Source organism: Manis pentadactyla, chromosome 5 (assembly GCF_030020395.1).
Source record: "Manis pentadactyla isolate mManPen7 chromosome 5, mManPen7.hap1, whole genome shotgun sequence".
NCBI lineage: Eukaryota > Metazoa > Chordata > Mammalia > Pholidota > Manidae > Manis > Manis pentadactyla.
In genome coordinates this window covers 169,373,561-169,517,739 of record NC_080023.1, presented here as the reverse complement: position 1 = coordinate 169,517,739, position 144,179 = coordinate 169,373,561, and the positions used below count along the sequence as shown (strand labels likewise).

The following is a 144,179-nucleotide window of genomic DNA, read 5'->3' as shown; positions in this document are numbered from 1 at the left end:
ATTAACAGTCATACTTTTGTCATTAAATATAAGGCATTTTAAAGCTTAATCCACGTAAGTTCTAATTGATATTGCTTTCAGTTGGCAGATATCTACCTGATTTATAATTTAAATATGTGGCATTATATGCATCTCTTCAGTATAATGAAAAAGCAAAAGTTCCTCTCATCTTTCTCGGCAACGTTAACATCAAGGAAAAGTCGCTTTCTTTTTTCCTTTTATATCCTCAGCCTAATTGAAAACTGTTCATTGAATTTCAACATGATAGAAATGTCTTTTTATCTCTCAATTTGTCCATTAGCGATTATAATTGAAGTATCTGCTACGCAGCTGAGCTGATATTGTCTTGCTTAAACTCTGAATTTCTCCAAATCTTTCAAAAGACATCAAAAAAATATGTATGTATATATATGTATGCACGCACACACACACATACACGTATGTTGCTTAGAAGATCTCAGCTAACGACTTTGCTTAAATGGAGCATTAGACTAATTCTGCACGTGGATAAAGCCACACAAAAGAAGGAAGTCATCTAATTTTGCTGGAGAATGTGTTGTGTAATAATCTTACCGGCATGACCATAAGGTTTGCTAATTGCCACATCTGTTTAACAGCTGTCAGAGGCTTCCCACATGCTGCCATCAATATTACAACACAGTACATTACCAGGAGTTTTATTGTTTTCAACTGTTATTTATTTGTCATAGACATTACTACAGCTAATGACGTCTATTTATGTTATGCCACTAATTATTTTTTGTTTTCTTAGAAACCTCTGTTCAATCTAGTTCCCCAGGTTGATTATGTCTTTCTTCTCTGCCACCATCACTGACCCCTGGCTTCCTGTAACCTCCCTGACAACCCCTTCATGTTGATGATACTAAATTTTCTCTATCCACAGTCATAAATATCCTAATAGGTTTGTAGAATTTTTTTTTTTTGAAAGAGGGAGTTTGCAAAATGTCTTCATTCCATAATGGCACTGCAGAATTCTTCCACTAAAACTCAAAGCTGAGCCCATGTTAGTGATGATAAATGTACAAATATATCACTGTTTAGGCTACCTTCACAGGAGCCGAGTTAGACTTGCTGATTTTTTTGTAATCACTTTTATATTTCACCTGATTCCTGACTACATGGCATATTTTTTAAGCACAGCAAACCACGACATCTATTAAGTAGAAAGCAGAGATTGACAAATTGCAGACTGAGCAAAATATGCATGACCTGATTTAAAATGAATTGATAGGTGTCACTGATCTCTATTATACATAGGATGTGTGAGTTCCATATGATGTATTATTTATCCATAGTAGATGCCTTTTTTTTTCATTAATAAACCTGTATATCAGAGGTATACAGTCATGATGATTAGTTTAAGGCAGTACAAAACGACATGGTATTTGCCTGCCATTGCTCAATTATTTTCATTTTTTTCCCTCTGTTTTTCCATGAATTATTAAGACCTGGGCTGTTTATTTAAGAATCTAATTTTAGTGCATGTGTCCAGCTGAGTTCTGTTTTCTCCTCTAATGAAATGAAAACAGTGTGAGAATTTCCCATCTTGGTCTCAAGTTTTAGATTTGCAATGCACAGTGCAAGTTGTAAAGGTCACTCTGCTTGTGAACCATATAGCACAGACATTTGAAAAACCTAAAAACCCATTTTGGTTATGCATCACATCGTGCCAACAAATGGAAGTAGACCTGCTTGGTTAAGTCAAGCGCAATTTGCATGTGCTTAGAAAGAAATAGATTAAAGGAGCAAAGATCAGATTTGAGCAACCCTACAGAAATAGCTTATCCAAAATAAACGTAGGTGATTGGAGATAACTTCTGGAAGCTGCCGTGGGTGACTGTCATTAACATCACGAAGTCTAACGTTGCCTGTCCGACTCACCAGACTAGGATGTCTTTGGTCTTCCTGTCTAGTAATGCATATTCACTTACAATCAAATCATGCCACAACCTGCATAGAATTCTTTGAAAAGGCTTATTGAGATAGTGGATAAAGATGACCTTATGCATGAAGTTTGCTCTGCTTTTCTAAATATGGGCTGAAGGATAACATTTTGTTATGGATTAAAAGTGATTTAGGATGATACATAGATGTGTAGTTTGGGGAATTTCTTAGTTGTTTTTCAGTAAATGACTTCCTCAAAGCTAGGTCTGAGACCAAGAATCTTTAGCGTGTTTATTCAAGATCTAGTGGAAAGAAAATGATAAGTTTTCCATGTACACATTGCTTTGAAAAAATAGTAAGTGCCACAGAGTTTAATAAGAAATCTCAAATGGTGTAAATCAGGCAGTGTGTGGAAAGATCCAGTCCTACAACAGTCAAATTTAAGTTAACTAGAGAAATGGTGGAAAATGCAACATGGCAAAATGAAGAAAACACAGCACACATCAAAAACACCTTTATTGGAAACAGGCACACACCTTCAGGGCTGGTGTGAGTGTAAGTTCAGACTTCTTTTAGTGCAATTTGGCAATAGATTTCAAGATATATAATGCCATTCCATTTGACTCAAACATTCTCCTTATAGGAATATACACACTGTAGATATTCTTGCACATGGCTACTAAGGTAAATGTACAAAATCAATTTTGCAAACTTGTTTATGCAATGAAAAATTTCAAATAGAAAACTAAAAGCACTTCAAGGTCAATCATCAGGGGAATATTTGAACAAATCATTCTCAATCTATTGTTTGTAATAGCAGAATATTGGAAATAATCTAAATGCTCATTATTAGGAGAGTAGATAAATGATGTATTCACGAATGCCACAGAACCATTAAAAATAATAAAGAAGATCTATAGTGGAAAGATATACTAGATGATAAGTGAAAACAAAAGTAGTTTATAGAACATTAAACATAATATGGCCAGTGACTGTGTGTGTGTGTGTGTGTATTTGTGGATGTGGGGTGTGCATGTGTCAAATATTTAAAGCTTTAAACATCTACTAAAATATACACCTGCATGAGGGAAGGGATTGGCCTATCTTGTTCACCAACATACTTCCTCTCTCTCCACATAATAGAGACTCAAAAATCATTTATGGAGTGAATGAATGACCATATGCTAATACAAGCATTAATTTAAGAAGTATGGAAATTTATACACCAATTTCATAAGAGGTGACATACAAGATTAGAAGAGAGAGAGATTAAGGAATCTTATGTTGATCCTCTACATGTTGCAGTAATTTCAGAATATTTTTCAAGAGGCTTTATGAGAAAAAAAAGTAAAAGCCTTCCAAAACATAATAAAAATACAAAATGGAAAGTCCTGCTGTCACTCCTTTGCTTTTTTTTGACTGTCGAATCTGTCACAGAGATCTATAGTCCCTTCCAGCCTCATTGTTTCCCCCTTCTCCCAGCTCCCATTGGAAAAGTGAGGGAATGAGGAGGGGATGGGCAACAATTACAGGGCACAAGCCACGCCTCCATAGCTGGCGTTGGACCTTCGCACTCGTGAATTCTGATCTTGTGACCTCCTCAACTGGAAAAGACTTGAAAAAAGTCGTCAACAACACCTCAATCAAGGTGTCTGACCAGTCTGGAGAGGCAGTGAAGAGAGAGGTGGGATGGATGGACATATTACAAATGAAAAGAAAGTATATTAGAGGACTTCCAGCTTAAAATGGTGAGCTGAATTCACCCGTTTGTCTTCTCTCCTTCTCAAAGCTCCACTGAAATGACAGTAAAGGGATTGAAGAGGTAATGAACTCATAAGGACAAAGTGAGTGGGAGAACAGACCACGACAGGAGAGAAAGATGTAAAATTGATGAACAAGTGGCTAAGCGGATGAGGGTCTGGCACTTACCCATTAGCCCAGGACTAGGGGATGAGAGGTCAGCATGAAGCCAACTGGACCTCCAGGACCCTGGAGGTACTGGTTACTGTGAAGGCTGGAGTACAAAATTGGAGTGAAGTCAGAAGAGCTCCAAGGACTTCCTCCCACACCTACATCCTACAGAAAGAAAGACCCTGGGCATGAGTTTGGATGCCAGGCACAGGGGAGGTGAGAGTGTGAACCCTTTTAATGCAGGCAGCATGCTGACGGAGACCCTCACCATTCTTTCTCTGCTCAGCTCTCAGTCCAAGCTCCCCGGTCAGCACTCACCTCCTTCCCAAGTGGCAGATACACTGCTTCATCTCTGAAAAAACCAATCTGTCCAAGAGGGAAACAACCCCTACAGTTACAGACATCTTGGGGTCCCTCAATGAAACAGGCAAGTCGTCTCCCCTTGCCCCCTCCCAGAGGCCTGAGGTCAACATGATTAGTCCCTGACCTAACGCACTGAGCCTGATTTTAGGGCCTCCCTTCAAATTAAAAATGGACATTCTGAACATCACCAGGTATTTTGATCAAAACTTCTAAGATAAAATTCAGGGAGGAAAACAAACAGGAAAATGGAACTCTGCAGAAACAAAGACTGGGTAGCATGTAAGGAAAAAAAATGTCAAAAATACTGAAATATCTTCACAGAGATATATAGCATTCGTGAATAAAGTGCAAAGGAAGGAAAGCCAGAGACCAGCAAGTTTTGGAAAATAAAAGATACAATTTCTTTTTTGAAAATTAAAATACATAGTGCTGCAATTAAAAATTCAAAAGACAGTTTGGAAGACGATGATGATAATTCTCCCAGAAAAACAACAAAGGAAAAAGAGATGCACAATGGAGAGAGAAAATATGAAGGCAATTAAAGCTGAGCACGACCCTCTTCCATGCTTGACGCACTTTCACTGCTCTCTCAAGGCTAGTAGGAGAAAATCCGATGTCCTTAATGCATCGTGTAAAATCCAGTGTGACTACCTGCCTCTCTCTCTCACGTGTCCATCTGAAACCACGTAAAGCTGTGTCACTCCCCATGTCACTGCAAATTCTGCACCCTCAGCCTGGCACGCCCCACCCACCTAGTCCTATTGGTCTGACAAGTTCCCACTCATCCTTCTAGAACCAGCACACGTAAGTCCTGCTGGGTGAAATTTCCTAGCCCTCTCCTCTCCATGTAGGTTGCCTGTTCCCTCCATTTCCTCTGCTTGAGCACTTCCCGTATGTTTTGCCATCTCTTGTTACATGTCAGCTTCCCACACTCCTGCTACTGGCCTTTGCTCTCATTGGGCTCACAACCCTGTCCCAATGCCTTGGCCACTTTCTAAATGGAGAATCTCTAGTCCCTCAAGGTTTAAGTGCAACACGGCATGATATGAGCCAAGCTAAAATGCCACACCTATGTCGCCGTGGAAAGGGAGATGGTGTACTTAGCAGAAGGCCCCAAACATGACTGCCATTGGAACCCCCTTGGAGCTTAATTCATGCTGCCGCCCAGTCCCACCCCAGAGATCCAGATCATCTTGGTGTGGAGTATAGCCTGGGCATCAGGAGCTTTCAAAGCTTTCCTGGGGATTCTGCTGGGAGCTTAGGTGAAAACTGCTGGGCCGAGGCATCTGGCTTCCATTGTGGGTAATTGGATTCATGGAAGGGAGCTTGCCTTTATCTGAACTCCGTTCCTGCATTCCACAATTGATTTCCTTGCTCTCCTTACGTGCTCTCGTGCTAATGCTGTTTTCAGCTCTTTCAATTATGTGATTTCCTTATCTTTATTCTATTGAGAATACCTTACAAGATTTCTAAAACAGCAACTAAATTTATCTGCCTGTCATTTTGTTTTCATTATCCATGATAACAATCTCTCGCATAGATTATGAGAACATATCAAGTGATTGGCTTTAAACAAACAAACAAAAATCCACCCAGTCAACATTTGTCCCAAGGTGTATAGGATGCTTGTTGCTTCAGTGGTTTGCACATGATCTGCATCCGATTCAGGTGTGCCCTCCGGCCCACAGGGACTTCTCCCCTGAGGCTGTGAATGTTTGTTCTTATCTACTGTTCCCTCCTTATCACAAATAAAGGTGTGCTGTGGGATTGTGATGCTATGGCCCAACTTTCACTCCATAATGAAAGCAATAATTCTGAAAGCATGCCGAAGAAATAAAAGTGCATGGTGATTGTCAAAAGTTCTTCATTTTGAAAGTGAATAGGCATTTGCTCATCGTGGTTGACAGTTGATGGCTTTTAGCTGTAGAATGTCTGTAAAAATAACAAGAATTTTAACAACCTACCTTCTTCCTTGCTTTTGGATGAGCTAATCAACAAAGGAGGCCTGGATCCATGGAATCAGTCACGTGGAGCCCCGGCTACGGCTCCCGGGGATGACGCACTTGGCTGCCTGGATACAATGTTCATGCTTTTCTGCTTCCAGCCTGCCACCAGCTGCCCCAGGGTCCGAATCCGATGATGCAGCCAGCCTGCCCTCTCTGATTCCTTTAGCCCAGGGCTTCTCTACCTTGGCCCTACTGACATCTGGGGCCAGATAATTCCATGTTTTGGGGGCTGCCCTGGGCATTGCAGGAAGTTTAGCATCATCGCTCATCTCTACCCACTAGATGCCCGTAGCGCACACCCCCTTCCCAAGCTGTGATGACCAAAGGTATCCCTAGCCATTGCCAAATGTTCTTGGGGAAGGCGGGGGAGGACCGGGCAAGGGCTGCAGCAAAATTGCTCTCAGTTGGAAACCATTGCTCTAGGCCTTGCTGCATATTAGAATCATCTGGAGAGTTCATATGCCTTGACCCCACCCCCAGCCCAGTGGAATCAGAATCTCTGGGCATGGTACCCAGGTGCCAGTACTAGAGAGGCTGCCCAGGGATTCTAAGGCGCAGCCTGGGTTAAGAACCTCCATCCTAAAGCAACTAGCCTAATACTGCCACAGAGCTTCGTAAAGTTCTCAAATATTTTTATAATCGGGCCCTCCACTTAGCAACACATGAGCAACTACTACGTAGAAACAATATTAGCTATCATGTCAAGTACTGTCTTGTGGAATTTGCAATTTAATGAGGTCATGAGAGTGCAAAGGAAATAAATTGTTTTTCATATGTGACTACATATGGAAAAATACCTAAAAAGGGAGACTTAAAAAGAACACAGAAAATGTGTTAGGGAAGGTAATGGACAGATGGGAACCCAGGCAGCTCCTCAGAGGAGCCGCACCCAAGACCCGCAAGAGGACAGGAGAGGCCTGGGGCGCTTTGATTTCCGTGAGGCTCCTGGTATGTTTATAAATGTAAGGGGTTACAAAAATGATAAAATATGTTTTGCATTTACCTTTTTTAAATAACAGCTTTATTATAATTCACACACCATAAAATTCACCATTTCCAAGTATACAATCCACTGATTTTTAGTATATTGCCAGACTTGTGCAATCACCACCACAATCAAATTTCAGAATATCATCACCCCAGAAGAAAACCCCATACCCAGTAGCAGTCACCACCCCCCACACATTCTTTGCAATCCCCCAACCTTCAGTGACCAATCATCTACCTTCTGCCTCTATAGGTTCACCCATTCTGGACATGTCATGCCAAAAGCATCATGCAATATATGGCCTTTGGTGTCTAGCTACCTAGACAACATCTAAAAGCAAAGCAAAGAAAAATGAGAGGGAAAACAAAGCCTTCCACCTAAGAAGCAATGAAATTTAGTGTCTAAGAGATAGAAGTTGGCATCAGACACATTCCGATCAAATTAATTCCTCTCTCCTCTAGCCGTATGAATTGAGCAGACACCATTAGCCGACTAGGCCAAAGCATTCCCCCAACCCTCTCACCACCCACTTCTCATGCACAGAGACCAGAAAGGTTAAGTGGGCATGGTCCTCAGCATTCCTGTTTTGCTAAAAAGAGAAAATGGGAAGTCTCAGACACCTCCTAAGACAGATACTTCCTTCTGTGAATAGAGAGAGAGAGGCACTTGAAGAAAACACTCTGCCACTTGTCTCCACCCCTTTCTTCCTTGGAAGACTGTGTAAATGCAGGAAGCCTGGACACATGCAGCCGCATTGTGACCATGGGGGAAAGGCCAAGAGGCTCACAGAAATGCCGGCCCAAATTCTGATACTGTTGAGCTACTGAACCAGTACCAACATCTACCTTCTCACAGACTGGCCTGCCTGAGAAGCAAGCCCTTGTGCATCTAGACTACTTCTGCCTGGATTTGGGTTCATTGAAGTATCAAGTATCCCTAACTGGGAGTTACTCCATTTCTATGCTAGTTCACATTGATTATTGAGATGGAAAGTTAGCAGAAGTCATCCTTCCAGTGGAAGAGAAAAGAATAATTAGACTCTTCCCACCACAGGGCTGTTCCCATAGTCATCCATGCATCCATTCATTCCTTCATGCCAAAATCTACTTAGTGAGCACCTAATATGTGCCAGTGTGAGCCCATGGACTTGAAGACAAAGTAACTTATACCCTAGGAGAGGGAGTTGGACTATAAATAGTGTCTTAATAAGATCATGAGGTGACGAGGCCATGCCAAAAAATAAAGTAGGGTGAAAGGGATACAGTGTGACAGGAAGGGGGGAAATGTGACTTCTTCTATTTTAGAGGGTGATCAGAGAAGGCCTCACTAAGGACACTCCATTTGAGGAGAGAAACTCTGGCAAGAGCAGAAGCCAGAGCAAGTGCAAAGGCCCTGAGGCCGGAGTGTGCTTGGTGTTTTAGGGGAACCATGAGGAGGAAGTCAGTGCAGGTGAAGCAGAAGGACTGAAGGGCCAGAGGGCTGGGGAGGTGGCAGGAGCCAGATCAGCTCAGAGCAAGACAGGAGGAACTCTTGGAGGGAGTTGCATGACCTGGCTTAGGTTTCAACACAATCCTTCCTGGGGAGCCGGGGGAGGGGAGAGGCAGGGGGATCGCTGAGTAGGCAGTGGCACTACGTTGGGTGAGAAATGATATGCCTATGGCCAGCGTTGCAACTGTGAGGCTTATGGGAAGTGGTCAGATTCCAGAGACGTTCAGAAGGCAGAGCTAGCCAGACGGCTGAAGGACCAAAGGCGGAGTGTGAGAGCCACAGCGAACGCGGGTACTGTCTGCCCAGGCTGGGGGCAGGTGGGGCGACCGTGGACACTTAGATGGCAAAGAAAAATGAAAGGGAAAACAAAGCCTTCCACCTAACAGGCAATGAAATTTAGTGTCTAAGAGATAGAAGTTGGCATCAGACACATTCCAACCAAATTAATTCCTCTCTCCTCTAATTCCTTAGATGGCCACCACCACCAGGAGCCCTCCGGGCCTGCCTCTTCGAGGCTTCCCGCTGACTCAGAGCTCCCGGCATCCCCCCAGTACACTCCCTTTAGCTTCAACCAACCACACTTTGTTTATACCATTAGCAACCAAAGCCCCTTAAAGGATAAAACAGGCTAAATTGGCTTTTGCGTGTCCACACGGGACGCTAAACGCCCTTCCTACCGTGGGAAAGCGTATTCTGAGCAGCGACCAACACACTGGCAAATGAACTTTGGGACGCCACCCATTTCTCCGCTGCCGGCTGACTTTCGCTCTCACGGCGTCTCTGCTCAGAGAGACAGCTTCTGCCAGTACAAGGTGGGGAAGTGTCAAATACTATTAAACCTTGATTGCTAATTCAAATGCTGCCGGGCTTGATGGGCTTGTCATGTAAAAGTGCACAATGTAGCTTAATAAAATTGATAGAACTCCCTTTGAAGATATTTTTGTCACAGAGGCACTCAATGAAACTGTTTCCAACAGGCTCTTCTTGCCTCGTCGATATTTTGATAGTGACACATTTTCGTGAACCAGTCCAGGGCCCCAGCAAAGCGTATTTTGCAAAGATTGTTTTGGGAGGGGAAGGATTGTTCAGGTTTTTCTTTTTATTCCTTGTAATTAGGAAGACCTCTGCCAGTTGCCTAATGATGCAGTTCATCTGGGTCACCGGGAAACCCAATCAAAGCTGTTTTGCTTCAGAGTCATGTGCGATCAAATAAATAACCCACGAGGTGGCTGTAACTGACTCAAAAATAGCTAATTATAAATACCAAGTCCAAAAATTAATCTGTTCAGGGAAATGTTTCTTTTCTTCTTGCCTACATCCAACAGGTGTTTTCAGCCTGCGACCCAAGGGAATCTCAAGTTCACATTCACGAACAGGATGGAAGACCTTGACTGTCTTTGGACACAGCCAGCATGAAACAAAAGTGGTTATTTCTTAATGGTAATACTGACCAGTCTCGGAAAGATACTAGTCCGGGTTCAAAAGTGGGTGGTCTTGGGCAAATTACATAATCCTAAAGCTCAGGTCCCACCTCTGTAAAATGGGGATCACATACTACTACTACAAGAGGTAGTACTCTTCTGATTGTTAAGTGATAGAAAAACCAGTTCAAACAGATTTAAGAAAGAAAACAGAAATTCATTGACTGTAATATTTGAAAATATTGTGGACAGAGTTGGTTTCTAACCCAGCCTGATTGGGGAGCTCAAAAATCTCATCAGGACCTGGCATCTCTGTTTCTTGGCGCTCCCCTACACCAGCTTCCCACTCAGGCTGACCAGCTGCATGCGGTGGGAGGCCAGCTATTCCTGGCCTACATATTCTTCTAACGAAAAATAAGACACCCTTCCATCAGCCATTTGAACAATGGCCCAAAATGTGTCATGTGCGCATCCCTAAATCGGCGATGCTCTGCTTGTCCACGCGCACATGCTGGAACCACGGATGGGGGGACCACTCAAGTCCCGTGGGTAGACGGTGGGGAAGAGGGCATTCTCCAGAAGGGAGAATGCATGTTACACAGAAAATGTCCAGTAACAATACCCATTTTTTCAGGACTGTTGAGTGGATTCAATAGGACAAAATCAGTCTAACACCTGCACCAGTTAAGAATTCTTTTAACTTGGGGTGATAAAAATTGTTTTGGAACTAAATAGAGGTGGTAATTGTACAACACTGTGAATGCCCTAAATGCCACTGAATTGAACTCACTTTAAAATGGTTACTTTTATGTAATGTGAGTTTCATCTCAAATTTTTAAATAGGAATGCTTTGGGCTGCAGAAAATAAAACCTTACATCCCTGGCTTTAAAAGTAGAGATTTGTGTTACACGTCAAGAAGTCCCAAGGTGGGCAGGCCAGGGCTGGTCATTGAAGCCATCTAGGACTCAGACCTTTCCTTCTCTCTGCCCCATCACCCTCTGAGTAAGGCTTTGAGCCCCACGGTGACAAGAGGGCTGCTTCTTCTCCAGGCCTCACATCTGTATTCCAGATGGGAAGAATGAAAAAGGCAAAGGAACAACAGAGGGGAAGTAGGAAGGTCCCGCCCATGACTCAAGAAAACAGTTGTATAGAAAGACCAGCTTCAGTCCTACTGACCAGCACTGTGCAGGACGGCTGCCTCTCCACCCCCAGGTCACAGGGGAGATGGGGGAAGAGTGGGCCTGTTATTGGAACTCACTGCTTACTTAAACAAAGTCGGGGTTCTTCTATCAAGGATGAAAAGAGAAAAGATAGTGAATGGCCAGCTAGCATTACCCCCCAGGGGCCTGCAACAAGGTAAGACTTCAGTAGGTGGCAGTGGTGGTGGGTGAAAGGAACAGGTTTTGATGTTGAAATTCTGAAAACAAAAGATACAGTCCTCTTTGTCATTGCCTCCTAAAGGTCACTGATCTCTCAGATACAGGTTTAAACTGTTTTGTTTTTAGTCTTCAATGCAAGCTGACTAAACAGGGGAAAAATGAAAATGTGAGTGAAAGAGACCCGTAATCCTCTTACACCCATCACAGCCTTTTTCTTTTCTTTTTCTTTAGTTCTCATTTTAATGTAGCTGAACTGCATCTGAAACAGCCCTGCACCCTAGCAAAATCTGGGCTTCAGGTTTACCAGATTCTGGATTCACAGCCTTCAGGTTTCCCCAAAGAAGGCTTTATTTTCCCATCCTGATGCCTGCCTGTAACTCATGTGTTCACACAGTAAATTAATGTACTGACAATGACTTCTCAATCAAGGTGCAATGGAAACATGAGAAATGGGCTTAATAAAGAGGGTTTGAAAAGGACATCTGAGGGAGGGCAGAGGAGAGAGACTTGGTTTACATCCAAACATTGAAAGGACACCAGAGAACGTGTGGGGACTCCAGTAACTTCTCCTCATGGAGCCTGTTGCTACTGATTGTCAGGGTTTAGCTAACTATCGAAGAAAGTGTCATTTACCCAAAGTGTGGATTACACACAATATGAATGGAAACTTCATTTCCTAATAGAAATATATTTCAGGTTTTTTCTCATGCAAAATAATTATTTTTGAAAATCAAAAAATAAAGAAAAATGGAAAATCCCCCTCAGAGTCTCAACCCACAGAGAACACTGCTTATCCCCTATCCATCTCAGGCTTATTTCATACACACATTTTTAAAACAAAAATGGAATCCCATGATAATGTTAGGGGCAGGGAATATTTATTCTGTATTTCTCATGTTTCCCCACAAAGGAACCACACTCCCAATAACACCCTTCCTCCCACCCCACAGAGGAGTGAGTGCACGGACTGCTGGGTAATAGCCATTGGTCCCCGTGGCCAGGTGGGTGGGCTAACACATTAAAAGGCTAGTCCCCGTGTGCTCCTTTCCTTCTCTGCCCCAGAGCCATGCAGTCTTTGAGGCAGCAACCTTTCACAGGTGTAGCTTTTCCTGGGTGGGCTGTGCCCAGGTGCATGAACTTCTGACCTACATTTCCAAAACAACTGGCATCATAAACTTGATGTTTTATCTCCGTCTGACTTCCAATGTGCCTCTCCAATTATTTCCCTAGATAAATTCCTAGAACTGAAACTGCTGAATCAAGGTCTATGAACAAAGGAAGGTATCTCATAAACACACACACACACATATATATAAAATAGGTATTGTGTATATATATATATATATATATATATATATATATATATATATACACATACATACATTTATATACACTTATTTATTTCCAGGTTTCCTTCCAGAAAGGTTTAAATTGGTTGAACCTCGAATGTCCACTTCCCCACATCTTCATTGGCACTGAGCATTTTCCTTTTGATCGTTTCCAGCTCTCTGAAATAAAAATAATACCTGATTTTATTTGCAATTTTGTTATCACTGAGGCTACATAATTTTTCATATGCTATGCTTACTATATCCTTTTATGAATTGTTGGAGAAATTAAATGTTATTCTAGCCAATGTCCCAACAGACACATGTTCAGTATCACAGTACATCGCCAAGACCTCACCAGTCCTCAAAGGCACTCATGCTCAGAGCTGCAACAGGAACCCTCTCTGGCTATTTTGAGTAGAAAACGGATTTAATAAAGTACATTTCTTGGTCAGAGAATCTTCAGGAGGGACAGAGAACCAGGCTGGGAGGCAGCCCAGCCAGGAATAAGGCCTAGGCTGGCACTGCAGACTGCTCGGGGGGACACCAGTGTCTCCTCTGGACCCAGACCCTGCAGCCTGCTGCACCTGGGTGCCATATGGGCTCCGGACTCAGCTCCTGAAGCCACTGCGGCGGCTGCCTCCGGAGCCTGGATGGAGCTACCGCTCCCCTCACCAGACAGAGCAGAGCCACGCTGCACCTGCTTTGCCTTGTTAGCAGGAGTCAGGATCTGCACTGGGCTGAACTGGAGCCACCAGGGACGCGGACAAGGGGAGCCCTCAGTGGGAGATAGACATGAAGAATCTCCCAAGACTAGGAAGCCTGTGACAGGAGCTGGTGTAGCCAAAAGAAATGGCAAGTGTCCACCACAATTCTCACAGATGTGATCCACATGTTACATCTTTGGATCTTCAGAAGTTTTCTGTTCCATCCAAGTCAGGCAACTCAGAGCTGCTCTCCACCTCCCAATACACCTATTATCTCATTTTTATACCTGCTGATACCTTTCTCTGGGAGGCTTTCCTCTGCCTGTCCAAACCCTGCTGGTCCAGGCTACAATCCATTGATAATTATTCTTAAATATTGCAGAATCTGGAATCTCACACTATCTCTGATAAGAACAAAATCAACTTGTCTTCTGCTGCTTTTTTGCTACATTGAGGAGGCATTTGGCCCATGCTTCTGGGGAGGATGACTTTCTCCAGATGGAAGACAAACACCCTAAAACAGATACGACTCCTGTCCTCTCGGTGTTTATAATATTAAAAATATTGCTTGATGAGCAAATAGAAACTTCTTCCTTCACCTGGCATTCTTCCAAGCATCCTTTGCCACTGTTTCTGCACCAGCATGATGAAGCCCTGCAGAGAAAAATCACCTAATGGCATTGACTGATGTCTTGACAAGTGTAGAAGGATGTAAGCATGTTTTGATAGGTACGTTCGACTTGTTCGGCTTTCTCTTGCTGCACGAGCTGGTGCCTCTGGAAATGGTGATCGGCCAGTTGTGCGTCCCAAAGTCTGAGCTTGAGGAAGGAGGATGTGGTTTCTTGCAGGCAATCAGGCCCCTCCAGACAGCCCTCAAGGGTGTGGGCCAGGGGCTTCTGCAGCCACGTTTGTCAGTTAAGCCAGTCACACGAAGGATCCCCATGGCTGGGATGACTGGACCCCCTAGTTACAATACCTGCACTGGAAAAAATATCCAAAAGGAATATATCAAAATGATAGCACTGGTTGCCTTTGGGAGGTTGAATTCATGGGAGTTTTTTTTAACTGTTTTGTGTTTCCTGAATTTTCTACTATTGCATGCATATTGTTTTCAACTAATAGATCACCCTGTTCCGTCTACCTGTCCCTCCCTATATGATCTCCGTGGAATGTCTGCCTGTCTTTCAAGACCCGTTGGTGATATCACCCCCTTCAAGAGTCTTTCTACTCCTCCACAGCTAGCTGTCTCTCTGATATCTGTCTGTCTCACTGTCTCTCACTCTGTCTCTCCCTCCCCCAGCTCCTCCCATAACACACAAGGCCTCTGGCCTACTCCACGGTGTCCGGCGTGCCCAGCCTGGGAGTAGATTTAGGTGTATGTTTGCCTTATCCCACCACCCATTTTTTGGGGCACAGACTCTATTTAACTTACTTTTTTATTTCAAGCCATGATTGGCACCACAGCCTACACAGATCAGGGACTCGACAAATGTTCACAGACCTGAATTCTTATTTTTTTCTTCCGCCAAAGAAAGTTTACCTTATCAGAATAATGGTCTCAAAGGCTGCTTCTCCCTAAGAAGTTGAATCCCCTTGAGCGTAGCCATATCCCGAAGGATATGATTTTTCATGAAATCCACATGTGGAAGCTCAGAGGCTTTTCCACGTTCGCAAGAACTTCAGGTGATCCTTGTGGAAACTCCTGTGATCCTCTTCCAGGTCGGTTTTATTAGGTGATTTCTGGGAATGAGAAGTGGGAGAACATGATTCTGTGGGTAGAAATGTTGACAATAGAAAATGTAAACATAATCATGACCTAGAGACCCCTTACAGACCCACCCACAGGGGCACCAGAGATATCTAAGCAAAGGTGTCTTCTGCAAGGTTGTTTGAAATATTTTCGAAATTGGATACAACTTCAATCTCTGGATAAATACATGAAAGAACATCCATATGTTCTTTGGATTATTCTTCAGTGGTTATAAAGAACAAGATAGTTCTACATATAGTGAAATGGAAAGATCACCAAGATCTAACAAAAAAAAGCAATGTATCAATACATAGGCAAGATTCCATTAGGTTAAAGTAATAAAAACTAGCTGTCTTTTTAAACCACCCATGTATGTAGAAAATGTCTGAAATATGTACATTTACATGGAACAGTGATTATTCTGGGGAAGGAAGAGGATTTTCTGAAAGGGGCAAAGAGGGACTATAATGTTTACCTCTCTGATGCAAATTATAGTGAAATATTTATTGTCACATAGGTTATCAAAGCATATGTTCCTATACTATATATGGAATTATAAAAACAAAAAAGAATTGTAATTTCAGGACATTAGGATTTCCAAACATGTTCATATGGAGACTTTTGTAGAACACTATGGAAATCAATTTATTAAACTTTGAGTAACTAAATTTTATATGCTTGTGTCATGTCACTATCATATTAAACTATTAAACTATCATGGCCTTAAATTGTAACAGTATAAGAAAATGTAATGCAGTAAAATAACTTAAATTGAGAAACGCCTATTTATTTTCTTTTCTGAAAAATGGGAAAGTCATAATCCATTTTTATAGGTGGCATACCTGTGTGGTTTTGAGAACACCCACATCTCATAATGTGGTTTGTAAAGCCCAAAACTAAAGAGAAAGGTAAAGAGTCTAGAAGACAGAATCAAAAGAAAAACAGGTTATGCTTATTGTGTAGCTAAGACAATGCAAGCTAAACAGACTGAAATCTGGAAGAACAAATTAAAATCCTAGAAATTGTTTTAGATAACAAAAATCACTCTGGAAAAACCAGAGAATCACCCACCTAGACCACACTGCTTCTCTGTCTTTTCACAAAAAAGTCTAAGCAGATGGTATTAATATTTAGAATAAATTTTCCTTGTGCACTAACATATATATAGAAACAATAGTCAAAAGACCTATGGGATTACAATAATTTAAACTTCTGTCTTTCGCTTCTTTCGTACCATAATACCATGGGGATTTTATACATACTGAAAGATTCAAAATCATGTTATACTTCTTAAAGTGGAATTTCACACATATAAGCTGAAAATAAAACAATGTCTGGGAGAAAATTTCATAACATGCTCAACAAGAATTGTATCAGAATTCATAGCCCTACAGTCATTTTTTTTATTATTTTTACAAAAGGGAAGAGAATGTTAAATATACAACTAAAGAGCTCCCTCTAGTGGGATTGTGTTTATATAAAACGCTCGGGATTTGACCTATTTCCAGAAAATGTTGCATCTCAGATTTGCTGCGGATAAAACAGACCACTCTTAGAATATATTGCTTCCAATCACAGCATTCTTTGTTAAAGTCATTGCATTTTTTTACTGTTTCTTCTTTTCAACCATTCAGTGATATGCCGTTGGTGGGTCTTTAAAATACCTTTTTCTTCGCAAAGCCCATCAAGGCTCGAAACTACAATCACTTTTTTATTAAAATACTCTCCTTTGTTTAGAAATCTTTGAATTCAAGCATGGTTCCAAATGAATGTGCGATGAAGATCATTTTCTTTTCCTAAAAACATCTCCTCTTTGGGCTTCAGAGCAAATCTGCTGAGGCTGTCCTGTGGCCTGCTGCAGACAATGGTAATGACCAAATTACAATCCCTCTTCAGGCAGAACTGAGAGGTGCTGAGGAAGCCTGTTGCAGCATATTTCAGAAAAGTGCGCAGGACTGGCGATCTTTACACAACCATTCATCATAGTCTGTCCCTGTTTAATACTCCAAATAACACACCATGCAAGGGAAGGGGAAAGATTTTAAAACCCTAGCACATTGAGAAGGTTTAATCTCTCCTCAAAAAGGTCAACAACAGGATTTTCACTGAAGCAACAAGATTCTTAAAGAAACACAGAAGCCATGAACTTTTGAAGCAAGGGAGCATTTAGAGTTTATTTTACTCCATAACTCACCATTACACTTTTACCATATTAACATCCCATCTGTCCCATTATTTATTTAACGTTTGTCTTTCTTCCCTTTGACTTTTGTTTAAATAAAGGAAGACCAAGATCACATACTGTAAATAGAAGCTAACCATAAAAATAAATAAGATTAAAAGGAAACAGTGTTATTACACTCTAGAAATTGTGGTTTGCACTGGGGCTTAGGCCTGTTTTCTTTTGTTAAAAAGGAGAGGTTGCGAAAAGAGAGACGTACTCAGGACAAAGTAGCAGCCAATGGGGACTTTCTCATCCATGTTTCTGGGAAGACTGAGGGGGATTCAGGAGCACTTTCTTACCGTAATACAGTGTTATTTGAAGCTAGTGTCCACGCAGCACCAAAATCATCTCCCATGCTGCCAGTGGTCCATGTCCACGTTAGGAAGCATTTATGGGACTCTAGCTTCTCACATGATAGGAGCAAATAAAACCCCAGAAGGGAAAGTGCCCTGCCCAAGGCTATGGGAGCAGACCTGCTCGGTGCCTGCTCACAGTCCCTGGGGCATCTCCACTGCAGAGTTCTCAGGCAGCTTCCCTCTGCGGCAGCCCATCGTTGGATGGCAGAAGTGTGTGTTGGGGGGGTCTTTCTGGTGGGTGGAGCCTACTCTGCTCATGTACTCTGGGCAGGCCGGAAGTCCTGGATAATTAACATCCCCAGGAGCAGCTCTCACCCAGTAACTAACAGGAACTGGTGCATAAATACCCCAGCTCTCTCTCCCTCCCGTGGAGGAGGCACACTGGTCCACACTGGCTCTCAGAGATTCCCCGGGGATGAGGCTCCAGTTACCCAGAGTTGTAACTTGCTTGATAGAAAGCTTTATTGGCTCTTCTAAGCCTAGTCTGACTGCCTCCTTTATGGGTGGTTCCTAGAATCACTGCCCAGATAATCAACTTGCCCTTCAATCTGTCTCTCAGGGTCCACCACCAGGGAAAGCCCAATTAAGACAGTTAAGCAGCATATGAGCAATAGATCCATTTCTTAAACCCAGTTTTCCCACTTCCATGTCTGGGATGCTTTTTATTTGTCTTCCCCTTGCCACTGTTACCTTGTCCCAAGGTCACTTGATCAGAGAAAATAAAACCCCAGAAGGGAAAGTGCCTTGTTAATCGAGCCACCTCTAAAAAGACAGTGGCTTTATGTTATGATTTGTGCCAGCTAGAAGGTGACCAGTCATCCTGGTTTGCCCAGAGCTGAGAGGGTTTCCAGGAGGTGGAACTGGCAGTGAAAAGTCCTGGGCAAACAGTTGGCCCCCTTACCCAGCTAGCACCTTTCCTCTGTGGAGGGGGCTGCACATTTTTAAGTACAGAGACGCCAACCTCCCCTGTGTAACAAATAGATACAATCCATAAGGCATCATATCAATAGTGAATCACCTGGGGCTCCCAAAGTGTGCTGCATCCTCAAGGGTACAAAGGGTGATTCTACATTTATTTTATTGTGTATTGGGGAAAACATAGCACAGCAAATCAGTGATTTTACAGACATTCATGTCAAAGAGGATACTAAAATAGACATTTAGGTTTATTTTCTTAAATGAGTTCATTTAATAAAAATAAATACATAGTATATATTTTAATATCACCATGGCAAATAGTCTTGTAGAAGTTTGGGGAAACTGAGCTATACAGACAATACTAGAATTCATCTATTTATAATTTTTAGGTAAATTAAATTCAACCATTTCGTCTTAAGCTTAGTCTCACTAGTTAAGTGGACATCTAACCACTGTCTTTATGTAGCGATTCCTCTTAACCTATTAAAGATAAGAACTCCTATTGGTCGGGATCACGGACAAATTGATCTAGCAATGTCTACCAAGCAGCATGTAAGAGAAAGCACCTTGCAACTACCCTATTTTAACCTGCACTTCCATGAGACTCCGCATGAAGACAAGTCCAAACCCATCAGCTGTTACCCCATTCCCTACAAGAGGGCCATGCCTTTTGACATTGTAGCACTCATAGAGGTGACAGAAAAGAAGACAAGATATTTTCCAAACGTATTTAAGGTGTTGTCTTACCAGCCATCAGAGTTCAGAGCCTTCTTTGCTTATTACAGCACCATCTGCAACAAGGAAACAGTCCACGTCAGCAGAGCTGATGAGGAACTTCTTACCGTGGTGACCAGCCTGGCCAAAAGGCACCCATACAATGTGGTTGTGCATGGCACCCAGTACAGGGTCTACTCAAAGAACCCAGTGCTCTCTGACCAGGTCTGTGTGAACTGGGGTCTGACCTCCGTGCTTTGCACAAGGCAATACTGAAGTTTGCACATGCTATTTACCGAGCTGATGACATAACAGATGACCCTTTCAACATGCTTGAGGGGCATGGCTTCAACCAAGAAGATGCCTGTGATGTAGCTGCCATTTCAGCTTGTTTTGTCCAACTATACAGGGATGAAAATACTAAATTACTGAGTGACTGCTGGGTGCTTCCCTGGACAATCAAAAAATACATACCAAGCACCTTGTACCAAGTGTGCTGCCTGCCCTTTATACCACAGTGAGAAAGCAGACACAACCCCTGCCCTCAGAGAAATCACAGTCAAGAAGGCAAGACTGATATTCACTGAATGATTACACAAATAAATGTGCAATTATTGTAATTGAGATTTAAAAAATCTATTTAGCATGCTATGGTTGGATGTGCAGGAGAAACATATCTTTATTTTCTATAACTAATCTAATTCTGCTCTCAGACCCCTGGGTCAGTGGGGTGGGCCGATGAGGAGAATGTGCAGAAATAATTAAATTAAATTAAAACTTACTAATTAAGGTATCTCAGTTTCTTCTGGTTTACATACAACCTCTTTGGGTTTAAAACAGTAGTCCTTCTATATCTTCTGGCTAAACGTTTCACTTTTCTGGGTTTCTCCCCTGAGATTAGCTTTCCTCTCTGTAAAGAGGTTTGGATCTTTAAAAAATTAACTCAAGAGGGGACCCTGTGTTAGCCCATGCAGTCTGCTACAACAAAAGACCAGAGACCGGGTGGCTTTAACAACCGTTAAACAAACATTTACTCCCCACAGTTCTGGAAGCTGGGAAGGCCAAGGTCAGGGTGCTGACAGGTCTGGTGTCTGGTGAGAGCCCACTTCCTGGCTTGCTGTCTTCTCCATGTGTCCTCACATGGCTAAAAGAGAGAAGCAAGCTTTCTCATGTCTCTTCTTATCAGGGCACTGATTGTGTCATGAGGGCCCCACCCTCATGCGCCAAGTACCTCCAAAGCTACCATCTCTAAACACCATCACATTTCAATACATGAATTCGAGGGAGACACAAACATTAGGTCCGCCGCAGACCCTATGATCATTTCCATGGCCCCTCTTTTCTTACTACTGGGGCTGCCCTCCATCCTTCTCTACGCACAATTACCGTCCCAGCCTCGTGGTCCATGGTCTGAATACACTCTCCCCAGTATCTCAGAAATAAGGCCATACCCACATGTCACGGGGTCACAAACTTAAACTTTACCACCATACCATTCAAGGTAAATAGAGCTTGTCTGTTTTCTGTGTACCTGGCCTTTTCTTCTGCTAGAGCTTAGCTTTCCAATACAGTAGCCATGAGCCACATGTGACTATTTTAATTTAAATTGTACTTAATTAAATTTAAATAAAATTACAAATTTCTGTGTTTTAGTCTCACTTACCACATTGCCAGTGCTCAATGCCCATGTGGCTAGAGGCCTCCATACTGGAAGTCAGATTAGGCTCCTGCAGGAGTGGGGGAAGCCAGCAGCTGACATAGGAAAGGCCCAGCCACCTGATCACACATCCTGGTTAAACCAGGGGCAGCTTCTGTCTGAGGGTTCTTCTCCACCTCACCCACTTTCCTACTGCTTAAGAACTTTAACTGCATTAGACGTCCATACAACACCCAGAAACCCTGAATGTTTATGTCGTAACTCCTCATTTTGGACTATGTTTATTGAGCACATATTGTGTGCCAAGCCATGTGCTAAGTGCTTTCAAGTTCATTATCTTACATGGTCCTCACAACAGTTCTTGGAAGTAGATACTATTATAATGTCCATTATAGATAAGGGAACGAATCAGAGTTTCAGCCATTGGCCAAGATGTAAAGACAAGGCTATTTGGTACTTAAGCCATGCTTTGCTACTAAAGGAAATCAAAATTACCTTTGAAGATGTACCTCTGAAGCAGAGGTCAAAACTGGGAACAAGTCATGGCTCTGTGACTTACTCTTTCTGAGATTTTGGGTGAGTCATTTAGCCTCTCTGAACCCACAGCTCCCAATCTGTAAAGTGGGGGTGGCAATACCTGCTCACCATCTCGTTAAATGAGAATCTGGCTCATCTGGTTCATGAGAAACTTTTCTCTATCAGTTAGAGTTCTTTGGTGGCAAGCAACAGAAACCAGCCACTGTTGTCCAGCCAGCAGAAGCAAAAAGGGGATTTACCGGAAAGATACTTTGGAGCTTCCAGAGTTTATGGGAGGGCTGCAAGACAGGGCACAAACAAAGATCAGGGACCAAGGGAGGACCTGGCTTAGCACACCCATCAGGGGCACTGCCCTCGGGCCATCTTTCCATCTCTGAGTCACACTCACAATTCAAAGTCCTGGGTGAGGGAGTCTGATTCTCTGACCTTAGGTCACTTGCCCACCCTTGTCTGCACTGAAATAAGAAGTTTCTGGAAAGAACCTCTTTGGCCTCTATAGCTGAAAGCCAGGACACTATGACTGACCAGGCTTACGGAAAAAGATCATTTCTGAAAAAGAAATCAGGATACTGTTAGAAGAGGGGGAAATTTGCTGGGGGCAGGTGTCTGGGGGAGACAAATGTTGACTACAATTCAAAAGGTCACACAAATGTAAAATAGTGGTAATCTGACCATTTTTATTATCCTTAACAGGAAGCCCTGTTCTGCACATTTCAAATGAGCACCATTCACTTCCCCTAAAGGGCTTTTTCACACTCATTTTTTTCCCAGCATTACACCCAAAAATATACTTAATTGCAAATCTAGGCTTTAAATTTCAATATAGTAAATCCAAAGTCTACTCCCAAAAGTATCAACCATATACAGCAAAAAGATGAGTAAATAAGTGCATTCAAGCATGAGGAAATCCACAGGCTTGATTACCATGTATGAAATAACTGATGATAAAAACATAATCAGACAATTAATTATGACTTTTTAAAGCAAACATAATAGATCATGTAGCTTGGATAAATGTGAGGCATGGACATTCAGTTGGGAAAACAGTGTTCTTGTTTAGGTTCAAAATAGAATGAATCATGGCCTAAAGGTCCAAGAACAGAAATTGTGCTACCATCATTCACAAAAAATTACTATTGAAACTTAGGCCATTATGCAAAAAACATAGGTAGTTCCTCAAGAGGAAATACTTCAAACATTAATGTGAATAATAATGTTTAAAAAATTTTTTAATACTTCAAACATTAATGTGAATAATAATGTTTTAAAATGTAACCAAGTTTGCAACAATGTGGATGGAGCTAGAGGAGATTATGCTCAGTGAAACAAGCCAGGCAGAGAAAGACAAGTATCAAATGATTTCACTCATCTGTGGAGCAGAAGAACAAAGCAAAAACTGAAGGAACAAAACAGCAGCAGAATCACAGAACCCAAGAATGGACTAACAGTTACCAAAGGGAAAGGGACTGGGGAGGGTGGGTGGGAAGGGAGGGATAAGGGGAATAAGGGGCATTATGATTAGCACACCAAGTTTGCTAATAATGTAGCAGTGGGGTGGGGGCATGGGGAAGGCAGTATAGCACAGAGAAGACAAGTAGTGATTGTATATATAGCATCTTACTACGCTGATAGATAGTGACTGTAATGGGGTATGTGGTGGGGACTTGATAATGGGGGGAATCTAGTAACCACAATGTTGCTCATGTAATTGTATATTAATTATACCAAAATAAAAATAATAATAAATAAAAATGTAACCAAGAATGCAAGAGTTATATACATAATATGTGACTTTTTTTTTTAATGCCATTCCAGGAAACATGTCTGCTCTTGGGTGCAAATATAAAGGTTAAGAAATAGCAGACAATTTATTTATCCTACTTTAGTATTTCTATCATAAAACAAGAAAATATATATACATAAATTAAAATTTTTTCATGCCTCATCCAAATTATATGTGGAAATATGACCAAAGGAAACTTTTTTAAATAAGCAAATAATAAAATTAATACCGAAGGCTACCTACTTCGGCGAATTTGCTGAAGAAAGAGGAACAGGAGGAGAAGAAGGGGACAGAGGCAAGAAAAGAAGGAAAAAAATGAAAAGGAACCCAAATTTATAAAGCTAAAAGGAACAACTGTACAACTCAGAAATTCATATTTGGTTATGCTATAAATATTAAAGCCAAGCTCTAGTAAGTCACCTTTAAGAAAATGTTTTAACGTTTGATTGACAAATTTGAACAATCCACTTAAACACAGGTTTAATTGCAAAATGATTCAGCATTGCATAAGGCAAACCCTATAAAATGGACTTACTATTTTAAATTGTACAATGTTCCTATCAGTATAAGTGTATCCAACACGTGTCTAATTTTCACCTACTCAGCTAGAAAATAACATGTAACAAGAGCTTTTAAGAAATGCACATTTGTATAAGTCCCATGTTCTTTTCTCATTGTCTATTGATACTGCAGCTCCTGTTCTAATACAGTGGTTGTTTTGATGACACAAATTACCCAGAAACTCACTATTTTCCCCCAATCTTAGCCATCATTCGAATTCCAAATAAAGACAACATTCCTCTAAATGAATTTTAGACCCTCTTTCTCCTGTTGTTAATTTAAAAATGAAGCATTAGTCACTTAACAAGAGAAAAACTACATTCCATCCCTTTCACAGGTATTTGCAAATATTATGTTCATGGAAAAAGCCATACAGTACTGTTTCTTAAACCTGGAACAATAAACATCACCTAGTGTACAAACCACAGAGCTTCATCTATTGCACTTGGACTTGCAGAACTAGCATAAGATTTGTAGAATAAAACCTCCACAAAGAGTATTACTCTGGGTAAGATTTGGCGTGTATGAGTTAATAAATTTTTTGTCAGGCTGGCCCTAAGGATTACTCTTCTGTGTGGATTTCGGTTTTGTTTTCTCTGTGTCCCTCCCTCGTGGAGCTGGACCTGGAAATAGCATCACTCTTGAGCTCGTTAGTTTGATAAACTGGCCTAAGTGTGCAGTGACAATGGGTACCTCCAGCACAGAAACATTTACGGGCCTCCAGGGAATTCTAAAAACACCAGGAAGAGTTTAGGTACTGAATCACAGCCAAGTATTCTGAATCTTTAATTTTTTTTTCTATAAGGATGTCAGCATTAAAATATAAAACATGCTTTTCCCCCTTGGTTCCTATTACTTGTAAAGCATTCAAGAGCTTCTAGGTGAGAATTACCTCCTTCCCAGGCAGAGAGCAGGCAAAAAACTCCAAAGCACATTAACAGGGGTCTGCTCATCTTCTTTTATGTTTTTGACCCAACAATATAATAAAAATGACTAAATACTAAACCTGAGCACCAGGCTTCTAAATCCATCATATTTTTTATCATATTTCTCCATGCAGTGTTCTCTTCGGTGGTTTAGAAAATGCATGCTGAAATAAATTTCACAAGGTAACTAGTTTGTTTCCAGATATGACATATCCATCAGCCAAATAACCAGGCAATTATGACATAACAAACCTTTGGAATAACGGATTTGTTTTAAAGGTGGTTTAGGGTACGGTTAACAATTAAAGTTCACTGCAAAGGCAGGAAAAGCAGGACCCAATTAATGTTTGTAAATGATTATTTTAAATTGAAATTTTGATCTGGAGTGTCTTCTTTTGTTTGGTTAGTTTTCATTTTTAATTAAGCACATTTATTATTTACGCTGGAATACTTCTGACCATCACTGGGGGGGAGAGATTACCACTGTATTGACTCAAATCTTAGCTTTATCCAGCTTTATTTCCTGACTGCATCAGTATTTTTAAATGAATCACCACAACTGGTCATTGACATATTTATCCACATGTGAGTAAGCAACCCACAGGTACAAAGAAGTTGAATGACCAAATTATAAATTAACAAATCTGTGACAGCTGTCTATCAATAGGAAATGGCCAATAAAATTATTAGAGTCATATAATTAGGGTAGAGAATGCTTTACAGACATTTTGAAAAATTGCGCAGATCTGCATATACTGGTGTAGAAATTTATCCATGACCTAGTGGCAAACAAAAGAAGCATTCTGCATGTAATACGAATAAAGATGTCACTTATAAAATAAGTATTCATAGATATATTTGAACACTGTTTGCATTTTTATAACAAGAATATATCAATTACTCACCGAAATATTTTTAGATGATTATTTAAAGGGTCTGGAAGGATAACAAACAACCTGTTAATGGTTATTGGACTAGCAGGATCAAAGAGAAAGAACACCCACTCTTTACCTATGTCTATAAGACTATTTTTAAACAAAAGACTCCATATTACTTTAAGGAACAGTCACTTGGTCTATACATCAGTTCAGCAAAGAATGAAATATCGTCATTTACATGAGGTATAAATACCTCATGTAAATAAATAAATCTGAGTCTCAGATAAAATAAATCTGAGTATCAGGGACTAAGAAAGGAAAAAGGAATAGCTATCTAATGAAAGAAATGTGTAATAATAATAATAATAACCTATCTAACTTAGCAAAAAGTATATTTAAAATAATCCAGCTGCAGAGGGAAAGAGATATGGCACAGCCTTTTTGGAGTGCGTGTTGGCATTACGAATCAGTGTTTCTGTTCTTAAATCAAACATTTCCACTTCTAAGAATTTAGCCTAAGGAAAGGGTGATGCTGACAGCACTACTTAAAAAAGCAAAGGGTGGGACACAAACTCAACATCTACTCAAAGAGGATGAGATGATTACATTTCTTTAAGCTTTATTGATTACTTATGATATGCTGGGCATTGTTCCAAGGGCTTAACAAACATTCAGTCATGTACTCTTTGCAACAGCCCTATGATCCGGATACTATCACTTTCTACCTTTGCAGGTAAGGAAACACAGACATGAGTCTTTCCAATAACTTGTCCAAAACCCACAACTAGTAAGTTATAGAGCGGGGATCAGACCCAGGCAGTCAGGATGACAAAAGCCTGCAGTCCTCACCAGCACACTGATCTACGTCCATTTGATGGAACACAAGGCAGCCATTAAAGATCATGGGGCGGTCCTCATGGAATACAGGACATGGGAAAATATTCATGATTTCTTGTTGCATAAATATACATAATACAACTTAGTATGTATAGTCTGATACTTTGGTAATGCACATCCACATGCAAATAGAATTTTCTAAAATTAACTTGTATTCCTTTTATAATTAGAATTGGACATCAAAGGATTATTTTTAATCAATTTTGAATGGTTAACAACCTAATATAGTGAGCAAAAATAAAAAATGCTAATTGGGTATATTGTAAAATATGATTCCAAGTTTTGAGATCCCAAATTTCCATGCCAATGGGCTTTTCCAGTTGATACCTTCATCTGTTCCTGATTGATCGTATCTTACAGACAAACATGTACACACAGGCAAAAGATGGAACAGAAATACAGAAAAATATCATCAGTGACCCTCTGAAAGGTCTGACTTAAGAGTAAGTGTGATCATTTTCATGATACATGAAAAAATATTTTCCAAATTTTTACAGTATAAATGTAGAAAGTATAAGAAAAAAACATGACTAGTACTTCTATTTATATAATATACATATATAAAGCAATACAACTAAGCTTTCTCTATTACATATATGTGCATTTGTATTGTATTTGTAAAATTGTGATTTTTTTTTTTTTGGAAAAATTCAAACATAAACACTCTGACGCCCCATACACTCATTACCCAGATTCAGTGATCATCAGGGATTGTCAAGACAGCCACATGTACTTCAGTTTATGAAGAGCAGGGCCGGGATTAAGGATTCACCTCGGGTGGAAAACAAGGCGGCACCAAAAAGCTCAGTAACCAAGATAAATAATAATTTAATGAAATAAAAAAAAAATTAATGCCAAAATCCATGACGAACAAATATCAACAACTGAAGTAAGGATCCATCCCTCCACCTGCATGACTCACTTAGCCTAGTCCCAACCCCGCCTTCTAGAAAGGGGCTGTGTGGGTAAAGGACAAGGGAGGACAGAGGGAGAGAGAGCTCAGCACTCAGGCACGTCCCTGCCTGGAAGAGAGGGGCGTGGTTTGCCCAAAATGCACCCAGAAGATTGGAGGTGAGCTGGTCCTTGCCAAAGGGAGGCAGGCAGCAAGTGATCCGAGATTGGTGAGGGGCCCTACGAACACCACGTTGAACCCCTCTAATTGTCCCATGCTTCCCAAGCCTTAGGGAAAATCATGCCAAACGTTGCACACACCTTGTGATTTCTACTAAGAAATTTTGATGTCACCATTTTACAGTAGTTGGGGAGCTCCCCCTCAACCTGCTGGTGCCTCCGATTATATCCACAAACCCCATTTATAGCCACAGGGCTTCTGGCCAAATTCATCTCCAGCTAAGGAGTACTATGAAAATAAAGATAGGAAAAGTTATTTGTGTAAAAAGTATAAACTAAGTATAATTACCAAAAAAAATAGAGATTGAGAGATTGAGTTAATCTCTCTATACCATCTGAGATGATGGTGGAGAATACTACCCAAAATGTTAAGCCAAAATTGGGAAAGATTCTCTGAGGATACATATTTAAGATAATATTTATAGAATGACATGAAGCACATGTTCTTTCTACTTGCAGCTGCATAGCAAACCCTGGCAAACAAGCAAGACTAGAAAAATGGTACCATCTTTATCACGACAGAACAAAGGCTGCCCCCAATCCCCCCAAAAAAACCCACAATGTTTTCATAAATTTCTGGTAATCTCATTGATACCTCCTGGCCACTGCTGTTAAATCTAAGACACAGTCTCTGGAATTTCCCAAAAACTTACTGGCTACCAAGTAACAGAGCCTGACAAAAGAGAAACTCCCAAATAATACCTCTCAGAAGGAAAAGTAAGCAGCACTTCAGAGGTTGAACCTCAGCTCTGACAATGTGCTTAATATTTTCTGCACACTTCCCCAAAATTAATAATTACGTATGTTAGAAAGGAAGCAGGCAAATTAGTATTTTAATATAATTAATTTGACATTTATTCATTGTTGTAAAATTATTATTGTCACAGAGTCATACTTTAATGTGCACGTGTCAATAAGGCAGGCCAAGGATGAGGATTTTAAATAGTTTCAAGAAGGAAGACAATTAATTTTTATGATTGTTGCATAAACACTGCAGTAAGTGTCAAAGTAACACATTGAAGGAATTCAAATGGCTCCATAAAATTAAAGAGCAGGAAAGTCGTGATTACACATATCGGAGAATGATTGACTAGTCTTTTAACAGAATTCCTTTGCTGAAGAGTAGCAAACATTGATTTTTGCCAGAATGTTCCAAAATATGTATAGGACAGGAAATAAGTATGATTCTACTTTGATAGTTTTGCATTTATTTTCATGTACCTTAGAAATCAACTCTACTCATGTATCAAGCCTAATAAGCTACAATGTTATGGCTTAGGATGACCTTTTGTTTTAAAAAAGAAGTTCATGTACATGACAATTTAACTTGGTCATGGGACATGTATTACAGCTTATAGCAGACAGTGTTGGCACATCCCTATGGGACACCACCATATCCCCCTGTGGACCCCCTTCCACTTTTCCTGCACACGGGCTCCCAGGGGCCTCCTCCTCCTGACAGCTAAGCACTTGGGCTCCTTGTCTACGTCAGGCTTCTGCCAGATTTGCCGGGACCAGGGAGAGCTAGACATGTCTGAACCAACGCCCTTAATGAGTGACTGATGGATGCCAGGCTGTAAACCAGCTCTGCCCAGTAGAAATACAATGTCACCTACCTTGTCGTTTAAATTTTTCTAGTAATTCCATTTTTACAAAAGCAAAGTGAAATAATTTCGACTACACATTTCAGTTAGCCCATTAGAGTCAAAATACAGCATTTCAACATGTAATCAACATTAAAAACTACTACTGAGACCTTTCACATTCTTTTTTGTTTGTTTTTTGATACTGAGTCTTCAAAATCTGGTGTGCATCTCACACTTCCAGCACATTTCAGTTGGGACTGGCCACATTTCAACGGCTCAGGGGCCACTGCCCTGAGCAGAGCAGTTCTAGACACCTGCAACGGGCTGAATGCTTGCGCCCCTCTCAAAATTTCTGTGCTGAAGCTCTGATCCCCAGTGTGATAGTATTAGGAGGTGGGACTTTGGGAGAGAATTAGGTCGTGAGGGTGGAGTCTTCATGAATGAGATTAGTGCCCTTACAGGAAGAGACGCGAGAGATAGACCAAGCTGATGGGAAAACAGCTGAGTAAGATCCCTACTGTGCACAGGGCTCCCCAGGGGGATTCAACTGAGGTTACCCTCCATGCCAGTTTGCTTGCCCTCTTTCCCCCTCCCCTCGAGCTTCCCTGGGATCACATCCTAATAAATCACACTACAGAGTCTTTGTCTCATGCTCTGCTTCTGACAAACGCAACCCAAGATGTAGGCATAGGAAAAAAATGTGAAAACAATAAGCAAGTAACAAAACATTAAGAGATACTAGTTTCTGCAAAGACAGCCTTTAAAATGACCATGGTCTCTTCTGCTGTCTTTGGCAACAGATCCAATCCTTCCTTCACACACACCTTTGGACTTCAGATATGACTGGAATTACCAGATCAGGCTCTGCTCCCAAACTAGCCATGTGGCCTCGGAGGAGTTACTTTCCCTGGCCCTCACTTTCCTTATAAATAAGTTGATAGTCATGCTGCTCTGTGTGCTCCTTGGACCCACGTCAGCTTCTCTTGAGAAGCCGTAAGAAATGCAGGACCACGCATCTAGTGAATCCGAATCCACACGTTATCCTGACCCCCCAATGGTTGGTATGCTCAGTAAAGTTTGAAAAGCACTCATCTCCAGCACTTCCCCACCATCTTTTTTAAACTCATGACCAGAATTTTTAGAGAGATGGAAAAATCTTGGATTCATAGGTTGTTGTTTTTTTAATTTACCCTCTTCAGAAAGGTGCAGCCCATATTCTTGATGACCCATTTTCTGTATTTCTTCACCATTTAAAATAATTTAAAGCATTTAATCAAGTTTAATTTCCTACAATTTTGACTTCTAAAATAGCAGTTTTCTTTTTTACTTTCAAAATAGAAAAAGACATCCTACTGAGTATAAAGTCCCCTCCCATGCACCCATATAAGTCAGTATTTGGGGTTACAGGCAGCAGAAATCTTTTCTAGATAACTTAAGCAAAAAGGGAATTTGTTAGGAAAATATTGAGTTGCTTACAGAATCAAAAAGAACCAGAATCCGAATCAGGAGAGTTCCAGAGAGTCTGGCCCTTCAGCCCACAATTCACCCTTCTCTGCCTGCTTGTATATGTTTTCATAGTTCTGGAGGCTTGAAGTCCAAAATCAAGGTGTCGGCTGGGCCGTGTTCTCTCTGAAGACTCTAGGGATTAGCTGTTCTGTGCCGTTTCTTAGCTGGTGTTGCTGGAAATTCGGGTGCTGCATGGCTCCGATCCCGGCCTCTGTCTTCACACAGCGTTCTTGCGTGTCTGACTGTATCTCTTCTCCTCTTCTTCAAGGACAGCCGTCAGTTTGGACTAAGGGCCCACCCACTCCAGGACTGTCTCATCTTTACAGTATCTGCAAAGACCCTATTTCCAAATAAGGTCACATCCACAAGTACCAGGGGTTAGGACCTCAACATATCTTTTCAGGGAGACATAATTCAATCCACAATGGAAGCCAGGCCCTACACCAAGCTATTTGTGTGGTTTTTTTTTTAAAGCATTTCCCAGTAGGAGGCCTTTAAAACAAAAATCTGAAATAAATAGAGCGTATGCCGGACACGAGCCTCGCTGAGACCTTATTGACATCTTAGTCAATTCTGTTTCACTTTTTCTCTCATCCTGGTCAGCCAAGTGCCCAGACCAAAGGCTTCCTTTTCTTCTTTTTTTTAACTTGAGCCAAATATGCCAGGACATAGAGCCAAAGAGGAATGACACCTTAAAATGATGAATACGTTTTTCGAAAGAAAATACGTCATATATCTGTCAACAAAAAAAAAATAAAGAGAATGATGAACTCTCTGGTCAAAATCAAAAGAGAAGTCACTTGTGATGTTGGAACTATCAAGTCATTCTTATGATCTGGAAAAAGAGACTGAAGTCAGCAACTACCCGCTGCATGCCTTTCTTCTGCCTTTGACACCTCCCCGACCGGGCCTCATTAACACCACCTTCATTTCCTATGAACAGGACGTCTTGGGAGCCTTTTATGCACTATAGTCAGACATTAATGCTGACCCAACAGGATCCTGTTTCTCACACTTTCAGTTGAATTTCTATTACATTAATAGGGGTTTGGGGACTGGAGTACGTTTCAAAAACCATGCAAGTGATCCTAATACCATAAAAGCTTGCTTTAACTCAGGCTGTGGACTTCCTTTTGAGTTATTAAGTTAGTGAAGTATTCCATCACTTCTCTGCACCAACTGCTTATCTCAGGCACTGGTACTAAAATTCCCTTTGTGACCCAAAGCAGATCGGAGTATATTAGCTTCCTCTTGCTGCTAAACCAAATTACTACAAACTTAGTGGCTTGAAACAACACAAATATATTATCTTACAGCCCTGGAGGTCAAAAGTCCAAACTCAGTCTCACTGGGCTAAATTCAAGGTGTTAGCAGGGCTGGTTTCTTTCGGAGGTGGCAGAATCCATTCAAAGGGGAACCCGGGGGACGGCCATAGTCACAGATCAGGATAATTGGAACAAACGTGGAAATAGCAGTGTGTTCCTTTCCTACCGCTGCTGTAACAAATGACCACAAATGTAGTAGAAACACTACTCGGCTTCTTGCCTCAGGTTCTAGAGGCCAGAAGTCCTAAGCCAAGGTGTCGATGGGGCTGGTTCCTCTGGAGGCTCTAGGGGAGGATCCATTTCCTGGCCTTTCCCAGCTTCTAGAGACACAGGCATTCCTTCGCTCGTGGCCCCTCCTCCATCCTCAAAGCAAGCAGTGTAGCATCTCCAGTCTCTCTCTTTCTCCGACCTTGTCTTCTGACACCACATCTCCTCTGACTCTGACCCTCCTGCCTCCCCGTCATGAGGACCCTTGTGATTGCATTGGGTGACCCCGACAGTCATGGTCCTTTGGTTAATCCTAATTACAAAGTAAGGTAACATTTGCAATGTAGGGTAAGGGGTTCATAGTTCTGGGAATGGGGACGTGGGCATCCCGGGCTGGGGAGCATCCCTCTGACTACCATGAACCGGGAAATGGGAAACCAGCTTGCCTCTGATACCGTGTCAGAGAAGGAGGTCTGCGCAGAAACCCATTAACACACACCCTCCAACCTTGACCTCCCCAGAGCCCAGTTCTAGAGGTCCCAATTACATGCCTTTCCAAGGGCAAAGCCTTTAAAAAAAAAAAATTCATTCATTTTTCATTTTATGTTTTAATTTAAAATACAGTAGCTTGGTCTTTTTATTCACGTGTCCAGTTATTTGAATTTTAATACACGTACCCATTTGTGTAAGCACCACCACAATCAGGGTACAGAACAGAGCCATCAGCCAGATCCCCTCGTGCTGTCCCTTCAGAGCCACACGCTCCACCCACCCTTAGCCCTTGGCAACCACCGATCTGTTTCCTATTACCATACTTTTGTTTTTTCAAGAATGTCAGCGTAAGGCCTCTCAAGGTCAAACCCTAATGGCATGCATCCTAGGTCAGGTTTCCTAGAAGCAGAACGGAAGACAGACTTTCTCATGGAAGTAAGGCTGTGGCCTCAGCTGGACACCCATCAGATCCCAGGTGGAGCTCTGGGACATAGTCTGCCGGAGGTATTCCCACCCAAGAGAGCTGCACACCTGTGGGGGTCTGGCACTGGCTGATGTCACGGTGGAGGGAGGCAGGGAGAGCGCACACTCCCAACAAGGAAGCCGCCGTAAGCCACATGTTGGGCACACAACTCTCTCCAAACCTGTTTACATGGCTGGACGTTAGTCTGTTGAGAGGATGAAAGAGAAGGTCTGAACAGGGTGCTTCAGGGACAGGGACTAAACTAAAAATAGAGGAGATAGAGCAAGGGTTACATCTTCATTGCTGAACTCTATCCCCCATTCCTGCCTTCCTCCCCAGCCACCTTTCAAAACCATAGACAAGAAGGCTGATATCCTGCAGACCGGTGAGTGGACAAGCATTCTCCGGGATATTTGCCCAGTATAGACAAAGGAAACCTAAAGATGCCGATAAGTGGTGCAGGGAGGTGGGAAGATGGGCAATGAGACAGCCCAGCCAGGTGGCCCTCCACTGATGCTCAGACCTGACAAGCAACCTCCCTCCACCCCCAACCCCACTCTCAGGGCCGCCAATCAGCGCCTCGGCGCCTCTTTCTAGAATAAGATTGGACAGCCAAGGAGGACAAGACCCTTGAGAAAAGATGAAAGCCAAAGGCAAAAACGACTAACCAGAAAAAAGGCAAAGGCAGGCCACACGGAGGAAGAAAAGCCTCCCCCCAAACATTATCGTCATCAGAGAGTTAAACTACTGCACCCACAAAATAAGAGTCTAATCCATTTTAAAACATTCAGATAACAGAAGAGTTCTGGGAAATTAAAAATATGAGAGCAGGAATGGAAAACTGAATAGAAAGCTTGAAAGATACAGTTGGGGAAATATTCCAGAAGGTAAAGCAAAAAGACCAAGACCTGGAAATTAGAGAGAAATGATAAATCTGAAGACCAGTACAGGAGTTCCAATTCCAAATATCAGGAGTTCTAGAAAGAGAACAGAGAAAACAGGTGGCAGGGATTTAGGGGGGGGAGGGGAAGGGTGTTCAATAAAATGTCCCAGAACTCACGTCAAAAGTCATCTGTTATTAGATGATAGGGACCCTCTGAATATCCCATGCAATGGGTAGACATAGACCCAAATAATAAGGGTCATCGTCAAACTTCACATTGCTGAGGGACAAGGGAAAGTAGCTAGAAGCTGGTGAAAAAAACATGACGTTTTCATCTCAAAGCACAACCATCGGGATGGCATCAGAGTTACTGTCATCGGTAACACGGGAAACTCACGGGCACTGGAATAATGTTTCTGACCTGCCGAGGGAAACTGCAGGTGGTCCTCATCATTCTCAGATTCAGTACTTGGAATTGACCTACTTGCTAAAATTTAAACCTACGCTCTGCCTTCTCATCTCGGATCTCATACTCTGAGCAAGCATCTATTTAGAGCCGCATTTTCCCATTCTTGTGATTTTTGTTTGCGATTTCAAACTGTTCACAGTGGCCTCCAGGCATGGTGCTGAAGTGGTATCTAGCGCTAAGTGCAGGAAGGCTGGGATGTGCTTACGGAGAACACAGGTATGTTGGATAAGCTTTGCTCAGGCTTAAGTACCTGTGCAGGTTGACAGAGTTGTATGCTTATGAATCGACAAAACGTATTAAGAAAGGTGTCTTTAAACAGAGACGCACATAATACAAGTCTATGTATTGACAGACTGATGGAAATGTCATGACCAGAGGCTGAAAGGTACCCAGCCCCATATTCCCTCTAGGAGAGTAAAGTGGTTCAGTATTCCCTAAGTCCATGGTCATGTGACTATAGACACAACTGTTTTAAATAACAAGAATCAACTATAATTTTAACCTAGAATGTTTTTATTTGACCTCTTATTTTATAATCTAATGAGTTTCTCTTTCAGTATATAGTACTATGAATTTGAACACATGTATAGATTTGGGTGACCATCACCACAATCAGGATACAGAACATTTCCATTACCCCAAAATATTCCCTCATATTGTTCCTTTGCAGTCAAACCCTCCCCTCACTCTTAAGCCCTAGTAACCACTGATCTCTTCTCCATCATTACCATTTCGTCCTTTAGAGAATGTCACATACATGCAATCACACAGTATGGAAACTTTTGAATCTGACTTCTTTCACTCAACATAATGTCTTTGCGATTCCTCAAGCTTTTATCTGCATCAATAGCTCCTTTCTTTTGACTGCTAAGCAAAATTCTACCTAGCCTAGGATTTTAAACACAAATCATCAATAAAGTATGAGGATTATACACAGGTTCAGTCTTCAAATGCACCTCTTTCATCCTTTGTCACAGGAATCTAATACACCAAAAAAAAAAAAAAGGAATAAACCAAGAAAGTAAAGACAAAAGATTTTTAAAACCAGGGGGTCTGCCATGAGGAAGAAACATCAGAAACACATGGGATGATGATGAAGACACCATCCCAAGACGATAGCCTCTCGGCTACTCCAATCCAGATCAAAGAATCCTCAAAAGATAAAGTTGACAGAAACTGTCATATGTTTGAATCCACTGAGAAGAGATTTGCACAACTGGAGGTGACTAATTCAGATGAATCGGTTACACAGAAAAGTATGTAAACAGAAAAGGAAAATTTTTAAACTCTAATGAAAACAAAAAGTTGTGCAGAATAGGAAAAGTAATCAGAATATACTGTGGCTCAGCTGTGACTAGTATTTACACAATGTCAACACTGAATATTTGTCTAAACATAATCACACTACTATTCTTCTGGAGCCTGGGAATGCGGGTAGGGAGAGATCACTCTTTTTCATAACAAACCTTGTAAACTTATTTAACTCTTTCAACTACATGCCTTTGTGATATAGATACATATCAAGACTAAATTTTAAAATGTAGCATGAAGAGCTATATTTTTTTTTCTAAATTGGGGCTGAGAGAGGGAGAGAGAGAAGCATTCTTGATAATACTGTCCTTGGAGTTAGAATCATACATTCCTTTCTTTGTTTAAATCCAGTTCAAGTTTGGATTTCTCTCCTTCGCAGCCAGCAGATAACTGACAAATAGCAAAGCCGTGGACCCTCCACACCAGAAAGCACCACCAGCCCTCATTTAAGCCCTCCACCAAACATCACCGATGGTGCCTGACGGGCTGCGCGTGGCTGAGAAGGTTCTCCACCAGCTGAACACTGGCTTCAGCAGCCACCTGCAGGGCTCGCTGCTGCATGCAGGGGCCAGGGGGCCATGACGTTGCTGCAGGAGTTTGTTTTCCAGATGCCCAAGCAACGTGGTGCCCTACCAACCAACATTGGGTTGACCAGGTTGGGGGGTTGGAGGGGGGTCTGGCCAGATCTCCAGGTGGTCCATTTGTAGGAAGAGGTCCAGATGATGATGAAGACACCATCCCAAGACAATAACCTCTCAGCTCTTCCCAGTCCAGATGAAAGAATCTTCAACAGATGAAACCGATAGAAATTGTCATATGTCTTTCCGTAACGTGGCGCCCTTTCTCCCTTCTCAGCTGTGCCCTGTTGGTGATTTGGACTAGCTGCAGTGGATGGCTGAGCCCCCCCCAGTGAGATCTGCAAGGAGGAGCCTCATCACTATTAGGAAATCCATGATCTTCCATCTATAAGTCCGATTAGACTTGAAAGCCATTGGAGTGGTCACAAGAAATTCCAACATTTATCAGTGACAGGAAAGGAGATGCTTGCTGTGCGAGTCTTTAAGTAACATGTTAGTAATGGAAATTTCGGAAAGGTTGTTTTAAAAAATAATTTTATATTTTTATATAGCCTCCTTGTGCTGACAAAGCTTTTCACTGATAGCACCTATCAAATGTGTGACAAGATCATCATTAAAAAGACCTGAACAGGAATTGCTTGTAGCCACTTTAGTCATAAAGTCTGACATATGGATAGTTGTGTCTGTGGAAGCAAACTTGAGTTCCTCATGTAAAAATCTGACATTGTGTAACAGGTTTTGTAAAATTGCAATATTTAATTTCTTTCTAAAATTTTGTTTTATTTTATACATTCTAATGCAATCACATGAACAAATATGATTAATTTCTTTCACCAGCCTCCATAGCAACACCTCCAAAGTTCTGCCATGTTACCCCCAGTGTGCTGTGCAATTATTATCATCTTCATTGGGTACCCTGATGTGAAAAAGTTGGAGAGAACTAGCTGAAACCATAAGGACATTTACTATTTTTTTTTTAATGAAAAGTCAGGAAGTAGGCAGTGCCAAGCTAAATTCAATGGCTCAGTAATATCAGTAAAAACCCAGGTTCTTTCTATGTTGGCTCTCCCCAATCTCGGCATCCCAGCTTCCATTCCCAAGCTTGCGCCTGATGTGCACAAGATGGCTGCTGCAGCTCCAGAACCCAGGTCCACTCATGGCAACGCCCAGAGCAAAGAGAAGATGGAAATGAGGGTAGGAAGGGCTTTTCTTCTCACATGCCTCTTTCTTCTCAGGATAGAAAGTCTTTCTCCAAAGGCCCCAGGAGATTTCTTCCATGTCTTACTGAGCAGAACCCGGTCACATGTCCCAATGTGTGTGTGTTTGCCAACACCAAGGAATTCTCCGACATCAGCAAGTGTCCTACAATTCTCCTCAACTCTGACATTGTCTACCTGGAGATAGCATCAGATCCCACAGGCTAAGGGCTCAGTCCTACAAGACTGCCTCCCTCGACCCCACCTTCAGGAGCCAGCCTGGAGGCCGGGTTGTCACTTGTGCCATAGAGCAGTTGAGAACGAGAACCCTTCCTGGGTTCAATTAATTTACTAGAGCGGCTCACAGAACTCAGAGAAATATTTTACTTGATTACTGGCTTATTACAAAAAGACACAAATGGAAGAGCTGCATTAGACAAGGTGTGGGGTAAGCAGCTCAGAGCTTCCCTGCTTTCCATGAATCTCTGCTTGCTCGCCAACTCGGAAGCTCCCTGAAGCCTGTCCTTCTGGGGTTTTATGGAGGTTTTATAATCACTCCATAGGCACAGTTGATTAAATCATTGGCCATTGGGGACTGGAATCCATCTCCAGCCCCTCTCCCTCTCTGGAAGTCGGGGGAGAGGGAGACTGAAAGTCCCAACCCTTTAATCACAGCGTTTGTTCCCCTGGCAAGCAGCCCCCATCCTTAGGGTACCTAGGGGCTTTCCGAAAGTCACTTCATTAACATAAAATAAGACACCTTTGTAGCTCTCATCACTCAGGAAGCTCCAAAGGATTTTAGGAGCTCTGTGCCAGGACCTGAATGAAAACCAAGTATTTATTCCTTGTTAGAAATCACAGTATCACACATGGCCACTGGTAGACCAGCAGTAGGAAATGAGTGTTTCCATGTATAGCTTAGACTGAGGCTGGGCACAGCCCCAGACGAAAGCTAGTGCTGACCAGGGTTACCAGACCAGGAGCCCCAATAAACCCGGGACAGGCCGGCTGCTGCAAGGACTGAGGGCATCTACATCCTGAAGCATGCCTGAGAAAAGCTTAATGTCAGATGCTCGCAGCCAAAGGCATCCTCACCAAAACTACCAACACGTTATCCAAGTGGAAGTGCTAGAATGCAGCCATGCCTAGGCGTCTGGGGAGAGGCTCCTGCACCGACTGGGAGATCCTGAAAGAGGGGCTCCACGAAGGGGATGCCTGAGCTCAGCTTGAAGGAGCGGAAGTAATCCTGGTAGATAAGATGGAAACAGAGCAAAATGTGCGCGGTGCAGAAGCTTGGAGGGGCTTCAGATAATCAGATAGTGAATATGTAGCAGATATTGGCTATGTCTGGGCCACTTGCCACCTTTGTGACCCCCGGAATCAGGACAGTGATTAACATTATGTGGGGTGGTGGGGGGACCCATTCCCAAATGGAAGTCATGGGAAGAAGTCGTCTTGTTCTCAGAAGTGAGAAAGGGATTCCAGGCAGACCCACAGGCTGAATTAAAGCCTAAATTCCCAAATCTCTGTGATACATCATCTCAGCAAAAGTAGAGAACGCTTTCTGTGGTAGACAGCTATCTGTCCATCACAGATCACAGTCTGCCCTGCCCCCTAGTCTAGACATGCAGTTGAGGAACAGTTGCCCATCAAGGGATGGCATTTTCTAGCCCTGCCCGCTTGCAGCCACTCTGGGCCATGGGGGTAGGCTCTTGCTGATGGCACATAAGCAGGACGTGGGGGTGTCTCTTTCAGACGATAGCCTTTAGGATATGAGTAGACCTTCTCCAGGCCCAGCCAAAGGAGACGACAGAGCCACAAGATGGGAGGGGTCCAGGCCCTTCAAGGAGACCTACCACCTCAGACTGTTGAGAATAAGAAATACATTTCTGACTTTGAACATTTGTATTTGGGGGACTATTAATTTCAATGGCAAATGCGGCCTTGCTAAAAATACTTTCCAGGACATTTTAATGAAAATCTGGTTTATCAATACAATCATTGTATGATTACCTTCTGAACTAGCTGTGAACAGGATGGGTAAAGAGCATTTAAAAGTAATGCACATTTCAAGATGTTTTGCAACTCAAGAAGAACATGATGTTACCATCGGGGCTGCTGGGTGAGCAGGGCATGAGAACTCTGTACTATCCTTGTAACTTCTTGTGAGTCTTAAACTATTTCAAAATAAAAGTGTATCAAAAAGATATTCAAAAAGGAAAAAAGAGATTTTTTAAAAAATTTCTACCAATAGCTTTGGATTTCCACAAGAAGGGAGGGCTTCTATTTCTCCTTCTGTAAAATGGGAACTAGATCGGTGGTTTTCACCCCGTAGTGCCACTGAGAGTGTTTCAACAGTTCAGTACATATCCAATTTAAATTTCATCTTTAACACACTATTAAGACCATTTGAAAATACACAGGCAAAAGTGTTACATGTAACTTTCAACACACTGGGGAAGCCAGCAATTTCACCTGTACCTCCAGATTCCCTCTGTGACATTCAAATTGGAACAAAATGTCTCCTTTGCTGTTTATGTATTACAATTGAACTTAGTTTCAATTATACAAGTTTACAAACCTTGTTACACAATGTCAGATTTTTACACAAGGAACTCAAGTTTGCTTCCACAGACACAACTGTACACAGGTTGTAACTGCACTGTTTGGTTTTGTTGGCTATGGATGTTAAGCATTTGCTTTTGCTTGCTTAAATTCAGACCACTATCACAACTAGAGAAATGCAAATTAAATTTATGACATGGCATTTTTTTTTACCCGTCAGATGGACAAAGATCAGAAATGCGATAGCGCCATGTGAGTGAGGATGTGGGAAACAGATGCTCTGAGAGCCCCACTGGAACACTTCAAATTTTTAAATGTACATACCCTGTGACCTAGTAGCTCTATTCTGGGAAATTATTGTACAGATAGTCTCTTTCCTCCTGTGCAGATATAAATACAGATAGACATATAATCGCTGCATCTTTGTTTGTAGTAACAAGTTGGAAACTAAATGTCCATTAGCAGAGATTGTTTAAGTAAATTTTATGATATGAATATATACAATGGAAAAGAGGCAAATCTAGACCACTTACAAGCAATATTTTCCAAGATACGCTGTTATGCAAAAAAGTGGGATATAGAGTGTTTTGCATTAGAGTATAATTTGGAAAAAAGAAATACATGAGTTTATGTACCTATACATAGCTTTTTGCATCTATAAGTAGGAAAGTTCTAAGAACACCCAAGAAACCAGTAATAGTGGTTGCTTCCTGGAAAGGAAGCCAGGCGGCTGGGCGAGGCTGAGGGCATCCACCTTTCCCTGTATACCCTTTTATACTATTTGAGTATTTTCATATTCATGCATTAACCATATAAAAGAGTGAAAAAAATAAGGCCTGTGTATACTTGCTCATATGAAATTATCCAAGGGCATATATTATTAAAACCCAGGTGTGCCACCCTCAGTGCAATGCCAGGCAAGACTCAAAGCCAACTCCCATCAAAATAATGGGTTGCATAATCACCGCTCACTGCCCTGCAGGTTGAGTCTTGGTTGTATCCTAGTAGAAAGGATTTTAGTATTTATTTTGACTTTCAAGCTTTTCTTCATTGGCTTTTATGTTTATGTAAAGATTTCAGGTGATTGTTAAATACTGTTAGTGAGGCAATTTTGGAAAAACTTCCCGCTGGTCCCCTTCCAAGATTTCAGATCAAGTTCCAGTGATGAAGTCAAGAGGTGCTCTCTACAGTCAGGGCGTGTCTCCGGGCTGTGTGCCTGGACCCCACGCCCCAAGACTCGATTCCAGTGCACCTGGGTGGCGCCTGGGCCTGTGTGTTCTCAGCAAATTGCCTCAGAGAGTCTGAGGCACTCTCCAATTGAGAATCACCTGCAGTGCCCAGAAAAGCAAGAATAAAATGATATAAGCCCCACAAAAGTTAATGCAGCTGTGTCAGTCAGGGTCCAACCAGAAAAAGAGAAGCAACTCTGAGGATTTAAGAAAATTTAATGCAACGTATTTGATACCCGGGGATGAAAGAGCTGAACAGCCAAGTGGAATTGGTTAGGCAACCCAGAGATTAATAACAGCTGGAGGCCACTGTCTCTTTTTTTCTAGGGGGAGGCTGGGAACAAAGGAGGAGGTGTAGGATTCAGGGTCTCATCTATGAGAGAGAGAGAGAGAGAGAGAGAAAGGGAAAGTGGGAGAGAGGGAGAGAGGGAGCAAGGGAGGCAGGGAGGCAGGGAGATGGGAGAGAGGGAGAGAGAGAGATGTGAGAGAGATACTCTGGCTTCTCCCTTCAGCCCATCATTAGCCAAACCCAATAGGAAGCCAGAGGCCTCGGAAGACTGGAAAGCACAGAGTGGGGTCAGCTGCCCTGACACACCCAGCTGAGCTGGGGAGGCAGGGATTGGATCAGAGGACAACAGACTCCAGACAGGCCACAGGCTTCAGTTAAACTTGCAGTTGAAACCTTGGGCCACAATTTTCTATAGTACTTTTGAGAAACTTCGAGTGGAGATGCTTTTGAGAGTGCAAAGCCCTGAGTTAGCCATTCTTGCCAGCCTTTGACTAGGAAAATAAGGGGAAAATACTTGCATACCAATTACCATACAATTTAAATGGAATCTGTACTTTTTCTAGATGCTGTCATCATGTCACACTTTCACCTGTTTGTTTACCGAAGGGACGAATACTTTCTTATAATAGTCAAAGGTTTTCTTTGAAACCTTCCAAAGGATGCTTGATACTATTCATTCACCCTTCCATCTTTCCATCTCTTTTTATATACTAAGCTCTATTATAGGTGCCGGTACCACAAGAAAGAAAATGAACAGAAGTTCTTGCCCTGAGAATTTATATTTAAGTGTCCTGTGTAATTGCTATAGGAAACTACATTTGTTGAAATGTTTACTGTGGAAAAAATTTCAGTCACTTGAAATTATGAATTATTTTGTTAAGCTTGTATCTTTGCTCACAAGACTGATACAATCCAGGGACTCTGACCTCATTATTCTCAATATTATCAGAATTTTTATAAATTGTGTATTCTCTTAATAATGTATATTGAGTACATGGAAATCTCCTTCCAGAAATTATGTAAGGAAATAGTTTTAATAACTTGATTTTTAAATACTGTACAAGCCTCTGTTCTTCTGGTTTCTGCTACTTGCCCTCAAAGATTCATAAATGAAATAGTCCTTTATTGGCCATTTGACTGGAGGAAATTTATTTGTCTTTTATGAGACTCTGATTCTACTTCTATAAAATAGTGATAATAGTGCCTACCTCTCTGTTGTTCTTAGGATTAAATGACACAGTACAGGTAATGTAGGTAACTCCTTGGTAGAGATTGTTAGTCAAAGAAATATTTAAACCATTAGGAATGATAAATCTCTTTTTCTATAAGAAACACATGGGAAATTTTGGATAAAGTCAAACACACACATGCAGCACCAGAGCAATGATCTAGGGGGCTAATAGTCTTGGTATCAAGAAGTAATAGGGAGAAGTGGGGACTGGGGTAAACTGCAGAGAGCAGGCTCCATCCAAAGGAGAGGCTTCTCAGACCCAGCCAAGGGCCACCATATGACAGTTCAGGTCCAGATTTACCAGATCTTTCTACTTTGGAGTGAGTGGAACTATAAATCCCATTTTTTATGAGCAATCTATCATCTTTTAAGCATTAGCAACATATTCATATCTATTTTAGAGTTTGGATTTCAAACACGACGTAGGATCACTAATATGTCTGTACCCCGCAGGAAGTTTGCCATTTCTAAATTATAGTTTACCTACTAAATGAGAAGTGGTCAAAAACTTGAGAACAGAAGAAATCGTGAGCATCCTAGTCAAACAAAGGTTCTTTGCTATGTAAAACGTGTAATCCCTACTAAGCGATGTACCTAGGAAGAATCCATATTGAGAAAATGACCTGAAAAGAGAAAGAATGGAAAAATCCCTTCCAAAGGGGGCATTGAGACAAGTTATCCTGGAAGCTCTGTTCAGGATGGCTGGCACAAAGAGAGGAAGTGTTCACATGAGCCAGTAAAACAGCTTCTGCAGTGTATTATTCATAATATTTAAAAAATCATTAATAGCATCTACTAGTATATCAAATTAATTATGATGCAATCCTAAAATGAAATACTATGCAACTATTAAAACCAACCATGGGAAGCAGAGGTTTGTGAACATAGAATGTATCTGAATCACTCAGAGAGCTTGTCAAATGTACAGATGCCCAGGCTGCACACCAGTTCTTCTGAAACAGTCTGCACAAAAGGGATTAGGCATGTGTATACTGAACAACTTCTCAGGTGTTTCTAATGCACCAACCAAACTGTGAAAACTCTTTAAAATCTTCAAACCAAAGCCAATTATGAAACAGTATATATAGTATTGTGTTTATTAGGATTTGATTCAGCTGCATGTAAAAGAATCTCTCCCCGGCCCAACACACATACACATAAGTGACAGTAACTGAAACAAGATAAAAGTGCATTTCTCATATTAATGAAGCCCAGAGGTAGTCAAGCTGACACCTCCACAAAGAACTCAGGGAGCTGGACTTCTTCTAATTCACCACCCCACCATACCTAGAGTCCAAAATAGCAGCTAGAGCTCCAGCCATCACATCTTCATTCCAAGTAAGGAACAAAGGGAATGGAAAAGAATAAGGGGCAGAAGCCATATGCCAACTTCTATTTTTAGGTTCCTCAGGAGTTCTAGAACAACATTGTATCTACATTACCAGAATTTAGTCATCTAGTTATGTCTAGCCACAAAGGAGATTGGGAGAAGTCTTTTTCCAGCAGGTTATACACTCAGCTGCAAATTAGAAATTTTTACTACTAAGAAAACTTGAGACAACAAATATTGGGAATACAAACAGCAATCTCTACCAGAAGTATAATATTAATATGGTGAGAACACTAACATTTTTAAGTTAAAAATAGATAACTATGAGCTACTTGTATAGTTCATTCTATTATATTTCTATGTAAAAAGTCTGGAAAGATATATAGTACATAAAGATATAAATACTGGTTATCTCTAGTGGGTAGGTCTCAGAAGCTATGTATTATTTGTATACATTTTTAAAAATAATGATCATAATGGTTACCCAAGATTAAAAATAGCATGTAAGCTATAGTCACATTTTTATAAAATATATGACTATAACTTGTGTGTTTATGCATATCTATACATATATATAAATATACAAAGTGAAAAGGACTTTACATATAGTCATCAATCAAAATGTTATTTCTGGGCAGAGACTTATAAATGGTTTTATTTTTCTTCCTTATGTTTTTCTGTATTTGTTTTTCCCAAATTTCTAACCAAGGTATAATACTCTTAGAAAAACAAGTATAGAAAAACCAAGAAATAAAAAGAGGAAATTTTAAGACCAGAAAGAAACCATTGCAGTGACCAAATATGCAATAGGGGAGGTCTGACTGGACATATTATCAAAGGGTTAAAATGGAGCTGATGGAAACTTACTTGAATTCGTTCAACACAAAAATGTATTGAGGCTCTTGTGCACCAGACCCTTTCTAGGCTCCAGGGATACAGAGTAATAAACTAGGCAGGTCCGTGCTGTCCTGGAGCTCACAGTCTGGTAAGGGGACAGATAGTAACTAGCTATAAGTAAAAAATAATAATAGCTAGGATTTGTTGCTCACGTTTGTAAGCCAGGCACTATTCTAAGCACTTTATCCATATTGACTGATTTCCTCTGAAAAACAACTTTCTGAAGTAGGTACTGCTATTATCTCCAATTCACCAAAAGCTGAGGCACCGAGCAGTTGCCTCTCTTAACCAAGGTCACCGGAGGTAAGAGTATAGCAGCTCCCGGATTTAAGTGTCTTGGAACAGCCTGACTCCAGGACCTACAGACTTCACCAACTGCTAAGGCCCAGACTTATATCAAGAGAAGAATTACCTGTGGCAGGTGTGAAATATATGCAAATTACCAGGTCTTGCCCTGGGAAATACTGATGCAGTAGGTCTGGACTGGGACTTAGGAATTTGTTCTTTACCAAGCCCTCTGGGAGTGTCACCTCTTCAAGCAATATATGAAAAATACTGCTCTGGATAGAAGGCATCTTTGGCAACAGAAGTCAGAAAGGTGCTTACCTTCCGGGCTTGGCGAGCTGGAGTAGCGCTGGCTGGGGAGGGGCAGGAGGCTGGAAATGGTCTGTATCTCCACCCAGGTGGCTACCCAGGTGTGTACATATGTAAACATTCATCAAGCATTAAAAAACACATGTTGCCCTAAGCTGCAGTACCTCTCTGGATGTTAGCTAGGGAGAGGTGGTATGAAGGCAATGTAGTAGAGAGTACCAAGGCAGGCAGGTGCTTTAGTAAGAGATGGGAAAGTTTCCCTGGAAAAGTGACCTTCCCTTTGGCCCTGGAGGACGGACAGAAGCTAGGGCTGAAAAGAACAGGGAAAAGCAATCCAGGCAAAAACAATCCAGGCAGGGGGAGGAGCAGATACAGAGCCCTTGGGGCAGGGAGAGCTAGGCGTGTTCAAGTAATAGCAAGGAGGCAGGTATAGCTGGCCTGAGGCGGGTGGTAAGACATTCAGGGGAACTAGTGGGCAATGGCCAGTACACTTCTAGCTCATTCCTGCCTCAGGACTCTTACTCCTGCTAATGCCTGAGGCTGGAATTGCCCCAACCCCCCATTCCAACATTGCCTGCTCTCTGTTCAGTTATTACCTGCTCAGAAAGGCCTTCCTTGACCATTCCCACAGCCACAATCACACCCTTGTTTTCTATCTTCTGAGACCTTACCACTATAAAGAAATTGCATCGTTGACTTGGTTCTTAAGTGTTGACTGGATCGCTAGCCATTAGCCAAGTTCTATTAGAGCAGGCACCAAGGCGTTTGGATCACCCTTGTACCTCCAGGGTCCAGCACAGAGCCAAAACTTACAAATAAATAGTTGCTGGAAGAATGAACACATCCTTAAAGGAAACAGCAGGAAAAGTCTATTAGTGATACAAACCATATTAACTGAGAGCCTACTATGTGCCAGGTACTAGGCCAAGCCACTGGGGATAGATCTGTCAGGGAAGCAAAGATATTTTCTTTTTAATGGCACTTTTTGAGGACTTTTGACTGTAAGGAGGAGGGAGAACCAGGCAACACCCACATGAATTCCCTCTCTCTCTAGATATATACGGATAGGTGGATGATAGACCAGGACGATTGTGAGAGATAGACTGGCTTCGGATACATAACGTTAGATACAGTTAAGTGCCACGAAGAAGGATAAAACAGACCAGGAGACGCGAGCCACAATATCAGAATGCGTCAGCCAAGGATGTCCTCTCTAAGGACGTGAATTTGAATCAAGACCTGAAGGCATGAGGAAGGGCGGCAGGTGGATACCGAGGGAACAGTGACGCAAAGCCTTAACACTTGACTGCTGGGCACTGAAGCCACAGAGAAGAGTAGTGGCAGATAAGATCGGGGACAGAGCAGAGAGGGCAGTGTCGACCAACACCAGGGACTGCTCCTGGGAACTTAGAAATGCTCATTCTCGGGCCTCGCCCCAGACCTACAGAATCATAAACTCCAGGGTGGACCCAGCAGTCTGTGTTCCAACAAGCCCTCCAGGTGACTGTGCACGATAAAGTCGGCAGACCCTTGGAGCAGGTGGCCTTCGGCGTTTGATCCCAGATGTTACTCTCACACACGTGATCACGGTCCTCCTCATTCCACTAGCTGGTCAGCGAACCCGCCCAGCGCTCTGCTGCTGTGCCCGGCGCCGGCTCTCAGCCGGGGTTCTCCCATGCCCACCGCGCCCCGACCGCCCAGTCCTCTCCGCCAACACTCCGGCGCCCCGGGAGCGACGTCTTGGGGACCGGACGCTCGGGGCGGCAGGTGCAAAGACGCCCGAGCCGGGGAGACCAAAGCGTCGGCCAAGACCGCAAGGGGTGCGGGCGGCGCGCCGGCTGCCGCGGCCCGGCGGGCACTTCCCTAGCCACCCGCGGTCGCCGTGCCGCGGAGACGCGTGCGCGCCATCCGGATCCCGGGGGGCTCCGCGGGGCCCGGGTCGCAGGGCCCGGGCATCGGGATTGGCTCGCCGCTTCTCCGGGAGCCGCTGATGCAAAGCCAGGTTGGGGCGGCAGGGCCCGGCCAGCGCCCTCTAGGCAGCGGAAGTGGAGCTTGCTTTACATCCGTCCTCCCCGCCTCGCAGAGTTGGGAGAAGGAAGGCTGGGGGTGTGGAAAAATAAAAGGAAAAGTCCTGGCACCATGTAGATCAGCGCCCCCCGCCCTGACACCCCGGCCGGCCGGGGACCTCCCAGTCTGCGGCCATGAACGCGAGCAGCGAGGGCGAGAGCTTCCCCGGCTCGGTGCAAAGTAAGTGCTTTTCCGGGCGCAGTGCGCGCTCCTGGGCCCAGTGCGCGCTCCGGGGCCCGGGCCCAAGCACGTCTGCGACGCAGCCAGCAGGCCCGGGGCCCCGAAATCGGGGTGACGGCCGGGAGCCGGCGTCTTGGGGACCGCGGCGGGCGCGCCGTGCAGGGGGCGCCGGCGTGGACTTGGGGTGGGGCGCCCAACCTGGCGCTAGGCGGGGGGCGCTCTCCAGCCCCGCAAGACCCCTTGCAAGGCAGCGGTGGGGGAGGGCATGCCTTTCAGACAACCGCCACCCCCTCGGGCCATTCGCCGCCGCCCCTCCGCCCCCCGCTGCGGGGTTTAGGGGGATTTGGGGGTAACCGCGGCATGGTCGATGCGAAAACTTCTGTCTCGGTGGCTCAAAATCCTTGAAGTGTGAGGAACCGAGGGTTTCACGAGGTCTGCCGCCTGAGCTTGCCGGCGCCCCGCAAAGCCTTTTCCACGTTAACGGTGAAGATCTGAATGGGGAAAGGGGCCGTGTCGCTTTCTTTGAGTTTGGGTTCATTTTAATTTTCTTGATGAGGACAGCAGGTTTTTTCGGAGTTCCTGCTTTCGTCCGTTGCATTGTTTCCCAAAGTGTGGTCCAGGGACTGAGCGCAAACCAGCCACCTGGGAGCGCGAGCGCTTATTTTAAAAAAAAAAAAAAAACCACCACCAAGCAAGCTCTCCGCGCCCCACCCCTCAGTTGGGATGGGCGGGATCTGCGGGCCGGACCCGGGCGATTCGGATTCTCGTAGTTTGCGAACCCCGGGCACAGAGGTTTGCAGAGACCTGGCACATAGTGAGGGCTTAGCTTGCTAGCTGTTACCGTTGACAGGTTTCGAGACATTGGCTCCCAAACTTGGCTGGGTATTCTTTGCATAATTTGTGAAGGGCACAGATTTCCCTAAACACCAACCCTCCTGCACCTCTCCTACATAATGGCTCAGTGTCTCTGAAGTGCGGCTTAGATGTGTCCAGGTATAACACGCCGCCGCTCCCCCAGGTTATTCTGGTGCTGGGATGGGTTTGCAGAACTTTGCAAAGATAAAGGAATTCTTTCTGTTTCCGATGAGCGGTATCTGGATCTAGTGTTTGCGATTTGCCCTCAGTTCATCCTCACTACCAGTGAGGGAGGCAGATGTATTTTATCATTCCAAATTTCCAGAAGGGGATACTTCCATATTAAGATAGGTACCTCAGTAATAACCCCACCAGGTAACATGCAGAGGGATGCGGACCCCTGAGCTGGCCTTGTACAGACACCATCTCTCAGTCTTCATGACCATCTCCTATGGAACAGAAACTTCTCTCCATTTTACAGATGAGAAAACCCAAGCCTGTTGCTGTTGGTAAATTGTCTAACGGAAGTCTAAGGCATTGTTTGTGCATCTGCCACATATCAGCAGCATTATTGGTTATTAAAACCCTTTCATACTGGGTATTAGTCCTGTCCATTCATTAGGGAATCCTCATCGATGCAAATCACTTCATTGCAGGGTAACTTCTTCTCCTCTTGGTCCCATGGGCATCTCGGTAGCTCCAGGGAGGAGGTGTTCCCGCAGCGTAGAAAAGGTTCCGTTCTTCATTCCTTGGTTTTAAAGTACTTAGGTACACAGGGCGCTCTGCAGGGTGGCTTATAAAACATAACACTGCTCAGCCCAGAGTACCTCTCCTTAGCAAGTCAACTAAGTTGTATTTCCGCACAGATTTCTTGTCTTCATTAGATTTGAGGAAAAGTGAGCGTGATGTAAATATTCTATGAATTCTCAGAAACTTAAGATGGATGGTACAAACTGTATATGCACCAAGGTAGTTCTCGTATTATTTAGATTTGGGGAAAATTGGAAATAATATAAAGCCCTCATAGCTACTGAGATAATGGCAGGTGGATCACATGGAAAATTTAATATGTTGTCATTAAATAATTATAAAGATTTTAGTAGTATAGCGGTGCTTATGTGACATGTAGGAGAAAGCTCAGTTTTATAGTACATTATGATCTTAAAGAATTTTTAAGCATAAAGAAAATGTATGGAGGAAGGTATTTTGTAATGCTTATGGTACATGTAAATGGGAAGATTGTGATTTTTTCCCCATGTTTCTTCTCTTCCAAATTTTCTTTTATAAACATGACATTTTATAATGCTTTATCATAATAAGGCAAAGAAATTTTAAAAATAGATATTAAGATAATCATATCAGTTAGAGACGTATTAATGGATTTTATTTATTTAACAAACATTTATATAGCATTTCCTAATATAGCACCAGGTCCCGTGGTAAGTGCTTTGCAAATGTTAATACAGTATTGACTTCTCAGTATCATTACTACTGAGGACTAATATCCCTATCAACAAACTGAACTATACTGGCCTAATGAGAAACCTGAAACTAGTTGATTCAGGCGATCAGTGAACTAAGGGCCAGCTCTGTAGGGACCTTAGCATTTTCCTCATAGTTACAACATGGCTGTAGAAGCCCCTGGCATCACATCTGCATTCAAGGCTGAAGAACAGGAAAGCAGTACCAAACCATGTCTGCTCTCTTTTTATCATATTAGCCAAATTTTCCTCAGAAGTTCCCAAGTATGTAGGGGACCAAGATTACTTAAACTAGTGTTCTCATGGGTGGGAAGAGGAGGGAAGTAGGGGATTGGTTTCCATAATGACTGGAAGTGTAGTTGGGGTAGGAGATGACGGCTACTGGTAAAATGCCACTAGTGCCCCCCGTGGGCAACGGTGCATCATGGCCCCCACTTGGTTCTGGGTACATGGCTCCTGGGCCAGAATTGGGATTTTGTTTGTAAGGAAGAATTGGGGAATGGAATGGACCTTGGGCCAGCAATAAGCCGTGCCTATCTCCTTTTTCACCTTTTTTCCTACCTTGGGTCTGGTTTGTGTTATAATTGCAAGCTGTCTGGAATTAATCTGTGACTTTCCCTTTGTCCCATGGAGTTCCAGGGGGCACAACGGTGCTGGTGGAGCTCACCCCTGACATCCACATCTGTGGCATCTGCAAGCAGCAGTTTAACAACCTGGATGCCTTTGTAGCTCACAAGCAAAGTGGCTGCCAGCTGACCAGCACATCCGGGGCCGCCCCCAGCACAGTCCAGTTTGTATCGGAGGAAACGGTACCTGCCTCCCAGACGCAGACCACCACCAGAACCATCACTTCAGAGACCCAGACGATCACAGGTACTGGGGGGATGGGGAGTCGATTAGAGCTGGCCTGGCTATGTCCCAAACACCTTCATGGAACTCTTAAAAAGTATGGATTCCCAGGGCTCACCCCCTAGGGTACCGATTCATTATTTTTAACAAGCTCCACTGGGAAGCCAACTGCCCGGCCACATTTGGGAACTGCTGGGTTAAAACATTAAGTGTTAGCCATTATAAATGTGGTCACATGTTGGTCAAAACAAACAGACAAAAAGAAAAAGATTTCTAAAACAAAAATCTGTATACTAAGAACAAAATACTGGGAGGAAATACACTGCATTAAAAAAAGGTGGTTCTATTACCCTATGTGAAGGTAGGGCAAGCAGTCCTAAACGATCCGTCCCCACTGCTTGAGGAGAAACATCCTGGAGAAAAACAAGTTCAAGAAATTCCTTGTATTAAGTTTATCTTACAGAATATCTAGAGGACAGACGATAGATGGTGACATAATGTCTCTCACTGGAAACAGACACCATGAGACCGCATGTCAAGCCCATGACATGCCTCCCGCCCTTTGCCCCACTCTTGAAAGCCTTAACAGACAGAATCCCAAGCCCTGCAGTGTGCCTGCTCCTTGAGGTGGCTCGCACTCCCCTTTCTTAGCATGTGTACTTTTTGCCTGAAATAAAGCCTTCTCACGCTCAGAAAAAAAAAAAGTGGTTATTATGGGTGATGGGAGTATGTGTGTGAGCCCTGACTTTGCATTATTTATATAAAAGGACAAAAAACATGGGGTTCGTCTGTTTTTATATCTACAGATAGGCATTGCTGCCTCCCTCCCGCTGTACTGCCAACCAGGAAAACAGAGAAATTCAGTCCCCTTCTTGGTTGTATCCACTCCCTCCACCAGAAATAAACTGCAGATGGACCCAAAACTTAAATGTGCACAGTAAAACCATAAGAATTCTAGAGTAAATGTTATACACTCACACACACACCTGTATGTACACCTATATAATCTGTCTTGAGGGGCCAGACAGATAAGTTTAAAAGTCTGAAGTAACCCACTTAATTGAGATAGTACAGACATTGCTGGGTCCTACAGGTAAATGGAAAATGTTTTCAATTTTTAAATTAAATTTTAAAGACATTAAATTTTTTAATTGATATAATATTAATGCTATGCCTCCAAAGATGATAGGTTGTGGGCCCCCCCGCAAAAGAAAAAGAATCATGTATTGATTGCAATGAAGTTACAGTTTTTCTAAAATAGAAACAATGTATTATAAAGTCTTAAAACTACTGGGGAAACAGTTGCAGCATATATGACTGAGGCCTAATGTCCCTCACATATAAAGTATCCAAAAGAGCCAGTGAAAGTAGAGAAAAATAGCCAAGTGGCAACGTCAGCAAAGGGCAAAGATGATACACCACAGACCAGTAAACAGAGAAGGATGCTCCATCACCTTAGAAATGTAGGAATGCAAATCAAAGTGGGCAAGGATACCACTTTCATCTTCCAGGGATGTAAATTCATATAACCTGGGCAATTTTGTGATAGCTTTTAAATTTAACAGCTTAAATTTTAAATCTTTCAAATTTTAAAATGTACATAAACACATTTACCCAATAAGTCCACTTCTAGGTATTTATCTGATAGAAGTTCATAAACAAATGTGCAAAGATATTTGTTTACAGCATATACTATAAAGAAAGTGGAACCTTTGTATTTATTTGTCAAGATATGTAAATATCAGAGATTCAGATGATGGAATATGACTTAGCCTTGAGAAGGGGAGCTAGATCTGTGTGTAGACGTAAAAAGGTTCCCCAGGTAAGTGTAAAAAAACATACATATGCATACATACATAGTAATATATTCAAGGAAAGTTTCTAGAACAGGAATGAAACAGGTAATGTTAACGAGAGAAGTAAGCTGTGCGTAGGTATTAGGGAATGGTGGGGAGTGTGGTGAAGTGGAGGAAGCATGCATGACTCATTCAAAGGTACAGCTGCTATTTGGATCCAGTCAGTTAGATATTTGGATGTTTCAGAGGAGTTGAAAAGTGTGAAATTTCCCACATTTTAAAGCTTTGTTAGGCAGAGAAAGACAAATACCGTATTTCATTTACCTGTGGAATATAAAAACAAAGCAAAACAAAAGGAATAAAACAGCAGTAGACTCATAGACACTGAGAAGTGACTAGTGGTTACCAAGGGGGGGCGGTGGGCAGTTTCAGGGGGTGGGGGGAAGGTGGATAAAGGGCATAATAATTGGCAATCACAATATAAGTTGATCACAGGGACTATTGAACCACTATGATGTACATTTTGAAACCAACATAAGATTGTATATTAATGATACTTTAATTTAAAAAAAAAGAACTTTGTTAGCCAAACAAAATACATCTGTGAGCCCAGTTGAGCCCACCAACTTGTTCTCAAACAGTGTTTACCCAGTAGTTAATCTGGAACTGAGGAGTAGAGAACATCTGGGGTGGGGCTGCCAACTTTTGCATTAGCAGTTGTGTATTGGTGTGGTGTTCGAATTTTTTGGCAAGAAGCAAAGTTCTGTGCTTGTTTCCTTAGTGCATGCAAAATAACATTTCTGCTGAGTGTTTACAACATGGAAATAGAATTAACTGATCAACTCCTAAACCCTAGTAAAAGTACCTGGAGGTCTTCCCACTTTCTCCTGAGTTCATCTTGATTCTCATCTTAGAAGAAGTCACCAAGAAAATGTTAAAACCACCTTAAAGATGAACCTGGTACAGCCTTCGTATTTTACAGCAGGGCAGAGTGAAGCTGCAGGTGGGCACAGACATGGCCAGGGCGCCACCACAAGTTCAGGACGGTCCCAGGACTTGTACGTTTTGGCCCTTACCCTGGTGGTCTTCTCCTTGAAGACTGAACGTTCAGTTCCCTGTCCTTACAAACAACCCCCCAGGGACCCCACACACTGGGTGTGAAGTCTATAAAATGATGCCCCAGTGTGAGGAGGCTTTAAGGCCTACACTTTTTTGTGGCCATTGTATCTTTCTGGATTCTGAGCCTTTGCTTATGCTGTTCCCTCTGCCAGAAATGCGTTTCCCATCTTCACCTGACATGACAGTCTATACACAAAGAATCTGTTTTTATCTCGGGATGCTCCCCTCCACTCTGTATTGCAGTGACCATGATGATCTCCTTCCTGTTTTCCAAATAAGCCACATATCCTCTAGCCTCAGAACCTTTGTATGTGCTGTTCCACCTCACCATCCATCCATCCACCACCCGTTCATGAATCTCTATATTAATAAAAGCTGTCGTGTACTGAGCCCAGTCAGGCTGCCCTGGGGGGCACTCCCCACCATTCCCTAATACCTCATGCACAGCTTGCTTCTCTTACAGCTGGGACTGACTTAATCTTATGCGTATTTCCGAGCTGAGCTTAAAGGCATTTCCTCTCTTCAAAGCTAGCAGGGAGAGAATAAATTTTACTTTCCATCTAACATCTACAGCCTACTTTTCTTACAGCTGGGACTGACTTAATCTTATGCATATTTCCAAGCTGAGCTTAAAGGCATTTCCTCAAAGAGCCCTTCATTGACATCATACGTACACTCAGACATACACTATTCTCCCAAACTGGGTCAGGCCCCCAAAATTAAATGATTGTTTGTGGCACAAACTTAAGGCCCATCCCATCACTGAACTGTAAGCACTATGAGGTAAGGGCCCGCGCCCCTTGGGTTCAGCACAGATCCCCAGCACTGTTCTCTGTTGAGTAAATGAACAGCTGCCCGAATCTTATACCCATCAGAGAAGCAGACCTCACCCCCAATCAGCCGCTCTCCCCCGTCCCCCTAGTTCCTTGCTCAGAGCCCTCCAACCTCCTCGGAATGCTTCCACTGCCCTTCAGGCACTCACTCTGGCCATGGCTGAGTTTTGCCAGGTACCCTGTACACTCAGGCCAGGCGGGCCTGGAGTCCTCTTTCTGCCCAGCTCACGGTGGCACCCACTGCTCGGTGCTGAAGGAGCTCCAAGCGCAGACTGCTGGGCCTGCCCGCCAGCACCAGCAGCCTGGACCGGGCCAGGGGCTTACTCTCTCTGCATTCTTCATCTGTAAGAGAGGGTTAGATGGCGCGTCCTCTGTTAGGTAATAGAACTGGGTGCCTAATGCCTAATAACCATTGGATCATTGTGAGGACTCTGGTAGCCCACATAAAGGGCCTGGGGCAGCCTGACTGGGCTCAGTACCTGACAGCTTTTACTAATACAGAGATTCATGAACGGGTGGTGGATGGATGGATGGATGGTGAGGCGGGCAGTCTGTTACGTCTCTGCCCGACTCATTTGCCCCTTCTGATTGCTCCTGTTTCTGTACCATAAACAAGCAGAAGGCTGCTTTTTTTCCTCCCTCTTACACTGTGTAGCTTGGTTTTCTGTGCCAGCTTCCCCTGAGCCTGGGCTTTGGTGTCACACTTACTGGCAGTTCCCAGACCTGCGCATAGACCAGAATCCCCAGGAAGCTTGTTAAAGATGCTGGTACCTGGGCTCCACCTCTGTGTCGGAATCCCTGGGCTGAGGCTCAGGCACCTGTGTTTTTAACAAGCTCCTTGGGGTTTTCTGGGTCTCAACGGGGTTGAAGAACCCCTCACTGCCCAAAACTGCAGTCTGACCCCCAACACTAGCAGATTTCTCCAGATACCTGACCCAGATATTGTCCAGATGACGTCACTCTTCAATCTCTGGTTAAGCTGAACTCGTCCATACTCAGCTCATGTCTCCTCTCTGCCCAGTGATAGTTGGATGTAAAGTAAAATTTATTCTCTCCCTTCTAGCTTTGAAAGCTGCCTGTTGTTTGACATTTGATTTAAGAACTTTCCTATGGGAGCAATAAAATAAGCTCTTGATGTTGATGGAAACAATTAGCATCTCACATGAATTTTCTAAGTTCATGGCTTTAAAGTCATGGGGCTTTGGAGTCAGGCCCCTAAGGTTGAGGCCTGGTTGCCTAGGGCCATAGGAGCCACACGGCCAGTGCGATTTATAAGAGCTTTTGATGTCCCCTTTATAAAGTGGTGACAGAAGAATCAGAAAGGCCATGGGGCTTGGTAGTTAAGAGTCTGGGGTCCTGAGCCAGACCGCCTGGGTTCATATCTCAGCAGCACCACTTGCTAACCAGGCCACCTTGAACAGGTAACTTGGGTCTCTGTGTTCCCTACTGTAGGTGGAAGGAACAGTAGTACTCACTTCAGTGGACTCCTACACAATAGACATGTAGAGCTGTCAGTGTTAGGTTTTATTGCTTGTTGAATCAGGAGGCTGTGAAAATTAAAAGAAACAGCACATAGGCTATGTTGGCCCAGGGCCTGGCTCATGGCAAGCCCTCAGCCAAAAGTAGTTGAATGGATCATATGACCTAGCATGATGTTTCCTGCCTCTTGTTAATTTCTCATATTTAGATCCCAGGCTGAAAGTCACCTCCACCTAGAAGCTGGCTGAGATTTCTCCCTCTCCCCACACCCTAAAGTTCGGTTTCTCACTTTTCTCACCTAGCACTTACTTATCACAGTTAGAATTAGTTATTCAGCTAGAGAAGTGAATTCTGAGGCAATGGCAGCAAATGTAGCAACAGATATGCTCCAGTGGTGACCTGCAGGCAGCCCTCTGAGAAGAAAAGCAGCCCCTAACAGCCAGAAGCCATCATCAGCTAGGCCTTGGGGTTGCTGGAAGCTAGGCTGGCTCTCCCAGGTAGGCCATGCTGTTCTCCTGTTGAGCAGAAAGTTTCCCAGAACGTCAACATGATCCAGGGCTCCTCTGTGACCACACTGGCACAGGATAAAACAAAACCCCTCTGTCATCACATCTGAGCCACACAATACCAGACATCCCCTCCCCCTGTCATGTGCATGATGGCTGCTTCTCTGCCTACTATGGCTTTAGCTTCTCTGCTTCTTGGTAATATTTACTAAGGTATCAGCTCATAGACTTTTCCCCACTTCCTGACAGCTTCCGTTGCAGGTGTCCTTGAACCCTTCCCCAAAATCATCTACCATGAGCCTCCAACCTATAAGAAGTCCTGTCTAGCCGCCCCCCACCCTCCCCGTTACTGAGAGGCTGCACAGTTCCCGTGGTGTGAGGCGTTCCTTGTCGTAATGCATGATAAACGTATTCAACTACAGGTGTGTCCCTAGGGGTCACTGCCCAGAGGACACTCACATAGGGAAGACCAGCTCTATGATTTGAAAGCCTTAAGGCTTGGTTTGGTGCATGGGCCCCAAATCAGTAGTATAATTTCTAGTTTACTAGACTGTAAATCCCCCTGTGGGCACAGACCTAATCAGACTTGTTTTCCTGCTTCCAGCACATTCTAGGCTCTCAATAAAATGAGCCTAGGAAAAGGCGGCTGTATGAATTAGATTTGTCAATGTGCATGAGGCATGTGGCCTGGCGTCCGTCTCATCTTGAGGGCTCAGTGAGGGCAGCTTTGGGACTGTGCCAGCTAACGGAGGTGCTTACCCTTGGCGAATTCCAGGGCCTTCAAGGAGGAGGATTTAGTCATAAGACATATAAACCTAGCCATCTGCGACAGGCACTGCCTTGGGCAGAGTTAACAGAATAGATGGGTCCCAGTGGGGAAAGCCAGGGAAAAAATTGTGAGTGAGATCAAGGAATAGGCTGGCCTTTGGGAGGAAGATGGTGGGAAGGGGGCATTTCCTAATGATGGTTTAGAAGTGGGGAAGCTCAAGGCACGATCTGCTAACAGCAGCTAGAAATGGCACAGGGCGTCTGTGATAGCAGCCATGCTTCCGCTCTGGCCTTTATTCTGAAGGAGCTGTGGAGACACGGAAGGTTGTTGAACATATAAGCGATTTAGTAAAATAAATTATGTAGTGATTTGCCAGAAGGATCTGGTAATAATAGTAATAATAATAGCTAATTCTTACGAAGTGCTCATCATATGTCATGCACTGTTCCAAGTACTAGAGGTAGTTTTTCACAATCGTAAATTAGTTACTAAGAATTTTTATCTCCATTTTACCAATAATGAACTAAGGCATGAGGGGTTAAGTAACATGTCCGGGGTGACAGAACCAGAAGTGGCAGAACTGGGTCTCAGAGCTGGGCTACCAGCTGCAGAATCTGTGCATCTGCCCACTACACACTACCCCTCAGTGAAGTCCTCATTGCAGCGTTTGTAAACCTTGTTACCTGAAGCTTCAGTGAAACATGCAGATACCCAGACCCTTTGCCTGGTGAGTCTGAGCAGCGTCCTGAAAACCTAAGCCAGCTAGTGGGGGCTTGTTTTGTTTTATTTTGTTTTGTTCTATTTTTTTATTAAGGTATCATTGATATACAATCTTATGCTCAGGTTTCACATGAGCAACGTTGTGCTTACTACATTTACCATATTATCAAGTCCCCCCCACATACCCCATTGCAGTCACTGTCCATCAGCGTAGCAAGGTGCTATGAGTCACTACCTGTCTTCTCTGTGCTACACTGGTGGAGGCTTGTTCTAAAGAACTATTGAATTGGAATCGAGAGATCCCGAGGTGGGCTGTGTATACGTTGCCATTGCAGAGACACCGCTATCCGCCCTGAAGTTTTATGCCTTCCTTTTTCAGAAGGACAGTCCACACCAATTAATTCCTAATTCCAGGGGTCTGATTGGCCCAGCTGCTGTCAGGTGTCTGCAGCTGGACCAGTCAGCTGTGGTAGAGAGAGGGGCGGGGTCAGGGATTGAACCTGGTGTTGGGCTCACCTGGTGGGCTGGGGACAGTTGGACTGATGGGACCAGGCAGATGTACTGCACATTTGTGGAAACCCTTTGGAAGAGCATGAGAGACCTTTTCATTACAGAGAAAGAGGTGCATTTGTCTCTCAGGAGATGAATTCTGACTTGTGGTTGGATCGAGAACCCTTGCATAAATTGTAAGCATGACAACATTGGGAGAAACAGGAAGAGCAATGGATTTGAATATAGGGCAATGCAGTGATGTCCTTAATCTGTAAAAACCATTTGCAAGTCAATGAGAAAAAAGTGAAAATTCAATAGAAAAAAAGAACTAAGGGCCTAAACAGGCCATTCGCAAATGAAGGTATGTGAGTGGGTAATAAATGTGGAAGGGGTCATCCTCCTCAATTATAAAAGAGTTGCAGATTAAACGATCTCATTTTGTCATGGCCAAGAAAAGGGGGAGAATGTGAATTGACTGAGATTTTCAAAAAAGATCTATGGTTGGCTATCACTCAGCAATAAAATGCCTATATCATTCTGACCAGTTCTTCAACTTCGAAGAAACTAGAGATAAGTTAAACATTTTGGATAGGTGTTATTTAGAAAAGTAAATACCCAGGAAAGAACTCAGTGTCAAAGAAAGGGGAATGGTTGATTTGACTGTGTGACAGCCCAAGTGATGGCATGTTAGGTAGCCACTGGGAATTGTGTTTTGGATGAATGATAACGTGGCAAAATGCTTTAACATGGCAAACATGTTTAACAAAAAGGGAGAATACGAAATTACATAAATCATGATCCTCTTTCAAAATTTTTATACTTTTAAAATCTATATGCAAGTCATTTAGTCAATCATTAGTTAAAAAAAATATTCTCTGAGCCCCTGCCCTTTGCCAGGTTGTGTGTTAGGGGCTGGGAGACAGCGATGGAAGGAAACACACAGATGGGTCCTCACGTGACTTATCCACCCAAAGGGAGGAGAGGATGGTCTTTAAAGAATTTCCCAAATAATTACCTAATCACACTGGAGGTGAGTGTTTTAGAGAAAAGGTTCAGGATATAATGGTCATATAATGCAAGGGTGTATGTTGCCATGTGGCAACAGCATTGGGCCTTCTACATTTTTCTGTACTCCCTAGATTTTCTACAATTAGTGTTTATTTTTATTTTGAAAAAGCAATACAGTTTTTAATTTTTAAAAAAGGAGAAAAGGATAAAAAATGGAGTTCCTAAATTGAAGAGAAGGGAGCTGCAAAGTGGGTTGGGAGATATGAAAGTTGTCCCCAGATTTCACAGGCAATTTGGTGGAAAAGGAGCACAGGTGGTCCATGTGAGCCCAATGGGTATGAGCCTCAGAGAAGATTTTGGCTCTCCAGGAAATTCCTGTGAGAGGCTTACAGTTTAAGCAACATCAGGACCAGATAACTCAACACCCAAGGGGCTCCAACTACAAACCCGACCAAGTAGGACAAAGAGGCCCAGGTGCGCTCCCGGACCCACAGGAAAGCAAGGGAATCCCCAGGACACGAAAACCAGAACCGAAAGCGCGAAGCAGGTGTGTGTGCGGCTGAGCCGGCAGGGAGGATGCGGCCGGGGCAATCTCACTAACCACAGGGCTTGATTTTAACAGTCACACCCGAGGAAGAGATGCCCTGAGGTCTTGCAGAAAGTTAGCAGTGAGACCCCCCCACATAAAGCCCTCACTACCCTCAGGGAAGAGAGGAGCTAGAACATTATTCTGGGGGGCAGGTCGTGCCTCTGCAGAAGCACTTCCCACCGCAGGCCGGGCATCCTCCCCCCCCCCCGAGCAGACCTGGGGTGCTGGCGCTGGTCGGCGGTCACTGATGCCCCCATTTCTGCTGGGCTCTCTGGGATTTCCCAGAGCAGTGCCACCCGTTATGCCAAATTTGAGTACAGACAAATGAATAAATCTACTGTGGATAATCAGGTAATGTCAGCGGGTAACTATCCAGCCCTCCATGTGCCCAACTCAGTCTCCCTAAACCTTGAAGCTTTACTGAAACAATAAGGTCGAAGCTCAGCAGCTGCTGCTAACATCCCCATTTCACTGACAGAAGAACTGAAGGTCAGAGAAGGGACTTGCTCAAGGCCCCATAGCTAGTGAGTCGTGGAGACAGAAGTTGGTCCCAGGTCAGTGACCACACACACACACACACGCACGCACGCACAGTCACTCACACCTAGAAATGAATGGCTTCTCCAACATTGAACCCTACAAACCCCCACAGTGACCAAGGCCACCTGAAGGCTTTCCCTGGGGTATCCTGCTGTTCACAGGAGATCCTAGAAAGAAGCCAGGGGTGGGGGCGGCTTGGAAGGCGGTGACCTTGATAAAACCAGCCAGAGGCTCCGACAAGACTGGGTAACTGGGAACCCCAGCACCTCTTTGTTGCCTCTTGAATTCCAGGCGCCTGCCACAGAATGCTGTGAGTAATTACATGCATTCCTGTTCAGTGCTGAAATGTCACCTGCTCACTGAGGCCCTCCCAGATCTCCCTGCTTGCACACCCCCCAGCACTCCCTTTATTCCTTTCCTGCTTTAGTTCTCTCCATAGCATTTAGCCATCTGTTTACATTAGTTGTATAGTATATGAAGTGTTTATCGCCTGCACCACTCCCAACGAGTGTCAGTTCCGCCAGGGCAGGCATCTTTGTCCCTTCAGTTCATGGAAGTGTTTCTAGTGCCTACACAGAGCCCGGCACACAGTAGGTGCTGCATAAACATTTGCTGAATAAATCAGTGAATAATGACAACAGCAGTAACAGTCTTTGCATGTCTGATCTCTGGTCCTCACAACAGCCCTAAGAGATCGGGATGGGGATTGTCCCCGTTCTCCTGGTGAGGAAACTGAGGCTTCAGGAGGTCGGACTTAAGAGCCCAGGCTCTTGAACAGAAACCCTTTCTGGTCTAGAAACTGCCTGCTTTGGGGTGACTCTCGCTTGTTGCGTGTGATCAGCTCCACCCCCAAAATGACACCTGCAGCCGGGTGCCTGACTCCCTTTGTTCCCTGCCTCCTCTCCTAGTCAACAAAAGCACAGACAACGAAAGCAGAAATACACATGGGACCGCACCAGACTTGTGTACATCCAAGTAAACAACAATGAAAATGCAACTTGTGGGATGGGAGGAAATACTTGCAAACTACATATCTGAAAGGGGTTAATAACCAGCAACTTCCCATGTTTCCCCCTCTACTGTGACTGGCCACAAAAGGGAAACTGAACCTCCTGGGGAAGGGGCAGGTAGGCAGGTAAGGGATGCAGCCCAGCCAATCTCCCAAGAGGGCAGGAGCCAGTGCTCCCCTCCCAGGAAGGTCGTGAGGACCCCAGGAGCTGAGCTGAAGGGAAGGATTGGCCTCCCACAATGCCCTCCCCACCCCAGCACCTTCCAGCATTCTTTTTGTTGAACCAGTTTTAGAGCAGGAAGTTGGGAAGTTCTGATAGCATGACCAGCCTTCCTAGTTGAGCAGTGAAAGTCCTATGTCCTGGGTAATCCCTCTGTCCCAGGCAAAGAGACACTTGGTCACCTGTGGGCTTGATCATTCCAGGTGAGAGTTTGGTAAGCCTAGTGTCCAGTCCTGCTCCACTGTAGTAACTAACATTTATTAAGACTCCACCATGACCACTTCCTGTGCTGTTGATTATTCATTAAACTTTGCAGCAACCTTACGTGGTAAGCACAGGTCATCCTTACTGACAAATGGGGAAACTGGGACTCAGAGAGGTTACAGAGCTGGCCTGAGATCACACACATAGGAAACGTCCAGTAAGGCTGGACCTGGACTCCTATCAATTTGAAGGTGACATTGTAACGTATCTGAAATGGAGGTGCATCTTAGAATCAATGAGATGGCTGTCAGCCAACAGGCAGTCAAAAAAAAATTGTCTTTGCACACCTGTGAACAAATTTGATTGTCACTGATCACATTTTTGTCACTTTGACAGAGTTGTGTGCATTTTTTGGAACTACACATATTGCCTTTAAGTATTGTTTAAAATACCTTCCATGATCTTGCATGATGATTCAGGTTGAAGATGAAAAGTTAACTGTGTACCCAGAAATACCCGTAAATAGGAGCAGGGAATCAATTTTGTATTAATGAAGCAAATGTCTGTTGTTGGAGGAGCAACTGCTTAGTTCTTGCTGTGCAAGATGGATTCCCTCCACCAGACAAGGCTGGGTGAAGTTGTACTACAGAGATGCATGGAAAAGGGTCCTCTCCACCAGTGGTTCTCAAACTTGAGCTTGTGTCAGAATCACGGAGGGCTTGTTAGAACTCATTGCCGGCCCCACCTCAGAGTTTCTGACTCAGTAGGCTGGGATGGGGCCCGGCCCACCTTTGTAGCAATGTAACTTTGAGCAAGTTTGTAGGTAGGTCCAGTGCTGCTGGCAGGGTCCATGCTTTGAGAACCAAGCAGAACAGTGGGAGCAGGACCAATAGCCAAATCCCACAGAGCAGATGAAAACATTTCAGCAAGAGGCAGGTGTGGTTGATGTGCCTCAGGAAGACTTGGTGTGAAGACAGACGTTACTTTGACAGAATCTTTAGGCCAACTTTGAACAAAAACCAAGGAACTTCTTTCTGCATATTTCAGTTGAGAACAATTGAAACCGTGAATTTCCTTAAATACAAAATGCTGACAGAACCCAGGTATTCTTTGACCTGATCAGAATGGTACTGTCACCTCCAAAGACGCCCAAGAGATGGAAATCAGAAACTTGGGTTTCCTGTCAAATGTCCAAAGAAGGCTTAAAGAACTCATTCAATAAATACAAAATTTCTAAGGAATAGCAATATAAAAAAATATCTGAGCAATATGAAAGAAAGCATTGTGTCATAATGTGATTAACTGGTGACTTTTTAAATGTATATAAAATAAGAGTGGATCTTACAATCTGTAACACCTTAGATTTTTTTTAAAATGATGTTTGTTTTATGAGAAAATAGAACTACCACCTTAAACTGTGTCGTGGATATTACAGCTTCAGGCAAAGTCAAAGTAGTTAGTGATGCTAGGCCTGTGTTGATTTAAGTAAATATATTCTGTAAATGTCATGGCAAAAATGTTGACAGGCGCCACTGTTAGGGTTCTGTGATAAAGCTTATGAAATACCCCATATATTTCGCTGAAGTTAACAGAAAACCTACTTGGCATGAATGATGGGGACATTTCATGTTTAGTTTGTAAGTCTGCATTTGGATGGTTTCAACGTTTGGGCTCAACATCTGATTTTCTTGCTTTCCCCTTATAATTACAGAATGACTGCCACAGATCCAGGCATTACATACTTCATTCCAGAATGTCCAAAGACAGGAAGTGGGGTGACCAGGGCAGCAAGAATGAGCTTTACTCAGCTGTCTGTCTACTCCACTTTTTTTTTTCTTTAATCAGGAAGAAAATCTTCCAGAACCTCACAGTAGATGTTCTCTAGTGTCTCACTGACTAGAACAGAGTCACATGATCACTCCTAAACAGCAAGGGAAACTGGGAAAGCATGTTCATTCTCTACAAAGGAAGGTAGGCCAAGGAAATAGCTATTGGGTTATTTATATCTTGAAAATTAATCATCATCGTATCTTTTAGTTTCAGCTCCAGAATTTGTTTTTGAACATGGCTATCAAACTTATCTGCCCACGGAGAGCAATGAAAACCAGACAGCCACCGTCATCTCTCTCCCTGCCAAGTCACGTGCCAAAAAGCCTGCGGCCCCACCTGCTCAGAAAAGGCTTAATTGTTGCTATCCAGGTAAAGGCAGCATTTTGTCCTACTTGAGTAGAGGATGTGAGATTAAACAGTGTCCAGGGCTCTTAACTCATGAATTCCTACAACTGGACGTAGATGTGCTCCAAACTGCCTGGCGTAAAAATCAGAGCCGCATAGCATTTGTGTCATCACATATGATCTGTCTTTCACTATCCCTGGTCACCGTGCATATGGGCTTTAAGACTTTCATGTGGCTATGAGGCTCATGAGAATTTCAGGTTACTGTGAAGTTTTCTTTCTGTGCTATACAGCTTAGGAAGATATCCAGAAATATTATTCTTTCCTTTTAAAACAAAACACTTTTTATTTGGAAATAATTTCAGACTTAGAGCTAAGTTGCAAAAATGGTACAAAAATGTCTGTGTACCTTCATTTGGATTTCCCAAATGTTAACATGTTACAGTTGCTTTGTTGTTCTTTCTAACACACATACATTTTCAGCCCAAACCATTTTAGAGTAAGTTGCAGACATGATGTCTCTTTACCCCTAAAATACTATATGTATTTCCTAAAAACAAGGAACTTCTTTTATATAACCACAGTACAGTCATCAGAATCAAGAATTTAACATTTATACACACTATTATCAAACCATTGACCTTGTTAAGATTTTACCAATTATTTCACTAATATCCTCTATATCAAAAGAAAAATATTTTTCCCCTGGTCCAGGATCCAGTTCATGATCACGCATTGCATTTGACTTTCATGTTTCTTTAGTGTCCTTTAGTCCTAAGCTTTTGTCTTTCTTGACATTTTTGCAAAGTACAGGCCAGTTGTTTTGTAAAATGTTCCTTAATTTGGGTTTGTCTGATGTTTCCTTAGTTAGATTAGGATGTGCAGTTTGGGCAGGAGGCAGAGAAGTGATGTGATGTCCTTCTTGGTTTATCATGTCAGGAGGCTTGTGATCTCTGTTTGCCTGTTGCTGTAGGGTTTGTGATCATCCCTTGGTTCAGGAAGTTTCTGTCAGGTTTCTCCTCTCTCAAGTTATTGTGTTTCTCTTTGTAATTCCTCTCTCCTTGCCTTTTTAAGGATGCCAATTCAAGACTGCCTATGGCATGAAGGACATGGAGCGTCATTTAAAAATTCATACAGGTGAGTAACATTTCTTGGGCACATGTGCCCTGAACACATGCTCTGTGCTAGGAGCTGAGGATCTAGACACTTCAGACACATGATATGATGCAGAACCCTGCTAGGTTGTCACAGGAAGAGAAACACAAATTAAATAAAAATAAAACGCTGTTTCTACACATGTTGGCAGAAAATATTTAAAGTAATAAAATCCAGTGTTGGAATAGATATGAGCAAACTTACCTAGTGGAATGTGAGCTGCTCCAGCCATTCTGAAAATTTATCTGCCAGAATTAAATAAAATTTAAATGTATGCGTTCTCATTTTGAGGAGCTGATCCTATAAATATGTGTGTGTGCAAGAGAGAATGTGTGGGTAATGATTGGTAAGGAAAATAAGGGAAGAGTAGTAACTTTTCTTTTATATCTTGCTGTTGTATCACTGGATATACTATGTGTTATTTTTTTCAATTTTGAGGTGGGAATTTAATAAATTTCTTTTTTAAAGAAGAGAAGAATGTTGATGGATGGATGAAGAAAAACGTGATTATTTCTGGTGATTTTAATTTTCTTTAACATATTATTTTTATGTCTCCCAGATTTTGCATGGAGAAGGAATTGCTTTTAGAGTACTTTTAACCAAGTATTAGATGCTCATAATTCCTATACAGGCATGATAAATTCATAGAGTATGAATGTGTGTAAGATAGGGACACACTGAGATTTGACATGGGTGTCACTAATTGCCCCAAATCTGCTACCGAGCCTCAGCCTTTGGAAGATGAAACATGCAGCAATTATTTCTGATAATCCTCAGCCACAGCCAGTGACCGCCTGTCACACTGGGGGTCACCTTCCCATCTGACCCACCTCGCAGTGTCATGCCATTTGGATCAATGCTAATTCTCAGAATATTAAGTTACTAAACCTTAAGTATGTGTCAGCATTCTCAGCGTAACAAGCATTGAATCTCTGTGTGGGTTTTGTATGTTGGAGTTCCTCAGTCAAGTGTAGCATAGTCGTCATTGCAAGAGTAAATTATTAATTATTTATTAATTATTAATGATGATTGGGAAGCATTACAAAAACATCAGTGTGAGCAACAACCTTAAGTCTATGTTTGAAAATCTTCAGGGAGCACCTTCTACATACACCCAAGCTTGGGTCTGCAGGATAGGTTCTGCATAATTGCAGCATCTCCATCAGTGATTGAAGAGCTGACAAGAGGGTGGTGTTCTTAACTTGGTTGCTTCCAGAGAATAGGGTGTGGCAGGAAGCACCAATAGCAGGGCTCTTTACCAGCAGAGCCAGTGGAAAACCATCCAGCTTCACCACCATCTGGCAGCTGCTCAGTGTAGCAAACACACAAGATGCTGACCCCAGCAGCTATTTAGCAGCTGACAATAATGAGAAAGTATTGTTCCTGGATTTTTTAAAACTTGACCACTAGCATTTTTAATAATAAAACTATAATCTTTTTATACATTTTGAGATGTATTCTTAAATCCCAGATGCTTATTCTTTGATGGTTTTGGCTGACAACTAATTTTAACACTTAGCTGTTTAGGACTTGGCAAAATACTTATTTGATATATGAAGTAAAAAGGGAAAATCCTGACTTGTAGCTGATGTCCTCCTTATCTGGTACATGCCTAAAAGTCACCAGTCTTAATGGTCAAGTGTGTCTCATTTTTAAATTTCAGCATGCCAATATCCAGGCCTAAAAACGCACACCATTTACTTTTTCTGCCTCTTACTAAGTTCATATTTTATACGCTATCACTGCAACTTGCTGTTTTTCATTTAATATTGGAAAGCTTTCCACATCAGTATATATACGTATCTACTTCATTCTTTTCAGTGGCCAAGTAAGGAATTGGCTCAATGATTTATGGTACATCCATACAGTGAAATACTTCAGCCTTAAAAATCACCTTGTGGATATTTAATGATGTGAGAAAATGATTGAAATAATTTTAAGGGCAAGAAAGTAGTGGGGATGTAGTGTTACTTCTGGCTAAGAAAGCAATACAGTCCTGGGTTCTAATCCCAGCTGTTGAGATGATGAAGTAAAATCATTCAGAGGAACAATGCCTTTCAAAAAGTAAGTGATGTTAGCGAAGAAGTTTTGTGTGCAAAAAATGTACGTGGACAGACATACAAAAATAACTGGAAAAATATACATTAAAAAATTAGTGGTTGTCCATGGGTGGAAGTTGACATATGCATTAGTGAGTACAGATTAAGCTGCTATAACAAAGAAACCCCAACACCAGCTCTCACATAAGGCAGGGCTTTATGACTCTGATGTAACTGTCCAGAGGTGAGCAGGTGGCCTTGGACAGGTAGGTGGCTGTGGCCTGTGAGATCATCTAGGAATTTAATTTCCTTCTCTGTCATTGCAATACATTTTGTTACATTATCCACCACCCACAGGTGGGTGCCCTCGCCTGCCAGTTCACCCCCATGTTTTGTTAACACCTGGCAAGAAGGGTGGAAAGAGAAAAAGTAAAATGACACATTTACCTTCTCTGCCATTTCGTTGATGAGGACTTCAACACAGAATCACCCCTAATTACAAATGAGGCTGAGAACTGTGACTTTAGCTGGTCAACCATAACTCTCCTAAAACTCAGAGACTCTTGAGTTTTAGGATATGTCTGTTAGGAAAGGAAAAAAGAGAAAATGGATGCGATGAACAGTTTCTTGTTTCTTGTTTAATACAGTTGTATTTAAAGTTTTGAGCTGCCTTCTATTTGTAATTAATAAGGAACTCATATTCAATATAGGAAAAATGAGAAAATACCCATCAGCTAAGTAGAAAAAACTCCCTCTCCCAGGATGTTAGCTCTTTGCCAATCATTCATCTAGGTTTTGGGGGTTTTCCGAGTATTCTTTGGTGATTGTGTATTACTCTTTTCATAGGGGCAGTGGGAAGTAAGCCTTTTTTTCTCATACTGTTTCCTGATGCCTCTGTGTGTATGTGTCTATGAAGGAGACAAGCCCCACAAGTGTGAAGTCTGTGGCAAGTGCTTTAGCCGAAAGGATAAGCTCAAGACCCACATGAGGTGCCACACCGGCGTGAAGCCTTACAAGTGTAAGACGTGTGACTACGCTGCCGCCGACAGTAGCAGCCTCAACAAGCACCTGCGGATACATTCCGACGAGCGACCCTTCAAATGCCAGATCTGCCCCTATGCCAGCCGCAACTCCAGCCAGCTCACCGTCCACCTCCGGTCCCACACAGGTAAGTCCCACATACTAGACGTGCTCTGCACTCACTCTCCCATTGCTTAAATCGTAAGCACTGCAAAGCATCCGGTCACAACCTAAGTAAATGAATTAAGGGTATGTGCTCATCCCACTGTTTGCAGTTTTGCCTTTCATCTGCCCAGAAGTATGTTTTTCAGTAAAATAGAAAGAAAATCAAGTTTATGACTTCATGTATATCTTTATAATGTATTCACTAGTACAGTATTTAACTGAGCTGCACTAAAGGAAATAGAGATATAGCAAGGCTTTTTTTTTTAATTTCTGCATAATGTATGGTCAGGCATTTCAGCCATTTTTTAAATGTACACAGATTAGTTCAGAATGGGACGGCTTGATGGAAAGACTCAGCAGAGTAGACAACTTAACAGATGATGTTATGCTTTCCTTTTGGCAAGTGTATTATCAGTTAGCAGTTGATATAATGACGCTGTGTAACAAGCACCAGAAAACCTCAGTGGCATATTATGACAAACATTTATTGCTTACATTCTTCAGGTCAGCAGGGAGTTGACTAGCCATTCCACTGATCTTGGCCGAGCTTAATCACATGTGTGGGGAAAACTGGGTGTCCACTGACTTTGGCTGGGGATCTGCAGGGTGTGGGTTAGCTGGCTGTCCACTTGTCATGGCCGGAGCAATCTTGCTGTGCTCCACTTTTTTGTCATCCTCTTTCTGGGACTAGTGAGCAAGCCCTGGCTGTCCTTCTTATGACAATGGCAGAAGTACAAGCAAGCATGCCCCAGTGTGTCAGCCCATTTCAAGCCTCTGCTTGCATCCCATTGGCCAAAGCAGGTTATATGGTTGGGCCAGATGTCAGGGACTGAGCTCACCCACAGTAGGAGGTCACCATAAGGTTACATGACAAAGGCCAGAGATAGGAGAAGGGATAAGGAATCAGGGCCATTTTTGCAAACAGCCACCAGCCTACCCCACCATCATTCACATCTCTCTGACATGCAAATGATTCACTTCTTCCCAATACCCTACAAGGCGCGTCCAATCATAGCTTGTTTGTATTTGGCTCCTCTTGACCTAGAGACCTTTGAAGGAAAAAGACAAGTTGTCTGTCCTCACATTCCCAACGCAAAATGGTGAAACGGAGCCAGGATAATTACAGTAAGCCTGCTGCTAGAAAGGGCAGGAGCGGGAGGCATCGGCAGTCACTGGCCCACAGATTTCCAAAATCCCTCAAGGCAGATGTTCCCATGTGCCCCCCAGTCTGGGCTCAGGGAATGTTTCTTGACTAGGGCTTGGCTCAGCCTACTGGTTCTTGACTCTGCCGGCTGGAGCATCCTTACTATCCCTTTCCTCAGCTGCTTCTGAAAAGGAGTGAAAAATGTACCTTTGAGAAACTCGCGGCCTGCTTCCTGCCAACTGAAAGTTGTGAGTCTTTTTAGATTTTGTTTCGGTGTAGGCTGCTGACAGCTTTGCTGGTAAAACTATCTTAAAACCTTTGTGAGTTTCCTGTGTATCATCTATTTGCCAAAAGCCCACCCGTCATTCTTTTAGAGACTTGCCATTCCTCTAAACCCAATTATGAGCACTTCCAGCATATAACCTGCAGTGGGTTAATCCCTTCGGACTTCTAGGTCTCCTTGTCCAGCCGAGAGAACCTACGAGGCACCCATTTAATTCTTTTGGAGATTTTGACAAAGAGCCTTAAATTCACAGTCTTCATTTGTCAATCAGTCTTCCCCCCTGAGATCAGTTCCCCAGATACAATCTTTGTCCCTAAGCTTTTGCTTTTTTTGAAAACCTTTTTGCTCATTGGAGATGAGAAACATTACCTAACCCAGCATATCTCTGATTTTCTCTAGTCTCTCTAAATTCCATGAAGAAAGCAGCCATTCTTTCTGAGTTTTCCTCTTGTGTACCTTATCACAAACAGCTCATACAACGCTTTCACTCTTCTGCCTAGAATTCATTTCTTTGCTCAAGTCCAAAATTTAATGGTTACATTTTCTGTATTGTAAAAGTTACCATAGATGACAGTTTTTCCAAATTCTACTATTAAATAGTGTGTGTACACTGCCTCTTTTCCAACCTCTTCCTGCTACCCAACCCTAAAGCCAGTGCTAGGTTATTTGAGTTTTTTTATTATGGCAGCTCTCCGTTTCCAGACACCAATCTCTGTACCAGTTCTCTGCTGTCTCAATAATGCAGCATAACAAAAACTCCCACAAAGCCTCAGTGGCTACAGCAATATGCCTTTTCTGTGGACATGTTGGGGATCCGTTGGGTATGGTCTGGGCAAATCTGCTAATCTTATCTGGGCCCACTTACAGGTCTGAGAATCTGCTAGCCTTGGCTGTCGTGATCTAGCTCTGCTCTGGGACCAGTGGGCTAGGCCAGGTCTGACCTTCTCATGGTGATGGGCGGCAGAAGAGCAAGTGAGCAAAGCCCAACACACAAGCCCATTTCAAGCCGTTGCTTATATTAAGTCTACTTAATATACCCTCAGCCAAATCTGATAAGATAATTGAACCTGTTGTTGAGGGTCATGGCAGGTCACCCTGCCCGTGTGGGAGAGCATGACTGATCACATACATGGCAGAGGCTATTGCTGCAGGAAGAGATGAGAGATAGGGGACATTGGGGGATATTTTTGTAATCTACTATAGCAAGTGAAGACATTAACATAACTGATATCTCACTGATTTCTTCAGAAGTCTCACCATCCTAAGTTAGAGGAGCTGAAGGACTCATTTCTGAAAGTGGTTCAGAGGAATTTTCACTTACAAGGATGAACTTACCATTTATAGTAGCATCTTTAGACTGGTCTAGAAAAGGTGTGATTTCTAAAAAATTCAAATTTGTACCATTTATTCAATGTCTCCATGCAACATTTGTTTCCCTTTTTTAAGTCTGGCACCGATAAAATTTTAGAAATCGTAAAATTAATAGGATTTTGTTTTTACTTTTCCATCATTTTGATTGACCACATCATCAACCAGCTGTCTTAGTAGCAACCAGAACTCATTTTCACTAACCTGTACTAAAATTTGACATGTTCTTCCATTATGAAAATAGGCAACCGATCTGATAGTAGTGCATGTGAACCTCTTGCCAGTAGAAGTCACAGGTCTTTTCCCAACAACTGTTGCAGATAGGTCAAAATGTCGTTTATGCTCTTCTCTATTTAGAAATTATTGTAGTTACTAGACCCGCCGCCAGATCTTGTTTAATGCATTAATAAAGCATACACATTGCCGTATCACAAATTTTTTCTTTTAATTTTCATATCTATTTCGATGTAATTGGTATTTCTTTTGTATTCATTCCTATTGATTTTTATTTTAGTTTACTTTGTACCTTTAAACATTATTCTGAGAAAGGGCCCATGGGTTTCATTGACCTGCCAAAAAGGGGTCATTGGCATAAAAAGGTGAAGAGCATTCTAAGCCAGCAAAATTTTTCTGGAAAAGGCCAGCTAGTAAATATTTTAGTCTTTGCAGGCCATACTGTCTGTCACAATTGCTCACCTCTGCCACTGTAGCATGAAAACAACCATAAACAGTACATTTACAAATGGGTGTGGCTGTATTCCAAAATAAATCTGTGTGTACAAAGCAGGCTGTGGGCCGTATTTAGCCCACAGGCTAGAGTTTACCGTTCCTTGTTCTGGAGTTTAGTGTGTATGAAGTTGGTGGTATTTTGTCACACAAAACATTGTTTAGGTTTGAGCTTCTCAGTTTTCTAGAAACATGTTAAACTTGACACCTGCCATCTTTAGTTGCATGTATTCAACAGCTCATGGTGATTATTTTAGTCCTTATACCAAAAAGCCGGAACACAGTCTCACTCTTTTTGAGCTTATGGCCTAAGAAAGTAAACATCGGTCTTATGTACAGATAATTACCCACATCTAAGAACACCAGCTTTGGAGGCAGCCTGGGTTGGAATCCAGGCCCTGCTACGTACTTACGGGGTGACCATAAACAAGTTTCCTAGTTTCTCTAGGCCTCGGTCCCCTCTCCTGGACAATAGAGTTAAGAATAATATTAGTAATAGGACCATCTCGTGGGAATGTTGGGAGTGTCACATGAGACCATTCTTGCGGAGAATTTGGCAGAGTGCCTGCCATCCTGGAAGCAACTGAAGAATGTTAGCGGCTATCATTCTGTTTGCTTAAACCGTACTGGAATGAGCAGGGTCACCAATTTGCTTGCATTATCAGTGCCTTAGATAATTTGGACTTGGCATTCATTGAGGAAATAAATCTGGACTATCGTGTGCATTCAGATGTTTGCAATTTCACTTTCCTGCTCATCTTTCAGCGAACATGAATTTAAAAAAAAAATCAAGCAGCTGGATTCTGTAACTTCACAAGTAAAGAACGCAGCTGGCCATGTGGGATACATAAATTTTGCTCAATAAACACGTCTTTTATTAATAAAAGTCTGCATCAAGTGTAAGCTGGGCCTTTCAATCATTGTAAAAAGAATATTCTGATGCGTGAGCACGGAGCTGACTGATTGGAAAATGTATCCTTGAATCTGTTACAACATGTAACTCAATCAAAATCAACGGATTATACAAAATTATACAACTGTGACTAGCAGAGTGGGCACACTATACGAACAATAGCTTTATTGTTTGAAAGAATATGTTAAGTATATTCGCAAATATTATATTAGTTGGGACAGTGACATAGCTCTTTTCAATCTCCCGACTTTCTTCTGGGGTTTGTAACGGTGGTAGTGGTTTAGCTTTGAGGAAAGAAGGGAAGCCCCCGACCCCCGACCCTTTTTTTTTTCTCCCAGGGGCTGCTAGGAACTGCAGTTAGAAGTCTCCACCCGCCCGCCTTGGTATAAGCGATTTTCTGGTGTTGCTTCGGGGGGATCCGCTGTGGTTGTTACCTGCCTGTTCTTATCGAAACTCACCTTGTGTTGACAGGGGACGCCCCCTTCCAGTGCTGGCTCTGTAGCGCCAAGTTCAAAATCAGCTCGGACTTGAAAAGGCACATGCGCGTGCACTCGGGGGAGAAGCCTTTCAAGTGCGAGTTCTGCAATGTCCGCTGCACCATGAAGGGAAACCTCAAGTCGCACATCCGCATCAAGCACAGCGGGAATAACTTCAAGTGTCCGCACTGCGACTTCCTGGGTGACAGCAAAGCCACCCTCCGCAAGCACAGCCGGGTGCACCAGTCGGAGCACCCCGAGAAGTGCCCCGAGTGCAGCTACTCCTGCTCCAGCAAGGCCGCCCTGCGCGTGCACGAGCGCATCCACTGCACCGACCGCCCCTTCAAGTGCAGTTACTGCAGCTTCGACACCAAGCAGCCCAGCAACCTGAGCAAGCACATGAAGAAGTTCCACGGGGACATGGTCAAGACCGAGGCCTTGGAGAGGAAAGACCCGGGCCGTCAGAGCAGCCGGCAGGTGGCCAAGCTGGACGCCAAGAAGACTTTCCACTGTGACATATGCGAGGCCTCCTTCATGCGCGAGGACTCGCTCCGCAGCCACAAGAGGCAGCACAGTGAGTACAGCGAGAGCAAGAACTCGGACGTGACGGTCCTGCAGTTTCAGATCGACCCCAGCAAGCAGCCCCCTGCGCCGCTCACCGTGGGGCACCTCCAGGTGCCCCTGCAGCCCAGCCAAGTGCCCCAGTTCAGCGAGGGGAGAGTCAAAATCATCGTAGGGCATCAGGTGCCCCAGGCGAACACTATCATCCAGGCCGCGGCCGCCGCCGTGAACATCGTGCCGCCCGCCCTGGTGGCCCAGAGCCCAGACGATCTCCCGGGGAACAGCCGGCTGCAGATCCTGCGCCAGGTCAATCTCATCGCCCCTGCTCAGCCCTCGGGGTGTCCCGGCGAGGCCGCCGCGATGGCGCAGCCAGCGGTCCTGCTCACCACGCACGACCAGACAGACGGAGCCACCCTGCATCAGACTCTTGTCCCCACGGCCCCGGGCAGCCCGCAGGAGGGTGTGGGCAACCAGACTTTCATCACCAGTTCGGGCATTACTTGCGCAGACTTTGAAGGCCTTAACGCGTTGATTCAGGAGGGGACAACTGAAGTGACAGTGGTGAGCGACGGAGGCCAGCACGTCGCCGTGGCCACCTCCGCCCCACCTATATTCTCCTCCTCTTCCCAGCAAGAATTACCCAAGCAGACTTACTCCATCATTCAAGGCGGAGCCCACCCAGCCTTGCTCTGTCCAGCCGATTCCATACCGGATTAGTACTTTAAAAAACAAAAAAAGGGGAAAATAGAGAAGTCATAAATAGAATTCTGTAAGAGGTTTTGCTCTTAATGTTTTCAAGGATTATTGTGAACCATACCCCTCCCCACAATAAATTGTAATTTTATACTGTTACTATAATTTTTTTAATGCTGGAATAACTTTGAGAGAGACCGCCTCTGAATGTTTCGCCGTGTTGTAACTGTTGTAGAATCTTAAAATTTTATCGAGATGATTCCATTTAGGGGTTGGAGTTAAATGAATTGAGTAATGAATGTATTTGTTTGTTTCCAAATTGATTTCCCAACTCTAAAAAAGGTCTTTTTTTCATCTCAGTAAATTTGTGTTGTGGATGGTACTTACCATCCCCTCCTAAGTCTCCCTTCTGAAACCAAGGTTACAAATCTGTTGGCATGAAGGACCATTTTCTACATGCTACATGGGATACTTGAACAATGGGAAAAAAGTGTTTAGTGCTAATGATCAATAAAGGAGTGGTTTCCTAATAAATTGATACATGATTAAAATGTACTGAGTGTTAATGATTCTTCAGAGTCACATTATGATTCAGGCATGAGGGAGTATGAATTATCCCATAAATAAGCATGGTGCCTAAAGTGACCCAACTAGCATTTTCATTTCGAAACTTTGGATTAATGAGACGTTTCTGTGTAGATGCAAATATGAGGCAAATTAGTACTAACCTTTAGCACAGTTTGCTAGGATACATTATTTTAGATATTAATGTGTGAAGTCCTGGGAACCAGACAGGTGGGATTGGAAAAGCACCCAGGTTTTTCCAAAGCATAGGCTACATTGAGAAGAAAATGCAGATTTTTATCGATTTGAACCTAAGTGCTGTTTGATCAGTAGGTGGAGCCAGAGAGCGAGCTAGAATTAACCATGGTTCTTGGCGTCTGATTTCCAACCTCTAGCATGATCTTCAACTCATGGTGGGCTCTTAATAAATACTGAAAGAATGAAAAATGCTCTTACGGAGTGTCAGCAAGGATTGGTGAGGAGGGGAGGTTACTTTTGTTACAGAAGCATGTTTAAAATGTTATGAGAACACTAACATTTTTACTAGAGTCATCATGCCTTTTACTTCCCTAACACACAACCTTGTTAAAATCCTCATGCAGATCAGCTCGCTTTTCCATAAAGATATTTTTCCTCCACTCCCAGTTTTGTTAATAGCCAACTCAGGAAATACACAGAATGGTGTGCTGGAAGCCTGGAGGGGTTTGCCTGTTGGAAATGGAAAGTCGGCTTCCCTTAGGAAATAGCTACAGAATTCAAGCGGGTTTTTGCTTATTTCTTTGAACCTTAATACTTGAACACAGTTCTGACATGTTTTCTTTGCCAGAATTTCTTCATTTTCATATCAGCGATGGTGATAATGAGTCATTAACTGTAGTTTGGTAAGAAATCGAAAAGGCTTGCAGCATACTATGTTATCTTAATAATTTCATTGCTCTAGAATTACTGCTTACAGGTCTCTGAAATATTTTGGCTCTTGAGTCTTAGTTGGGAAACTTGAGTCATCGGGAACCTGTTTTCTCCGTTTTCTCTTTTCCTAGTGGCCCCTCTTTTTAACTTTAGAAGAACTGTTTTCTGATTATAAATGCAGGGTGTATTCAAGGTAGAAAATATGAGAAACACATTACTAAGAAAAACTTAAGTTACTAATAATCTTAATATCCAAATATAAAAATTGGCTCATTTTGATGGAGTTTTTTCTTCTATGCTTATGTTTGTATTTTTCCACTCCACTTACAGAGTTGCAGTTTAATTGAGCATACTATTTTCTCTTTATATACTATATTTATTTTTATATCTTTATATCTCCATCTCGAAGCTGCCCTCCATATATATATACACATATACATACATCTACACATATCCATATATATACACACATGCATATTTGGATTTTTCAAAACAAACTACAACAGTAAAATTTATTCCTTGCAATAAACTATATACAGAATTAAACAAAAACCAAGTCTATAACCTCTAGTCCCCTGCTATTCTCACCCCACCCACCCAAGGTAAGTAAGGTTAAGTTTTCTGTGTTCATACCAACATACAGACTCAAAAAATAACATAGGAAAGGATTTTTACCTGCTTTGTAGTAATTGTATCACTATGTACATTTCTCTGCAACTTGCTCTTACTATTTCATGTATTAAGAGTATTGTGGATGAATGCAGCCATCTCTAACTTCCTTTTTTTTTTAAGTAAAATAGGAGTATGAATGCACTATGCTTTATTCAACTGTCTCCCTATACATGAATATTTAGGTTGTTTTCATTTTCGTTTGCCAGTACAAACTGCCTCCAGAAACATCCTATGTAATTCCTCATGTTCTTTGTGCTTTTGGAGTTTCAGTGAGTTTCTGTCATTTGACCTTATTTAGATTCAGGTCACCTTTCCAAATTACCTTTCCAAAAGTCTCCTCTGTGGTGTGGGCCCCACCTACTTCCAATCCGAGCTGTTACCAATCCTTTGGAGTTTTGTCTCTCTGATGAGTGAAATGAGTTATCTGGTCTTTGTGCATTTCCCCAGCTGGTGTTTTGATCTGCATTGCTATGACATCTCTGCAGAGACTTGCTGATCATTTGCATTTTTCTTTTCTATGAATTTAAAACTCATATTCCCTCATTTTTCTCCTGGGCTTTTTGGGCCCTTGGGGTATGAATCCATGTCTGTCCCATACTGCTTTTTAGCCCCTCCTGTTCTTCGACTCTTGACTTTCCTTGTGGTGCTGTTACCATATAAAAATGACTATCTTTTAATGTAGTCAGAGTCCCCTTTTGCCCCATTTGTGGCCTCGTATATTCTCTAGGAAAATCCCCTCTTCCCCTGAGATTGAAAAGGCTTTTTTCTGCAATATTGTTTGTTTTTCGTTAGCACTTACTGCAGCAAGAATTCATATTTACATATGTATGATATATGAGTTTGGCTGCCCACATGTACCAGGACCCTTTCTTAAATAAAAAGCTGATTTCCCTGGAACTCAAATCTAATTTCATCTTTAGGTGAAGTTCCCAAATGTACTTGGATCTATTTCTGGAATCTCTATTCTGTCCCATTGATCTTTATGTCTTCTCTGGTTTGCCAACATCATATATTTTGTATTAGCATTAAGGTAGCCTTTTAATATCTCTTAGACTGACAAAGTCTCCCCCTAGCTATTCTTTTCCAAAATTTTCTTAGGAATTCTTAGATATTCACTCTTCCAGATGAACTGTCATTTTATCCAGTACCCCCCAACACACACGCACACAACGTCTTTTGAGGGTTTTGATCAGATGTGATATATGACCTTACAAAAAGAATGACTTTTTTTTAAATGTAAAATCTTCTGCCCTAAAAACTTTATTCAAATCCTGTGGTAACCGTTATTCAATAAAAGTATATGGTTTTCTTCATATACAGTCTGTTCTTATTATATGAGGACTGTATTTTCTTATTGTGTAATTGTAATTGTATATAGACTTTTTCCATTTTATATTTTTTACAAACATAAAGAATAGCTCTATTTTGTGTATTTGTCTATAGTGAGCACCTTAGCAAAAATTCTTACTAATTGACAGTAAATATTTATAAGAAGCTCTGGTTTCTGATAAATATGATTTATGATGGTTATACATTCACCTCATTTCCAGGTTGTATTATCCCTTCCCTTGTGATATTTATACTGCTTAGTTTTCTTGTCCAGTTGCATTAGGCTGAGCTTCCAAACAATGTTGATATAGCTGGCATTCCTGTTGTGCCTCTGCTTGTAATTTGAATGGCTTTAGAACTTCCCAGTTTAATGTAATAGACGCTGTTCATTTGAGTGGTGGCTTTTACAGTACTTAGGTCATTTTCTTCTACTCCAGTTTGCACTTCACAGGAGTTTTTATCAGGGTAGGTTGCTGAATTTGATCAAATATCATTCCATATTTTTTCATATAACTATTTGGGTTTTGCATTTCAATTGATATAGTGAATTAGTATAGGACATTAAGTATTGGTATTGAATCATCTTGCAATCCTGAAACAATTCTAATACATTGCTGGGTTTCATTTATTAATATTTTGCTTGAAATTTTTACAACTGCATGCACATGCACAGTTGACCTCTAGTTTTCTTTTTTGTGCTCTTGTTTGTTTTAGGTTATGCTACTTTGAGAATGAATTGGTGACCAGCAATAATATGGCTATCTCAGGATATTACCTGTTTATTATCTGGTTGATGCCCTTTTTCATTGTACATCCTGTACAAACTTTCCAATTTTTCCTCTTAATTACCAGTCTGTGCAGGTTTTATATCTCATCTGGATCGATTTTGGTAGTTGTATTTTACAAAAGAAAAAAAATCATTCACTTTGCCCTATATTTTCAAATCTGTAGCCCATAATTCCATTCAACAGTCTCCCAAAATTACTTTAGAATCTTTGGCATTTGGGGTCTATCAGCGTCGTTATTGCTGTTGTATTTGTGTGTGTGTGTGTGTGTGTGTGTGTGTGTGTGTGTGTGTGTGTGTGTGTGTTTGCAGTCTGCTCCTTAATTTGCCAAGAGTTTATCTATTCTGTTACTTACATTAAAGTAAAAGGTTTTGCTTTTGTTTATTCTTTCTCTACCCCTCCTCCGTTCAGTTTCAGTTTTTATCTTTTGTCTTTATGAATTATTTCCCCTGTTTTTCTTCAGTTTTTTCAGTGGGTGTGTTCTTAGATGATCAGTTTTAGGAAAAAGGACACATGAAAATTGAGGATCTGAGAATTGATTTCCTCGGTCATGCCCACATGCCTCTTGCAGAATCTTCGTGTATTTCCGAAATATTGAAGATCTTGCCTAGGAGCAGTGGTTCAGTTAACTTTCTCTAAAGGATCAGATAGTAAATATTTTTAGCTCCGTGGGCCATACGTTCTTTCTTGTGAGTATTCAGCTCAGCTACTGTAGCATGAAAGTAGCCATAGGTGGTAAGTAGAGGAGTGGGTGTGACTGTGTTCCAATAAAACTTTATTGGTGGGCACTGAAATCCGAATTTCACAAAATTTTCACACATCAGAAAATACTATTTTTCTTTTGTTCTTCTTTAACCATTTAAAAAGATATGAAAGCCATTCTTTAGCCCACAGACCATACCAAAACAGGTGCTGGGCCACAGATTTCCAACCCTTACCCTGGACCCTGTTCATAATAGGTGCAAAATAAATATTTATAAGCAAGTCACAATAATGATTTTCAGCGAAAGATGAAAGATAACATTTATTGACTTACAATGTGTCAACACAGTGCTTGTACATAATAATGTTGTACATATTAATCTTGTTTAATCCTTTCAAATGGCTCCTGGGATTAGGAGTTAACATGAAAATTTAAATGCAGCCCAAGAAGGTGAGGCATCCATAGGTATTTAGATTGAATGTACATTTTATACAGGAATGGAATGCTTAAACATGAGAGCACTTTGAGCATTTAGTTATGTATATAACTGATGAATCACTAAGTTGTTCATCTGAAGCTGATATGATATTGTATGTGAATTGTATTTCAATTAAAAAAAAAGAAATGTGCTATCAAGCCATGAAAAGATACGGTGGAACTTCAGCTGCTGCTGCTAAGCACACCAAGCCGATCTGAAAAGTCTACAGATAGTATGAGCCGAACTCTGTGACATTCGGGAAGGGACAAAATTATGGAGACAGTAAAAGGGTTAGTGGCTGCCAGGGTTACAGCGGAAGGAAGGATGAATCGGTGGAGCACAAAGGATTTTTAGGGCAGCGAAAATACTGTATATGACATCATAATGGTGGATGCCTGTCACTGTACATGTGTCCAGACCCACAGAATGTACCCCAAGAGTGAGCCGTAAGGTCACCTATGAACTCTGGGTGATAATATGTGTCAGTGTAGGGTCATGAGATGTGACATAGGTGCCACTCCAGTGGGGATGTTGATAATGTGGGCTATGCCTGTGTCGGGTAGGAGCTATATGGAAAATCTCTATACTTTGCTCTTAATTTTGCTGTAAGCCTACCACTGATCTAAAAACATAGTCTTAAATTTTTTTTTCATCACCCCAAAATAAAACTCTGGACTCATTAAGCACCTGCTCTTCATTTCTCCTCCCCCAGAACCTGTCATTCAGTAGTCTGCTTTCTGTCTCCGTGGATTTAGCCCTTCTAGATACTTCCTAAAAATGGAATGACACACTGTGTGGTCTTTCATGTCAGGCTTCTACTGAGCATTGTGTTTTCAAGGTTCATCCTCATTGTAGCGTGGGTCAGAATTTCTTTCCTTAAAAAAAAAAATGTTCATCTAGTTCATGGGTTAGCAAACTACTGCCCATTGACTTGTTTTGTACATGAAATTTTATTGTAACTCAGCCACTCTCAGGCTCATTCACCCATTTGCTTAAATATTGTCTGGGGATGCTTTCACACTGCAATGGCAGAGTTGAGCAGTTGCAACTGAGACCCAAGGGCCCACAAAGCAAAAATACACTATCGAGCCCTCAGAAAGACTGCTGCTACCCCCAATCTCGTTCATCCACCTCATTTTACAATGAAGTAGTTGAACCCCTGAGAAAAACGTTACCTGCCCATGGTCACATACATCGTAACATATGACTTAGAATTAGGTCTTCCGTTTCCAGATTCGGTGTTCTCATTACATCATCCTGCCACTTGCAATATAAAACAGTGTGTTTGATATTCTCTAGTATTATTATTTTTTAAGATTATATAATATTTTATTTAATACTTCATAATACTTCAACAAAGTAAAATTGAGCAAAAGCCCCCAAAAGAGACCTTTTGTAATATTCTCATTCTTCCTACTAAAAGGACACAAGGGGAAGATAAAGATCGCCAATACATTTCAAAATGTTTTTCAGCTCTTTCTTAATACTTGGGCTCTAAATTCCTTTTCCTTTGTGAATAAAACAATACTCTAAAAAAAAACAATTAGTGCACCTTTAGGGCTTTTTGTTATTATTGGCATCTCATTAAAAAAAAAAAATGAAACAGCTGTCGGCAGTGGTAAGAATCGCCCTGCATCCTATTGTGGGAATGGCCCATAAACTCCGGAAAAGCCACAGAACAATTTGTGATGCTGGGTACCATCTTTCCTGAAATTGTCTCAAAGAAACACTGTTAAGACTGCAACGTTCTAGATGCCCCTGCTGCTCTGATTTAAGTCCTGACCCTTGATTAAATGAAATCATAGAATTCTCACCACCAAATAGAAATCTCGATAAGCCCCTGCATTATTACATTAGTGACTCTGGAGCAAAATACATTTGCCAGGAAGGAACCAGGAATTGAAAGACTGTGTCCTGGAACACAGTCACTGAATGAATCCTAGGGATTTCTTAAAAAAAAAAAAAAATTCACCCTTTCCTGTGGTGGCTTCAGAACAATTCTCTGAGCAATAAAAAACGAATGGGATCTTCTGGAAAGCTGCTGTGTACTGTCGTTTCTCAGGTCAGAGGGTATCTGAGGAACAAGATTCAACCCTGTGGGGCTTTCTACCACATGACTTCCCCATCTCAGGGATGAACTGCAAGTTCAGTGAACGCATGGGCCCCTAAAATCATTCTCAGTGGGCCCTGAGCTGTCTGTGCAGTGCCTAATGGAGAGGTCGGCCCAGGGGGCTGCGAGATAGTAACTGATGGGATGAATACAAGAGAATTTTGATTCTACAGGGAGAAGAAGTAGGTTGGGAAGAAAGGTATTCACTTGTCTTTCTTTTTTAGTAAAAGTTTTATTGAGATACAATTCACATACCATAAGATTCACTCTTGGGGGTGTTTAATTCAGTAATTGTTAGTATATTTACAAAGGTGTGCAACCATTACCAGCATCTAAGAGCAGAACATTGCCATCACCCCCCAAAAAAAACCCTATACCCATGAGCAGTCACCCTCCATTCCTACCTCTTCCCAGCCTCTGGCAACTCCTAATCTACTTTCTGTCTATATGTTTTTGCCTGTTCTGAGCATTTCACATGATTGGAATCATACTATATGGGATCTTCTGTGTCTCATTTCTTTCACTTACATAATGTTTTCAAGGTTCATCCATGTAACATGTATCAAATCAGTACTCCATTTTTATGGCTGAATAATATTCCATTGTATGGATATACAACATTGTGTTTATCCATTGACCAGTTGATGGAAATTTGGGTTGTTTCCACTGTTTCCCCTGCTCTTTAAGATATTAATTTTTTTTTAGATTTTTAGAATTATTTGTGAATTTTTATCATCATAAAAATTGTGACATATTGAGCAGTTACTATGTATTAGTCACATTAACTCATTGAACACTCCCACCAGCTGTCTTCAGGAGCTGTTATCACCATCAGCATTCTGGGGCTAATGAAGCTGAGCAATGGAATGGGTAAGCAGCTGGCCCTGGGTCACACAGCTAGTTGTTTGATTTTATTTGATTCCTACAGTGATCAATATTTTGTTCTGGAGCCAGAATCTCATGTTGGCAGTCTAGTAGAGAGCAGGGCATGTTTATCCATCTTTGCATAAGCACAGACAAAGCAGTTGATGCTAGCCCAGGGGCCAACATGAAAACAGAAGGATGTGGCAAGGAATGACACACCTCTCGCTCAGGTGAATTGAAAAGGTGGAGCTGCCTAGCCAAGCAGCCACTCTGTTCTCTTAGTAAGCTAACCTTTATTGAGCACTTACAGTGTACCGAGTACTTGTTAAGCATTTAACAGGTGCATCCCACAACCAACTCTCAAAAAATCAAGAGTGGACCAGAGGAAAGCTCCAACATCTCTTCTGGGACAATATTGGCATCCCCTTGCCCTCAGAAGATGCATCTGACTGTATACAAATTATGTACATCTTTTTTTTAATAGATGTAGATTTATTTGTATTTTTAAAACATGGTTTCTTAAGATAGTCAAGATTTATTGGACAGAAGAATTCTAAGTGTAATAGTACTTTGGACTATTCTTCCTTAAACCAATCTCTCTTTTTTTAAAAAAAAATGTTGACTATAACATTTCAGAAGGATTGCTTGAGGAAGTGGTTATGTGTTTAAGGCTGATTTCGTGGTTCTTGAGCAGTGATGATGGCCATCTATCTTGAGCTGTATTTTTCCAGTATTCTCTTTCCCTGAGAATTACTTCACTGAATTCTGAAAGGGGCATTGGGTGTTCTTTAGTTATTGGGAAGAGGGAGATTATAGGGTGAATGTTCTGGATGTCATCAACGGTTAGGATATTGGTGGTTCATTGGTGGGCTCATTTGGGGTACATGTGGAATGTGGAATGGGCCCCAGGAGCAATGAGGACCCTAGATTGTAGGATCAAGCCACCACCTTGAAGTTCCTTCTGATCTCGAATGCCACTGTTGTTGGCACTGTCCTATTTTGTTGTTTCCTCCACCAAATCTATGGATTTGGAGGGCTGAGACAGATTCTGACCACTCTAACCCTCAGACAAAAGTCCCCAGAAATGTTCATTCAACTCATTCATTCATTCATTCATTCAGTGTTTCTTGAGCACCTGCTCTGTGCCAAGTACAGTTCTGGACACTTGGGGGGTGGCAATGAGCAAACAGAGAGTGGTCTTCACTACTTTGGGGTCTACATCCCAGTGTGGGGAAACAGACAATACACAATACATAGTGCACAGAATACGTACGTACCTTATACAGTGTCAAAGGAGGTGAGGAGTGCTACTGGTGGGGGAGATTTGGTATGGCGAGGGCATTGTAGTTTTAAAGAGCGTGGTCAGGGAAGGCCTCCCTGAGAAGTTAAGATTGAAACAAAGACTGGAATGAGTGAGGGAGCCTTCGGGATATCAAGAGGAAGACAGTTGCAGGCAGAGAGAACAGCCAGTGCAAAAACCCTAAACCAGAAGCGTGCCTGGGGTGTTTGAGATTAATGAGACCAGAGAAGAGTGGGCAAGGGACTGAGGAGCTGGAGGACAGTGTGGTTGGCAAGAGGAGTATTCCGTGTGGCTTGCATGTCGACATATGTTACAGTAATAATGAAAACAATGATAACAGTTGCATTCATTCAGCAAATACTAATTGCCCAAGCGCCATATGATGTTGGTGACACCAGGGAGGCAGGAACCTTGCCCTCTGGGAACTCACAGTCTAGTAAGGCAGGCAGGCAAATTAGCATTCACCACAGCACATAAATGCTTAGGTGGGGGACATAGAAGCATGCCAGGGGAGGCTGCCCGTGGGAAGTCAACATGACAAATAGGAGTTCCACAATTGAAAGCAGGGGACAGAGAAATGGGAGATGAACATCGTCACAGAACATCAGAAGGTCTGGAGGAAAGAAGGCATTTTTAATTGGAGCATTTTTCTAGAGGAGAAAAGAAAAAAAAAGGAAGGTGGTTTATTTCTGGAGGAGAGGTGCCACATTTATACCATATGTAGGTAAGATGATCTTGTAATTTATCATCCAAACTGGGACAGCTTTGAAGGTGGAGGGTCACTATTGATAATTACACTGGGAGGGCAGGTGTAAATCAGCTCCCAGTGTGCTGTGTTATTACTGATGGAAGGTCAAACCCAGAAGCTGTAAAGTTATGACTAATGCTTCTCCCTAGTGGCAGAATACATCAACACAATGCAACAGGCAAAGATTAGAGTTTCACACCCCATGGGTCAGTTTTCCAAGAAAAATAGCAAGTCACGTTCCATGAACCTTATCGAAGTTTGAACTTTTGACCTAATACCATTAGGTATAAATTTATTATTACTATAAATGTAACTCTCAGTCTATATTAATCTGTTTATTCTTCATTGTGTGATTGTATTCCTGTTTTCAAAGTCAGTAGCTGTGGTTGATTAGATTATTGTTTCCAGATCGGGCCTCCCTCTGTGGCATCCTCGTCTGTCAGCAAACATGGTGGGTGGGGTGTGCTTCCCTGTCCCATTGATTGTGGGAAAAACCATGTGATTTGCTTCAGCTAATGGAAAGAGGGGCTTTAATCGTGCCTTTATAATTAGACTTATCCTCTTATTCTCAAGTTACCTGTCATGAGAAGAACATGCCCTAGGAAGCTGATGGCCCAAAGAGAAATAAACAGACACGTGGAGCTGATCTCAGCCTCACCCTCAGCTTAAATCCAAACCCAGCAGAGCCACAGTGAACTCACAGACCTATAAAAAAGCAAACAAGTATTTGTTGTGGAAAGCCACTGAGATTTTGAGGTTGTTTGTTACACAGCAAAAAAACTGACTCATTCAGGAGACAATTAGTGAAATCTTCAACTTACGATTGCCTCCTGAATCACCTTGTCTGATGTTCAGTATTTATGTGAATGAATGAAATAATGTTCTCCCTACAATACTACTTTAAAGTCACTTTCAACACAAGTGTGATGAAAAAGTATTTGTCTTTATACAATTTGGATGCAAATATAGCAGGGCTCTTCTTCCCATCTCGTTTCCTTTTCCTTCCTTTGAAAAAAGTGTTTATTTTAATTTTTTTATTTCTGGTGAGTTACTTTTCATGGGAAAGGGAAAGGAAGACCTACCCATAGGACTGTGCCCCCAGTCTGCCTAAGGCCTGTTAGTCTCCATGTGGGCATCTTTCACTAGAGGCAGCAATTTCCCCACTGGCTCTTGAGACTCAGCATCTCCCTGGGGAAGATGCATGAAAGGAATAAGGTGCTGGAGCATCTGTTCATTCTGAGCTGACTCAAGTTTCCATGTGTCTTCAGAAAGATCAGGAGAGCTCAGATTGATTTGAAGGACTGGGATGTTGAAGGCTCAATGAGAACTTCATTTTTTTCCAGTATTAAAATTTCTTGCAAGGTAACAAACCAGCAATCATCTTTACAGACTGTCTTTCAATCTAATCCAGTGTAGACAGCATAGGGACACCCAAATGACCACTAAGCAGGTGAGTAAGTACTGTCACTCAAAGACCTCTCCATCTTGGGTTGTGCAGCCGGCCCGTGGAGAACTGGAACAACTGGCAGTAAAGGGTAGTGGTGAACAACAAGGGCCCTGGAGTCAGAAAGAACTGGATTCAAATCCCAGCTCTGCACCTTTCCAGAGATGCGACCAAGACAAGTGACCTAATCTCTCTGAACCTCAGTTTCTTTTTCTGTATAATGGGAGTGATAGCAGTACCTACCTTATAGTGTCATAAAGAAGGATTAAATAAAATAATACCTACTACGTACCTAGCACATAATAGGCAGTCGATTTCTTGCAGCCATATGTTGTGGCAGCACTAATGACCTGCTTTCTCAGCGTGTCTGTGTCTTTGATTAGGCTCGGTTGGTCAGGGGTTTCTGTTGCTTACAATCGGTAACACACTCCCAAAGAAAGAAGCTCTGAATTAAGTGGGTCTGTTGGCACTGACCAATACTGAAGACTCCAGCTGGACAGAATTTGAGGCCATGCCAACAAAGAAGTCAATAATCTAGACTCAACCCTTGCGCTTACCTAAAAAGCCAGCTCAGATGTTTTCACTCTAACAGTGCAAACTTGGCACCTTTAGGCAGAGAGATGCCCCCACCGCCCCCATGGGAACTGTCCCCCTTCTGAGAGTTAGATGGGTACCCGTGTTTCAGAGCTGGCTTTTGATTTCATCCCAGGGTGGCAACTTTTTAAAGTAAAAGTGACCCAATAATTTTTTTTTTGTAAAATGTTTCAGACAGCAAATTTGAAAGAATTTTTTTTAGTGAACATCCATATTCTTTCTATGAAGAGTCTATCAACCAGCTACTCTATTTCTCTAACATGCCCCTGTCATTACAGCACATTTTTAATTGAAAAAGTAATACATGCACAGAGTGAAAAAAAAATTCAAACATTTCAATGTGGTATACATACTGAAAAATTATTCTCCTTCCTACACGGGATCCCTAATTCCCTTCCCCAAAAGCAGTCACATGCTTACACATGCTTATATGTATAGTTTTTCTATCTTTTTCTCCCCTTGATTCTTTTTAATGGCCCTTATTCTATATACTGTCTTGTAGCTTGCCTTTCTTTTTTTCTTTCATGTAACAACATATCATTCAAGATTCAAGATGCATTTCATAAAATTGTATTAAGCATCTACTGTGTGCCAGGCCCTTTTTCTGTACAACAGGTACTCTGGGAGGGTAGAGTAGTTTTACAACTCCCCACCCCCCATCTCGGGGCTAAAGATCCTGAAATCATTGTATACCAACTCATGCGAAACTACTCTCTTTTTTAATGGAAGCATCATTGATATACAATCTTATATTGGGTTCAAGTATACAACCCATATTATTCAATCCTCACCCCCACTTGGTGTGGTTACTATCTGTCAATATGGAAAGGTGTTACAGAATCATTGACTCTATTTTTCATGCTGTACTGAAACTATTTCATACTTAAAGAGAGTATAAACTGGGGCTTAAATGCCTTTAAGACCCAGGTGAATACAAAAATGTAGGAAGGTATCTGCAATGCAAGTAAATCAAAGCTCGACCTCAGGTGTGTGAGAGATAAGACGCTGGGACTAAAGTTGATTAGTTCTAGGAATTCTTGGCTATTTTCTTTGCAGTAAAGAAGACTCAAGTATTCCACATTTATCTGTTTGCTTGGTTTTCTTTTTTTCTGTTCTGTACCTTGTCCTCTATTCTGGATCTTTTACGTACCTCATGCCTTCTACTTACTTAGGATTTCTGCTTCCTTCTGACTTCAGGTAAGGGAAGTCCTTCTCTGGCTTTTCTCTACAGCTTTCCCAGGTATTTCTAGCACTCCTTTGGTTACAAGTAACAGAAAACATGCCCAAACTAGCAGAAATAAGAAGACAACTTCCCGGACAGATACTAGGTAGTTTCCAGAATCTAAGAAAGAAACAGGGAGTCAGAACTGCTCTGGGGACCTTGGGACCTAAACCAGAGAGGTGGTCTTGTGTGGCCTCTTGCTTCTCAGAATCATGCTCATTGCTTCTGACCTTTACTTGGCTTTATTCTTTCCTCGTGCAGATGGCTTTTCTGTACATGGCAGAAGAACATGGGTTGAAACACCAGCTTATCAGCCCAATTTAGCAAACCCAGAAGGCAGTCTTTCTCTCTTTGCTTGGATGTATAAATATCCCAGGTACAGTGCTCCACTGAGGCACATGCCCAGTGCCAGACCAGTGCCATGCTCAGGGGGATACGGTGAGCTAGGATGAGCCCATCCTCGCTGGTGGCCCACTCCTGTGGCTATCGGTGGCTTTCCCTACCTAGCAGCCCCACCAGAACTAGTCTTCAAGGGAAGGAGGTCAGCGTGGTCAGGCAAAACCATTAATGTTCATTGCAGAGGCTCCATCTCTTGTCTGCTCTCAACATTTCCTAGCTTTTCCTTGGAGATCCACTCCACCTCTGTTGTCAGTCCAAATGCTTCAGATGGAGCTGACATATCCCTGTGTGGGGGGAGGGCATGTGTCCCACATTTGGCCAATCATAGTATCCCTTGACCTTGGTCAACGATATTGGCCTAAAGTAAGGGGCAGCAAGTTTTTTCTAAAGCAACAAAAATGATTGCTGGTTTCAAGAGAAAAAAACTGATAGTAAATAGTTTAGATATAAAGGGTGGTCTAGTCTTTGTTGCAGCTACTGAACTTGGCAGTTTTAGCACAAAAACAGCTGTAGACAATGCATATAAATGAATGGGACTGTGTTTCAATAAAACCTTATATACACAAAGAGTCCATGGCCAGATTGGGCCTGCAGGCCATAGTTTGCCATCTCCTGGTTTAATAGATGGGTGTATGATGCAAGGCAAGCCAATCAGACCTAACCAGGGCTGAATCCTAGAAAAAGGCACTTTTTTTTACTGTTCTTTGCTGTGGAGCTATGAGGATATAAGGCATGTACTGCCCAAGCTGCCAAATAGAGATATATTATTTACCTATTGCTATGTCACAAATTACTCCAAAACCTAGTGGCTTAAAATGAAAAACATTTATTATTTCAGTTTCTATGGGTCAGGAGGCCAAGCACAGCTGAGCTGGGTCTTCTGTCTCAAGGTGTCTCTCAGGCTATGATCAAGTTGTGGGTCAGGGCTGGGGTCTCATCTGAAGGTTTGACTGGGGACAGATCTGCTTTCGAGCTCACTCCTGTGTGGTTGGCAGGATTTAGTTACTTGTGGGCCATTGGGCTGAAGACCTTATTTCCTCACTGGCTGTTGGCCAGAGGCTCTCATCAGTATCTTGCCACATGGACCCCTCCATAGGACAGCTCACAACATGGCTGCTGGCTTCCACAGGAGCAAGCCAGCCAGCAAGAGAGAACAAGACAGGGTGAACAGGAAGAAAGCTAGAGTCTTTTTGTAATCTAATCTCAGAAGTGACGTTCCATCACTTTTGCCAAATTCTGTTTGTTAGAAGTGAGTCCCTAGGTCCAACCCAAACTCTAGGAGAGGTGATTAGCCAAAGGCGAGGTGGGGCTCACTAGGAGCGAGTCAGAAGCTGCCCCCATGAGAGAACCTCCTGGGAGCGAACAAACCCCTGCAGAGCCATGCTTAGAGGAGTAGAGGAAGGCCAGGCCAGCAGGACCGCATTTGAGCCCCTGGATGAAGCCAGAACTGACACAAAAACATACTCCCGACCTTCAGTTCTTTGACACAAGTTTTGTTTTGTCCTTAAAGCAGTATTAGTTGGGTGTTTTGTTACTTGCAAGCATACAATCCTGACTAATGGATCCTCGATTACAGAAACTGAGTCAAAGGAAGCCTTGGATATCTATAGTTATTGGTACACAAAAGTCGTTTCTCAATGACTGCTCCTTCTGTACCGGGTAATGCCCTAAGCATGTTGCCACTACAGGCATACCTTGTTTTATTGCATTTTGTTTTATTGTGCTTCACAGACACTGCCCAACTGAGCTTCCTCAAAAGTGCCATCTCTCTATCTACCGAGCTTTACACAGGCTATCTCCTCTGCCTGGAACTTTCCTCGCCTTACTTCTTTACCTGCCCAAGACCTACTCATCCTGTCCATCTATGAATCCGCCTCTTGCAGGAAGCTTTGCCTGACCACCGTGTGAGCCTTTATCACACTGTACTGTAACTGCCTGTTTACTTATTTTCCCTCCTGACTACCCTGTGACTTCCTTAAAGGCTTGCTGTGGCATTCCTAGAGGTTAGCAAAGCACCTCACGCCCAGATGGAACCCAATTAATGTTTGTTAAACAAATGAATGGCTCTGGAACAAGCCCTGGGAGAAAATGTCAGAGTCAGGGAGTCTATGTGACATAAGGCATAAAAAAACGCTAAAAGAACATGAAAATTACAATTGGTCTGGGTGAATTCATCATTGCCAGAAAGGGATTGGAAGCTCATTTTTCTCAGAGGTAGGTAAGACAAGTGACAATACCAGGCCTGCCACACCCGGCCCAGGGTCTAGAAGTTTAGAATTCCTATTCTTGGACAACATTCCTTTACAGTCCAGGAACTTTCAAACCTGTAGGAGCTGGCAGGTAAATTGGAGGCGGTTTGTTTTCTGTGTAAATAAAGGCCCTGATCCTCTTTGCTGCCCACCCAGTTCCTTCCTCCAGTACTTCATTTCATCATTTCAGATTCTAATCCATGAAGAGGAGGACCTGGGTGGTGGGGGTGGGGTGGGGGGACAGAAAGGAAACAGGAGGATGAAAACAGGATTTGTATAGTGGTTATTTCCAGTTTCAACTAAGACTGTGCCCTAATGACTTTTTAACCAGCTTCTTTTTTTCACTTTGATTTAAGAAGTTATAGACACTGATGGGAATGTAAATTGATCTGGCACATTGGAAAACAGTTTGGCATTTCCTAGGAAAGTTGGCCATGAGCATGTGCTATGATCCAGGTATTCCTCCCCACACTGCACTTCTCAAACCTGCAAAGCATGAGAGTCACCCGGGAACCTTGTGAAAGTGCAGATTCTGACTCCGGTGTGTCTCAAAATTTAACATGGGTACAGATCACCTGGGGACTTTGTTAATAAGGGGATTCTGATTTCAGTGCTTCTCAGATTCTTATGTGCAGAAGAATCATGTAGGGATCTTGTTAAATGCAGATTTCTGGGCATAGCAAAACTTAAACATGTGAATCAGGAAACCTTGCAAGAATGTTCACGGCTCAGAATTACCCAGTTGGAAAACACCCACTGGCAGTGTCTTCAGTAGACAGATAAAGTGTGGTGTATTCACACACTGGATGTTATGCCAGAATGAAAATGAATGGACTACAGCTGCCTGCAGCAACATGTTGAACCTCACAAACTTCAAGAAGCAAGGGAAGGAAGAACCACTCATACAGTCCAAAAGAGTGGCAGAACTAAGCAACCTGTTACTTAGGTGACAAAACCATTTTTCAGTAACAATTACTGAAAATTAGGGATAGTGGCAGAAGGAAGGAGAAGCTGTGAGAGGAACATGTGAAGGGTTTCTTTGGTACTAAGAATGTTGTAGATCTTAAGTTGTTGATAATTACGCAGTCATCTGTTTTATGCCTTAAATTGCACATTTTGTGATTTCAAATTTTTTGACTTAAAAATTGCAAAAAGGGATATAGCAAGATGTCAATCACTCACAACCACAACCTCAACCTCATCACAAATACTGCTGTCCTGTCCCTAGGGATGACTCATGTTCCAGTGCCCTGGTCTCCTTTGCACTCATGTGTGTGTGTGTGTGTGTGTGTGTGTGTGTGTGTGTGTTAAGTTTTATAGAGAGAACTGCTGTTATATATGTTTTATATATATATACACACACACACAACACCATAGTTTGTATACTTTTCTGTCCTTTGACTATTTCACTTAATATAGCTTGAAGAATACTCCATATCAGTGCACATAGGAATACATTATTCTTTTTATAGTCATGTAGAATTTGTTCCATTGTATGACAGAACCATAATTTATTTTAATTGTTACTTTTAACTATAAAACAGATGTAAATACATTCCCTGTATTTTAAAAAAGGAAATGGTACTGAGGATAATGTCCTCAAACACACACACATGGAAAATTCAGGTTCTGCAATTCTTCCTCCCAAAGCTACCGTCATACCCCTGCCTTGTTAACACATAGCCTGTGTATATCCTTCAGTACTTGCTTTCCCCGATTTTCCTATTTCCCCATTGAAAACGTGGATTTGAATGTGTTTAAGTGTCTACGTGGGAGTTGCACGTCCTCCTCAGCGCAATGCATCAAGCACTCTAGCCATGCTTTACAGATAGACGTGGCTGATTACTTTCGTGTGCTGCCTGGTATTCCATGGTATGGTGAAACCTCAGTTTAACCTAACCACTCTCCTGTGGTTGGGCGTTTAGGTCGTTCAGTTTTTTGGCTGACAGTGGCATTGCAACAAACTTCCTTAGACACACTCCCTTTTGCGCATGTGCAGATGTTTCTCTGAAGAAGAGATGGAAAGCAGTATTGATAGATCATTCATAGTAGGGTCCATTTAAAAATGTACTGCCAACTTGTCCTTCAAAGTGCTGTCAATATTTGCACTCCCACTAACAATGCATTAGAAGACCAGTTTCCCTGCTCTTGCTAACAGTATATGTTATCAGCATTCTTAATTTTTATTGATCTGGTAGGTGGAAAAAAAGGAATTTATGATGACTTCATATTCATTCCTTTATGACTAATGAGGCTGAACACGTCTTACACATTTGCTGCCCAGAATCTGCATTTGACTTGATCCTCCATCATTCTTCTGCACATTAGTGTTTGAAAAGCACTGAAGTCAGACTCTACTTCTTAACAGGGTCCCCGGGTGCTCTGAGACACACTGGAGTCAGAATCCGCATTTAACAAGGTCCCCAGGTGCTTCTCAGGCTCAGGAACTTTGGGAAGTACAGTGTGGGGACGGATAACTGGATCATAGCATATGCCCAGCTTTACTAATATGTGTGTGTGGTCTTTTCTATTTAGAAAGGATGTAAAACAGTATTTCCGTTTATTTTAACTTACATTTCTTTCATCATGAGTGAGCTTGGATTTTTTTTTTTTCGTATTTTAGGAGCTATGTTTTTCTCCCCTGGGAACCAGCTACTCACTGAATCTTCTTACTTACATCAAACATGCCAAAGCTGTTCTCCTTAGAGCTTTATTGTTTCCTCTCCCAGAAATGCTCTCTCTCTGGTTCTTCCCATGGCTGCCTATTGCATTCAGGTTTTAGCTCAAAGGTCACTTCTAGCCATACTCAGCACCCCACCACCATCACCCAGTCACTACCGCCGCCCCACTTCATCTTGACTGTGGTGCCCATTGTTACCTGCCGTGACCTTGTGCGCTCATTTCTCCTTCTAGCTCTGACCAACCCACTGGATCTTGTTTCTCTTGCATGTCACACTACCCAGAACCTGGAACAGAGCCAGGCGATAGTGTGGGCTCAAAAATGCATCAGGTGAACAAATTAATTCCTGGCAGATGAAGAACTAAGGTTTGCCCCTGTCTAGCTTTACATGGATTGAGAAACCTTTGTATCTGGATAGCCATTTACTCATTCATTCTTGTATCCATAGTGGAGAATCACAGTGGTGATGACAGAGTCAAAGGTGGCTTAGAGGAGCATGACCCACGCAAGGTGCTCGCACCCACAGGAGGCCCAGGACAATCAGAGAGAAAATTACAATTTATTTTTATCTACTTCTCTTAAAGAAAGCAATTATTTGAGTAGTATATTAACTACTCATTTAAAACACTAAAACTGATATGAAGGCATAGGAAATCTACAGCTCAGAAGGTCTGAGAAATGTCAACACAGCCTTGTTTGCTTCTAGTTTATTTCCATATAAAACAATATCTGTGCCTACTTAATTAGAACCACCATTCTAGGTGAGTGTTCACTATTATTATAGATAACAATCTTTTTTATAATAATAGGGTAGGAGTTATAGTTACCACAGTGAGCACGGCCTCTGTACTAGACGTTGTCCTGTGTACTTTACATATATAAATATACTTTAAATATATAAATCCATTCATCCTCACAACCACCCTAGCTGTATTAGCATTGCCTTTTTATCAATGAGAAAACGGGGGTACAGAGCAACTTTCTCAAGTTTACACGGTAACAGAGCCAGGATTCTAACTCAGGCTGGCTCTGGCCTGGGCACTTGGTTATTACATCATACTGCCTCTGGAATCTGCCCAATGCTTTGTAGAGCTGTGGTGTAACCAAGAGAATCTTTTGCATAATTCAGAGGTGCACTGTTTATCTCTGGGCCAAATACTTACAAGTTATCAAAATTACAGATATGCTCCATTTCTCTTTTACAAAGCGACAAATTTATTGACTTCCTCTGTGATAGCCATTTTTTAAAAATCAAGTCAAGGTGACATGAAGAATGAGAAAGTAACTAGTTCCCAAGAGAAACATCCTCTGGAGAGAGTATTTTGAAATGCAGATTTGGCCATGATTCCTTTGTTATATAACTTTGTGGCTGAAAACAATGAAAAGTTGTCATCTATAAAAAGCCTCTATCTGGCCTGTTTAAACTTAGCAATAGAATTTTCTATTCTGTTTAAACATCTTCCATATAAAGAGCTTCGTGGGTTTGAAATTCATTTGTTAAAGACGGAGTGATGCACCCTCTTCAGTTTAGTTGGCAAAAAAGCCCAGGTTGATTATCAGGAAAGCTGGATATTTCACAAGTTGGACTTCATTAAAAGAAAATGAATAGTCAATTTGTATAACTGGTGAATGGGACTGAAAAAGGAGAATCATGACTTAGCATAGCCAATGATATCTTACTTTGACTTAGATCTATATATCATAAGTTTCACTAATGACCCTTGACATCAAGCCATTGAAACCGAACATGGTAACAAACTTAATTTAGAACCATAACTTTAAGCAGATATACTGTAAAATAATAAAAGAATGCCTTCAAAAAACAAAACAAATTTAATCAGGAGCTGTCATTATATTTATGGAAAACAGTAATTTTCACTGTTTCTTTGTTGAACTAATACAGGCAGGGAAAATATAAATCAGGACCATAGCGAAATACCATTGTATATCAACTTGGTTGGCAAAAATTAAGACATCTGATAATACTGAGTGTGGTTCCATGGTATGTTACATTGCAGAGAGAAGTATAAATCATTGCCACCACTCTGACAATCTTTTAAACACCTACATTTCAACCAATGTTTATGTTCACTTAAGAAACTGTTGACCCTTTTTCAGAAAGATCATAGCCACACTATTCACATGGCAAAGTCTAGGAAACAACCCAAGTGCCCATCAACAGGAGGGCAGGTGAATAAACTGTGTTGTTTTCACATCAGTCAAAATGGACAGATGACAGTGACGGCAATTTGGATGATCTTAGCAATATAACAAAGAGGTGGGGGAAAGTAATTCCTGGAAGATTGTATTATCTTTGAAGTTCTTTACAAATTAAAATGGTATGTTTGTTTAAGAACACTTATAAGTGCAAAAACAACTTGGTAAAAAGAAAAAACAAAGAAGTATGGGGGGATTTAGGTTGATGGCTATGAAGTTGGGGGGTGGGAGGTGGGGAGACGGGCCATATGAGAAATGTGGGTTGTGGTTAAGGCCCTCACTTAGGTTGGTGAGGTCTCTATTGTATCATAAGCCAAGGAATAAACAAGCAACCAAACATATATTGATGAGGGATGGATTACTTCTGACATGTCCTGTACCAAGGACTGAGTGATCCAGCTGTGTGCACCTGAGCTGAGAAGTGCACTGTAAACATAGCACTGTAAACACCTGTATACACACCTCAGGCAGGGTAAAGGGGTATCAGACTCCCCCAGTCCTCCCCACTCCACTTCCCCAGAGGCAGCCACTGTCCTCAGTTTATCCGCTATCCTTCTGAGACATTCCCAAAGGAAACACTATAGACACCAGCACATTCGTGTTTTCAGATGGCTTTACGTGTATGAGTGACTGCTACACACACATCTCAAAATTGTAAACCTTGCTTAGGTTTTTTTTAAGTCTCGAAATTTTAACCTCGAGTGACCTCACCCGGCAATACACCAACTTGCCTAAAATCAATTTACAAATTGGAAATCAACGGGAAGTTTGAGGAAAACAGCCCAATTTTTGAGAGATTTGAATATGCTCTTTCTGCAGGCCTTCCGCTAGGGTTTGCCAGCGGTGACCTTGCAGAAGGCGTATAAGGGAGGCTGCGAAACCGCAGAGGGCCGGGGCCAGCCGCAGAAATCCGCGGCGCTGGTAGAAATGCAGATGGCCAGGCGCCGCCCGCCGGATTCCGAGCCGAACCTGGGTCTTTTGAACAAGGACGCCCACGTGATGCTCGGGTTGGGGCAAGCTTAGGGCACAGCCTCGTCTTAAGTAACTCGCCAATTTGAAGAAAATAAACACCTGGGGGATATAAGTAGCTTTCTTGCTCCCCGTTGGATGTCGTTCACCTGGTGCAAGGAGGGGGTACCCTCGGGTCTCATCAAGGTCCCAGCCAGTCTGAGCACGAACGCCAATTAGCTCAACCCCCCCACCCCCACCCCAGAGGACCACGCCCCAGTCACCTGCTGGGAGGGGCGCGCCCCTGCTGGCCCCAGGCTGCTTCTGTGTGGTCTGGGACACTGGGCGCCCGAGTCACAGGGCTGGGGGCGGGGGAGCATCGCGGAGAAACACAGATTCCTGGACTCCACCGCCTGCAGCCAAAACTTTTGGAATCCGCATCTTTAACCGGCTCCTCCACGAGCAGTGCTTTCACCCTGCGATTGGAGTCACTCTGGCCTCATTTAAATTTCAAATTCGAATCTGCAGCTACGGCGGAGAACCACGAGTGGAAGTCGTGCGTCTCAACCTTGGCTGCGCCTCAGAATAACCTGGGAAGCTTAAAAAAAAAGAGAGAGAGAGAGAAAACCGATGCCCAGGTTTCAGTTCAGACCAATTAAGTCAGAATCTAAGAACACAGCCAGTGCAGCAGCCACCCCAACGGCCTCACCGGGGAGCTCGTTAGAAATACAGAAGCTCAGGCCCCAGTACAGACCCACTGAGTCAGAATCTGCATTTTAACGAGATCCCCAGTGATTCGTGCGCGCATTAAAGTTGGAGAGAGCTGTGCTTCTGAAATTTTAATGGGCAAACGAATCACCTGGGGATCTCGTTAAAATGCAGACGCGGTTTCTCAAACTTTAATGTGCATGCGAATCACCTAGGGAGCTTGTTAAAATGCAGATTCTGATTCAGCGGGTCTGGGGTGGAGCCCGAGAGTCTGCATTTCTAACGAGCTCTCGGCCGGGGCGGCTGCGGGGGCGCAGGCAGCGAGTCCCAGGGACCCCGAGGTCTTGGCTCCGGGCCAATCAGCCGTCAGCGCGCGTGATAAATCGGCCTGCTCGCTCCGGAGCCCAAGTGCCGGGACATGCGCGCTCTGGCCGAGGGGGGTAATTACCGAACTCCATCCAGGAGTCGGTTTTGTCAAGTCGGCCACTCGTAGGGACGCGCCGGGGGCGCGGTCCTCACGCCATGTCGCGGCGCAAGCAGGCCAAGCCCCAGCACCTCGACTCGGAGCAGCAGCCTGCGCGCCCTGAAGTGGCGGGGTGGCCGGGTGAGTAACGCTGCGGACGCCCCGCGGGGGCTGGAGGCTGCTGCTTCGCGGGCGCCCCCCGGGGCCGCGCGGGTGCCAGAGCCCGGCACCGGGCGTGGGAGGCCAGCTCGAGTTGTGGGGCTCAGGCCTCGGTGCCCCGCCTTTGTGATCTACGCCTCCTTGTAAGTTGACCCTCCTGGGGTACCCTGGCTGCTCCGTGCGTGGGCTTATCCAGCCACTCTCCCTAAGCACCACTAAGTGATGGCCCATCTCCCAGGCCCGCCGGAAGGATGCTCTGAGAACCCGGCGGAGGCTGTCTTTGGGGTGCGCCGTCCCCGGGTCCCCGGCCTTCTCGGCGCTGGGTTGGGGCTGCGCGTGCAGGAGATGGGCGCCCGGAGACCCGCGCCCTGGGCGTCTTTGGGGAGAGGGTTGTCTGAAAAAGGGCTGCGTTTCTGCCGGGGGCGCGGGGCTGGGTGCTGGAGAGGGGCACAGCCCCCAACAAGGAGTGCAAACTCCGGCCCTGCTGGAGCTGAGGGCACAGAAGGGAAAGCGGGGAGCGGGGGAGACGGCAGAAGGCAGGGGTGGGAGCTTGGGGGGCGGGGGTCATTTCAAACGCGAGGTCTGGGGCAGGCTTCGCCCAGCAGGGCACTGGGGAGTGACGACCTGCAGGTTGTGAGGGAGCCGGCCGTGGAGGTGGCCTTGTGGGGGAAGAGCACCCCGGGCAGAGGAACAGCAGGTGCGGAGGCCTGGGATGTCAGCAAGGGGGGCCTGGAGCGGCTCGGGTGCAGCCCGAGAGGTGACCCGGCCCCGCGAGCCCCAGGGAGGGCTTTGCCTTTTACCCTAAGCGGTCGGACCCGGGCTCAGCCCTGCTGCCCCGTGGCTGGAGGGCCGGGCGGGGTGAAGACTGCCCTAAGCCCCCCAGGCGGTATTGGTGGCCCGCGGAGCCTCCTCGGATCAAGAGCCTGGGGGCAGGGAACTTTGCTGACTCGCTGCATTCCTGGGTCCACCCTCAGGCAGCCGCCACCTCCCCCCGCTGGGGCGATCCCTGGGGGGGGCGTGGAGTCGGGGAACCCGCATTTCTAAAGCGCTTCCTCCTGTGATTGTCCTGCACTGAGCTTAGGACCTTGTAGGTTCCTACCGGATCCTTCCGGCCTCCCCCCTTCCCGCAGTGGTTAGCTGATAACCCGTTCTTGGCAAGTGGCTGGGGAGGGGGGTCTTCCCCGAGCTTTCTCCCCTTCTCCCCTTTCCCTGGGTTTTCCCGGAGCGTAAAGGGAGAGGGACGTCGGGTCTCCTCGGGGAAGGCTCAGACCGCCAGTTGGGGATCGGTCTGGGGGTGTCGTGGTGACTGCACACGCCCAAGAAGGGGGTGAGAGAAGCTTGTGTTCAAAGCCAGCTTGGTTGGATGGAGCTGCCGTAACTGACACTGCGCCCGAGGCCTGGGGTGGAACCAGAGGGTCTTCCTGGGGTGGGGGCAGGGCTCCTGCTGACCCCATAAAGAGAAATTGGAGTCACTGAGGATGTTGCACCTTTAGGGGGAAGCGGTTATAAAAGACGACTCCTCAATCAACCCAGGTTGTTCAGAGAGGGTGCCAGGGGCTGCTTTTATTCAGCAAATGGCACAGCCAATGCTCCTCGGCAAGCGGCCCCTACGTTTGGAGGGCCTGGGGAGGGTGCTCTGTACTGGGTGCCCGCCTGTGGGGGCACGGCAGGATCCGAACGATGCACCAGTGGCTTCAACACCAGCCCCTGCTTGAAGGAAAATCAGTCTTCCAACTGATGGGTATTGTCCCCCGTCAATCTGCATGCTTTCCCCGCCCTTGTATTTTAGGTTTGTGAGCAAGGCCCATATTTAGGCTGAGCAAGAGGCCCACATTTTTTTTTTAGTTTAGCAGGGGTGGACCATTCCTAATTTGCAAATGGCTTTGCAGCTCTGGTAGCTTTGAGAGGAAATGGAGCAGGTGAATTGGTAGACTTCATCACCACCAGTTTAAAAAAAAAAAAAAAAGTAGGCCCGGGAAAACAACCTTACAGAAGGAAAGTGTTTCTCAAAAGGTTGAAAGGTCTGCTGTGCTAAATTGAGTTCTGTCAAATTCGGCCCACCCCCACTTTCAGACTGGGAGGGCCTCTGTGTCAGCTGTACCTTTCTCAGGAGGTGTGGGCTTCTTGTTTCCTGCTTTCCTTTGTTTGCTTCACCTTGAGATGCACCTTGAGCATCTCCACATTTTTCCAGGATGACCCTTTATGGTGTTGGACAGTTTTCCAGTAGCTTTAACCCACCAGTCTCCCTTCTGTCTATCAAGTTGTCATTGCACAATGCATTTCCCTCTTCCTGAGGATCTGGTGGCTCAAATGTGTACACGTCCATGAATAAACCAATAACAGAGTGCTGACTTTTGTACAGGATTCTTGTACCTATGTTAAGCTTAATCTTCATCTAAACCTATGAGATAGGGTCCATAATCCCCACTTCACAGATGTGGCAACTGAGGGACAAGTGGAATAATTTACCCAGGGTCATACAGCTAATGATAGAACTGGATTTTGAAATGTGCCGGCTGGCTTCCCAGTCAGCTCCCTAAAGTACTGCTTTATGACCTCTTTTCACCCTCAGCATTTCGTTTTACTTGACTTCTCAGGGATTAACCCTCAAAACTGTCAAACTCTTGAAAACATGAATTTCTAAGTAGTACAAGGTTGTATTTTCCTCTGAGGGGCATAGTGATGATGGGCTTCAAATCTAGCAAGTGAGGGTTTTGATCAGCTGAAAACTAGCCCTGAAAATCTGAGCATCTCCTCAGAGCCAGCTTCCTTTCTCACGGGGCAGAAGTTCTCAAAAGTGTGGTCACAAGACCAGCACCCATATCCCCCTGGGAACTTGTTAGAAATGAAAAATTTCCAGCTCCGCTGCAGACCTTCTGAATTCAGAGCTCTAGAGGCCGAGCCCAAACCGCAGGCACCTTAACAAGCCCTCCGAATGATTCTGATGCACACGCTTTTGAAAAGCACTGGCTTAGAGATGCCCTTGTCCAATTTGCATGTGCACTGGGATCCCCTGGGGAGCTTGTTAAGTGCAGCTTGATTCTGTAGTTCTGGGACCTGAGATTCTGCATTTCTAGCAAGCTGCCAGGTTGTGCTGATGTTAGTGCTCTGGGGACTGCCCTGTGGGTAGCTAGAGATGGAGTGGAATGAGATCACTTGGGGAAATGCTCTAAAAATGCAGATTCTTGGGGTCTGTGCCTACTTGTTGATTCTGGGGTGAGGCCTGGGACACTCCATTTAACCCACCATTCAGGTGATTCTGATATAGGTGGGGGGCCGTCCTGTGCCTTGTGGGATGTATAGCAATGTCCCTGACCCCTATCCACTAGATGCCACTATCACCCATGTGTGCACATGTGCATGACAATCAAAAATGTCCTCAGGCATTTCTAAATGTTCCCTGCGGGCAGAATCACATCACAACCTTTACTCTTTGAGAGTCCCAGGACCAGGCCCCGTGTTCAGACCCTGTTAAGGGGCTCCATGCACAGCTATTGAGATGCGATGTAGGCAGGCCTTTCCAGCTGAAGCCCCATAGTGGGATTTGCTCCATACAAGCCGAGCACTGTACTGAGTTTGTTCTGAGTAAACTGAGGCCCAAAGGTGAAGTAAGTTGCCCACAGTCACTCAGAGAGTGTGTAGCTGAGCAAGCCCTAGGTCTAGGACTGAAGCCCTCACCAGTGTGCTCCTCAGCTTCTCGTGGTAAGGGAAGGTTCCCGAGGAAAACAGAATCCACCTTCTATATTTGAGGCAAAAATGAAGTCCCAGACCTGGGCCTGTAATTCATAAACTAGTCAGTATATTTGAAGATATCAGACATTGTCAGCGCCTCTTTTCCTTAGACTTCAGTCTGTTTGTAGAGGAATTACTTTACAGTCTTTTAGGAGTACCTAGTTTTTGTCATAGAAACGCTTAAACCTACATGTTAGATTGAACAACACGAAGTTATATGACCGTTTTGGCGATATGGAAATGGCAGTTAACATGGTTTTGCTAAAAGGATAGAGGATGACAGTGAGCTGGCTGTATACTGTCTCTTGGCTTCAGTTAATTACACGTGGTCAATCTTGTTTCTTCTGCATGACTGCTCCACCCTGGATTATTTTGAAGCAATTCAGACACGCATACAACTTTGAATGTCCATCACTGGATTATAAGAATGCTTTTAAACACAAATTTCATCTTTATACCTTAAAAAAAAGACCTTTATCAAACTTTCAGTTTGTGTTCACATTTCTGTCTTAAATGGCTTTCACAATATGTTTGCATCTGGATCCAAATAAGGTCCTGATGTTGCAGACCATCTCCAGTCTTCTGCTCTGTTGTGTTTTTTTTTTTTCTCCTCCATCTTTAAGTTACTCATTGAAGCAACTGTATTTTGTCCTGGGAGTGTGACATGTGCTCTGTGACCTGTTACCGAATGGAGACAGAACAAGCTCAGACATTGAGAGTAAATGTTTAAAAACAGCTTGACCTTACCATGGCGTGGAGCTTTGTCATATCAGATGATAATGCTTCCGCTTTTATTTCTGTCTTTTACTTTTCTCATAATTTGCGCTTGCTTTATAAAAGCATTGGCCTGTGATGGATCAAATTACTTGACAAATGAGTTCTTCACATCTCTGGAGAAGCACTATTGTGAAGTCATGCAGTCTGGGTTTTGCCAGTGGTCATGCTACCATGTTCTTTGTCCCCTGTATTTCCTGGGGAGTGGAGGCAATACATGTGTATTTGGTGGTTCGAGAAGGAGGACTTTTCTAAGACCAGTGGGTGTGGCTTTCAGTTTGTATGTTTTTGGGTTTTTTTTTGGAAACGTGGTGAAGGCAGGTGAAATAAGACCAAACCTGCTATAAGAAGACAGACCGTGATGCTTCTATTGGAGCAACTAATACTTCTTTTTGTCTCAATATCAGCTTCAGAATTAGATAATGCTCCAAAATCAACTTGCCCCTCCACTGACAACAGTGATGTCCAGAAAGCCCCTGTCACAGCACTTCCTGCAGAGTCAAAGGAACAGACAGCGACCCTTGGAGAGAGGACATTCAACTGCTGCTATCCAGGTAGAGCGTAAGCCCGAAGGCGCCAAGGCCCTGCTTTATACCAGGCACTGTTGCGGGAGCTCCGCATGAATGTGCTCGCTGGACCCTTGCATGGCTCATGCGCACTGTGGCACAGGAGCGTTCTGTGGCATTAGGGCTCTCTCCATGGCTTCCCAGAACCTCAGCTTCAGAGGAGCTTCTTTTTTGAGGTTCTATTTTAAGAAAAGTGCTTTTTTTCTTTCTCTCCTAGGCTGCCACTTCAAAACTGTTCACGGCATGAAAGACTTGGACCGCCATCTAAGAATCCACACAGGTAGGTATTCGTGCCTTTGTTCAAAAGTTGAGTGTTTAAAGGAAATGAAAACCAAAAAACAAGGGAATGGATATGAACTGAGTGCTGGGGTGTCGTGGTGAGCAGGACAGATATGGTCTCTGCCTTATGACACTTAGCCCAGTGGGTGGGCTGTGACCTAAAGCATCAGAGGTAAACATGGTGACTGACAGATGCGGGGAGAATGTGCAGGAGGGGCATTGCTCCAGGCTGATTGTAAATGGTGTTTCTGAAGAAGACACTCCTGATGTGTGAAATATGGCTAACCGGACAAGGAAGAGCAGCTTTCCAGGCAGAGGGAACAGCAGGTGCAAAGGCTTGGAAAGAGCAAAATGGGTGTGGCATGGTTGCGGGCTGGCAGAAGGAGGGATGCACAGAGGCCTTGTGGCCACGGAGAGCAATAAGGTTGCTTATTACAGATGCCTTCGGAGCAATCGGCTGCTGAGAATACAGACAAATAAGGAGGCTAGAAGCAGAGGCTCTGTAGCCAGGATCTACACACTACAGCCCAGGCATGCCCTGTTGGCATGCCCATTTGTCTACTGTCTGGGCGCTTTGCCCTGAAGTGGCATTATTGAGTAGTTACTAGAAACTATGGTGCACACAGCCTAGATAATTAGTACCTGGATCTTTACAAAAACTTTGCCGACCTTTGGTCTCCAGTATAAATTCTCTACTAGCCTGTGTGAGCTAGGATACTGGTCTGTTGACTCCCTCAGAAACCAGGTTACATGGCTTAAACACTGTCGATGTTTCTCAAGTACAATTGAAGAGGCAAGAGGGATGTGTGTCCTCCTTAACATACCGCTGCTTCTCCAGGTCTCTCACCCAGTGGGAAACAGAAGTTGGGTAGGCGGCTGGCTCACAGCAACCGCCATTGTGACTAGTGGGGTCTGAACAGAATGTAGTCACGGCTGCATCACTCTGGGGCTGGGAAATGTTATCAAGAAGGGCGGCCACATGCCCAGCTAGAATTCTGGGGCTCCATCATTAAAGAAGAGCTTTCTGGACAATTAGTGTCTGCTGGGTGTGGACTTTTGTGCTATGGAAATAAGAGCATAAAGAGCGTATGGAAATCAGTTTGCCCGGGGAAGGATAGATCACGAAAGGCCTCGTGAGTGGTCAGTCCTCACCTAGGAAGATGTACAGTTTCAAGTGTTACCACTAGTCACCTGTCCACTGGCTTTATTTTCTCTTCCCACTGAATGTTCGAGAATAGAACTACTTAAATGTCTGCAGAACTTTGCAGATGCTGTTTCCATCTTGCTGGCATCCAGCGTTGTCTAAAGAGTTGTATGCTGATCTGACCATTTTTCTGAAAACTTAAGATCTCATTCTCGGGCTTCTGAAATTGTACCACCGTGCCTCCAGACAAATCCCCTTCGGACCCATGGCTGTCTTCACTGTTGAGAAGCAATTATTTTCTCTGTCCTGGACTATCTAGAACTAGTTTTCATGTCTCGTGCTCTCTCCCTGTTGTTTTTTTGAGCAGCCTTTAGGGAGATTTGTTAGCTCTTAAGTCATTTTTGACATCCCTTCTGCTAGTCCACTTCGTTTTCATTCTATGATTGTTAAATATATATATATCATAAAAATAAACTCTTTGCATTTATAACTTAAGGTTCTTGAGTTGGACATGTCTTCCTGGCTCTGGCTTTTCCCAGGCAATTGGTTTTGGGGTAGCTTAACTTTTACCTGGACATGGTCAGTATTTGGAGGGGAGGGGTGAGACACTGGTGGAGATGCTCTGAGCCCAAGGTTCTCTGTTTCTGAAAGCGTGCTTAGCTACTTGGGGCCTTTGCATGGTTTCTCTGGCATAAGCACCCTCATTTTCTAACAACTTGGGGCTGGGAGTAGAAACTGTGGCTGCTTGCAGTTTGGTACAGGCGAGGGAAGGGGATCAGCTTGACCACTCTATGTGGTTCATCAGCTAGTGAGCCAGCGGGCTGTTCCAAGACCCCTACACCTGCCACCTTTGGTGTTGAACACTTCTATAACCATTCCCATTTTCCCAAACGGGGGGGTTCACCTCTGATTTTCTCCTTCAGTCTGATTTTATGTAATCTGTCCCTTAGGATTCTTCAAAATGTCTGAACCATCAGAAAACAGCACACCTTCTTGTTTCCCAAAGTGTTAACCTAGTCTTCAGTGTCTTCCTCTCTCTGGGCATCTGGGCAGAAAGAAGAGTCAGATCCATACACCCAGGCTACCATCTTGGTCAAATCCCTTCGCAGTCATCTTGATAAATCCTTAAAACCTCCCATCTTCCTTTGTGTTTGAAGGAGACAAGCCCCACAAATGTGAGTTCTGTGACAAGTGTTTCAGCCGGAAAGACAACCTGACGATGCACATGCGGTGCCACACCAGTGTGAAGCCCCACAAGTGTCACCTGTGTGACTACGCCGCCATCGACAGCAGCAGCCTCAAGAAGCACCTGCGGATACATTCCGACGAGCGGCCGTACAAGTGCCAGATCTGCCCCTATGCCAGCCGCAACTCCAGCCAGCTCACCGTCCACCTCCGGTCCCACACGGGTAAGTCCCTCACCTGGAAACCTCTGCCTTATCGTCTCTAATTTATTAACCTTCATTCAGCTAAAACACAAGCAACATAAATGACTTGGTGGTATAAGTAAAAAAAAAAAAAAAAAATTGGAATTTCTGTGGTGGTGTGAAGCTTTTTTTCTTTCGTCGGGACAATAACTTTCTGTGACACAGCTGGGTTTTCTCACTTGACTACATAAAATACAGCTGGAGATGTGTACATGCTACAGCAGTTGAACAAAGGATGCATCTCAAATAAGTCTGGTGTATAAGCTAGGTGTTTCAGTCATTTAACATAAACTCTAATTGCATGGCTTAATTCAGAAATGTAGCAAAATCAGCTGAATGGAACTGCATATCACAAACTTCTAGAAATTAGACTTTGCAAAGAGCTGGTGCTTCCCTTTGTGAGACCTTGTTGAAATGACAGAATCAAACAAACCCATCATGACACAGAAAAGTGGGGATTTGGGAGGCTTTTTAGGAGGTTCATAAAATGAGAATTTTCAGTGAATTCATGGAAGATGGTCAAATAGGAATATATGCTGATGTCTAAAATTTGAGTGAAGAAAATTGTCCCAAAAAGACACATGGGGAAGGCAGCCATGTTTGGGAGCTAGTCTTTCCAGCCAATGTCTGAATGTCCTGAGAGCTCGGACTTGGGACTGGCTCAGAGCACAAGCTGAAGCCTATTGGCAAACCACCCAAACTACCCCAAGGCAGGTAAAACCTACAGCACCTACATCTGATCCTTAAGCTAATTGACTCTTCCTTAATATGAGGTGTCAACTATGGATTATGAGCCCCTTCCAGGAACGAGTGGTATAAAAGGCACAAAGTCTAACAAATAACTAATCCTGGAGTTAACAGAGTACTTGGGCAGTAGACTGGCAGAAATGTTGCATCCAAGAAGAGTTCTATGAAAAGATACAACAAAGAGGTATGAATTAAAACCAGGGTTGCTGGCTAAAAATTTAATTTCCCAGAGTTTAGTCTTAGTTCTCATTTTTTTTTTTCCCTAAAGCTGAAAGTCTGGGTGCTGACTAGGTCTAAGAAGGAAAGAAAATAGAAGTGAGAATCAAATGAGAAAAAGAACCACAATTCCAAGTGGCCATGAGAGTGAAAGAGCTTATAAGATGCCAAGCAGGGCAGCAAGAGTGGCTGGGGGGAGCCATACCTAGAAAGGCTTCAGTATGTTGGCTTCTAGGAGATAGTGGAATAGTGCCCTTCAAGGGAGGAGAGCATTCTGAGCATAGAATTCTATACCCAGCCAAACTGTCTGAAGCATACCAGCAGCATAGACACAGATGCAAGAACTCAAGACTTTGAGTTACACCCAAGCACCATGCTGGTGGAAATTACTGGAAGATAAACTCTTTTCCAGGGAGAAAACAAAATCTGGCGTGAGATATTTGATAGGTGAATATCTGAATGTAGCTAACTGAGGTTACAATAAAGAGAAATATCAGGATGATACTTAGGTAGAAGGTTGAAAAAACTCAGGAAAACTGTAAGAGAAATTCCGTGTAAATTTTCTAAGAGACTGAATGACTTTTTGAGGTTCTGGTGAGATTTTTTTTCCACAGTGCACAGTCCGGTCAAGAAGTAAGCTAAAACGTGGTGCAAAACAAGCATGTAAGGAAAGAATCAGTTTGACTTCCCTTGTGACACTATCAACTGGCCTAAATATGATAGTGATACTATAAAGAGGTGGACATTATTTGGCTCTGGTGAATACCACCCACTCGTAAGTGTAGTTTGATTCTAAAGTTAAAAACAAATGGAAATTCAGAGATTGGAATGCAAATGCTGTTGAACTTAAATATAAGTTATTCCTGACACACAAGGAGAAGATAGCGTGACATAGAGGAGGGGACTCTTCGAATAAAACTTCCCAAGCTGATGGACTGATAGTTGTGAGGCTATCTAGAGGGAAATGCTGGAAAAGTAATAAAAATCAAGCCAGCAGAATGCAGGAGGAGTTTGAGAAAGGATGGATGTGCAGGGTATGCAAGACGCTCACCTTTGCTTGGAGTCCACTGATGATGTTTAAGGTAACCACCTCCGGAACTAAAATCCCATAGCAGTGCCTCCAGGAAGTCAGATGAGACCATGGCTTTTCATTATTTGTCCCCTGCCCCTACTGCCACATCCATGTGCTTTGCAACTGCAGACTGAATTTTACAAAATTATGAAACCTAGTAATGCAAGACATCCCATGCAACTTCAACACTAGTGTAAGCATGTTTATAAGTCTTAGCTTAATTTGGAACAGTTGTGCATAATTGCACCTCTTCCTTGTTCAGATTTGGGATGTCAAGAGTTTACAATCAAAACTTAATCATGAGTATAGTCTTGGATGCCTCGATGCTGGAGTTCACTCCCTGCTCTCTGACCTAGGCCAGATAACTTGACCTCTGTAAGCTTCGGTTACCCCATCTGTAAAATGGGAGTAATAGTTACCCACTCATAGGACCGTGAGAACCAAGCGAGTTAAAATGCGTAGTAAGTGGTGGTAACAGGCGGTTGGAACTGAAGAGTCCCAACCGTCCTTTCCTGCCGGGTGTTCTAACGCATGTTTGGGGGGAGTTCTGTGTTGCCTTCCTGCTCTAATGGAAACACACCTTCCATTGCTAGGGGACACCCCCTTCCAGTGCTGGCTCTGTAGCGCCAAGTTCAAAATCAGCTCGGACTTGAAAAGGCACATGATCGTGCACTCGGGGGAGAAGCCCTTCAAGTGCGAGTTCTGCGACGTCCGCTGCACCATGAAGGCCAACCTCAAGTCGCACATCCGCATCAAGCACACATTCAAGTGCCTGCACTGTGCCTTCCAGGGCCGGGACCGGGCCGACCTCCTGGAGCACAGCCGGCTGCATCGGGCCGACCACCCCGAGAAGTGCCCCGAGTGTAGCTACTCCTGCTCCAGCGCGGCCGCCCTGCGCGTGCACAGCAGGGTGCACTGCAAGGACCGCCCCTTCAAGTGTGACTTCTGCAGCTTCGACACGAAGCGGCCCAGCAGCCTGGCAAAACACATTGACAAGGTGCACAGGGATGAGGCCAAAACGGAGAACCGGGCCCCGCCGGGCAAGGAAGGGCCCCGAGGGAGCAGCTCACAGCACGTGGCCAAAATAGTAACCCAGAGGGCCTTCCGCTGTGAGACCTGCGGGGCCTCCTTCGTCAGGGATGACTCCCTGAGATGCCACAAGAAGCAGCACAGTGACCAGAGTGAGAGCAAGAACTCGGACCTGGTTACCTTCCCACCCGAAAGCGGTGCCTCCGGGCAGCTCGGCACCCTGGTCTCAGTAGGGCAGCTCGAGGGCGCCCTGGAGCCGAGCCAATGCCTCTAGTTCAGCCAAAGAGGGTGGCAAGCTGTCTGGAGTTCCAGACAAATGCCACTGCCCAGCCCTCTTAGGTGAGGCTACCCAGCCAGACTTTAGTCACCAGCTCTGGGGATGACGGCTCCAACCCTAAAGGCCCTTAGAGGCAGCGGATGCCAAGGTGTGAGGCCCAGCGCCAAAGCGGTGCTATGGAGACCCCTCTCCACACGCTGTCTTCCCTCCAAGAATCAGCTGAGCAAGTTGATTCAGTCCATCTGGGATGGGGGTCCTCTGAGCACTGCTGTATCCCATGGGGATATCTTGTTCCTGATGAATTCTAATTCTAAAACATCCATCTCTGATGGAATCATTAAACCTCTTAGACCACCTGGAAAAGTAAACTGTAGGGAAAGGTTAAGATGATGATAGGCTACAGGGAGGGTCTAGGGTAGCTGGGAAGTTCTATTAACCTGGGTGGTGGCTATGAGTGGTTGCCTTACGCATTCTTGTGTTACTTTTATCTGTTGTCTTACAATAAAAAGACAAACTCAATCTGCAGAATGATGTAAGGGGAACAGTCCATTTTTCACATTCTCCATAGACAAGTTATGGCGGGGGTTTTCCATCCTCCCATTCCGTAATTTCACTATAAATGTGTTTGCAGTGAAGTGAAATGCAGTTTGATCTGTAGATGGCACTCCAGATCAAGCTAACACTAGCCAAGACTCATTGTGCACTATGAAATTCAAAATGTGTGTGCGCTTGTACTCATAAAAGACTAGGGGCCCCCTGCACCCTGGGCTTGGTTCTGGGACACGTGATGGATGGGACAGCCTGAAATGCTAGTTTCCTCACAGCCTGAAACTAGCATCGTTCATCACAGTAAGCATGTGTTTGCTGAACCAACACAGAAGTGAAAAAAAATCCAAACCTCTCGTGAATGGACATCCTGCTTGACTGCAACTTCGGAGGCTGTGGAATACCAGTGGACATATAATTTATCCAGAGTTGCTTTGTTCTATTTTGGCATCTTTTCTTCACACACAGTCTTTAATACAAATTCTTACATGCCCTCATCAAGCTAAACGTCGGTTCTTTTAAAACAAATGCACTGTTTCTGGTAAAGTAGAAAAAACGATGTGAAAACAAATTTTTATAGATTGTATAGAGGGTAATATTTCAGTTATGGACTAGCAAGAGGTACACAGTGTATTTTGTTTGAACAAACCTGATTCCACTTAAATTTGAAATCAGGCAGAGGATGACGTGCCACTGAATCCCTCTTGTAGTAAGGAGTAAAGACGAAAATGATGGCAGAGACCCATGATAAAATTACTCATTGCTCTAGAACTATTGTTTCTGATGGTTTAAAAAAATGGTTACTAAATGGTGGTGCATTGTACAGATTCTATTCATCTTTCTGCTGTTTGTCACAGATCTTATCTGTGTTTCTGTTCTAGTAACAGGAGGCTTGTGGACCTTTCAAGTGGGAACCCATAGATCAAAATCATACAAACGTTCCGTGTGCCTCTGGTGTTATAGCTCTTCAGATAAATAGGAATAATATCTGCCTTTTTAGAAGGCATTTTTTTCACAGCTGTATGGACTTCAAAGAGTCTCAGATCTACCTGGTGTCACCTAGAAAATTTGGAGTCCCCGTGGAGCAGAGGTCTGCAAAATGTTTGGACCAGATGAAGTGTTTGAAGTATTGTGGGGCCGTAAGTTCTCTTTTGTGACTAAACTCCATCATTTTAACACAAAAGCAGCCATAGACTACAAGAAAAAGGATGAGTTTAGGTCCCAATGAAACCTTACTCTCCCACTTCCTGTTGTTTTATAAACTGGCTAACCCCGCTGGGATGAGACTTAAAATATTCAGGTAATCACCGGGGAAAACTGGGAAAGAGCTGTGATGTCCGAGGGGCCGCTGAAAGGCGGAGAGCAGAAAGGCAACATTTTTATACCTGTCTCTGTTCGCAAGGTTGATAGTGGATCTGAAAGAGGAAACTGAGTGTGTTTGTAGTGTGACTTCACCTGGACCAGGGGTTGATGGACCTCTCCAGTGAGGAGCCAGACACTACATATCTTGGGCTTTGCGGGCCCTGGTCTCTGGAAACTCCTGAGTCCGTTCACCACTACCGCTGTCACCCAACTCTGCCATTGTAACTGGAGCAGCTGTAAATGATAGGTAGCGAACGGCTATAGCGCTTTACCAGTAAAACTATTTACAAAAAGCAGGCCATGATTGCGAGGGTCATAGTTTTCTGACCCTGAGCTGGACTACTGAGTAAAGCAACAGAGTAATTAATCATGGGTAAAAACGCATGAGAGAGATTAAGAGTGCTGGACTTCCTGGGTCCCTTCAGGGAAGGTGCTGTTTCACGTAACAGGTGAGTTCCAGGTTAGGCATTGGGAAAAACTGGTCATCTTTCTGCTGTTTACTCAGAAAGCTGCTGTGTTACTCAGATCAGCTCTAAAATCTCGAGGAGAGAGTCCAGAAATCAAGGTGACATCCTCTTGCTTGCCTCTGTTTAAGGTTTCTCGCGGCCTTCTGAACCCTATACAACATGAATGTGTCCCCGCATTTAATTTCTTCCTTAAAAAAGGCTGATCCTCAGTTCCTGTTGTCATGGTGACACGAGTCCTTTCCTCCGAGCCAGGTGTGGTACTGTTCACCTTACCTGTGTTCATGGACTTCCCCCAGGTGCCATCCAGACCTGGGATGAGGTTGAGGCAAGGGAGGCATTCGCCCAGAGCACCAAAAACTCAGAACCAAGAACTATTTCAAAACGGTCTTTCTTTTTTTTTTTTTTTTTATAATGGCAAACTATGGCCTGCAAGTCAACCACTTTGTTTTTGTAAATAAAGTTTTATTAGAAGTTGGCCTGGGAGTTAAGGTGGAGTTGGATTGTATCTTTATTTAAATTTCACTTTTTGTTCATTGTGGATTTTTTGCATTACATGTGGTTTTTAGAAAATTACATTAAAATATTGGCCTTGATCAATGAGATTTTGGGCACCACTTTATATTTGCACCTGAGAGGTTCGCCTTACCTGCCTCGCCATAGTCACTGCCTCTGGTTCTAATGTGTAAACAAGCATGAAGGTGAAGAAACTTCTAGAACATGGTTGGGTTTCAGCTCCAGGCAGTGTAGCTCTAGGGTCCACATTTTAAACTAAAGTTTGAGGTTGAGTCTGCAATGAAAAATATTTTGGATGGTGACAATCCAAAAGGAGACTTATTTTGTTAGAAGTTAGTGGGGTTGAGGAAGGAGGTGAGGAAGCCCTGCCTCTGACAGTACCATCTGACTGACATCCAGCCAGATTTTAGCCTCAGATTCTCCACTTGCTGATCTGTAAAATGGGCTGTTTTGGGTATTTGGCTTAGTGATAAATGGACTGGTTTAAAACAAAAGTTAGCTTACCTCTGTGTCCTTTTTTTTTGGTTGAGGGTAAATAACCAAGAACTAGTACTGTGACCTTATGATACCAGAGATCATGGCTTCTGTCTTCCTAACTGCCCTCACCCCTCCAAACACACACACACACACCTTCAACCTGGGGTCCAACCAGGATAGACAGAAGAGCATACCTGCCTCCTGCCTCCCCCTTAACACTGCCAGAAAGTTGCATGTAAACTTCCCATGGCTACCTGGCTGGTCATAGGCCATTTCTATGGCAAAGGGTGCTGGGAAGTGGTGGCTCCAGAGTAAACTGTGCCAAGTTAAGTCCAGGAAGAAGACATTGAGTCATGCGTGTGTTCTTCCCTGAGCAATAATGCAGGCTCATAGAGGTTGGGGATGGCTTTTCTATGAAATACCCAGCACAGGATCTGAATATATGAACATCTCTCTTATCAGGGCCTTACTGGGGATATCTCTGCTGTTTGTGGATATTGGCCCATGGCCATCTTCCAAGGTTTTCTGTTAACTCTAGTGTGCCTCACTTATGGCTGTGTGCTGCAGTTGCCTGGGAAGCTCTGAGGCATTTGTAATCTATCTGTGCAGGGAGGGACCTGGACAACACTGCTTCCTAAAGTTCTGTAGGTGGTTCAAATGTGCACCAAGTGGGAACCGCTCCATAGAGGGAGCAGGCTGGAGGCATGGGTGTGCCACTTGCTCTGGTCACGAAGCGCCCTGCACTTGGTTGTGTGCTCCGCTGTTGCTCTCTTGAAATTCTTAATTTTTGAACAAGGTGTCCCATGGTTTCATCTGGCACCAGGTTCTGCAAATTACGTAGCCAGTCCTGTGGAGGAAAGAAAACATGCCTTGTTCAAGCATTTCCCTGCACCAGTCCATTGAGACCTCACAATGAATGGCCTTTGCATTTGTCCTTACAAGGCAAAACTGACCAGAAAGTGACCTCGCTCAGTGCAGCTAATACAAGAGAGTCCAACCCAGGTGTGCTGGGCTCTGGCGCCTGCATGGTGTCTGCGGTCTGACACTCCACGACGTCTGAGGTGTCCCGCTAACAGAGGGGAGGGAATCGGGAACAGAACCAATTGGGTTCTAAGAGTTGAGGCAGAAAAAAGATAAGCTCTTCTGTAGGAAGGGTGAGGTCTGTAGTTGAACTGGAGGAAGCTTCAAATATAGGTTCTGTAGGATGATTAGGAAAATGCCTCTAGACTGACTGCATGCTGAGGCAGGCCCTGCAGGAATGAACGTTCTGACATTCCACAGACACGGGCAGGTTACAAAAACAGCATAATTTGCTTCAGTCCTGATCTTTGATGACCACCACGCTAGAACTCACATCAGTGCAAGTGGCCACCTGGGCGTGTTACAAACACTCAGGAGACACTTAGCATCTTCTTTATGCCCCACATGCACCTTGAGATGCTCCTATTTTAATAGAAGAAAATGAAGGTAAGGAAGTCTGTCTAAAGTCAAGCAGTTTGTTAGGATTCAAACCCATGTCAGGCCTCCAAGTGAGCTCTCTCTCCTCCCAGAACCACCTGCTTGGGAGACCAGAGTTCTTCACTGATTTTTGAATTATGGACCCCCTTTTTCAGTCCAAAGACATCTATGAATCCCATCTGAATGACATTTAAAATAAAACAATGCATAGGTTGGCAAAGGAAAACAATTACATTGAAATAGACATTTTTAAATTGTATTTTGTTAGCATATTAAATTGTAGCAGCAAATCTAATAACTATTCTTATTTTGAAATAACAATGAGCATAAATGGTATTTCAGGATAGCTACAGTAGCCATGATGTGATAGGAAAATACCTGATTTCCTTTGTGAATCAAATCAGTGGTCCTGCCATTGCTAATGTGGTTTGGTACCTACATCCAAAATGGACATAAATGCTCGATTTCAGATGGAGGCTAGCGAAATAAGATTCTTTTTCCTTCCCATCCCAGTCCCCAGACTCTGCAGACTCTATCTCTGATCCCTTTGACCCTCTGTTAAGACCTCCAATGCTAAAGGAATTTTGGGGCGGCGGGGAGGGTCTTTGGTAAAACTTGACCTTAGAGTTGCTCCTATAACCAGAGCTAGCAGTACCAGCATTTGACTACTAACACCCCCACACCCCCACCAAAAACATCTTGTATTGGGAGAGACTCAGGGTAATACCTACGTACATCCCTTTTCTGGTAAACTGCTCTTAAGATGCTTTGACGGGACTTTGGCCTATGGAAAACATGTTTGTCAATTCTGAAATTCTTGAGGCACCGCACACACTCTTGTTGTGCCGTATATTTCTTGAAAGGTCACAAAACGCTGACTTCAGCCTAATACTCAGGGTAGAGTTAGTACCCGAGGCTGCGGGGGGGTGACACGTGAATGACCAAGCAGCTGTTAATTCTAGCGTTCAGCCCAGTGTCATCTGAGCTTGGTACTTGTAAGCGTCCTGGAAAGGAAGGGATGGTATTTCAGTTGTGTTTGTGCTTGCTTGTGGCCTTGAAACAATCTGCCTTCATCTCTTTTAGTTTTGATAGATGATCCCTTTATATTCTAAGAGAAATTTATTCCCTGTGTGTTCTTTTAAAACACACAAACATCTCTGGATTTTGAGAAAAGCTAGATATGTTTGCCTCTTGAATTGTCCATGTGTCCCCATTGCAAGAAGGTATTTCTCATACCGATATCTGAGAGAATCAGTGGTGTGGATGTCATTTAGAAACTTTTTATCTCTGCAAGAATAATCCTATTACAGATACTCATTTCTTCTTGACCCCTGTCTAGTCTCTAGCCCAGTACAAACTTCTTTATAAAGCAGGTAGTAAAAATTTTAGGCTTTGTGAACCATTTGGTCTCTGTTGCAGTTATTCAGCTCTGACCTCATAGCATAAAAGCAGCCAAAGACAGTACATAAAGGCTTAGTCGTGTTCCAGTAAATCTCTACGGACACTGAAATTTGAATTTCGTGTAATTTTTCATGTCACCGAATATTTTTCTTTAATTTTTTTCAACCATTTAAAAATCTAAAAACCACTCCTAGCTTATGGATTGTACAAAAACAGGCAGTAGGTTACCGTGGGGAATTCTGGGCCAAGTATACAAGGGATTTCTCTGTGTTACTACTCAAATTACACAAGAATCTACAATTATCTCAATAAAAATAAATAAACTAATATTGGCTGGATTTGGCCTCCCGGCTGTAGTTTACAACCCCTACCAGTCAGAAAAACTTATGAAAATACAGTATGTAATTTTAACGGCTCCCATTTCTTAGATTGCTTTTGACATGATCAGAGTGTTTGCATATGATTATTTACTGATGTGTGCTGTTCCCAAATGGTTCATTTTTTTCAAATATGAAGGCCTTTGCCATGTAACTGCTGTTGTCATTAAAGACTCTAGTGTTTCTTTAACCTAATCTACCTTTGGGTTGGAGGTGACCCCAGTATCAAGATGTTGCAATGGCTGGATTATAGGTTTTTAGAGAATCAGAATTTCCCACGGTAACCTACTGCCTGTTTTTGTACAATCCATAAGCTAGGAGTGGTTTTTAGATTTTTAAATGGTTGAAAAAAAATATTTTAAAACACACAAACATCTCTGGATTTTGAGAAAAGCTAGACATGTTTGCCTCTTGAATTGTCCATGTGTCCCCATTGAAAGAAGGTATTTCTCTTCTGAGTGACATGAAGTAAATTTACATTTGTCAAATGTTCACTCACCTAGAAATCTCAACACATCATGTTCCCTAAATATGAAAGTCATTTATTAAAAAAAACCTTGCATTCTTAAAATGTCTTATCTTTTAAAATAGTAATACATACTCATGGCTTTTTCAAAAAAAAAATGTAATTTCAATATTGTGTCTCGGAATAGGGAGGCCCAAGGGGAGGGAGAGACGGGACAGTGGAGCAGCAGTTGGAGCGCATGACAGTTATTAAGTTTGCTGTCTTATGTGGGCATGGTTTGTGGCACCCCAAAACTATTCTAATAGTGACATCAAAGAACACAAGACCTCCTTAACAAATATAATAATAATAATGAAAAAGTTTGAAGTTTTGCAAGAATTAGCAAAACATGCCACAGAGGCATGAAGTAAGCAAATGCTGTTGGAAAAATGGCATCCATGGGCTTGATTGTTGCAGAATTGCCCCACACCTTCAATTTGTAAAAAATGCAGCATCCATGAGGCACAATAAAATGAGATGTGCCTGTAGGTAGTCACTGGAGGAAATGTAGAAAAGTAAAATAAAAATTAAAACCTATAATCCAGCCATTGCAACATCTTGATACTAGAGTCACCTCCAACCCAGTGGTAGATTAGGAACACTTCCTTATTGTATGTAAATGCCATGATGAGCTTTGTGGAGAACTGGAGAAGGCATCCTTATTTCCTTAACATGAATTTCAAATGTAGCATGGTGGTTAAGAGCCCAAAGGCTGCATTCAGGATACCTGTTTTCAATTCTGGCTCTGTCATTTCACAGCTGCATGACCTTGGTCATATGAAGACCTCTGTGCCTCATTGTTTTAATCTATAAAATGAAGATAATCTTAGTACCTACCTCACAGAGTTGTCATGAAGATTAAATAATTTAATCTATTTAATGAGTACAGTGTCTGACCCATAATAAGCCCCAGGTCAAGAGCTTTCAAATTATAATTTATATTTTTAAATAGTAGTTAATAATTGCCAACAATTCCCCATCACCCATGCCTACCTGCATGCGCAGGAGTCTCCTTAATCCTCAAATCATTTATGTGTGACTTTGGAATTAGATAATTTTTTATTGGATTCACTTTGTTAATAGTAATTAACTGATGCTCATACTTAAATCAGGACAAACCTGCACATATCTTGCCCTTCATTCTCTCCCCTTTAGTCAAATAAAAAATGGCTGTACTTTGAAAATAAATGGACACAATAGAATAGAAATCATATTCGTTATAAACCAAGTGTAGTTCCATGGCCAAAGGTTGGGAAAGAATTCTTATGCTCTGTCTGAGATAGATTTAAAATAGTTATGTCTACCAAAATATAAAATATAAACACCCTTTGACCCAGCAATTCTACTTGTAGGAATTTCTTCCAGGGAATTAATTTGATTAAGTATGCAAATAATTATAAGGAAGTTCAGAGCGGCACTGTCCATGGGAGCAGGTAGTGGGTGCAGCCATCCCTGGATGAACATACAGGTTTTTTTTTAAGGGGTGGTTGACCCATGTGTGTTGACACAGAGAGTGATTGAAGGCCAATTATTAAGTGAACAGAAAGCAGGTTGCAGAACACTCGGTACAGTATAATCCCACCTGTGTTGCACAGAGAAGGTATATGCATGGATGGATATTGTCTTGAAGGATATGAAATCATTTTATTGGTGGCTCTGGTAAGCAAAGCAGCTGTAGGGAGAGGAGAGTTTGTATTTAATAACCTTCTGTTGGGCTTTTTACAACAAGCAAGTACTAAATAAATGCTAAAAATAGCTTTTAAATTTATCTCACAGGTTCTCATTTATTCACTTTGATGTTCATGTTCTAAATATATATGATGCATTAACTTAAATTTGTAAAATCCTTTGGAATTTAAAATTCTATGGACATCAGCTCCCTCGTTTCACTTCTGCACTCTGCCTCTGCACCTATCTCCCCCATCTCCTACCACCCACCTTTGGGTGGTAAAATTTTTAATTTTTTAACCTCATTTTCTGCCAGTCTCTGGAAATCCTTGGGTAATAAACTGAAAAGAGTTCTTTCCAATGCAATTTGTGAACTGCACAGAACCTTTTCTTTCCAAACGTGAGTCTAGAAGAATTGATCGCTTCATAGCTTTTTTTTGGTTGTTGCTGTTATTCTCTGAGATTCTGATTTCAGGATAAAATAGTTTATTCAATTAGCGCAGTAGTCATTTGAGCAGCTCACCTTGTTTCTGTACTCCCACCCACAAAAAGATCACTTGTAGAGTGGATCTAGTTCCTAACTGCATTTATAACTTACCTCCGACTCTTAGGCTTTCCTTGAATAAAATATTCCCCAAAACATTATTGTATCTCTGAATAATAGGTGATATCGTACAACAGGATGATGCAATGTATTATTGATATTCACACTGAAAGAAAATATTGATCTTAATTTTTAAAACACTACTGTAATAGACATTTTTATTATGTGAATTAAATTCATGCTTGTAGAAAATTCAGAAAACACAAAATAAAACAGAAAAGTAAAATTACCTATAATCTAGTCCCAAATCTATAAGTAAAAGATGCTGACATTTTGCTCTGTTTTCTTAGTCTTTTGCTCTAGTTAGTATGTTTTTACATCACTGTTTAATGTACGGTAATGTGTGCACAATTTGGAAAATTTTATTTTCCCTTTAAGACCTACCATAAGCATTTCCCCACATTACCATATACTATCAATATAAATTACCATTACTCTATTAGTGAATATTTGGGTTTCTTCTGATTTTTTTATAATTAAAATAATGCTGCATTTATCATCTTAATGCATAAAGCTTTTTCCGTATGTAGGATTATTTTTTTCAGATAGATTCCCAGAAATTGAATTACTGGGTCAAAGGTTATGCACATTTGTAAGGCTCTTGTTAAACGTGCCAAATTGCTTTCCACAAAGGTTGTACCAGTTTATACTTATCAGCAATGCTGAAAGGCCAAGGTTACTTTTTACTTCTCCAACATTGGGTATTATTTCGTTAAGCACCATACTAATTTAGATAAGCTGATTATCGTGATCACATTAGTAACTTTCAATGGCATTAACAGAGGAGTTTTTAAAAATCCATGTGTGATATTTTTGCACATTTTGATACATAGCATATAAAAGAATGACAAAAACGTCAAGGCCTACGTATATGACCAAGCGTCAAAATGTAAATATAAAATCTACCAACCCCTTACTCCAACAATATAGTAAGACATAAAATCGTTTGAAATGTCCCCACTTAGCACATAATTATTGTAGTCACCAGCAAAAAGGGAAATTATTGAGGATCTGGACTTTTTGCCCCAATGTTGGGAATTCATCCCATGTGTCCTGATTTGCTTAATCAATATTAAATACTACTTGTACATAAATCATAGGAGTCAGCAAATGCTGTAACTTGTAATTGGACGGAGATGTTCGTGATAACCAAAAGCTGCCAGCGCCATTGGTTTTTGGTGATAACTCTGCTCGAAAATTGCCCAGCAGGGCATCCTTTCCAATTGATTATCTTTCATTGCTAATAGCCTTAAAGACTGTTTCTACTCCCATATTTAAATGTAACTCTTGATGGCTGAACAAAGCTGCGGACGAGGAAAGGGGAGGGGGTGGGCACCACAATAAAATGAACGTCCAGCCCTGCCGGATTTTCAGTGACTCTGGGGGCAGCCTGAAAAGTGGAAATGGGCAGCAGTTGACAAAGTTCCTTGTGTCAGAAAACGGATAGGAGCCTTGGGAAGGGTGTGGGGAGAAGGACATTCACCCCCAGGGACCTCTTAAAGTCGGCGTATTGGAAATGAAGGAGGAATGCTTACCTCGTATCTATTAAGGACTACTCATTATGTTCTCATTTTGGTGACCTCATTTAATTATTTAGGAGAAGATTCCAGATTGCTGCAAAGTAGCTTAGTCCAAGCATAGCTGAAAATGTGTGATATGAATAACCTGTCAATGATAAGGGCTATATAAGAGAGTATGAAGATTACATATGTTTTGTTGATTTCATTTTAAAGATTGGGAATCCTGACACCCACCACTAACTCTTTTCTATCTGTAGAGTGGGATTCTAGATGATTGAACTGGAAAACTAGCAGTAAGAGAACAAAACCTCCAAGATGAAGATCTTACCCCAAAAAGCTTATAATGATGCCACAGTTAACATGAAGATCGTATTGCCTCTAATACCGTTAAATAGAAAACAGAAAAGTTGATGCCTTCAGTTCAGAAACATGTATTGAGCACCTACGATGTGCTTGGCATTGTCACTGACACATGAGACATCAATATATGACTTTATTTCCTTTAAGTAATTGTATTTTTATTATAAAAGTAATTTACAAAAGATTTAAATCTTACATATAATTTAAAAAGAGAAAGCTGTCAGATAATTCAATAAACATGGCTAGAAAAATTGACTATTGAGTTGGAAAAAAGTAGTTTGAGTCCCTACTATAGTTATAAAAATCCCCCTTGATTAAATTACAAAGCCTAAAAATAAAAAAAAACTGGTAGATATGGAAGAATGTATTTGACTTTATTCAAAAGACACAAAAACCATCTAGGAGATTTGATACCTCCAGATTTAAAACACCAATAATAGTAATAATAGCAAGGCACCAAGAACAAAGTTAAAAGACAAGCAGGATACTGGGCACAGTAATTGCCAGCTCTAGTAGACAAATGATTAACATCCAGAATGCAAAGAGAAGTCCTTCAGATCAAAAAAAAACCCAGTAGAGGAAAATGTGGGCAAAGGCTGTGGACAGACAGATAACACGTGAGGACAGACATGTGGTCAGTACCACATGCAAAGGGCTGGACTGAGCCTGACTTGGGAAATTAGACCCTCAGAGGACAGGTGAGGTGGTTTCCCACCATAAGATCAGCAAACTTTTTACAGTTGGTGATACCAAGCGTTGGCAAGGGTGGCTGAAATGTAAGCTATATCCCTTCATACACAAACTTGTTACATGGGTGTTTTAAGCAAACACACTTAGACAAATTTGTAAGCAGTCCTTGAGTGGTCCTGCCCTCTACAAGTTGTAGAAAGAGTAGAAGGTAAAACAGAGATCCTGCCACTATGATTAGAAGTGATGCACAAGTCTGCCACTTGCTGGTGAGGGGCCTGGGGCAATTACCCCCATGTGCCTTTGTTATCATCCCCTGGGTAAAAGATGGTAAGCAGTTCCATTCCCACTTGCCCACCCCGACCTCAGAAGCTCACCATCCTCATCTAAATGGTGGGCACAGCGTCATTGGGTGGATTAAGTGAGATAAGACATCTTTGGTACCTGGTCCAAATCCTGACACATAGTAGGTGCTCACTTCATGAGGGCTGCTAATAACTATCATCGTATTTGATACCCCATCAATTGTATACCCGTGACAATGAGCTATGGAACAAGCACAACACAAATACGAGCTAATTCTAGTGTTTTGTCTCAAATAGTCACAAAAGATTCTAATTTCAGATAATGAAATCAAATATCCATTACTAACACTGGTCTCTCTGCTCTCTACCACATTTAGCCCTTTTGGAATTTTAAGAACAAGATGATGTCCTTTTGACATACAAAATAGAAATAACATTTGACATACAAAATACAAATAACAAAATACATAAATAAATGGGCGAATGTGTGGGTAGATAGACACACAGATGGTTCAGAGATAGTTACACAGTTCATTTTTCTTACGTATTAGGGCATTTTGACATGCATCTGTATCTTCTTGCTTGAACACATGCAGAGTATAACTTTTATCTCCCCTTTCCTTGCTCCCCAACACCATTGACTAGCAACCCCGTTGATCCTATTTTCAAATCAGATTTTTTTTCTTGAGCTTTCAACTTCTTATGCTGAGATCATTTTAGGTTTAGAAAAGACATGCAAGAATTGTACAAAGTCCCCAGGAAACCCTTCTGCCCAGCCTTCTCAAATGTTCCCATCTTTCATAATCCCCCCCCAAAACTATCAAAATGAGGAGCTATGACCTTGCTGCAGGGCTGTCCATTCCCGACAGTCCTCGTTCACATCCTGCCAGTGGTCCCGCTCAGCTCCGTTTTCCTGACGCAGGAGCCAGTTCAGAATCCCACCTGCATTTAGTGGTCCTGGTCTCTGCCCCTCTGCGGCAGCCCCTAAGTCTTCCTTCGTCTTTCATGACCTTGACCCGTTTAGAATCCTAACCAGTTACTTAGTAGAATGTTGCTCCATTGGAGATTCTTTGATGTTTCTCTTGATCTGATTGAGATGGTGCGTTGTGTTCAGAAACGCCCCCTGTGGCTTCATTCAGCGAAGTCACTGTGTCTGGTTACTGATGATAACTGTGGTCCTTCTGTGACAGCTGTGTCCGTAGGGTTTCTCCACAGTAAAGTTGCCTTTTTTACCTTTTCCTTAATAAGTACCTTGTGGGAAGATTCTCTGATCATGTGCAAATATCTCACCATTCTGTGGCCCACCAACTTTAGCATCCCTCCATGGTCTGTGCTGCAGCGATTACTCCCGTGGTGGTTTTTTTTCAACTTCTGAGTGGTGATTTTTCAAGCTCTGTCACTCCTTGCACATGTATTAGGTGGGATTTCTGTAAGGAAGCACTGTCCTTGCTGCCCCATTTCCTTGTTTATTCCATCACTGACTTGTGTCGTTCATTATTATCATTACTTAACTTGGTTGCCCAAATTGCTCCAGATGTGACCGTTGGAAGGTCCTTCAAGTTGACACCTGTGCCCTTCCAACATGGCATCGTGATGTGTGTAAGCACTTCTTCCCTGCTGGCATCACAAGGTGACCTTGCCTATTTCCTGCCCCAGCCCTGGCATCAGCCATTTCTCAAAGGAGTCCTGGTTCCTTTTATTGGAGAATAATATTTGAAGGTACCTAGGTATGCCTGTTGCCACTGGGCGTCTCCAAACTATATCCTGCATCTTCCCTCCTGTCCCCATCCTTGTCACCATCCCCTGGTGCAAGCCATCTTCATGTTTCACCAGGATGGCTGCCTCTTTATGGGTCCCCCTGATTTCCAATCTTGCCTCCCTCCAACCCATCCTCCAAGCAGCAGCAATAGGTAATCTTAAAACATTATCTGGAGCATTCCCTTGCATAACACCTTGGATGGGTGTCAAGATGAGGTCGAGATAACAGAAATCGCTCTAAGTATTCCAGCACGGGGAGCTGAACCTGGCTCAAGGCCGGTCACTGGGCTCGCCGCATCCTAGTGCAGGGTTGACAAACATTTTTTGTAAAGATCCAGAAAGCAAATATTGTAGGTTTTGCAGGCCATTCGGCTCCACTGTTGAATGTAGCACAATACAGACATAGACAATATTCAAATAAATGAGCATGACTGTGTTCCAATAAAATTTTATTTAGAAAAGCAGGCTGGATTTGGCCTGAGAGGCGGAGATCGCCTACACCTGCCCTAGTAGTAGTTGTCAGAAGCCTGTCCCAAGCCACTAGGAGCCCTTTGAAGGCCCTCAGTGGGTAATACCACAGTTAATATAAAGTTCTTGGGAAAGCCGCCTCCAGCCCGGACTGGCCTGGGCCCACCTCCAGCTAGCCTCTCTTCTGCCCGCCAGGTTTCGTACGACTGCCTCCCACTGGCAGTCTCTAACCTGGAACCCACAGGAAGGGGCTTCAGGAAAGCTTCTAGACGGTGACAGACAGGCCTGTGGACTGATGTTCCCTCCATACCGTGGCCGCCTCCCCGCCTTGCTCACTACACACTCCACCACGTTCCCCTCTCAGTTCGTCAGACCTGCTGGCCTCTCTTCTGCCTCAGACCTTTGCACACGCTGCCGCATTTGCTTGCAATGCTTTCTGCCCTTTTCCCAAGGCTACGTCTTTATCTTCCAGATCCCAAGTTAAAGTTTCCTGTCTTGGGGAGGCCCTCCCTGACCCCTCTATTTAAAATCAACTCCCCTTTTAATTAGAATCTGCCTTAGCTTCTCAAAGCTAAGGGGCTATTTTGTTCGCTGTCACATCTCCAGGATTTAGAACCATGCCTGTCACACGGAGGTGCTCCAATACCTACTAAATGAATTTAACCCTTACCACAGTTGGCTGACATTTCACTTGCCTATTTACTATGTTGATTGACTGATTGATTGTTAATCTGCTTCCTATATCTGTATATACTCTTTTAGGGTAGGGGTTAGGACTCCACCATTTATTGTTTATACCTAGCCCCTAACATAGTAGATACTCAGTAAATGTTTGTTGAATGGACAAGTGAATGAACCTCACACATTTATCAAGCTTTATTATGGATGGTAGATATTAGATAATCATGGAAGGTAAAATTACATAGCACATTTTTCTTTTTATAAAATATGTTCTAGACATCTCATGTTTCCATGTGGCAACCCATCCAAGGAGGGGACCTGTGGATGAGAAGGTCCCTCTTGAGTTTAGGACCAGCGCACCCTGTCAGTTCTTTGCCTCCCCTTAAGATGTCACTAAGTGACTTGGTCCTGGCCTCTGCTGGCTGTTGGTAAATGACCTGGGAGGTCAGAGCGGGATGGGAGGAAATGACCTGGTGTTATGAACAAATCTCCCACTTCCTCCCATGCCTGGCAGACAGGGTGACAAGGTGCTGATATGTCCCCCCACCTGCCTTTACAGGACATTCATTAGCACACCTGATATTCCAGAGCCCCGGAAACTTGTTTTCTTGTAGAGCCAGAACCTTAATAAATTAGGCCAAGCCCAATATGTCACACTGTGATTGACTCCAGGCTGTGGGCCCAGCACTGTCCCTAGGGCTTCAGTAATATTTCTGACCTCAAAAAGTGAGGGGGCTGCTGAGACATACAGGAAAGAAATAAAGTCACAGGAAATCCTACAGGCAATGTGGTGTTCTGGATTGGATCCCAAAGCAAACAACAAGGGCATTAGTGAGCAAACTGGTGAAATACAAGTGAAATATCTAGTTTATAGTGTTGTAGCAACGTTAGTTTCTCAGTCTGCTAATTAGGAGAAGCATACATAGAACTCTCTGTACAATCTTTGCAGTATTTCTGTGCATCTCAAGGTAGTTTTAAAAGTATGTAAGTGTTGGCCCTGGTGGTGGGGATATGTATATTATATGGCTCCAGAGGCAATGAATGAATTCCTGAAATCAGCAGACCTGGGATGCATCTCTATTCCCATCCCTTATCAGCTGAGTGACGTTGGTCAAATAACTCCTCAGAGCTTAGTTTTCTTATTTGTAATGTCCGTGTCATGGGTGGTGCTGAGGGCTGTGGAAGGTAGTGAGTGTAGCTCGTGTAATACATCTCCTAGTATGGAACCTGCATGCCATACATTCTCAATAAGCACTACCTTTCTCTTCTCTGTCATTTCAGAAAAGGCTGCAGTGAGCTGCACTGGAAATATTTGGAAAATATATATATTGAGAGGTGAGATTTGTACTAGATCATGGAGGTCAGCTAGTTTGAAATAGAAAAGTAGGAAGGGCACAAGGGTCTCCCTGAAAGTGAGCTAAGCGAATCACTTTTGATCAGTTTTTAATCTATAAAAAAATACTCCTAAAGCTATTGAAAGGCTTTTTTTCTATTGAAACTGGTGTTAAAAATTTGTGTGTGTTTTTTCTAAGGTAAAGTCAGAGGCGAGCAAAGCAGTATCTGTGAAGGTTACTCTTTGCAGCTCTGATCGTAAAGGGAAAAGATGGGAAACTACTTAAATGCCTCTAAGAAGGGAGAAATCTAGTAAATAACTTTAGGTCATCTACTCTGCAATTTTCTGAAGACATTTAAAAACCTTAAAGCAAGTATCGCAAAAAGAGTATGTATGAGTATTTATTCGTATATTGGATGCAATATCACTGGAAAGATACACAAGAACCTGGTAACAGTGGTTGCTACTTGATTGACACCAAAGAAAGGGATGGTTCAAGTCACAAACATCTTGTTAAAATGGCACCACCCATAAAATCTTACATTTTTTGTTTAGGAATTTTTAGCCAGAATTTATGGCACACTGTTTCTTCAACATGTTTTCTAACTTTTTATGATGGAAAATTTCAAACCTATTCAGAGGCGTGGAATCATATGATCCTCTCGGCACCCGTGGCTCAGCTTCAACAATCATCAGCCTTCTGCCATTTTGATGTTAGAGTACATTCACCTTGTTTTCATCAATTACATAAAAATAATAATGACAATGTAACCCAAAATTGTTCAAGGAAAGTTAAAAAGGCTTTTGTACTTTGCCTAAGTTTTCCTGCTAAGAAGTTTGACAGGGTCATCAATAGAAGACTTCTAAGCCCCAAAAAAATTATTACATGAACATAAAATTCCATGGGGAAGTGAAATTGAAGTACAAGTTTAAGGGGAAAAACTCCTTAAATAATGACGTAAAAGTTCAACTACTAAAGAATAACTTATTCGTGTATTTATTTAAATGAACAATAGTGGAGATCAAGGATGCATGCTATTTATATTACTCTGAATAATTTTTTAAAATAATGTGACAAATAATTACTATACCCCAGAATCCTTTTAAGCTGTTTAAACATATGAAACATTTTAGATATAAACTTTATAAGTTTAGGGAGTCCAGACTTTTAAAACGTCATTTTAGAGCTTATTTATTTAGTGTTTATTTCCAAGTCTCAGGGAGCTATTGTGTTGTTTGGAGATAAGATCATGTCTTCCTGAAGCTTAGAGAGGGGAAAGGGGTCCTGGAGCCAGAGACTGAAGTCTGATCAATGAGTCTCTTTGCCACTGTCCATCATGACCAAATCGAATTATTCCAGGAATGCAAGGTTGGTTTAATACTTGAAAATCAGCCAATTTAATTCACGCATCCAAACCAGGGTCACATTTAAGTCCCCTTGGCCATTATACCTATGCAGGAGAAATAAACACTGCCACTCACCATTCCTTCCTTTATTCACCAAGCAGCTTATTGAAAGCAACCTGTTTTCCGTTGAAGAACTCTGTACTTTCTTCAGTGCGTGGGTAGTGGAGGGTGAGACACATTTTGCCCTAACCAAGTACCTTGAAGGAATGGTGGCCGCCCCCTTGTCTCCTATCCCTGGCTATATGCTCAGTCTTAATGTAGTGTTCTTGCAAGTGTGGCTGGTTGCCTCTCTGCAAGTGGAATCCCTGTAGACACCCAGGCCCTAGCCCAGAATCCCTGAGTCAGGCTTTCTGGGAATCTGCATTTAAACATGTGCCCTGTCCACTCTCCCAGGTAATTCTTAGGTACCCTAAAGCCTGTAAAGTGCCATCTACTCACTGTCATTCTCAGCACTGTTCTGAAAATAAGGGGTCTATTTTATTTTCACCCAGGGGACTTCTTTTAACCCTGTCTTCGCCTTTCTCCTCCCTGACTGTTCCTTTCCTGATCCTTTTGAGGGTTCTACTTCCTTCCTCTACTCCCCCCAGTCCATATGATCCCTAGTACATATGCCCCCCACCACCCTTTCCAAGGTCCTCATGAGATTTCAACCATCCACCTGTCTGCAGATGATTCCCAAATTCTCATTACTAATCCCATTCTCCTCCTAGTAATAGCCAGCACTTACTGAGTACCCACTGAGGAACGTGTACTAGACCTTGACTTTGATTGGCTGATTTATTGCCCAGAGCCTCCTTGAGGTGCTTCATCATCATTATCCTCTTACAAGTGATACAACAGAAGCTCAGAGGGAGAAGTAACTTTTTCCAGCGTTAAGTACTGACACTGGAATTTGAACATGGAGCAGCCCACCTCTTAGTCACTCTACTGGGCATCTCACTTGTCCTGAACAATGCCTGAAACATAGCTCACTACCTTCCCCTTCTCTTTCTCCCTCCCCGGCTCCCATGCCAGATATCTTCCTCCTGTCCTTCCAGAACCCAGGACTAACCCCACATCCTGAATCACCACGTCTCCTGCAAATACTCCCTGAGACCTCTCACTTCATTCTTCCACTGCTAAGCTCACTTTTTTCACTATTCACTCTCCTATTACTGAAAATTAGTGGAAGTACGATGAAGATCTCTTGAAAAATTATCTGAACTTAGTGGCAGATCCAAAACAGACTGACATTTCCAGATATGGAGCCTTCTCTACTTATAAATGGTATTGCTGAGTCGCTGTCTGCCAAGACTGGGACCGAGCACATGTAACCCTGTGTCCACTTCAGTGAAAATGTGACCTTCGATTTCTTTTCTAACCTAATAATATACCTCCTCTTCTTCCATACTTGTGATGCTGCCATTGCTTTACCCAAGTGTGAGGAATTAACGACCGTATGTGCTCCAAAAATAAGCATGAACCATAGCAAAATGCAGTAGACCAGAAGGCTGATTCCGGTGGTTTAGGAAATGAATCTAGCCTAAAGATGTGATCCTTTCCACAAAAAGTGCTTATTATTTTTTTTAATTTGGATCATTTGTCAGTATCAATTTTTTTTCCACATAGAAACCAAAACTTTGGCATTCTCTTGAGAAATCACACAGTTCAACAACCCAGGTCCACTTCCCTACATGCCAGCAATTGGTAAGGGATGAATATTGATAGTATCTTTAGACAGGGCGTGGTTCCCAGGTTAGCTAGTCTTAACCACCTCTTGTCACCTCTCAGGTTTGGCCACATCATGAAGATGTCAGCAGCCCTTCATCTTCCCACTTGAGTTGTTTAATGTAGCCTTCATTCTCCCTTTGGTCTTGGGCAAGAGGAGCCCCTACCCTGAACACCTCCCTTTTGTGGCTCTGAATGGAAAACACACAAAATACTTACTAAAATTCCTGGGCAAATCTGCCCCTCAGCGCCTGGGACTCAGAGGTGGTGCAGCATTCTCACGATGAACACGATTCAAGCCCCCAGGGAATCTTCTCCACATCTCTGGTCCTATGTCTGCAAAACAAAAGGCACTGTACTGCTGCCAACATCAGACGGACACGGCTCCACGGTGCAGGAACAATTTGAGCAGGCAAAGCACTTAGGAAAGAGAAAAGACAACTGAATTAACTGTTGGAGCCATCCCCCACGGCTCAAATGCATCAGACATCTCAGATAACCAGTCTCCCCAGCAATACTGAAACATCCCCTTTCTTATTTCTTCTTATCTCAGTAATCATTCCAGAGGTGCTTACAGAGAACACAGTATTTATGCCAACTGCACATGGCAGCTGAGGAATATTTTGTAGTGTTAACGCAAATTTCTCTTAAACTTGCTTATACGTTGATCTTGTGGTGACATGCTTAGACTCTCGACACTGGCACCTAGAAGAACACTGAATGATGGAATTGCAAATAGTTTTAGTTTTATAAGAAACACTGAATCAGATTTAGCTAAAACTTCTAAATATATGTATGTATAAATACTTCAGTTTAAATAATTCTAATGCAAAGATTGATATCAATTATCATTTCTATTTCACCTTTCCATCTTAATTTTGAATGTCTTAGAAGAAAAATACTTTAAAACATTTATGAAGTCTTCGTTTTTTGACACTTAATTTTCTAATGAATATATGTCCAGATTTCATATCCTTTAAATATAATTGCTTGGGTTTTTTTTCATCTTTTAGATGGGTGTTGTCAAAAGCCAGAGTTGGCAAAAGACGGGATTTTACTTCTAACAGCCTAATGGCTGTATTTGACCCATAGGCTAAAAATTATTTTTTATACTTTTAAAGGTCTGTAAAACAGAATATATGTGAGAGGGCATATATAGGCCACTAAGCCTAAATTATTTATTACCTGGCTTTTTATAAAATATTTTATCAACCTTTGGTCAATAGACTATAAATTATGTAAAAACTTGACTGTAACTACGTATTTTGCGATTTTACAGAAATGGAAGCAACAACAAGAAATGTTATAGGATAAATAATCATTTGTGAGTTACCTTTGTTATCCATATGAGTATCATCACACGCCCAACAGCAAGATACCCAGACGTGTGCAATTAGAAGAAAATCCTCTCAACTTTGATAGTCTTCTGACTTTCAATCATATATAAACAATAGCTTTACACATTTTGCTCTTCTCATGATGAATGTATATTTGTCAAGGGAGAATGATTTAAATGTTTTGTTTAAAATTTGTCTAGCTTGACTGATGACTTTCCCACATTCTGGCATACGGCGTGGGGCCGTGGCCCGCTGGTGCGGAAGCTCTACCATCGTTTGCTGTGCCGCGAACCAGTGCATTTGAGTTTGTCTTGCTTAGTTTTGACGGGACGTTAAGGGACAGAGCCTAGTATCTATCGCCCTCTGTTGGCGGTGGGCAGAATTGCCACACTTTTTCTTTCGCGTCGAGTTTTGCTCAAATCAAGAAAAGTTCTGAAATGAATCTTCATACCTAGAGGAGCTTCTGTACTTTGTATTAATACTCTGGCCACATAAAAGTTTAAAAATACCTAAGGCACTGAAGGTTTTTATTGTAGAGAAAAAGTCGGTCTGGTCAAATCCTATCTTTCTTTCTACTTAATTACCGGCTTGTGTTGCGCCCACGTGTCCATTCAGAGCTCTTGGGCCCTTTTGTTGATAACTAATATTTCGACAGGAGGAAAGAGGCAGATCCTTCAGTTATTTGGTGGAAGGAATAACAAAGGCAAAGGGCGTAGGCCACCAGTACACCCCCAAAAAGAAAGAATCAATCCCCTGGTAGCTGGAGGCAAATAAGAGGAGGAGGGGAAGGGGAAGGGGGTAGAAAGAAGGGGGAGGCCGAGCGGGAAGGGGCGGGGGTGGGAAAGCACCCCTCCAGGGCTCCCACCCCCACCCAGTTCTTACCAGCCTCCTCAGCCTCGCGGGCTGCCAGCAGCCCCAGCAGTTGCTTTCTTTCAGGGTGGGAAGCAGAGTCGCTTCTGCTCAGGGTAAGCCTTGGTGAATGAGGGCTTTTTGGCTTTTTCTCCTGGTGCACAGCTGATGGCCCCAGAGTGCACGCCCTCCCTGGTCATACCCGCCGCTGAGACCACTCTCCTGGGCTCTCGGCTGGAAGCACTGCAATGCACTCTGCTCCTGAAGGCTGCAGAGTGAGTGGGCCCTTCGACTGCAGTGGACTCTCAGCAAGTAGAGGCTGAGAAGTTGTGAGGCATGTGCAGAATATCTGGAATCCTGCACCGTAGGTGGTATGCTGGACTGTTTCCAGGAAGGTAGATTGCTTTTTTATAAGAGAATCTGGAACCGTACTCTGCCCACATTTTAATCCCTGTTTGACACGTATTTTGTCCTGCGCAGTAAACCGCTCAAAGTTGCCCACTGTTTTCGTAGGTACAGTTTACCCGTGTCTTCAAGTTTCACACTTTTGAGAATCTTTACCGTAATCTGAGAACTCATTTATGCAACTCCAGGTACTATACTTCTGATGTTCCTTTAAGTGATGAATCTACAAAGGCCAGAAACAAAAGCCCTAAAAATGTTTGGTCTAAGAAAAAAAAGATTTCCATTTTTGTTGGGTGTAAGCTTAGTTCTGCAAATCATCTTTTTAAAATGCCCTCAAGAGGTATTCTAGCACACTTGTATAATATTCCTAAAATTGCCCACAGCACTTCTGAAAAAACACATATTGTGTTGACTTTCATTTTGTCACCTTGAATTGGAGCAAAGGATCTCAAGATATTTTTTGTTTTCTTGTTTCTGAAAACACCCATTCCAAAAGGAGGGTAAGGGGCCTCTTTGCCCCCTACAGGATTTTATTTTGAAGCTCAGATCCACTTTCCGGACATGCCAGGAAGTCTTTTTGAGCCTGTAAATTTATTTCCCTTAATTCCATCATTGACATACGTTGACGTCCATAAACCCAGTAGAAGGAAGGGTCCCCACTGACCGACCAAAGACCAAACGAGAGTCAGAGAGCCGTTGGGGAGTCTTGGGCACACAGACTTCTCTTCAGAACCACTTAAGAAGAGATTGGCCATTGACAATTTAAATCTTCAATGCCTTATCTCTTCGTTTGAGTCTTGGAATGCCATTGATACCTTCTTTGTATTTATAATTGTTTTAATTAGCCACCCAGCAGGCGCCCTCTCCCAGCTGGCTTATAGGCCGCACAGCAGGACCACACAACCCAGTACAAAGCTCAGACTTTATGGCTCACTTAATTTCTTTTATCTGTATCAATTTTTTTCTTTTTCTCTCTCTTTTTCCCCCTCCCCCTTGTTTTTGTGGAGGGCAGGGGCAAAAAGCTTTGACTCCTCGAATGGCTTTGCTGCTGAAGAATCAAAGAATTATGGCAAAAAACTCTACTGTGGATATTTATCAGCAATTCGCATCTCCAGGAGGGAAAATAGCAATAGCACAGATGTGCTTGTCCACCGCTCTTCATAGCATTTCATAAAGTTCAGGGAGTGTATCTTGAACAATTACGCCGAAATTGATGTCAGTTGCTAGACCCTGGTAGGCGGAGGAGGGGAAAGTTTGCAGAAAGGCTTCTCGGTTGCCCGGGTGTTGTTTGTTCTTATTGACCACATCCTTCTTTTGTGGATGAAAATCTGAAGGATCAATTATGATGTAGATCTGACACCATTTCCATTTGTGGGAGCGGCAGGGCCAGAAATGTTTGGACTTTTGGAAATTATCGCGTTGTTGAGATTGTTTTTCCCCCCCACTTTGAACTGGATGCTGCAACTGGTGTGATCGCAGACCGCCTGACCCAGAGCATTTCACAGCACCAGCCAAAAATACAGGGCTTGTTTGCGGCTTCAGAGAAAGTGCCAGGGTCTCTCTTTCTTTGTGAATCTCTAAAACTACCTGTCTAGGAATTAAAACAGGGCTGGTCCCTGTGGCAACAGTCAGCATTTCTAAAAGTAACCCTGCACTATGCTTCAAATAATCAGTTTTTTGCCTAATACTCAAAAGAGCTTGCACATACAAAGAAGCGATAGCTCCAGTTACCAGATATAGAAAAGGCTTTGAACTGACTTCTGTATTTCAGTGCATTTGTTAAGTCTTAAATGTTGTTGAGTCTTTTATTTCTAGAAATTTCAGTGGCAAGCACTGCGCCTATCCTAAAACAAGCAGCCTGACAAAGGGGGTTGGGTGTACAAATATACAGGGTTTGGATGTCTTTAAAATCAAGGGTGGTTATAATTAACATTTTCTGTTACCTGGATGAGTTTGGGCTTTGTAGCCGATCAGATAGCAGACACTCGCTTGCTTTGTAAAAGAGCCACAGATCACAGAGACTATGAATAAATACCCATAGCAATTTGTTGGGTGCAGTTGTAAGCCTTTGAAATTCAATGACAACACTGAGAAGAGGCAGGAATCCTGTGTGAGCTAGAAGCCTAGGGGTTGGGAGATTCTTGCAGGAGCCTATTATCCTTGAGGGGCACTAAATTCCTAAAGGTTACAAACACGAAGTCTCTCATACCCAAAGCTGTCCCAAGCAATGTGCATACATTCATGAAGATAATGTACTTTGTGGTGGTATGACATCATGAGAGCACTAAATGCCTCTTAATTGTGTGCTTCAAAATGGTTACTTTCATGTTATGTGAATTTCACTTCAATAAGGGGAAAAAATGAGACCATTAAAAAAAACACCCCAGTTAGAGTGTTTTTTTTAAAACACTTAAAGGACTTGAGAATTTAGAAACCTTGTCTCTTGTTTTCATATGCACTATCTGGCTTGGTCCTCATCCGTTAGGAACCCTTTGGGGTCCTTATGTTGAATATTCATCTCGTTTTGTAGGAGGGGACCCGACAACGTACGGTCACCCTCTTGTGATAATGTAGTCCTGGAGTTAGAAATCCTGATCTCGCTTGTTTTTCTCTAGTGGCGCTTGCTTTATCAAATGAATATAAGCAGCTGACAAATGACAACCTAGATTTTCTATGTGTAGATTTACAGGTTTTGTGGATGCTTTCTGTTGCTTCAGTGGCATTAGCTGTGCTTGGTAGCCAGGCAAGAACGTGATGGCAGCCGCCCAGTCTCCCTTGCTCGTCTCTCCGAGGGGGTGTACCAGCCCACCTCCCAGTGTGATTCCAGGAGCCAGCCTGAGAGACAGGCTTTGTAGCGTGTGTGTCATACAGCCAGACCGCAGTAATGGAGCGTTTTTGTTTCTGTGATCGTTGTTACCACTGCCATTTTTATTCACATAAATGTGACAACAGAGACGCACGATCAAAGGCAGAAAATTCTTTTAAATACAGACTATGGTTCAAAGTTTCAACAATTTCAAGGACGATTCTGTGTAAAGGTAAAAGATAAACAAGAATGCTTTTCAGATCACTTACTTGGGAGATTCTTATCCCCCCATGGTTGTTACTGAGACTACCTGGATATCCGTGTAAGCATATGCGTACACGTACAAGAAACCCCCAACATGGTATGTATTTGCATGTGCATGGAAGGAAGAAAGTCGGAGAAATCCATCCTCCCTGGATTGGATGGACCCCATATTCTTTCCTTTCTGTGGGATGTATTCTGGAATGCTTAATTTTTTCTTTGTTTTGCTGTCTTCATCCTGTATCACCAGTCCTGGAAGCACACCAGGTGCAAAATAGACCCTCCGTAAATATTTGTGGAATTTTTGAATAAAGTAAGCATTACCAAATCGCTGCCCTTATTGGCATAAGGAAAATACCCTCTGACGATACACTGGTCAAATTTCCAACGAACGACATTTCCAACTTGACTGCTTTTCTTTTTTCTTAAGCCTAGCAGGAACAGCACAAGGCACGTGTTCTCAAGAATTTGTTAGCGGTCCCTGAGCTCCCGAAGGGACGCGCTGTATGGTTCCTGTGTCGCCTAAATTATATTAGCAGAATTAGGGCTGCGTCGTCGGTTTAGGCTGCCTCGCTAGCTTCTGATGAATCTTGACTGCAGCCCATGAGGTCCCCCTCGGTGACATCATTGGCATCTGTGGGGACTTAAGCCTCCTCTCTTTGAAAATGGAATTTGAGAATATGAAGGGTTTATGCTCCCTAAACTAATTAGCAGTGACAGTAACTTGAGGAGGCCAGCATGCCCCCCAGGACACTCAGTTTACCTGGGAGTCTCGCCAAGGCAATTTGGCCATTTCTAGACACGTTACCAACCCCAGTGAGCGGGGAGGAAGGAGGCGGCATGCACATCTTAAAAATAGAGAACTAATTTAGTTCTCTGGAGAGGTTTTTGTTTTTGTTTTTTTTTATGCCATGTGAGCTGGCAAACAAATGTAACATCCAGTATTAGCGAGTGAATTTTAATGGATTTAAAGTTTCTACTTTGCCGAAGGAAGTTTAAGTTATAATAATGAAAACAATTGGTTAGCTCAGACCTTTAAAAGAGCAGACAATGCATTTTCTTGCATAATTGTCATATATGGAATATATACTTAGAGCATAAATAGGTAATATGTTCTGGTCTCATATGGAACAATCTCAAAGATATAAGAAATGAAGAAAGCATGCTATGGAATGGCGTGTGTAGAGAGCATGCATGTAGGAGGCAGATCTATAAATATTTGCTTACATTTGCATACACTGTCTTTGGAGGAATACACGGGGAGGTGTAACAAGCCGTGATCAGTAGCAGTGCCCTTCAGAGGCATAGGGGAGCTTGAAGCAAAAGGAAAAATCAGTAATGCCTCGTTTTTAATTAAAAATTCAATATTGTGTGCATCGTGGATTTTTTCCATTAATTTTTTCATTTCCCCTGATTTGGGGATTTTTAAAGTTGTATTAAAATGTAATTGTCTTGATTGCTGAGTGTTTTGGGCTCCCCCTCTTTCCCTTTTGTGCCCAAGACGAGTGAGGGATCCCCTCATCCTGGTCTCAGTTCTGGCTCCCCTTTCATACTGTGTGATTTTAGCTTCACATATGCAAGTGTGGCTCATATTCAAAAATAGAAGAAAAAAGTATGTCTAGCCACAGGTGGTATTTGGAATCCTTTGCAGTCATGGTTCTCAGTGTTTTGGGGGTTGTAGATCCTACTGAGGATCTGTTGAGGGTCACAGTCCATGTGCACACAATCTGTAATCGCCTTTAATTCCAAGGGATCTGTGAAAAGTCAGTCTTTTAAAGAATGCTACTGCAGTTTAATGCTGCAAGGCCAAACTGCCTCTTTCAACCTGTGCTCTGATTTTCCCTGCACCTTCTCTTACCAAAGAACTAAAGATCTTATGCCTATTTTCCATGCCTTTTTAGTCAGTGCATGTTGTCTACTGTAGGTCTGTAGTATCTATTTGTGTATCCGTATGTCATAGAAATGATACATTCCTTGCTCCCCAAGGGATCATATGTTTTTTGGTGGTTATGGCAAGGCCTCCAGGGATCTGAATAATTCCTCCACTGAAATGATGTGGTGTGGGCTGGGGCCCATTCTAAAGAGGAATTATTGCTCTGAATTTGTTAGATTGGATGCCAGAGTTTCTCAGCTCAGGACTACTGACATTTGAGCTGGATAAGTCACTGTTCTAGGGGTTGCTCTGTGCATTGAAGAATATTTAGCAGCATCCCTGACCCCTTGGATGCCAGTAGCACCCCCAGTTGTGACGACTTAAAGTGTCTTCAACAGGGCCAAGTGTCCCCTTGGGGGAAAAATGTCACCCCTTCTTAAAAACCACCGGGCTAGACCATGCAAGCCATCTGGAGATCTGGTGACTGTTTGCTAGTTTTTCTTTCCAACTTTTGGTGAGATGTTTGCATTTCCTATAATAACAATTAATGCACTGGGTAATTAGCGTGCACTGAGTTACTTACAAATTCGGAGAAAGATGAATCCTAAAATTCTGTTCTTCTTACAGCAAACACTATTGTTATTTATGAATTCTCAACCCTGAAAAAACTCGTAAAGATCTTCCCCTTCCTCAAGCAGACCCTTCCCACTCCTCCTAAAATATCCCCTTCTGCTTCTCCAGCTCTAACTCCAGGAAGTCAAAACACAACCATTTACCTGTTACAAATGACTAGCTGAAGTGATCCCCGCTCTTTATGACCCCCAACTTTACTTCCGAAGAGTGTTTTTACCCAGCCCTGAGAAGTATTACTTTCTGCTCAAGTGTAATTAAAATCCCAGTCGTCTATTCAAGAATCCCATTGCCAGTAAGATATTAATTGTCCCTAGGAACTTGAAAGTATTCTCCCTAACGCGGCTTAATGGAGCGTACAGATCCGAGAGACATCCATAATCATTGTCCCCTCCGGAAATATGACACTGGAGACGGAGCATTCACTTTCACTGTGTTAGGATTTAATGGAGGGTAAAGTTTTTAATCTACTTGTTGAGAGCTTAATATTTTCAGAAAGAGAGGATGCCTTACAGTCTCAACAGCCAGACAGAAGTCTCATTTTATTTCTTTGAGTTTAAGGACTTTTTTGTGTTTTTTATGGGGACCTATTTGTCCTATTAATTTTAAATAGCATTAATTTTTCCCACCTTTAATGACCACATATATATGCAACACAAAATCATTTTTAAAAAGCACCAAGAAGCCAAACTGTTGGGAATCCAACGTGCAGGGGGAGCCGCAGGGACATCGCGATGTGACGATTACACACCATTATTACAGTGAAAACTCAGAGTGGAGCTTAGAGTTGACCCTGGAACAGCGGGGCCGACACCAGACCCGTGGAAGACATTCTGTTCCTTACGTGAATTCGACTAGGAAGGCCTGATTCCATAACAGGACTTAAAGTCCGAGCGCCATTCTAAGCCAATCTTTTGTAACTTCGTTGGGTCATGAAACCTTGGATAATCCTGTATTATTTTGGTGTTTGGAATCGCTGCCTGTCATTCTTTGTCACTTGTGTGTGTGTAATTTATTTCTGAGGTAATCCATTCCCATGATTCAATAGTCAAAAAGTATGGAGACCTATGAAGTAAAAATATTCTACTTCTCTTGTTCTGCAGCTCCCAGCTCCCAGCCCAGAGGGAGCCACCATCAGTAGCTGCCTGTATGATCTTTCTGGAGATTTTTTTATACATTCACAAGCAAATATTTTTATACTGTCACTACCAAAGAAGCCTATTAGACACACTAACAGGTATTTGCTTTTTTCCACTTGCATAAGCATCCTTGGAGATTGACCCATATCATCAATATAGAGAAAGCTGCCTACCTCATTTTTTTTAATAGCTTCATGTCGCAATACATGGCTGCCCTTAATGTTTTTCACTATTAACCTACTTATTGCCATTTACATGGTGCTACACTTTTCTGTAACAATAATGCTGCTTGTAAATGCTGTTTGTAAATACGCTTCCTTGGTAGCGACAGCGTAATGTAACAGCTACCTGAGTACCACCCATACCACCTAAATTAAGAAAGATACTCTGCATTGCACACCAGATTGAAAAGTGGCTCTAGGATTTTTTTAAGTTATTTTTAACTGATTTCTGTAAGAGGCTTGGGATTTACTAAAGTAAGTCATTGTCTTGGACTGAATGTCTGTGTCCCACCGAAATTCTCATGTTGAAATCCTCACCCCAATGTGTTGGCATTAGGAGGTGGGATCTTTGAGAGATAATTAGGTCATGAGAGCAGAGGCCTTATGATGGGATTAGTAAGAAGAAACATGAGAGAGCTGGCTTCCTCTCACTCTGCTCCAGAGAGCATGTGAGGCTACAAGCGAAGACGACTACCATCTGCAAACCACGAAGCAGCCCTCGCCAGACACCAGATCTCCCGGTGCCTGGATCTTGGACTTCCAGCCTTGAGAACTGTGAGAAATAAATGTTGTCTTAGCCACCCAGTATATGGTATTTTTGTTACAGGCTGAACTAACTAAGCTAGTCATACATTTGTTTATTTCTAAAAACCCTGAAATTGAAGAAGAAACTCTTACTGCAAGGTGCCTCAGCCCAGGCTCTTTCAACTGTGAGAGACACCCAGCTCCCATAGGGTTAAATAAAACAGGGAATGTATTTGATTACCTAACTAAAAAGGAAATTGGGATCTGGCCTAGCTTCAGGCATGGCTGCATCCAGGTGTTCAGACACTGTTACAAGGGGCCCTGCTTTCCTCCATGTGCAGGATCCTGAGGCGCTCCAGGCTTTTATCCTCCAAACTTCCATTCAGACACCAAGAGGGTGTGTCAGGAGTTCGGAACATGAAGTCCATATTTTTTCTGATCAGCCTCAGCTGGGTCATGGGCCCACCTTTGATTCAATCACTATGGGCAGGGAGGTTGAGAGCCTTTCTGTCCATTCCCTTTGTTCCTGTCTTTGTATGGAAGTGAGTGAGGATGTGATTGGCTGTGACAGCTTCTCGTAGCCACATGACGAGTCTGAAAATGGAAAACCAGTGCATGGAGAGAGAGCAAAGGGATGGAGAGACCCTGAACCCTGGTGGCTTTGCTGAGCCACCCAACCCACCCGGGGCCACCTATCCCAAGACATCTCGTTACACGAGACCATTAAATATCCCTGGTATTTGAGCCATGGTTACTTGCTCCCCGACCCCAGCCTTCCCCTCAGCATGGCATAAGGGCTCCCAATCTGGGCCAAAACCGAGCTGCTGGCAGCCATCTGCTCTTGTCCCCACCCAGTTCACCTGAGCCAGCATCACAGCCACCAGCCCGGACTCTGAACCATTCTGCATCGCTGCCGCCACACCTGAGCGCAAGCCCAGGTCACTGTCATCTCCCTCCTGGCCATCAGCAGCCCCCTCACTGGTCTCTACGTCCATTCCTGATAACCTGTTCTTCACCTAACAGCCAGAGGGAGCTTCTAAAGTGGAACTGGAGCACGTAAGCCTCTAAGGATTCTCATCACACAGACGAAAGCCCTAATCCCTTCCCCTGAATATAGTCCAATGGCCTGGGCCCCACTCACTTCTCCACACCCACTTCCTCACGTCCTCCCAGAGCGCACCCCCTACCAGACCCACCAGCGTCCTTTCAGTCCTGGAGGTCTGTGACGACGAGATGGGCAGAGGTGAGTCCTAAGTGGACGTCTGCCGGCTGGAGGACAGGGCAGGATCGCAGCCCTGTGTGGAGTCAGTGCCCGTAGGCAGCGCTGCTGGCAGTCGGGAAGATGAACTCTTACTCATCTTTCCACCTGAAAGTATTTGTTCTAGGACAGTGGTTCTTAACTGGGGGCAATTTTGCCCCCATGGGGCATTTAGCAAGGTCTGGAGACATGTTTGAAGGCCACATCCAGGCAGGGCTCCTGGCAACTAGAGGTCAGAGATGCTGCATGCAGGACGGTCTCACTTCGGAGAGTGATCCAGCCCCAAATGTCAACAGTGCCAAGACCGGGGGACCCTAGCAAATGGTGGCCCTTATTGGACAGGGACCTCCTCCCTTCCTGTACTGGCCTCCTCTGACTACAGCCTCAGATGATGTGCCCTTCTGCCATCGTGGACCCACCCCTTCCGTCTCTTCCTCTGTAGACCCCGTGTCCACTGCCTGGGAATCACAGCCTAGGGGCCCAGGAAGGGTGGGGTCAGCACAGTCCACCTCCCACTGTGAAATGCGCCTGCTGTTCCCCGCCCAGAGCTCAACCACACCTTAGCAGGACCTTGCACCTTGTTTTGTCCGTTCCTCCCTCCCTGCGCCCCTCCTGCCTTTACTGCCCTCCGCCTCCCGCCACCACCACCTGGGGCTGCTGCATGGCCCGGGTCTATAGGAGGAGTAAAGACATTTAAGCTACTCTGAGGACTTGAGGCAGGAAGCAGGGGTGTGTTGGAGATGGGTGAGGTGTTTAAGCTGTCACAATAACTAGGGACTGTCCCTTGCATTGAGGTGGGGTCCAGGATGTCTGATGTCCTCAGTATGTGGGACAGTCCCACGCCACAAAGAGAAATCCCATACCCTGCACAACTTTCTCATGTCTCCTGGGGCCTTCGTGTCAGAGCCGTAGCTTATCCATCAGAATGGTGCTCCTGCTCATTTTGTCACTGCTTTATCTGCCTTGCCCTTTACCCCAAAACTAATTAAGGTCAATCAGCATTTTTTTCTTCTCTGATACAAGGTAAGTCTGAACTGTTTTGTTCTCATTGCAAGTATGTCACCCCAGGCCCTTACTCTTTCTTTAGCTAAACTCTTCCAATTGGCTCCTAAATCCAACTTGGCCGTTGCTGGGTGGAATTTAAAAGTCAGACTTCTTTCCACTGTCTTCTAGAATAGTATTCCCAGACATTTGCATGGAGAAATAAGTATCAATATTTTCATCCCAAAAAAGAGAAAGTCATTTCTGGGAAGCCTTCTCTGCAGACTCCATACCCCTCAAATCTGAGTGAGGGCTGCCCCTACACCCTATGGCTGTGCTAGAACACAGGACATGACCCATATATGTCTGCAAGATAAAGGAGAAGAGATAAAGGCAGGGAGGAAGGAAAAAATTATATCCAGAGCTTATGTTCTGAAAAACATTTAAATAATCCATTGAGGCTTCCTCGGGTTGGGATGGACACCCTTTAGGTTCACTATGGAGTGTTAACCTCTTGTATTTTGCTGGTTTGTATGTTTGTTACCTTAAGGGCAAAATTTGAAAATTAGAGCAAGCAGAAGCCACAAAACAGAGCCGTCACTTTCAGTGCAAGCAAAGGTTAAAGTCGTTCTTTTGACAGATTGGGTAGCGGTCCAGTAAGACCCTGTTCCTGCCCTCAAGGGGCTCACCCGATGGAGGGAGAATCAGATCAAAGACGGGTAATTACTGAGCTTCAGATTCAGCGTCAGGGAGGGACTGGGCAGAGAGCCCAGGAGCGCTGGACAGCATGGGAAGGGCTGGGGTGCTCTCTAAACATGTCAGTTTCTGGTGACAGATGGAACCACCAGGGGGTGACGGCCTCCCAAAGCAGCACGACATGTGATGACTGGGGGCTAGACGCAGTGTGTTAAAGCCTGGGCCATAAATCGGGTGATGTTCAAATGTGCCATCATTGGGTCAGGTCAGCTTCCAGATCTGTCAAACCACTTACTCTTGGCCCCAGGTCAGCCTTTGTAGGAAGAATTTTTTTCCTGAACCACCCTCCTACCTCATTTCCTTACTGTCTATGTACATGATCCCTTGGGTTTGGGTTACTCTGGATGGTTTTATAAAGGCTTTTCCTTGAAATAATAAAAGTAGTAAGTAAACATTGCAAAATAGTTATAAAATATACATGTAAGGAAAGAAAAGAAATTACCTGTTATCCCACTCCCAGAGAGAGCCACTAGGAATATTTTAGTGTTATTTCTTTGCATAGACTTTTTTTTTTTTTGGCATCGTTAATGTACAATTACTTGAACAACATTATGGTTACTGGACTCCCTCTATTATCAAGTCCCCCCTACATACCCCATTACAGTCACTGTCCATCAGCGTAGGAAGATGCTACAGAGTCACTACTTGTCTTCTCTGTATGTACTGCATTTCCCGTGTCCCCCCACTGCTACATTATGTGTGCTAATCGTAATGCCCCCTTTCCCCCTTATCCCTCCCTTCCCACCCATCCTCCCCAGCCCCTTTCCCTTTGGTAACTGTTAGTCCATTCTTGGGTTCTGTGAGTCTGCTGCTGTTTTGTTCCTTCAGTTTTTCCTTTGTTGTTATACTCCACAGATAAGTGAAATCATTTGGTACTTGTCTTTCTCAGCCTGACTTATTTCACTGAGCATAATACCCTCTAGCTCCATCCATGCTGTTGCAAATGGTAGGATTTGTTTTCTTCTTATGGCTGAATAATATTCCATTGTGTATATGTACCACATCTTCTTTATCCATTCATCTACTGATGGACACTTAGGTTGCTTCCATTTCTTGGCTATTGTAAATAGTGCTGCAATAAACATAGGGATACATATGTCTTTTTCAAACTGGGCTCCTGCATTCTTGGGGTAAATTCCTAGGGGTGGAATTCCTGGGTCAAATGGTATTTCTATTTTGAGTTTTTTGAGGAACCTCCATACTGCTTTCCACATGGTTGAACTAGTTTACATTCCCACCAGCAGTGTAGGAGGGTTCCCCTTTCTCCACATCCTCACCAACATTTATTGTTGTTTGTCTTCTGAATTGCATA

The 144,179-nt window shown here is 43.1% G+C and overlaps 1 protein-coding gene across 4 annotated transcripts; it reads left to right on the top strand.

Moving 5' to 3' along the window:
- Positions 1-47,266: 47,266 nt before the first annotated feature.
- On the top strand, positions 47,267-111,596 carry ZFP64 (ZFP64 zinc finger protein). Of its 4 annotated transcripts, XM_036901950.2 has the most exons (9): positions 47,267-48,227; positions 51,197-51,436; positions 64,734-64,895; positions 65,946-66,008; positions 68,982-69,233; positions 103,873-104,019; positions 104,249-104,311; positions 106,612-106,863; positions 109,510-111,596. In XM_036901950.2, the coding sequence occupies exons 1-9, from the start codon at positions 48,182-48,184 to the stop codon at positions 110,217-110,219; spliced, it is 1,935 nt and encodes a 644-aa protein (XP_036757845.1). In that variant the 5' UTR covers positions 47,267-48,181; the 3' UTR covers positions 110,220-111,596. The 4 variants fall into 4 exon arrangements, with proteins under 4 accessions (XP_036757845.1, XP_036757844.1, XP_036757843.1 ...); XM_036901949.2 differs by lacking the exons at positions 103,873-104,019; positions 104,249-104,311; positions 106,612-106,863; positions 109,510-111,596 and adding an exon at positions 74,156-75,969 and having other exon boundaries at positions 47,608-48,227; positions 51,203-51,436; XM_036901948.2 differs by lacking the exons at positions 103,873-104,019; positions 104,249-104,311; positions 106,612-106,863; positions 109,510-111,596 and adding an exon at positions 74,156-75,969 and having other exon boundaries at positions 47,979-48,227.
- The last annotated feature ends 32,583 nt before the right edge of the window (positions 111,597-144,179 follow it).

Excerpts from the sequence above, each read along its gene's own strand:
- ZFP64 (XM_036901948.2), top strand. The coding sequence starts at position 48,182 with ATGAACGCGAGCAGCGAGGGCGAGAGCTTCCCCGGCTCGGTGCAAA. Across the intron at positions 48,228-51,196 it reads CTTCCCCGGCTCGGTGCAAA|TTCCAGGGGGCACAACGGTG; the intron begins GTAAGTGCTTTT and ends TGTCCCATGGAG. Across the intron at positions 69,234-74,155 it reads CCACCTCCGGTCCCACACAG|GGGACGCCCCCTTCCAGTGC; the intron begins GTAAGTCCCACA and ends TTGTGTTGACAG.